The 138,578-nt window shown below is 34.4% G+C and overlaps 18 protein-coding genes, 1 long non-coding RNA gene, 2 other non-coding genes and 1 pseudogene across 38 annotated transcripts in view; 11 read left to right on the top strand and 11 right to left on the bottom strand.

The window, feature by feature from the left end:
- Window positions 1-2,725, bottom strand: part of LOC7486789 (calcium-transporting ATPase, endoplasmic reticulum-type) — a 5,714-nt gene extending 2,989 nt beyond the window's left edge. Inside the window, exons 1-3 of one of the 2 annotated variants that reach the window (XM_024585051.2) lie at window positions 2,319-2,725; window positions 273-1,811; window positions 64-185 (exon numbers count right to left, since the gene is read on the bottom strand). In XM_024585051.2, the coding sequence (XP_024440819.2) occupies window positions 64-185; window positions 273-1,740 (1,590 nt within the window). In that variant the 5' untranslated portion in view covers window positions 1,741-1,811; window positions 2,319-2,725. The remainder of the gene's footprint in view (window positions 1-63; window positions 186-272; window positions 1,812-2,318) is intronic. The other variant, XM_024585052.2, reaches the window with a different exon arrangement.
- A 9,553-nt stretch (window positions 2,726-12,278) lies between these two features.
- LOC7492794 (serine/arginine-rich splicing factor RS31) lies at window positions 12,279-15,137 on the top strand. 4 transcript variants are annotated; one of them, XM_052447114.1, is made up of 7 exons: window positions 12,409-12,439; window positions 12,523-12,655; window positions 13,189-13,630; window positions 13,760-13,872; window positions 14,003-14,232; window positions 14,339-14,593; window positions 14,745-15,137. In XM_052447114.1, exons 3-7 carry the CDS (start codon window positions 13,573-13,575, stop codon window positions 14,758-14,760), a joined length of 672 nt encoding a protein of 223 aa, XP_052303074.1. In that variant the 5' UTR covers window positions 12,409-12,439; window positions 12,523-12,655; window positions 13,189-13,572; the 3' UTR covers window positions 14,761-15,137. The 4 variants fall into 4 exon arrangements, with proteins under 4 accessions (XP_024441315.1, XP_052303074.1, XP_052303073.1 ...); XM_024585547.2 differs by lacking the exon at window positions 13,189-13,630 and having other exon boundaries at window positions 12,279-12,439; XM_024585548.2 differs by lacking the exon at window positions 12,409-12,439 and having other exon boundaries at window positions 12,507-12,655.
- A 576-nt stretch (window positions 15,138-15,713) lies between these two features.
- Window positions 15,714-16,659, bottom strand: LOC7492793 (calcium-binding protein KIC). Its single transcript, XM_002320176.4, has one exon. The coding sequence runs from the start codon at window positions 16,189-16,191 to the stop codon at window positions 15,814-15,816; it is 378 nt and encodes a 125-aa protein (XP_002320212.1). The 5' UTR covers window positions 16,192-16,659; the 3' UTR covers window positions 15,714-15,813.
- A 2,163-nt stretch (window positions 16,660-18,822) lies between these two features.
- LOC7492792 (protein yippee-like At4g27745) lies at window positions 18,823-19,896 on the bottom strand. Its single transcript, XM_002320175.3, has 2 exons — window positions 19,560-19,896; window positions 18,823-19,230 (listed from the first exon to the last, which is right to left on the bottom strand). Exons 1-2 carry the CDS (start codon window positions 19,653-19,655, stop codon window positions 19,003-19,005), a joined length of 324 nt encoding a protein of 107 aa, XP_002320211.1. The 5' UTR covers window positions 19,656-19,896; the 3' UTR covers window positions 18,823-19,002.
- Window positions 19,897-27,869: 7,973 nt separating this feature from the next.
- On the bottom strand, window positions 27,870-31,483 carry LOC7486788 (probable serine/threonine-protein kinase WNK6). The gene is made up of 7 exons (XM_002320174.4): window positions 30,695-31,483; window positions 30,439-30,476; window positions 30,068-30,295; window positions 29,748-29,968; window positions 29,507-29,664; window positions 28,992-29,397; window positions 27,870-28,907 (listed from the first exon to the last, which is right to left on the bottom strand). Exons 1-7 carry the CDS (start codon window positions 30,821-30,823, stop codon window positions 28,027-28,029), a joined length of 2,061 nt encoding a protein of 686 aa, XP_002320210.3. The 5' UTR covers window positions 30,824-31,483; the 3' UTR covers window positions 27,870-28,026.
- A 1,911-nt stretch (window positions 31,484-33,394) lies between these two features.
- On the top strand, window positions 33,395-33,468 carry TRNAV-AAC (transfer RNA valine (anticodon AAC)). The gene has a single exon. It is a non-coding gene; the product is annotated as a tRNA-Val (tRNA).
- A 111-nt stretch (window positions 33,469-33,579) lies between these two features.
- Window positions 33,580-40,317, top strand: LOC7486785 (bifunctional fucokinase/fucose pyrophosphorylase). Of its 2 annotated transcripts, none has more exons than XM_024585376.2 (7): window positions 33,580-34,052; window positions 34,814-35,096; window positions 35,892-36,256; window positions 36,920-37,046; window positions 37,119-38,132; window positions 38,355-39,088; window positions 39,697-40,317. In XM_024585376.2, exons 1-7 carry the CDS (start codon window positions 33,705-33,707, stop codon window positions 40,090-40,092), a joined length of 3,267 nt encoding a protein of 1,088 aa, XP_024441144.1. In that variant the 5' UTR covers window positions 33,580-33,704; the 3' UTR covers window positions 40,093-40,317. The 2 variants fall into 2 exon arrangements, with proteins under 2 accessions (XP_024441144.1, XP_024441145.1); XM_024585377.2 differs by having other exon boundaries at window positions 33,928-34,052; window positions 34,787-35,096.
- A 410-nt stretch (window positions 40,318-40,727) lies between these two features.
- On the top strand, window positions 40,728-44,073 carry LOC7492791 (protein LEAD-SENSITIVE 1). Of its 2 annotated transcripts, XM_002320842.4 has the most exons (3): window positions 40,728-40,942; window positions 41,099-41,294; window positions 43,140-44,073. In XM_002320842.4, exons 2-3 carry the CDS (start codon window positions 41,201-41,203, stop codon window positions 43,829-43,831), a joined length of 786 nt encoding a protein of 261 aa, XP_002320878.1. In that variant the 5' UTR covers window positions 40,728-40,942; window positions 41,099-41,200; the 3' UTR covers window positions 43,832-44,073. The 2 variants fall into 2 exon arrangements, with proteins under 2 accessions (XP_002320878.1, XP_052302669.1); XM_052446709.1 differs by lacking the exon at window positions 40,728-40,942 and having other exon boundaries at window positions 40,981-41,294.
- A 993-nt stretch (window positions 44,074-45,066) lies between these two features.
- On the bottom strand, window positions 45,067-47,111 carry LOC7462012 (aluminum-activated malate transporter 10). The gene is made up of 8 exons (XM_024585215.2): window positions 46,911-47,111; window positions 46,774-46,834; window positions 46,448-46,600; window positions 46,047-46,217; window positions 45,840-45,943; window positions 45,677-45,748; window positions 45,365-45,514; window positions 45,067-45,279 (listed from the first exon to the last, which is right to left on the bottom strand). Exons 1-8 carry the CDS (start codon window positions 47,109-47,111, stop codon window positions 45,067-45,069), a joined length of 1,125 nt encoding a protein of 374 aa, XP_024440983.2.
- A 3,652-nt stretch (window positions 47,112-50,763) lies between these two features.
- Window positions 50,764-52,256, bottom strand: LOC7486784 (E3 ubiquitin-protein ligase PUB22). 2 transcript variants are annotated; one of them, XM_052446842.1, is made up of 2 exons: window positions 51,804-52,256; window positions 50,764-51,521 (listed from the first exon to the last, which is right to left on the bottom strand). In XM_052446842.1, exons 1-2 carry the CDS (start codon window positions 52,161-52,163, stop codon window positions 50,895-50,897), a joined length of 987 nt encoding a protein of 328 aa, XP_052302802.1. In that variant the 5' UTR covers window positions 52,164-52,256; the 3' UTR covers window positions 50,764-50,894. The 2 variants fall into 2 exon arrangements, with proteins under 2 accessions (XP_052302802.1, XP_002320209.4); XM_002320173.4 differs by having other exon boundaries at window positions 50,764-52,256.
- An 8,646-nt stretch (window positions 52,257-60,902) lies between these two features.
- Window positions 60,903-64,136, top strand: LOC7492789 (uncharacterized). Its single transcript, XM_002320841.4, has 3 exons — window positions 60,903-61,227; window positions 62,572-62,720; window positions 63,777-64,136. Exons 1-3 carry the CDS (start codon window positions 61,042-61,044, stop codon window positions 63,913-63,915), a joined length of 474 nt encoding a protein of 157 aa, XP_002320877.1. The 5' UTR covers window positions 60,903-61,041; the 3' UTR covers window positions 63,916-64,136.
- A 6,848-nt stretch (window positions 64,137-70,984) lies between these two features.
- LOC7486783 (dof zinc finger protein DOF3.7) lies at window positions 70,985-73,052 on the bottom strand. Of its 8 annotated transcripts, none has more exons than XM_052446902.1 (3): window positions 72,762-73,044; window positions 71,790-72,192; window positions 70,985-71,693 (listed from the first exon to the last, which is right to left on the bottom strand). In XM_052446902.1, the coding sequence occupies exons 2-3, from the start codon at window positions 72,169-72,171 to the stop codon at window positions 71,386-71,388; spliced, it is 690 nt and encodes a 229-aa protein (XP_052302862.1). In that variant the 5' UTR covers window positions 72,172-72,192; window positions 72,762-73,044; the 3' UTR covers window positions 70,985-71,385. The 8 variants fall into 8 exon arrangements, with proteins under 8 accessions (XP_052302862.1, XP_024439982.1, XP_024439980.1 ...); XM_024584214.2 differs by having other exon boundaries at window positions 71,790-72,201; window positions 72,762-73,042; XM_024584212.1 differs by having other exon boundaries at window positions 70,985-72,192; window positions 72,886-73,052.
- Window positions 73,053-81,712: 8,660 nt separating this feature from the next.
- On the top strand, window positions 81,713-83,890 carry LOC7486782 (myb-related protein 308). Its single transcript, XM_002320840.4, has 2 exons — window positions 81,713-82,074; window positions 82,981-83,890. Exons 1-2 carry the CDS (start codon window positions 81,942-81,944, stop codon window positions 83,658-83,660), a joined length of 813 nt encoding a protein of 270 aa, XP_002320876.1. The 5' UTR covers window positions 81,713-81,941; the 3' UTR covers window positions 83,661-83,890.
- Window positions 83,891-89,029: 5,139 nt separating this feature from the next.
- LOC7492788 (pyridoxine/pyridoxamine 5'-phosphate oxidase 2) lies at window positions 89,030-91,523 on the top strand. 2 transcript variants are annotated; one of them, XM_002320839.4, is made up of 7 exons: window positions 89,032-89,199; window positions 89,276-89,325; window positions 89,438-89,495; window positions 89,622-89,654; window positions 89,753-89,848; window positions 90,906-91,073; window positions 91,154-91,523. In XM_002320839.4, the coding sequence occupies exons 1-7, from the start codon at window positions 89,113-89,115 to the stop codon at window positions 91,253-91,255; spliced, it is 594 nt and encodes a 197-aa protein (XP_002320875.2). In that variant the 5' UTR covers window positions 89,032-89,112; the 3' UTR covers window positions 91,256-91,523. The 2 variants fall into 2 exon arrangements, with proteins under 2 accessions (XP_024441113.1, XP_002320875.2); XM_024585345.2 differs by lacking the exon at window positions 89,753-89,848 and having other exon boundaries at window positions 89,030-89,199.
- A 181-nt stretch (window positions 91,524-91,704) lies between these two features.
- LOC127904267 (uncharacterized) lies at window positions 91,705-95,680 on the top strand. The gene is made up of 2 exons (XR_008057270.1): window positions 91,705-93,124; window positions 94,206-95,680. It is a non-coding gene; the product is annotated as an uncharacterized LOC127904267 (long non-coding RNA).
- On the bottom strand, window positions 94,095-97,322 carry LOC7492787 (laccase-6). Its single transcript, XM_002320171.4, has 6 exons — window positions 96,897-97,322; window positions 96,605-96,756; window positions 96,228-96,472; window positions 95,945-96,073; window positions 94,565-95,506; window positions 94,095-94,448 (listed from the first exon to the last, which is right to left on the bottom strand). Exons 1-6 carry the CDS (start codon window positions 97,014-97,016, stop codon window positions 94,318-94,320), a joined length of 1,719 nt encoding a protein of 572 aa, XP_002320207.3. The 5' UTR covers window positions 97,017-97,322; the 3' UTR covers window positions 94,095-94,317.
- Window positions 97,323-104,400: 7,078 nt separating this feature from the next.
- On the top strand, window positions 104,401-104,471 carry TRNAG-CCC (transfer RNA glycine (anticodon CCC)). Its single transcript has one exon. It is a non-coding gene; the product is annotated as a tRNA-Gly (tRNA).
- A 48-nt stretch (window positions 104,472-104,519) lies between these two features.
- LOC18105245 (alkaline/neutral invertase CINV2-like) lies at window positions 104,520-106,718 on the bottom strand (annotated as a pseudogene).
- A 688-nt stretch (window positions 106,719-107,406) lies between these two features.
- LOC7486780 (protein KINESIN LIGHT CHAIN-RELATED 1) lies at window positions 107,407-111,443 on the top strand. Of its 2 annotated transcripts, none has more exons than XM_024585681.2 (3): window positions 107,407-108,532; window positions 108,800-109,708; window positions 111,189-111,443. In XM_024585681.2, exons 1-3 carry the CDS (start codon window positions 107,916-107,918, stop codon window positions 111,322-111,324), a joined length of 1,662 nt encoding a protein of 553 aa, XP_024441449.1. In that variant the 5' UTR covers window positions 107,407-107,915; the 3' UTR covers window positions 111,325-111,443. The 2 variants fall into 2 exon arrangements, with proteins under 2 accessions (XP_024441449.1, XP_002320874.1); XM_002320838.4 differs by lacking the exon at window positions 111,189-111,443 and adding an exon at window positions 110,367-110,805.
- Window positions 111,444-114,369: 2,926 nt separating this feature from the next.
- On the top strand, window positions 114,370-118,028 carry LOC7486779 (uncharacterized). The gene is made up of 3 exons (XM_024585575.2): window positions 114,370-114,812; window positions 115,892-116,896; window positions 117,258-118,028. Exons 2-3 carry the CDS (start codon window positions 115,956-115,958, stop codon window positions 117,736-117,738), a joined length of 1,422 nt encoding a protein of 473 aa, XP_024441343.1. The 5' UTR covers window positions 114,370-114,812; window positions 115,892-115,955; the 3' UTR covers window positions 117,739-118,028.
- Window positions 118,029-123,971: 5,943 nt separating this feature from the next.
- LOC7492785 (uncharacterized protein At4g00950) lies at window positions 123,972-125,852 on the bottom strand. Its single transcript, XM_002320170.4, has 2 exons — window positions 124,940-125,852; window positions 123,972-124,436 (listed from the first exon to the last, which is right to left on the bottom strand). The coding sequence occupies exons 1-2, from the start codon at window positions 125,651-125,653 to the stop codon at window positions 124,335-124,337; spliced, it is 816 nt and encodes a 271-aa protein (XP_002320206.1). The 5' UTR covers window positions 125,654-125,852; the 3' UTR covers window positions 123,972-124,334.
- A 7,426-nt stretch (window positions 125,853-133,278) lies between these two features.
- On the bottom strand, window positions 133,279-137,989 carry LOC18105244 (auxin response factor 18). Of its 2 annotated transcripts, none has more exons than XM_024585108.2 (14): window positions 137,209-137,989; window positions 136,701-136,810; window positions 136,473-136,568; window positions 136,317-136,373; window positions 136,071-136,223; window positions 135,890-135,974; window positions 135,673-135,763; window positions 135,425-135,589; window positions 135,215-135,328; window positions 135,059-135,131; window positions 134,821-134,968; window positions 134,109-134,734; window positions 133,837-134,024; window positions 133,279-133,742 (listed from the first exon to the last, which is right to left on the bottom strand). In XM_024585108.2, the coding sequence occupies exons 1-14, from the start codon at window positions 137,225-137,227 to the stop codon at window positions 133,595-133,597; spliced, it is 2,073 nt and encodes a 690-aa protein (XP_024440876.1). In that variant the 5' UTR covers window positions 137,228-137,989; the 3' UTR covers window positions 133,279-133,594. The 2 variants fall into 2 exon arrangements, with proteins under 2 accessions (XP_024440876.1, XP_006375372.1); XM_006375310.3 differs by having other exon boundaries at window positions 136,701-136,807.
- Window positions 137,990-138,578: the final 589 nt, after the last annotated feature.

The following is a 138,578-nucleotide window of genomic DNA, read 5'->3' as shown; positions in this document are numbered from 1 at the left end:
AGATAACATGAAGGAGAGAAGTGATTTTAATTTCATCAAAATCAGCTAAGAAGATTAATAAACCTTGACAAGAAGTCGATTTTGTCCATTGGGCTCCCGTACAATAATGCTCATTGACTTACGAATGCGATCAAATTCCAATGTGGCAAGCCTTTTCAATCTTTTTGTCCACCACTCGCAACTCCCTACAGTGACCAAATGTTAATAAGACAGAAAACTGCGTAACTGTTGCACGACTTGCATCATATAAATATGTTCAGGTTTCTGCTTACCTAATTTCACTGTGCTACGATCAATCAAATAGTTTGCAGCAAGCTGCATATCCCGAATTTTTTCCCTTGCCTTAGCATCTGGGACACCCATCTTCTCAACCAAAACCTTTAGAGCAGCCTCAGTAGGCAAACCTGTAGCCCTGAAAAGACGACCGTCACAAAAGATCCCAGCGTCATTACAGACGGCACATATCTCTGCCATGGCTTGCAAATTAGCATCCATATTGTAGCAAGTCCAGTCAACAATTCCACCATCCTTAGGATCATAAGTTGTTCCTTCAACACGAAAAATTCGAGAAGAAGTAGTTTTTCCACCCAAAGTGAAGAACTCTGTTACAGACATCTGGTTAGTGGTCAAAGTCCCAGTTTTATCTGAACAAATTACAGTTGTGCATCCTAAAGTTTCCACGCTTGGAAGCTTTCTCACAATTGCATTCTTTTGTGCCATTTTCCTGGTACCCAGAGCCAAAGAAGTCGTGATTACAGCAGGGAGGCCTTCTGGAATTGCTGCTACAGCTAAGGCAACAGCTATCTTGAAATAATAGGTGCATTTCTCAAAAGAAAATCTGATATTTGTAGGCCATCCATCCACAACATCCCATGAGAGGAAATTTTTGTAATTAATGATCCATACAACGAGGCAAGCAAACCCAATAGCAGTTGTAAGCCTGCCACCAAATTCATCCAACTTCTTCTTCAGTGGAGTATCACTCTCTTCCAGAGAAGCCTCGTGTATTTGCTTCTGAATTTTTCCAATCTCAGTTTTCATCCCAGTGCTTATAACAATGCAAATACAGCTCCCATTAACAACAGTTGTGCCAGCAAAAACCATATTTTCCTTAGCCTGCAACTCACAGTCATCCATGAATATGGGAGCAGTGCCTTTCAGAACAGGCATCGCCTCTCCAGTCAATGAGCTCTGCTCAACTCTCAAAGTCGATGTCTTCAAAACTGCCACTCTCATGTCAGCCGGCACTTTATCTCCAACCCGCAGTTCCACTATGTCACCAGGGACAAGCTCTCGAGCTGGCAACTCCGGCATCATGTACCCATCCCTTAAAACCTTTCCAGATTCACATTGCATCTCCTTAAGGGCTTCAAGAGCCTTTTCGGCATTAGTCTCTTGCCACACCCCCACAATAGCATTAAGGGCTAAAATCAAAACTATAACAAGTGGCTCCACATAAGCTTCAAATCCAGCCTCCCCAGACTCACCCGCATGTAAATAAGCTAGAATAAATGATATAAAAGCTGCAACCAGAAGTATCTTTACAAGCATATCATCAAATTGTTCTAATACTAACCACCACAAGGGCTTACCCTTCTCTTTAGCAAGCTCATTCCAACCATACCTCTCTCGCCGCTTCTCAACCTCATAAGAACTCAGACCCTTGTCTAACTTCACATTGAACTCTTTCAAACACTGCTCCACAGACCATGACCATGCAGGGAATGGTTTTTCCTCCATCGAATTCAATTTCAACTCCAAGACTTTAATTTACTCCAAACAAAAATCTTAATCTAACTTCCCTCAAAATCCTACAACACAGTTGATTACATAGTCAAATCCAATAACCAGTTTAGGAAAAAAAAAAAAAACACGAATTTCACTATTTCTAACTACAGATAAACAGAATATTGCCGCAAACACGAATAAAGCATGCAACTTCATTAAATTTAAAAGCATAGGTATAACAAACCAAAATCACTTTGAATACCTTTTTTATTTTTTTTTGCTCTAATCACTAAAAAAAACTCATGCCAGAGGAGGGGTAAAAGAACAATCAATAAGCTTGACAACTCAAATATGCAGCAGGAGGTTCATAATTCCAGCACACCAAACCCAACCACCCAAAACTAAAATCCCTCTAATAACTGGTCTTGTCATACACCCACCAAAAGAAGAGTAGTAGTTAACTAGTTACAGTACCCCCAACAAACCAAAATAAACAGAAAGACTCGTAAAATCAAAAAAACTTACAACAAAGAATAAAAAAAGAAAAAGAAACATCATCATCATTATCAAACGTACACTGTAAATCTTACCCGTGGATCAAAACATACATTTGGACAGCAAAAGAAAACAAAATCTTCCAAACTTATAATGCAAGTAAAAACTGAGGAATAAAGAGGAGAAGCAGAATTGGAACCTTTGAATGGTAAGTTAAAGACAAGAAAGTTGGCTTGGAGACAAAGCAAAGGCTACAGAGAAAAATTCTTAAGCAAAGGCTACAAAGAAAAATTCTTTGTTCTCTGAGGAAACACCAAATAAAGAAAGGAATAGGAGAAGAGTGAGCCAGTCAGACATTCCACAATTGTGATCAAGACTCTTCTTCTTCTTAATCCAGTCTTGATTTTTAGGACTACATGCTATGTCTGTCTGTCTCTCTCCCTCCTTTTGAAGAATCAAAGGGATGGTGGGTGGTTTTGGAATTTTGGGATCTTTGCTTTTAAAATTCCTCCACTACAGGCAGTTTAAATATTTTGAAAATGGAAACCGTTTGTTTTTACTTAAGTACCCTTGAAAAAGGTTGTGGAATGACAGTTCTACCTTTGCAAGGTTGACCTTCTGGAGTTTGTAATTTGCATATAATGAACTGTGTCGTGTCTTTGACCATACACGTATAAGGAATCCGGGAACTTGTCGGTCTCTGATAGCGAACGTATATGTATGTGTATTTGCCTGGAAGTTTCTGAGGGATCAAAAGTGGGATGGGGCACCCGAGATGACGTCTTGTGGGACGTGGGCTCATCAGGTGGTTTTCATTAATATGGAGCTGCACCCAACATGATAACTGTCATCATATCTACTTGCATAAAAAGAGGTGATTAATAATTGGAAGAGCAGTGGGTTCCTATGAAATTTATTGGTTTTTTCTTTTATATTATAGTAGATGTTATTTTTAAAATATTTTTTATTTGTAAATATATTTAAAAAATTATATATTTTATATTTTTAAAATTTTATTTTTGATATCATCACATCAAAACAATTCAAAAATATTTAAAAAATTAATTTAAAATAAATAAATCAAATTTTAATTAAAAAACAAGTTTAATCTCAATATCAAATACCTTATTAAACCTAAATTAAAAAATATGATTAAGAGGTTCATTCTTTTCTAAAGCTCTTTTGTTCTCAACGTGTAACAATTAATTTGTTATTGTTGTGAAGGGACATTGTACACTGAGCCATCAAAATAAATCAATTTTATATATTTTTATTTTTATTTATTTATTATTTATTATTATATTTTCTAGTCTTTTAAGAGTTTAACTTATAACAAATATTTTATTCTTTGCTTCTAGATGTATCAGTTGATATCAGAACCTAATAATTCTTCATGAATTTAGTTAAAGATCGTAACGTGATGGCAAAGAGTTTGAGATATTTTTCATTTATGAATAAAGTCAAGCTTTGCTCAACTCCAATGGCTACTATAACCTCTCTCGCAGCAAAAGATAAGGAACTTTTTGAAGACTTTTTATCACAATATTGTTGGAGGGGTTACAATATATTTCCTTCACTAGACCTGATCTCATATTTCTTGTACACTAAGTGAGCAAATTTGTACATAAGCCATGTTATCTTAAATTTTCTATTTCGAATGGATTATATGTTAGCAAAAGTGCAACACTTTCACTTCATGGTTTTCAGATACTGATTAGGGGGAGATCGTGATGACATATGATTTGTATGCTCGTATTATGTGCTTTTAGGTTACAATTTAGTCTCTTGAAGTTGTAGGCAGCAATAAACAGTTGTTATAAGTAGCACCGAAACTGAGTACAAATCATTGGCTAATACTGCAACATTGATTCAATAGTTGCAAACATTGTTAACTGAGTTACACATTACTATATCTTCCACATCAGTGTTATGGTGTGACAATATAGATGCCACTTATTTGTCCTCTAACCTAATGTTTGATAAACGCACAAAGCATATCGAAGTTGACTTCGACTTTGTCCTAGATCAAGTCATGAATAGTTTTCTTCAAGTTAAATTTATTTCTAATAAAAACCAACTTGTAGATTTGTTACCAGATTGTTGAGTACATAAAGGTTTAATCTTTTAAAAACCAATCTTAAGGTACATCATTTTCTCTTAAGATTGCAGGGGTATATTGAAGACCAAGTCCAAGACAACTTTTAGATACAAAGTTAACGAGGATATGATGAAAGAGGTGCAAATTTGATTCTAGGGAGTTACATAGTGTATTTAAATTCAAATCTCAAATTTTAAATTTTTGTTACACTCATGCTATGTATCTCTTGTAATACTTATAAAGAAAATAACTAGATAGATCTATTTTACAACTAGAATTTTGGAATCGTTTCACACACACACATACACATGTGTGTGTGTGTAAGTGATTACATGTATGAATAATATATTATATATTTGAAAAAAAATGATTTTTTTTAAAAATCAAACCAAGTTTTGATTGTGTCTACTAGATCATTGATCATCTCATCTAATAGATTGATGGATATTTAGCATTGCGGTTGAAACTGTGTTTGGATGCATTTTAAAAGTGTGTTTAACTTGAAAAAAATATTAAATTGATTTTTTTAGTGTTTTCCATTAGTTTTGAAGTGTTAATGTCAAAAATTAAAAAAAATCAAAAAATTAAATTCAAATCTCAAATTTTAAATTTTTGTTACACTCATGCTATGTATCTCTTGTAATATTCATAAAGAAAATAACTAGATAGATCTATTTTACAACTAGAATTTTGGAATCGTTTCACACACACACACACACGTGTGTGTGTGTGTGTAAGTGATTACATGTATGAATAATATATTATATATTTGAAAAAAAATGATTTTTTTTTTAAATCAAACCAAGTTTTGATTGTGTCTACTAGATCATTGATCATCTCATCTAATAGATTGATGGATATTTAGCATTGCGGTTGAAACTGTGTTTGGATGCATTTTAAAAGTGTGTTTAACTTGAAAAAAATATTAAATTGATTTTTTTAGTGTTTTCCATTAGTTTTGAAGTGTTAATGTCAAAAATTAAAAAAAATCAAAAAATTCATTTTAATGTATTTTAAAAGAAAAAAAAACTTTTGAAAAGTACCTAAAAACAGAAGTTATTGCACTCATAAACAGACATTTAATACAGGTTTGATTAATCAACTTTCACATACATTAATTTATCTAGACTAGTTGATTGAACTTGGCCGAGTTTAATAATAGAGAGCGAGTGGTGTGTGTGTGTGTGTTATAGTATAAACTAAAAAAGATAGTGCTTTTACCATGCATCAACTTATAAAACACAACTCATAAAACACAATTCATTTCATTTTTATTCCTTTGTTTTTTTCTACATTTATATTTCTTTCTCTAATTTTATACTTTAACATTTTGTTTATTGGAGATTGAGCTTCATAATTTATTTTGACTTGCTTTATATGCGGTTAACTTGGTCTCATACTGGTATCACAGGTTTGGTAGGTGAACTTGACAGACTCAAGTTTTTTTTTTGTCTTTTTTAATTAATTTTTTTTCAATTTCATCCTTCAACACTAGTTTGATTGAGAATTAGGCTTCATGATTTATTTTGATTTTTTTATATGAGTTTATCTCGGTCTCATGACTCGGGTTGTGGATTTAACGGGTTAACCCAGTTAACTTGAATTTTTTTAAAATCTTTTTTAATTGATATTTTTTCAATTTCATCTGTCAGCATGAAGTTGATTACGAATTAGCCTTCATGATTTATTTTGGATTGCTTTCTATGAGGTTATCTTCATCTTATGACTCAATTTACATGTTTTACGGGTTAACTCGGGTAGTTTTACCATGTCTTGTTTGTAGATTGATTTTTTTTTTTAACATTCAACAATGGGTTTATTAAAAATTAAGCTTCATAATTTGTTTTGATTTAATTTCTACTAGGTTATCACAGTCTCATAGCATTGGTCCAAGGTTTAACAGGTTAACCCGGGTTGACTCAAGTCATTTTTATGTTTACTTTCTACAAGGTTATCCTAATCTCATGATTCAAGTCACGGGTTTGGAAGGTTAACCCATGTTAATTTTTTTTTGCTTTTTTTACCTATTTTCTTTAATTTCATTCTTTAACATTGGATTGATTAAGAATTGATCTTCATAATTTATTTTGATTTGTTTTACATGGAGTTATCGTGGTCTTATGATCCAAGCTGAGGATTTGGCAGGTTAACCTAAATTGATCCGAATTGATTCAATATGTTGTAATTTCAATATTAATTTTTAAAAAATATATTGTCTTGAATTGTTGTGAATCAAGTTATTTTTTTAACGGTAATTTGAATTGACTTTAAACTTATCAATCAGATAACCTCTATATAATTAAAAACAAAATACTAAAAAAATATTAGAATGCCAAAATATATTTTTTTGTATTAAAAAATAAGTTAATCTAATTAACGGAGGCAACCATTTAAAATGTGTGTGTATATTACAACATATTCTAAACTGTGTGGGGGAATCACTGTTCCCCCACACACAAAACACTGTGGATAACAACAGTAATCCACAGTGATTCTTCTTCCTTTTTTTTTTGCTAACTTTTCCCTTTTTTCTTTTTTTTTTCAAAATTATTTTTTTTTTCAACTTTCCTATTTTTTCTTTTTTTTAATTTATTTTTTTTCCAAATTTTTTTTTGTTGATTTTACCTTTTAAATATTGACCTGGTTAAAATTTTTGCTTTGTAATTTTTTTCTTTAAAATACTGTGGATTGCTGCGATGTTTTTCCACTTAGTTTTTCTATTTTATTTCTTTATTTTTTAAAATTATATTTGTCGATTTTTTTTTAATATTGAGCTGATTGAGAATTTGGTTTTGTAATTTTTTTTCTTTAAAACATTGTTGATTGCTACAGTGTTTCTCCGCATGTTTTTTTTTTCTCCGAAATTATCTTTTTATTTTTATTTTTTAATATTGAGCTGGTTAAAAATTACAGTTACAATATGTGAGGAAAGCACTGTAACTTTTTTTGAAAATTATTGTTGCTTGCTACAGTGTTTTTTCCCACATGGTTTTTTTCTGTTTTTTTAATGATTTTCCCTAAAATTATCTTTGTCAATTTTATTTTTTAAATATTAAGCTGGTTAAAAATTACAATTACAAGTAAATACAAGTTTTTCCTCACAAAACACTATGGATTGATACAGTTTTTCCTCACATGGTTTTTTTCCAGTTTCTTTTGTGTTTTCTTTTTTTGTGATATTTTTTTCCAAAATTATCTTCGTCGATTTTTTTTTTAATATTGAGCTGGTTAGAATTTAACTTTGTAATAAAGCTTAATCATGTGAGGAAAACATTGTAGTTTTGCTCATAAAACATTGTGGATTGCTACAGTGTCTCTCCACATGGTTTTTTTTATATAATTTTTTTCAAATTATCTTTTTCAATTTTATTTTTTTAATATTGAGTTGTTTGTAAATTACAATTACAAGTCATTACAAATAAGGTTAAATCATGTAGGGAAGCACTGTAGCTTTCATCACAAAACACTGTGAATTGCTTCAGTGTTTCCAACATGATTTTTTTCCCTTTTTTTGGTGTTTGTTTTGTTTTTTTTTTCTAAAATTGTCTTTGTCGATTTTTTTTAATATTGAGCTGATTAAGAATTTAGCTTTGTAATTTTTTTCTTTAAAACACTGTGAATTGTTGCAGTGTTTTCCTATGTGATTTTTTTATATAATTTTTTCCAAAATTATCTTTGTCGATTTTTTTTTGAATATTGAGTTGGTTAAGAATTATAATTACAATAAAACTAAATCATATGAGGAAAGCGTTGTAGTTTTTCTCACAAAACACTGTGGATTGCTACAATATTTCTCTAAATGGTTTTTTATTTTATTTTATTGGGAAAAGCGCTATAGTTTTCCTCACAAAACATTGTCAATTGCTACAACGTTTTTTCTCATTGGTTTTTTTCCTTCCAAAATTATCTTTGTTGGTTTTTTTTTTAATATTAAGTTGGTAGAGAATTTAGCTTTGTAATTTTTTTTTATTAACTGAAAATCTAAATCATGTGGCAAAAACACTGTATCTTTCCTCACAAAACACTGTAAATTGCTACAAATCATTTTGTTCAGTCTCTAAGTTTTTGATCACCAGCACAACTTTTTTTTTTGTCATGAAATATTTGCTCCATCATACCTTTAATTTTTATTACTTATCTAGTGCTGATTCATAATTATAATACTATTAAATATATTTGTTTTATAAACCCACAGCAACACACGTAAACCTCCAATGAGAGTGAAAGTATAGGTGTGCAATACTTTTTTCTTATCGAAACATGAGCAAGACTACTCGACAGAGTGTTACTGGAACAGCACGATCGTTTTAATTTAGTATTTTCTCTTTTGCAGTGAAGCTAATGCGCACATAATCCTGATCAGCAATTTTTTAAAGCATAACCCACCTTCCTGGAAAGTTCCATTTTGCTTTGATCACCTGCAACAAAAGTTGCCAGCACTGCATCATGCCGTCATCCGAAATCCAAAGACAGCAATGCTGCCATTTGTTCAACTTGTTCGGTCGCCTCGTTGGGTTTACTTCGGTGGTTCGGTGGTGTATATCATTACGGTACACCTTTATTTGTACAAAATTTTGTTTTTTTTTTCATTTCAAGTTATTATATATATGTATTGATATAAAAAAAAATTAAAAATTATTTTAATATATTTTCAAATAAAAACTAATTTAAAAAACAATCTCTATTGAAATCTAGAATAATTTCTCCGTCACCGGTTTTCATTTAACTAAAGAAGAGTGCGGTGTAAGATAGTGTCATGCCCGATTAATTTTCGTGGTTCGTGTTGCTTTCCTTCATATTTTGTAGCCTCTTTTTCCCATTTTTTAAGTTGATCTCTTCCATTCCCTTCGTGATTGTTTATGCATTTGTTGAAGTATGCCAGTTGCGGAGGGGGACTACTCTGATAATGAGCATATGTAGAATTGCATGAGACTTGGAAAATGATGTGATTATCGGTGTAGACAAAACTTGAAGGTTTTACATTCTGATTTCTTTGACCAGTGAGTGGAGTTCGTGAGTCGCTATTCTTGTATCGATGTTTTTTAAAGTGTGTTTTAATTAGAAATTTATTAAAATAATATTTATTAAAATTTATTTTTGATATTAATATAATAAAACAATTTAAAAATATAAAAAAACAATATTTTTTAATAAAAAAATCAGATTTTTAACATAGCATACAGGAACGCTATTCTTATTGTGTGTTTTAAATCCAATATAAATTAGAAAAGCCCATTTCCCCATCTCTTGAAGAAATAAAATATATTGTTTAGAATGAAATGTTTTAGGTTGGATTTATTTGATTTATGGGTTAGCCTATAGGCGGGTTCCTGCCATATTTATATATTTTTACAGCACCAACACAAAGTTAATTGGTTCCATTTTCCGATATTTCTAGCAAAAATTATTCAATTTCTCTCTCTTTGTATTCCCTCTTAAACAATTTTAACGTGCTTTCCTCTTTATTTATATACAGTTTTTTTTTTTTTTAATGTATATACAAGTCAATCATTGATTGACTCGATGGATCACGAGTTACATAGGACGAAGTAAGTCATGAATTGCAACGATACAAAATAATTTTATCTGTATTTTTCTTAAATTCCATTTTCAATCCCTGAATGATATTGACATGACCCAATCAAAGAATTTAACTCTTTCACTCTTTCAACTTGCTTTTATAAGATTTATTTGTTTTTGTATTTTAAAAATGTTTTTAAAAAAATTTAAAATTTTTTATGTTAATATATTTTTGATGTTTTTAGATCATTTTGATGTGTTGATGTCAAAAATAATTTTTAAAAAATAAAAAATATATTATTTTGATATATTTTCGAGTTAAAAATATTTTAAAAAACAACCGTAACTACATTCCCAAACACATTCTTACACTTAGATTATTATTCGTTTCGTTTCGTTTTGCCGATTGATTAGTAGAATGATATTAATTAAAAGAGATGATATTAATTAAAAAAATTAATTTTAAAATAAAAATAAAAATAATAAAAAATAAGGAGTTGTTAGGTATAAAAAGTCAAGCTCACATGCCTAGTTTATTCTAATTTGACGTGACCAAAGCTCCTCTTGGATCTAGACCTGTCTCACTAGTCCATAAAATACATCTACTAGATTATCCATGTAATATGTTTGGGGTTGATCCTTGTTTAGTTATAATAGACCCACACCTGACTGCTTAGAATTATTTTTTATCGCCTATCCGACTACATTATTGACGTTGAAAAACAGAGAACTACTACATCATTGATGTTGAACCATAAAATACATATGCTAGACCATTCATGTAATTTATTTGGGGCCGATCCTCGTCTAGCTATGACAGACCCACACTTAACTGCTCAGAATCATCTGTTATTGCAAATCTGACTACATTATTAACATTGAAAAAATAGAAGACAATTACTGTATGAACAATAACTTTTTGAGATTTTAATTGGAGTCTATTTTTAAGTCTGCAAGTTGGATGAAGATGTATATTTTAACTTATAAAACATATTTAGAAGAAAGGGTTCATTGAATTATAGTTTTTATGTGAAATGGTCGACCAATTAATATAACTGAACCCAACCAGTCGATCGGTTAAGCTAGATGAACGGAGTTTTATCTTGTTATGCTTTAGAAGCGCAATATTTACTAAATATAGTTATTATAAAACGCAACAACTATCTTCTCATGCTTATAAATAATAATATTTAGTAATTATCACGCTTCTAAAATGTAATAAGAAGAAAATATATTATTTCATGAGGAAAAAAATTTCAAAAATTATTGTTCCACCAATATTTTTAATAAAACTGTTCTAATTTTTTTAAAATCCAATCCAACCACTCACTTTAACATTGTATCAACCCCGAGACAAGCCGATCGAATTTAAATGTCGTATCCAATAAATTTATTACAATTAAACACATACAATGGTCAAAAGATACACTCAAAAGCTATCCTGATGGACCACCCTTTTCAAAGAATCCAAGCAGTTTGCTTTTGTCCTTGCTCGTTTGACCTCCCATCCACACTTCGACCGCTATCCTTTCTACAACGCAATTTCCTGGAATTCCATCCTTCCACAAAAGTCTACTTCTAACCCCACTATTCATAAAAAAAAAGAGAGAGAAAAAAAGAAAAAGAACGCGTCCAGTGGACTGTATCGTTTGATAACGGCTATAAATGGCTTAAGGGGCTGTATGTAGTTTTTTTTCCTTTTATTCTTTTTTCCAGGTTATTTGAATAGCTCTCCTCTCCGGCGCAACCCTACTTCGGCCACCAATTCACTTCTGTCGTGGCTACTGGAATTGTTAGAAAAGGTCCAATTCATTTCCATTATTTATAATTTTTTTATATAATAGTGTAATTTACAGTCAGTGACGGAGAGAGGGGCTGGCAGTACCGTGACCCCGACAAGAAAATTTTTTTTCCCGCTCTTAACAATATCTATATTTGTAGCTTGAAAAATAAAAAAATAAAATAAAATCTTAATCTCTATAATAATTTTTCTAGCCGTCATCGAGACAAATAGATTAATAATTTGTGAATTTTCTTATCAATAAATAATTTTTGAAACATGGATTAGATTTTATGAATATAATGTTTTATATTGTATTAAAATGATATTTTTTTATATTAATATATAAAAATAATTTAAAAATAAAAAAAATTAATTGTTTTTTAAAACAAGATATAGTCACATAAACAAACACCCGGGATCCGAGAGAGAGTCTGATCAAAATGATACCTGGCAAGGTAAGGTAAGATGGCCTTAATTAAACCAGCTGTACTGAGTTTTATTTATCCGGTGGGCCTGATTATATCACCTCTTCAATAAACCCAACGGGCTTTATCCCTTCCTACATCTATTTCACGTCAAACATCGTTTCCATCTATATCATCAACTTGATATCTCAAAAATACCCTTAATTTCCAGGGCTGAAATAGTTGGCAGTTGGCACCACGAAAAATAAGAAAAAGTTGGCAAGGAAAATCCAAAGGTGGAGTCTAATTACGGGTTTATATTTATATAAGCCCTACTCAGTTATTCCTTGTTTCCTCCAGGGTTTTACTCCTTTTATCATCACGAACACACTAAGTGCTCTTCCTCTTCAGGTATGGTTTCCGATCAGTCTCCTTCCGTTAAATAAATCTTGCCTCTAGGGTTCTTATTTGTCTTCGACTGTGTTGGTGTTTAGTTAGGGGCGAATCGATTTGCAAGAATGGCGCGGCCAATTTTCGTTGGAAACTTTGAGCAGGAGACGAGGCAATCGGAGTTGGAGCGCTTGTTCAGAAAGTACGGACGGGTGGAGCGAGTTGACATGAAATCTGGTAAACTGTACTGTTTTTTTTTTATTACTTTATTTGGTGATGAAATGCGGAAGGACTTGTAATTGAGTTTGATAATTGGTTTAATGATATTATTAATGATTGAGTTGTGGTTTAGGAAAGAATGGAAGTTATTGGTCTGATTGTTGTATTTTTTGCATTTCAAGTTCGATTATCATTTAACTCTTTTTTTTTTGCCTTGTGAAATACTGTTGATACATGGTCTGATGGTTTTTTTTTAATGGAATTTGACACTGTAGTTTCTTGTGTCATGAACGATTTGTTTCGAGCTAAGTTTTGAGATTTCTCCAAGGGATTGCTAATTTTGGTTTTGAGTGGGATTGGGTGGCTATTGTGTTAATTCTTGACTGGATAGGTATTCTGAAAATCAGTTTGTGGGATATAAAATATATGGCTACTTGAGTAGTGGTGATTACGTTCAAATTAAAAATCCATTTAGAAATAAAAAAGCGGAAATGGGCAATTTGAAGTTTCTCTGGAGAACACCTCCATATTAAGTGTTTGTTTTGACGCAGGAACTCTTACTAAGGAAATTTGAGCTTCTATCTGGGCTCGCCAACATTTGTAGTGGCCTGGAAACTTTCATGCTTGTCTGCTCTCCTTCTCCTTCCACTCACAGATGGAATCGTCCTGTATTTTCTTCACTCGATCATCTGTCACTCACCCACCTCACCGCCCTAACTATGCATTTCAAAAGAGTGGTCGTGATGATCTCAGTCAATTTACTATGCCTTGTCTACCACTACTGATAATAGGAGGGTGAATTGAAATCTGTCTTGCCATGCCTTCCATTTCTGAACTAGTGCTATCTGAATGGCGAAGCATGCTTAGCAATGACATCTCAGCGTGAAACTTTGGATTTTAAACTCTTAAATGCCAACATCTTCACTTAGTTCATCATGCAACGCTTCCACAATCTACATCCCTATGTGCATCAGCCCATCAAGTATTCTGCAGGTGTTGTATAAATTTCAAGTTCTTACCAGGACAAGGAATCCTGATTTGGCTGATGCACCCTGGTTAAGTGGATTTAATTCCTAGGCCATGCATCACTTATTCTGTCTCTAATTTGAGTCTTTGCTGCAGGGTTTGCTTTTGTTTATTTCGAGGACGACCGTGATGCTGCAGATGCTATACGTGGACTTGACAATATACCTTTCGGTTATGACAGGCGCAGGCTTTCTGTTGAGTGGGCTAGGGTATATGCTGTTCTCACTTTGCTAGTTTTTAATCTAATGTTTTGTCCATGTGTTGCTCAAATTGTTGCTATATTTTTTTGTAAGTGGTTGAGATTTATTTTGTTCTCTGATTATATCATGAATACGCTAGGGTGAACGTGGTCGGCATCGAGATGGACCAAGGTCGACAGTGAACCAGAGGCCAACTAAAACCCTGTTTGTTATTAATTTCGATCCAATTCATACAAGGGTTGAGGACATAAAAAGACACTTTGAGCGTTACGGAGAGGTTCTTCATGTCAGAATTCGACGGAACTTTGCATTTGTGCAGTTTGAGACACAAGAAGATGCTACCAAAGCTCTTCAGCGCACACACATGACGTTAGTCAACATTTTTTTGACTATGTTGCTTGTTAAAATGGCCTGGTTATACTTTTCTTTTTTAGATCAGATGATTAACATACTGTAACGTCTTACATTTCTGCAGCAAGATATTGGACAGGGTGGTTTCTGTTGAGTATGCTTTGAGAGATGACAGTGAGAGGGGTGACAGATATGATAGTCCTCGAAGAGGAAGTTATTATGGGAGGTCGCCGAGTCCAGCTCATCACAGGCGGCCAAATCCTGATTATGGTCGAGGTCACAGCCCTGTTTATGATAAGTACAATGGTCCAGTGCATGACAGGCGCCGAAGTCCTGATTATGGTAGGAACAGAAGCCCGGAGTATGGCAGACACCGCAGGTATTGCTTTCCACTTGAACTGAGAGTTTCTCCACTCTTTGTTTTTGCTCGTTTTTCCAAGAGACAGCACAGCTGTTTGAAGCTTATCTTCTCATCTCTTCCAGAGGAACGCATATTTTTCAATGTCTTGTTTTCTTATGTTTGTTTACAGTCGATCACCGGTTTGAAGATCAAGAACACGAGGAATGATGGGAAGCTTTCTGCTTGTTTCACTGCACCATCTCTTGTGTAATTGCAATAGCTTAAGATCTTTAGAAAAGTGCATATTGGCATAGTATATGTAGTTTCTTCTCCAGTGTAGATTTCATGGATTTACAATTTGGGGCACTTGTCTATTTTATATCAAAGTAGAGGCATTGGTCGAATTTGGTTATCATTATATCAAAGTAGAGATATTGGTCGAATTTGGTTATCATTGGCCGCATAGTAGACGGCAATGTCTTTGAATGGTTTGCTCTGGGCTTGAAGCAGCGCATCTTAATTCTTAAGGTTCTGGCATCATCCTCGTTAAATTCCTATTAATAGATGGTGATTTTCTGTCAAACCGCGCCGATGCCTTCAAAATTGTTTTTTGGTTATGTAGTTGAGAAGTTGGATGTTCAATTAATTTAATAAGTTGTTTCCTTGGATGGATGGATGATCAGGCTAAAAGAATTGTAAATTATATTCCCACTTCTCCATTGAGTTAATGGGCGGTTTTTTTTTTTAACTCAATTATCACGCCTGCATATTTTTAGTTTATGGCCTTTTAAGAGAAGACAAACCTGTCAATTATCCAACGTCCTATCCAAGCATTTTAGGATTTTTGCTTTCCTACTTTCCTTGCCTGCTAGAAGTTTATTTGTCTTGCTTGGAAGGCTAGCCTAACCTGTCCCCTCTTTGATGTGCCTAAAATAAAAGCCTTTTGAGTTTTCATTTTCAGTGAACAATGCACGCGTGGAATACGAACTTGGAGACCCACATGATCATCACCTCACCGTCTCCAGAGCAGTTTACGTGAAGGTGAGTGATTGTGTATTGGTGTCACTTGTTGCTGTGTTTAGCATCTCTTTTCATTCAGTTAGTGGCCGGATCTGTTAATCTGAGAGCACTTCCTGTTAATGGTAGATGTATTCCTGCATGCAGTACAAAATGAAGTTCATTGTGCTCATCAATTACAACCTGCTCGTACAACATAATGAAAGAGACAACCTTCTTCTAAGTTAATACAACAGGAAAAATCAGGGTGAGGATGTCCTTGGTTCCTGTTCAAGTGCTTTCTGGAGCCAGGTTTCAGCATCCTGCATCATCTCAGGACTCAGTCTCACCATCAGAACGCAGAATTCTGTTTCATTGAGTGCTCCATCTCCGTCAAGGTCTCCTTCTCTCACCATAGCCTCTGCATCTTCTTTGCTCATCCCTTCCATCCCTAGTAGTGCCGAATTCCTTCGCAGACTTTCTGATGTAATCAACCCCTTTTCGGGGTCCGCCAGAAGACGAAAGCCCCCACATAATTCAGACACAAAAGTCTTTACATCAAGCTTCTCTGCCATAACCGGTAACAAATCCTGATACTCGCCGCTTGTTGCAGTTTTCATCCCAATTTGACCCTTCTCCATTTCTGTTGATGAGAAAACTCAGGACAATATTTGGGCGTGGAAAAATATATAAAGCCTTAGGGATGAGCTAAGGTTGACAGATTTATCTGACCTTTTATAAGCATGGAAAGTGTCATTGCTTTTTCGATATGGTCCCATATCATTTGGGCAGTTTCTAATGAAGCTCAAAAGAAAGTTAACACATCAAATTCATTGATATCCATCCACATTTTAAGATTTTTCCTTTATTTTATTCCCAGGAATATAAGTTTCTAGGAAGGTTCATCTTGCGGGGAATACAGGATCGTGTGGGCGGTGGCTAGACGCAAACTTAATAATTGATGGGATGAATTGGCTTAAAATGTCCGATTGGTGTGCTTCTGTGAAGGTTCCTGTTCTCTCTCTCTCTCCCTCCCCCACTCTAACAATTTGATGTTTGGATTCTTCCATTGATCGTTCTCTGTCCATTATAATACTATGATTTATTTGTTCCATCCAATTCGTCATTGATTCCAGCATCTAACGCACGCACTAGACCATTGGAAGCGTTCACATGCCTCCATCTCTATTAATCATGTAAATTGTGGATGCTGTTAGAAATTGTTTAGGGGAAGCAACGATTTTGCAGAATATTTGACAATTAACCAAGCGAATAACATACTACACAAACGATAAGCACAAATATATAGAACTATTTCGGATTAAAACAAGAGAAAAAGATAGTTGTTTGTCAAGAACTGTATTTCTTCTCCTTAAAGCTAAATTATTCGTCAATTAATATTTTTTTTCTATGTTCTCGAACTATTCAGATTTTCAAAAATAATTTTTAATTTTAAAAATTAAAGCAGAATAATAATAATAAAAAAAACATACTTGCTCTTTGTTAAGACTAAGACATATTTGAGAGTGTGGTTGCGGTTGTTTTTCAAATTATTTTTCATTCTGAAATGTATCAAAATGATATTTTTTTTTATTTTTTAAAAATTATTTTTGAAATCAGCATATCAAAACAATCCAAAACATAAAAAAAATTAATTTTTAACAGAAAAAAATTAAATTTTTTAGAAACTCATGTTTTCAAACGCTCTCTAAATCAATCCATTAACTTTATCATAACCAATTTTCCAACTTATATTTGTTAAAGCTATCCACGAGTTTTTTTTCCTAGTAATTATTGAATCATTTATCATGTGTGCTTGCTCTCCGTCAAGACTGAACCCTAATTAAGATTCATTGTTTTCTTTCTTATTGAATACATAAGATTAGGGGAGATTCCCATAAAGACTTGCTTCCAGCTAAGAGCCTAAGACCCTCTTAACACCCATAAACATTAATTTTTTTTTGCTGAATTTGATGGTGAGAGGTCCTTGCCAAGTCATCTAGAAGTTAAATATCAGTGCCATATATTATTCAGGTCAGTTTAATGACAAAAAAAAAACCCCATGTTTCTCGAATGAAAGACAAGCAAGAAAGCTCAAACCCACACATAAAACCAAAGAGAATCTTGAACATGGCTAGTGATTGGATAGCAAGCGCTCACCAGTTGCGATTTTTGGGCTCACGAACATCTCCTATTAGCCTTGGATCGAGTGGTCTTGCCATGCCCTTGGGTCTTACCCAAGTGACGTGGTGGGCTAAACGGTGCGCGGCGAGATGGTGGCATCGTTAAATTGCAGGGTTCTTACAGGGATAATTCATAATTGTTTTCTTGTCTGATGGAAGCATAATTGCTTTTTTCATGCTTACAAATTTCATGAGCTCATCAGTTACGAAATTGTTGTCCTCGTCTCCTTGGTAGCTAGACCATTTTAATAATTGACGAGTACCAGACTGTCTGTGTATGCAATTAGACAATCGAATTGGGGTCAGCCTTTTGATTGTACATTTTTGTTTAGCTTCATGTCTCCATCAAAAACAGCATTTTATGTTCTTAACCTCAATTTTTTTTTAAAAAAATTATTTTCTGATGTTGGCACAGATGGCTAAATCAATTATGAAGAGATTGTTTAATGTTTCAAGTTTTAGTCTTGCTATCTAACTTTAGATAATATGACATATTACTCAACTGGTTTGTCGAGCATTGCTTGCCAGCAATATTCTAAGCTTCGAGCGAATCAAAGTAAATGTGGCTGAAATGTGTGACTTTTTCAGTAGAGGTTTACAAAATTACATGGCTTAATCAACTTTCACGATCTTGTTTGGAGATATGCTAGCTAGACTGCCAAAAGCTGGCTTCACTGCATGTGCATGCATCATTTTACACGAATGAGGAAATTTTAAAACTGAAAAGGAATAGGAAGCTACCCAGAAACTACCAAAAAGATTTTTTTTTTCATTGATGTTCGAGACGAAATATCATCTTCAATCCCCTTACTTGCCAAGAAGCTAGACACCTAGGTACAAAAATTTCACTTTCCCACTTTTCTTGATGTCAAAACACAAGATAATACAACATTCCGATTTTCAATGCAGAATTTGAACAGTTACCGATCTTAAGATTTGGTTAGTATTTTAATAGTTGATATAATATATATTTTTTTATTCTTTAAAATTTATTTTCATATCATGTTATTAAAATATCTAAAACAAAAAAATTAACATAATTTTTTTATTTTAAAAAAATACTTTTAAAATACAAAAACAAACGGGATATAATTACATGGAAAACATTCATTAATGATAATATTTTTCACCACATGAAGCATGCTAATGTCCATTTAATTAGAATTTGAATTGATACTGTGTAAAAGATAAACATTCTCAAGGCAATCAAAGAACTTGTATGGATGGCCATTGGCCAGGACACGAGGGCTTGTGGTGACCATACATCTGCTACCAGTTTTCCTTGACAATCTTGAAATTTTCAAGAACAATTTTTCCTTCCTTGTACTTCTGCGATTCTTCATAAGCTTTCCAATACTTCCAACCTAATAACTCCCCACAATCGGAGCAGTAAACATCAGCGATCGTGTGGACACCAGTGATAAGCCGGCGGTCCTCTTTCGGCCCTAAGATAATGTTCATTGCATGGGAGAACAGAATGGCTCTACCATTGTTTGCCTAAGAAAATATCCATTGTTGTGAAATAACTTGAAATATTATCATCCAAATGTCGAGAAGGATCATTTAATAAACCAAGTTCTTGAATTATAGCAACACTGAAATTAAATGACTTAATTAAGATCGTGCTCATGTATATATGGATCCTTCGATTCCATATGTTTGGCATGCGAAGATCCTGTAAATTGTAATTACTAGGCTAATCGAACATGTAGAAGAAATTTTTTTTTATGTGAACCGTACCGTTAATTTCGTGTTTTATAGTGTTATTTACTTATTTACATTGCAGCATAAAAAAAAAGAAACCTTGAGAGATTAATGAAGCTCACCCGAAAAGTCTTGGAGACAATATCATCGTGACAGGAAACAAGGTTTCTGCACTTAAAACAACAGTACAACCGTGGCCCAACTGCGCCCTCAGCCATGGAAACTTTGCTTCTCCGGAGAAACCAGAGCAAGAGAAGGCAAAGAAAAGAAACTAGCCAGCCATTAAACCAGAATTTGCTTTAAAGGATAAACTCGATCAGAACATTAATAAGGCATCAATGATTGAGAAATATGTAATCTAATCAGAGACCCTAATAAGATAATTGATGGAGTAACGAATCCAAATAAGAAAAATATAGTAAATTGAATAAACAAAACCAGGTTGACAAAGACGTTAATGGCAGGGGCCAAAGCAAAACCCAAAACAAGATGAAAAGTTTACACTAACGATATAATTAACAAAGCATTAAGCCCGTCAATGATTGTTGCTTTTTGTTGGGAAAACTAGGGACAACTAACCGGATCAATTCAGCGGAATACAATTCACAATTCACAAGTCCCAATCCTTTTTCCCTCTTTGTGCAGTAAAAAACAGAATCAAACAATGAACAAATATAATGCAACAATCACACAAATCAACACCAAGATTTTTACGTGGAAAACCCGATGCGGGAAAAACCACGGGACCGGAGTCCACCTAAAAACTTCCACTATCACAAATAATGGGTTCACAATTGTTCTTCCTCAGATTCAACTAAGGGCTACAACACATATATCATCAAGAATAACTTATTCTCGGATTACAACAAGATTAAAGAGAGTAATGATAGAGAAAAGCTCACAACACTGACAGCCCCGTTTTCTGTCAAAACGACCAGCTTCCACACCACCAATCTTCAATCTAACCGTTCAGAATGAAGAGTAACGTGTCTAGAAGCTTCTGTCCAAATCTCAGCCCGATCCAACGGTGAACGAACTGGAAATCAAAGAAAGAAGACAGACTGCTCTGCTGCCTCCTCTTCTTTCTTTCTCTCGGTTTTTCTCTGCTCTCTCGTTCAATTTTGCTACTGCCATCTACAGTAGCCGGACATTTAATTTAAACCAAAGAGGCAGCCAGCTGCCTCCTTAATTAATGTGGTGGTCCCCCCATCACATGGTGCGGGACCACACAACAAATCTCCCCCTCACGCACCATGTGAGGAATTCGCCATACTGGCGATCAACATGTAAGCTTCAATTTAGGAGGCTCTGACAAGCCTGCCTCCCTTCTGCAAAACTCAAACTTCTCTCTCGGTAGAGGTTTGGTCATCATGTCTGACACGTTGTTATCGGTATGAATCTTCTCAACAACAAATGACTTCATCTCCATAGCATCTCGAATCCATTGATATCTAACCTCAATGTGCTTTGATCGAGAGTGAAAAGTAGGATGCTTACTGAGATGGATTGCACTTTGACTATCACAGTGCAACACAAAGTTCTCTTGAACTAGGCCAAGTTCATGTAAGAACTTCTTCATCCATAACAACTCTTTGCCCCCTTCAGTAAGAGCAATATATTCAGCCTCTGTAGTGGATAATGCAACACATTTTTGCAACCTTGATTGCCATGAGACTGCTCCCCCTGCAAACTTCATCAAGTATCCTGATGTGGACTTTCTAGAATCAACATCACCAGCCATATCTGCATCTGTGTATCCATCCAACACAGGTTTATCATTACCAAAACATAAGCTGAAACTAGAAGTACCTTTGAGATACCTGAGTATCCATTTCACTGCTGACCAGTGTTCTTTACCAGGATTGGAGAGGAACCGACTAACCACACCAACTGCATGAGCTATATCCGGCCTTGTGCAAACCATGGCATACATCAAGCTACCAACTGCGGATGCATAAGGAACCTTTTTCATCTCATCTCTTTCTTCATCACTTGAAGGACACTGCTTAGAACTTAGTTTAAAGTGGCTTGCAAGTGGAGAACAAACCGGTTTGGAGTTGCTCATGTTGAATCTCTCAAGTACCTTTTGGACATATCTCTCCTGAGATAGCCAAAGTTTCTCCTTCTTCCTGTCACGTGTGATCTTCATGCCAAGAATCTGTTTTGCCGGTCCTAAGTCTTTCATTGCAAAAGACTTGCTTAACTCTTCCTTCAACATCTGAATCTTCTTAGCATCATGGCCAACAATCAACATATCATCCACATACAACAAGAGAATAATAAAGTTTCCATCTGGAAACCTTTTCATAAATACACAATGATCAGAAGTGGTCCTGTCATAACCATGATCCACCATGAAAGAATCAAACTTCTTATACCACTGCCTTGGAGCTTGCTTTAACCCATATAGACTCTTTTTCAACTTGCAAACTAACTGCTCTTTACCTTTTGCTTCAAACCCTTCAGGCTGTTCCATGTAGATCTCTTCATCTAAATCACCATGCAGAAAGGCAGTTTTCACATCAAGTTGCTCAACTTCAAGATTCAAACTAGCAGCTAAGCCAAGCACAACTCGGATTGAAGACATCTTGACCACTGGTGAAAAGATTTCTTCAAAATCAATACCCTTCTTCTGACCGAAACCTTTCACAACCAATCTTGCCTTGTACCTTGGCTGTGAGCAATGTTCATCAGTTTTCAACCTGAACACCCATTTGTTCTTGAGTGCTCTCTTACCTTTAGGAAGCTTCACTAACTCAAAAGTATGGTTTTCATGCAAGGATTTCATCTCTTCTTGCATTGCTTTCAACCACTCATTTTTCTTCTCATGTGACATAGCTTCATCAAAGCATTCTGGCTCTCCCCCGTCAGTAACCAGCACATACTCATGAGGAGAGTATTTGGTGGAAGGTTGGCGAGGTCTAGTTGACCTCCTCAATTGTGGCTCATCTGGAGCTTCCTGCATAACCTGTTCAGGAATAACATCAATATCATCATTAGCTGATTCAGGATCACCAACTGATGGCTCATTAAGAAAACCACCATTATCATCATTTTGCAAATCTCCCCCGTGATTAGCAAGCATCAAAGGTAACTGTGGAGTAGGTCTTGGATTTGAATTAGATGGAATAAAAGTTGTAGACTCTGTTTTCTCCTTCAGTTCAAAGTCTTCAATGGTTTGATCTTCAAAGAAGATAACATCTCTGCTTCTCACAATTTTCTTCTCCTTTGGATCCCACAACCTATAGCCAAACTCATCATCTTCAGATCCCAAGAAAATACACTGCTTTGTCTTGCTGTCAAGCTTGGACCTTTCATCCCTTGGAACATGTACAAATGCTCTGCATCCAAACACTCTCAAGTGTGCATAGGAAACATCCTTTCCTTTCCAAACTCTATCTGGAACATCAAACTCAAGAGGAACTGATGGAGAAAGGTTGATCATGGCAACTGCAGTCTTCATTGCCTCACCCCAAAAGGACTTAGGCAGCTTTGCATGAGAGAGCATACATCTAATTCTTTCAACAATGGTTCTGTTCATCCTCTCAGCCACTCCATTCTGCTGTGGAGTCTTAGGAACTGTCTTCTCCAACTTGATACCATGTTCCTTGCAGTACTTCTCAAAAGGACCTCTGTATTCACCACCATTGTCTGCTCGAATACATTTAAGCTTTCTGCCAGTTTCTCTTTCAACTCTGGCATGGAAATCCTTGAAGACATCAAACACCTGATCTTTGGATTTCAAACAAGTGGCCCAAATCTTCCTGGAGTGATCATCAATAAAACTAACAAAGTACAATGCACCTCCAAGAGACTTATCAATCATAGAGCAAACATCAGTATGAACTAAATCAAGAACATGTGACCTTCTATGTGAAGGTGATCTTTGAAATGCAACTCTATGTTGTTTACCAACTAAACAATGAGTACATGTGTTCAAGTTCATACCTTTCAATGGAAGGTAGTTCTTCTTGGCAAGGATGCCAAGGCCTTTCTCACTCAAATGTCCAAGCCGCTTATGCCATAGATCAGTAGAGCAATCTTCAATTGCATTCACCTCCCCTTTGATCACCTTGGCTTGTGACATGTAGAGACCCATCTTCTTCCCTTTAGCAACAATTAGGGAATTTCTGGAGAGCTTCCATTTACCATCTCCAAAGTAACTGTGATAGCCTTCTTCATCAAGAGTACCAGTAGAGATCAAATGTAGGCGCATATCAGGCACATGCCTAACATCTTTGAGTAACAGCTTGCACCCAGTATTGGTTTCCAACCAAATATCTCCAATGCCCACAACACTAGCCATCCCTTGATTTCCCATCCTAACTTGACCAAAGTCACCAGCTGTGTAGGATGTGTAAAAATCACATCGGGGTGTAACATGGTAAGAAGCTGCTGAATCTGCAACCCAGGTGGTATCTTGACATGCAAGATTAACACAACCATCATCACACACAATGGCAACATCACCATCAGATACAACTGCAGCTGTACCATTCTCTTCATTCTTGTCTTCATCTCTACCCTTTTTATCTCTTTTATACTTTCTGCAATCCTTTTGCATATGCCCAGGCTTGTCACAATAATAACACTTAAAACCCTTCCTTGACTGAGATCTTCCTCTTGGCTTCCATTTGCCTTTTCTATTGCTGGATTCTCTATCTTGCTTGTCGTGAGAGAACCTGCTTTGACTTCTCCTTCGACTTTCTGTAACAAGTGCATGAGACTCGGAAATACTTGTCCCTTTCCTCCTCTTCTCTTCATTGAGGATACAATCCTTCACTGTTTTCAAAGTGAGCTTTCCATTCGGAGTAGAATTGCTAAGTGACACTACCAAAGTCTCCCAACTATCCGGCAATGAACTCAATAGGATTAATGCTTGCATTTCATCGGCTAACTCAAGGTTCATCAATGACAGCTGATTCAAGAACCCTTGGAATACATTTATATGCACTGAAGCATCTTCACCATCTCTATACTTCAAATTCACAAGGTCTCTAATTACAAAAACCTTGTTTTGTGCATTCTCCTTGGCAAAGGTTTCTTCCAACATCTTCCACACTGTATAACAGTCATGTTCTTGAGAAATGTGATTAATGGACTTAGAAGATACCCATTTTCTAACATTAGCTGTAGCCTTTCTATTTAGTCCATTCCATTTTGCATCATCCATGTCATCAGGCTTTATTCCTTTACATTCAATCGGCAAAGCCAAATCATTGCAATATAAGTGATCCTCCATCATTGTTTTCCATAGAAAATAATTTGAGGAAGTGAGCTTTATCATGCCCGAATCTTCCTTTTCCATTTTAACTGCACAAGAATTCAATCTACACAACCAAATGCTCTGATACCACTTTGTTGGGAAAACTAGGGACAACTAACCGGATCAATTCAGCGGAATACAATTCACAATTCACAAGTCCCAATCCTTTTTCCCTCTTTGTGCAGTAAAAAACAGAATCAAACAATGAACAAATATAATGCAACAATCACACAAATCAACACCAAGATTTTTACGTGGAAAACCCGATGCGGGAAAAACCACGGGACCGGAGTCCACCTAAAAACTTCCACTATCACAAATAATGGGTTCACAATTGTTCTTCCTCAGATTCAACTAAGGGCTACAACACATATATCATCAAGAATAACTTATTCTCGGATTACAACAAGATTAAAGAGAGTAATGATAGAGAAAAGCTCACAACACTGACAGCCCCGTTTTCTGTCAAAACGACCAGCTTCCACACCACCAATCTTCAATCTAACCGTTCAGAATGAAGAGTAACGTGTCTAGAAGCTTCTGTCCAAATCTCAGCCCGATCCAACGGTGAACGAACTGGAAATCAAAGAAAGAAGACAGACTGCTCTGCTGCCTCCTCTTCTTTCTTTCTCTCGGTTTTTCTCTGCTCTCTCGTTCAATTTTGCTACTGCCATCTACAGTAGCCGGACATTTAATTTAAACCAAAGAGGCAGCCAGCTGCCTCCTTAATTAATGTGGTGGTCCCCCCATCACATGGTGCGGGACCACACAACACTTTTAGACTAAGCCTTCGTCCTGGATATTCTAATTCTAATAAATTATTAAAACATCAGTTTCACAGAATGTACTGTAAGCAAAAACAACGGTAAACAGATATTATGACTTAACTAAAGACTCCCAAGTTATCTAAATCTTCTGAATTCATTGCCTTCCCCATAGGCCATAGACAATATTCATTTTTCAGCAGACCAGTTCCCGACTTGCCTGTGCACTTTACATAGATGCAATAGCTGCTGCCAAGTCCTTTTAGTAAGGAGACGTACAGGTAAAGAAAAGATGATCGCGATCCTCATCATCAAAATTACACATTACATATAAAGAAACTTTCTTGATCCATCTGGTTTGATCGTGCAGGAGGCCACATCCATTGTCCTTCTTGAATCATGTCACACAATTTTGAATTCCCAGATAAACCTGATTCAATGATTATCCCTCGTCGAAGAGCTTTAACAAATGGAGCACAAGGGTACCAATTGTCTCACCATATAGAAAATTCCTTGCCATAACCAATTATTCACGAGCACTGCTCCCATACACTGTCCTTCAGTTTCATTATCTTTCTCCAAGCTTCTGCCTTTTTATTTGGAATATTGATTGAATCTCTCATTTATGCACCGAATAATTGAGAGGGGAAGAGAGAGACTTTTTCTCTTTAATTTTGTTAAGAGTTAATTATAACTTAGTTTTAGCAAAACTAATTAATTAGCCTTATTATTTAAAAAACTATATATTAATTTATTTTTTATGTTATTAAATCTATTAATAACTTAATCCTTTTTGTCCATTTAATACTATTTTTCAATTTATTTATTTTTATTACTTAAGAGATAGAGAAAAAAAGAAAAAGAAGTGGATAAAATATGAAAATTGATGAGAAGAAGATTATTTTTTTATAAAGAAAAGGCACTTCTTTCCGCTTATTCCAACTTCTACTTTTTTTTTTTGTGAAAAAAATTAATCTTAGTTATGATTTGATTAAGTTCTCATTAATCACTTGATTAAAAATAATAGTTATATATTATTAACTATAAACTAAAAGAGGAGTTTACTCTACTTTCCTCGTAAAGTACTATTTATTAAAATAATAATTTGTTTTTTTAATTAATTTTTTTTAATTTCATCATTTAATATTAAATTTATTTTTTTATTGAGGTATCACACTTTTATGATACAGATTATGGGTTTGACGAGTTAACTCTACTAACTTAAATTTTTTTTTAATTTTAATTTTAATATTAAATTAATTTGAGTTTTTTTAAACTTCTTGTCATAAAATATTATTCAATGTAACCATGTTTTTCTTTTTTTCCTTCTCTGATTTGTTTTTCAACAAAGGACGACTAATTCTAGTGAAGAAATATAATAACTCAAGCTTTGAGAAAACGAACACTCATAAACATCTCGGTTTATTTAATAGAAGGGGGGGTGTTCGGATTGAATTTGGCGGCTATGAGGGTACTAGGTAGTGAACCTCATCCGCTTAACAATGGAAATGCTATGCCTTGTTCAACTGGTCGGTTGTGTCAGGGTTGAGTTCATGAGTTTTACAAGGTTAAGCTGAACTTGCTCACCTAATTGCATGGGAGAAATATTTTCTATCTCCTTATTAGATTTGACTAAATTATGATATTCAGTTTCCACAGTTTAAGACGATGCCTCAAGTTTTAACTTGTAAAACTGGTCTTATTTTTCAATCATTCTTGTTCATCCTGCAGCGTCCTTACAGCTCCTTCATCAGGGCAGATGAAGGCTTGCTAACTCGAATTGGTCTTATTTTCTTGGTGTCGTTTCTCAATTCTACTCCTTTCTCTCTTTTATTTGATTTCCCTTTGCAACTTCGGAAAGGCCTGTTAACGGTAGGTACAGATTAGATCAGCTGATAAGCCAGCAACAGCATTTTACTTTTGCTTGAATGACACGCGTGGAAAGATGTGATGTGCTCAGGACTTGTCATCCATATTTTTGCCTTGTAAGCCTCACAAGTTATACTCAGATCTTCGCATGTTTCAAGTTCCATCCTTGCATGATTCGAAGTTGAGTTCAATAGTCCTGTTCACGCATTCTTGTTTCCGATGTTACAGATTTGAAATGTCTATGTAGACTGGAGATAATTATTTGACATCAAATTGAGAAATTGTGAATAGCAACTAAGAATTGAGAACTTACATGGACTCTGCTGTGAGCCCTTGATGCCTTCCCACATTTGACATGCACAACAATGCTTAAAACAAAATTAGCAGTTCATTCTAGCAGTAAAGATTGTAGCTAATGCTGGTAAGAGAAGAGATCAGATATCATGTAAAAACCAGCAAGTTTGGACAATTATATACACAGCACTGCACTTACAAACAAAGTCAACAAAGAAATTAGCTCGCAGAGCACAAGATGAAGTCCCAAGTGCCACAGCTTCCACTAAAAATAGCCGTAATCAATACAGGATTCAGTTAATACATATTACAACCCTTAAACAAAGTATTAGTGAATGTTATTATAAACAAGATAGAAGAAAACACACAAAAACCAACTGGCTGATAGGTTCTTAATCAATGAGCAGCTAACTTCTTCTTTTCTGTCCATCTCTTTCTGGTGGCCTCCAGCGCCTCCTCTTTCATCCTAGTAAGTTCTACAAACCAATTATGGTACTGTGCCTCTATTGCATCGAGTCCCAGCTTTAGATCATCATATCCGTCTTTGTCAGCTAATGATTGAGAAGAACAGCTGCTCGTCAAGCTCATAACATTTGATGCTCCACTTTGCTTGGGGAATGACCACTCTGAGTTCTCTGTAGATTCGTTCATTGAAACGAATTCTCCTACATAACTATCTTGTCTATCCAACTTGCAATTGAGATATGCATCTCCAAGCTTTGACTCAGTAACATATCCATTTGTGCCTTTGAAGCTTCCATCATTATTGTAATATTCAGACGTTCTACTGTTTATAGATGAAGCACCTTGGACAAGTATCTCTGAAACAATTGATGACTGAGATTCTTGATCTCCCATGTTAGCTAAACTTGGAGAGGAATTGTATACAAATTGAGAAATCTCATTATTGGGGCTGTCACTGATATTACTATCATCAGCTTGTAAGCAATGACTCCTTGTTAACCCAGAGAGATCATCTTGCTCAGCTAGTGTTCCAACAGGAACACTACTCAACATTGAATTCCAAGGGTATGCAATTGATTTTTCTCCATTTTCAAAGACTGGGGACTCAGTGCAAGGACCTATTGCAACATTTGAGGAACCATAAGACGATGGCTTCCAACCAGGGAGAAGTTTCACAATCAAGGAATCAATAAGTTCAGCTATGAAAGCGACATCATGATCTGCCAACTCTAGTTGTTCAACCATCTCACTTGCCACAGATATTGCGGTATCGCTGTCAAGGTAGAAGATAAAATGAATATTCCTCACCCGACCTGCAAGTAGCAATGACCAAGTTGAAGTTATTGCATTTGCGAATATGAGTAACAGCAAGTCTTCCAAAATTCATAATTCCTTACCACCCAAGTCAGAGATTCGTAAGGTCAGAGACGCAGAGTTATCATCATTTTTCATCCCCTTTAACCCAAATTCATTGTTCTTATGTGCTCTCTGATATTCCAAAACTGGAGATTTTGGACTTCCATTGTTGCTTCCGGTACATGTACTTTCTGAAAGTTGCTTTTCGTCGATATCCATGTCCATGAATAGAGGGCCAGACTTGGGTAAACTTAGTGATATAGGAAACTGGTCAGGTACCGGTAAGGGATCACAGATCTGTTCCAGTATTGGAATCTCAAGCTGAAGAAATGGATGTTTGAGTAGCTCCTTGGCAGACAATCTCTCAGATGCTGGAAGAAGACATTTCTCAATAAACTCCTTAATCTGTGTGTTACCCACTGTCTTGAGGGAAGCAGGTTTAATACCCTGCAAATGTAGTGAAATGCACGTCAATCAATCAAGAAGATAGTCATATAAAGAAATTTGATAAGAAAGGCCATGTAAATGATAATAAGCTGATGATTAAAGAACTTACAGAGGTAACCTTCTTATAAATTTGAGCTGCATTTCTGCATTCACTGTATGGATAATTACAAGTAACCAATTCTAATATGCACATCCCAAAAGAATATATGTCGACAAGTTCGTTATATTCCTCTTCATATAGTTCTGGAGCCATAAATTCAGGAGTTCCTGGTGTAAGCAAGAGAAATGCTCAGTAATTCTAACAAAGTTGGTTTTATCTATGCATAGGAATTGAAGCATCAAGTCAATACCGATAACGCTCTTTGCAGTAGGATTCTGCATAACAATGGCCAACCCAAGGTCTCCAATTTTAACTTCTCCATGATTTCCATTAACAAATATATTGTCACATTTTAAATCCCTGTGAATTATAGGCGGACTGTGACCATGGAGATAGACTAAACCTCGGAGAATTTGCCTCGCCCAATTCTTTATTGCTTTTATATCAATATTTCTGTGCTTCCTTCGATATCTGATAACCAAAGACAAACAATTAGTACAAATGTAAACAACAAAGACAAATAATGCAAGGCAAAGAAAAACCAACAAAAAACATGATTCAAGAACATACTGCCTCAGATTCCCAGATGTGAAGAGTTCAGTAATCATGTTAATTGTTTTGTTCTTATCATCCACCCAAGAATTGGAGAACTTGATGATGTTTTCATGTCTTAGTGACCTTAGCAGATAAACTTCAGAATATAATTTTTCAAAATCTTCTGGCGATCGCAAGACATCATCAATTCTCACTTGGTTCCAAGCAACTTCTATCCCATCCACTTCATCAAATGCCCTGTAACTGCAAAAAAGAGTACAGAGGGATCGCCATATATGCATTCAAAAATTAATTCTCTGCTTTCAAAGATTTTGGCTTTCTGAAAATATGTAACCTCCAAATAGACTTTTCTTAAATAAAAGAAAGGTTAAGCATAAGGATCATACACAGTCTTAAATGCACCCTTTCCCAACACATCATCATACTGCAATCAACAAAAAGGAAAACTGAAAATTAGTGATCACAAATAGAGAAAAGAGCTTTCTCATAATAAAAGAAAACATGAACAATAAAAAACCAAAATATAACTTTAAATTGCCTCAAATTAAACCAAATCATCTCATACAGTACCTGAAGGCAACAACTTGAAAAGCTAAATGCTAAAACGAACATGAAAATGAATTGAAGAAAACTGTTATATACCCGGACATATCTACCGGTTGGATCTTTTTCTACCAAATCAGCCCCAGCATCAGAAGGCTCCATCGCTGAATACATTCCATTATTTGATGCCAAAACTAATCCAGCACTATCACTAGTAACAGGTATCATTCTTGCCGAACTAAAAACCAACAAAGAAGAACAAAAAAAATAAAAGGAAAAGGAAAACGCACTCGTATTTCCCTATCTTGTTGGGTGGTAAAAAAAAACCTGTCTGTTATTTACTAAAATTTTCACACCTAATTAAGGCAATTCCCCTTGATCGACAGGCAAAAAACAAAGACGTTTTCCGTGTCGATGCTCGGAGAATGCTTCAGAAGCAATGCAGAAGATATCGAAAGCCGAATGTCGCAAATGAAATCGGCATTCGATGACAAGAAATGACACGTCTTTTTGTTGTTGATCTTGAGGCAATGAACTACAGAAATTCGTAAGCCCAAAAGCCACGCCTCTACAATTCTTGTCCATTCTCTAAACTAATCCCAACACCACCAAGTTCTCTATTAACATCCTTGTAAACCAGAACCAAGAAACAGAACAAAAAAAAATCCAAAAAAATAAAAGAATATATATATAAAAAAAGAACGTCTGTTTTGAAAAGAAAATGGGAGTGAAAAAAAGAAATGAGAGAAGAAATGGGATAGGCTAAAAAGAGGAGAAAATGGTGGTGATGTACGGAACCGGAATAGAAGGAGTAAACAAACACTTGTATGGTCGATGAAATCAGTAATTTTAGTTAACTAACATGCGATGGTTCTTTTCTTGTCTTGGTTTAGGTTGGAGAGTGTCGTTATGCGAAGTTGGTTTTGTCTTTGCCGCTTCTATTATATCTATTGCCAGCTTAGCTTTCAACCGTTACCATATTTCTTTATTTTTTTCCAAATGTTTCTTAATTAACAAAAACTAAATCGGGAATTTACTGTAGCTATTTTCATTGTTAACTCTTTTACAATTGGTTGTGGATTATAACAGTGTATTAAAAAAAAATATTTTAGTTCTCAAATATTTTTTTTATAATTAAGCAATTTTAAATTCTAATTAACACTTAATTATATGTTTTTTTTTTTGCAGGGTAAGCTGAATTAAAAAAAAAAAGAGAATTGAAGTGAAAAAATACGAGCAACATAAATGATGGTTTTGAAATTTGTTTTAAAAGTTTATTTTCTTTCCTCATTTTTTTTAGCTATTAGATAGCCAGTTCTTATAATTTTTAAAAATATATTTTGATATCAAAACTTTTTTAGGTGAAAAAAAGGACGGGCTAACTAAATAAAAACAGCTTATTTAGTTGATTGAGACTATAACCAAGTTAATGAATTCTTTTTGAAAAAACACTAATAACATCTAAATATTTTACTAAAAAAATAATAATACAGATCCATGGCATAGCACAAAACCAACCTCGTTCATTCTACAATTGGTTTTAGCCTCATCTTTAAAGAGTAATAACCTGTTCTCTTTGTTTTCTTTTCTCACTTTTCCTTTCCCATTTATTTTCATGGCTAGTCTGGAAAACGTCGATACTTTGCTCAATATTATACTCAGGGCGGAACTGGAATTTCCAGGTTGGGTTAACTAATGGTTTGAGGGTGTCACGGTAAGGGTTGACTAAGATGATATTAAATCAAATAATTAAAAAAATTTGTGAGGTTTGACGACGCCATAGCACCTGTGGTTTAAACCACAAGTCCGCCCCTAATTATACCCTTAAACACAACCCAATTAATTGTAAAAAAAAAAGTAAGTCGATATTTAAACTAACTTACCATTTTTTATCCTGCCAAATTATGATTTAATTTTTTTTTGCATTTAAAATGTATCTTTAAATTGTTTTTTATAAACAAATAAAAATAGTGATTTGATGTTAAACATAGATCTCAAGTAAATAATTTGTAACCCTTATAGTTTGGCACAAAATCTTTGATTTACTTTGCATCTAAAAGTTGATATTAAGTCAAAAAATTTATTATTACCTACTTTATCTCACTATTAATTATGTTGCCGTGTTTAGCCCCCAAGAGAAATATGTTTCCTTTTTGGCTATTTATTTGTTTTAACAAAAACTTATTAAGACAGCAAAGCACTTTTTAGGTTTTATTTTAGTTTTTAAATACAGCTGGATGGTAGATCTGCTCATAAATTTTTACTCGATTATCAGATCAATTTGAGTTGTTTTTTATTTTTTTATAAAATAAAATAATAATTAGTTAAAGGTTGTAACCGAAATTTTAATCAGTTCTTGCTAAGTTAATTAAATTACTCATATTTTTACTTTTTTAAATCTGGCTTGACTCAGTCTTAGATTGGTTAAGCACCAAGTTGATCCGTTGACCGACATGAGTTTTGAAATTATGATTTTATTGCATAAAAAATCTAACTTATGTGAACTCTGATTTGCTGGTGGGGTAAAATCGTATATCCCATACCAAACCTTTTGCCACCCCTATACAAATCGTGGTGGATTTTATGATCTTCCGGTGAGCTAAAGCTTGAAAGAAGGTAGCCTTTCTATGATGGAAAGAAGTTTTCATTTTAGATCTATTATGTTAGTGTATTATATCGAAAGATCAATTCTTCTTCTTCCTCTTCTTCTCTCTTTTTGTAAGTTTTTCTGAAATGGGAAAGAAACATGCAAAACAATTAAATAATATAAATAAAAAATATGGCAAGCCTTGACAAAGCGGTGTCGTGGTGTAGTTGGTTATCACGTCAGTCTAACACACTGAAGGTCTCCGGTTCGAGTCCGGGCGACGCCATTTTGGTTTTTTTGAATTATTTTAACTTTTGTTCTCCTGGAGTATATTTTCCTTCATCTTGATATGCGACGCCGTATTCTGAATTCTTATCTCTGTTTTTTTTTTTTACTTGAAACCCCGACAGTCGGCATTCTATTTCTCTGCGTTAATAAATCTTTTCCTTTCCCTCTCTTTTCTTCCCTCTGACTTACTGCCTATCCCCTCCTTCTCTTCCCTCGAACCAGGAAGAGAGAGAAATGGAATCAAGAAGAGAAAGAGCATTCTCTCGAACCAAACACAAGAAAGTTGACATAACCTCAATCCTACGAAAATCATGGTACCATTTAAGGTTGTCGGTCAGGCATCCTTCCAGAGTCCCTACATGGGATGCTATTGTCCTAACTGCTGCTAGCCCTGAACAAGCCCAGTTATATGAATGGCAGCTTAACCGAGCCAAGCGTATGGGCCGGATCGCTAGCTCTACTATCACGTTAGCTGTGCCTGATCCCGATGCTAAGCGGATCGGCTCCGGTGCTGCCACTCTCAATGCCATTTTTGCCCTTGGCAGACATTATCAGTCTCTCGGTCTCCATCTTGGCGAACAGGTAAAATTGCTTTAATGTAATGCACTGCTGATTTTGTTCTATAATTGTTGTTTAATGTTGATAATTTTCTTGGGAATAATTTGGAAAGTCTTATCAGGGATCTAGGAGAGAATTTTATGAAATGAATATATCTCATAATTTGTGTGTTAGCATAAGAGTGTAATATTTACTGCTGTGAAAGATAAAAGATGGATATATGAGCCAAAATTGTCTGGTAAGGTTGTCACTATTAGAAAAAAGAAAAAAGAATATGCTTCTAAGTCCATCTAGGATGAGCAGATGATTGCTATTGTTTGGAATGTTTTGTAGGAGCAGAAATCGTGAATCTTTAAGGATGAATTTTCCTCGAGTCTATTGCTTTTGAGATAGAATGTTCTTTTACCCTTCTTTATGGAGTTTTATTCTAAAGGGGTTTTCAAGGAGTTTCATCCGTTTACTAGTGTTTTTCATTATATATTTTACATAAAAGAAAAGGAAGGAGGACGATGGAAGTACCATTTAATTATACTCTAATTGTGATTCACTTAAACTAACATGATTTTGTCGCAAGAAAGATTAACATCATCTTCCGTTCTTGTTTTGGTATGCATTTGACAAAGTGGGGATGCTGTGGTGTTCTTCGCTGTGTGTATATTTCTCTTGAGTTGAATATATTTTATGTTGGTTGTTATGGTTGTCTTCACAATGCAGCATTAGTGCGTTACTTGATAATCAACATTGCTCTTTACTGCCAGGCTTGATAAGATATCTGTGATCAACAGGTGGAAACAACAGAGAATGGCAGTTCTGGATCAAGTGTGCCGCATGAAGAGTCTAATAGTGCAGATTCTACTGAGCCAATGGTTAGGTTTATGGAAAAAAAACACATACTATTGCTTCATGCTGGAGGTGACTCTAAAAGGGTACCATGGGCAAACCCTATGGGGAAAATTTTCCTACCACTTCCATTTTTGGCAGCAGATGACCCTGATGGGCCAGTTCCGCTGCTTTTTGACCATATTCTTGCAATTGCTTCTTGTGCAAGACAAGCATTTAAAAATGAAGGTTATTTTTCCTGCTTGTTACATTCAAGTGAAAATTGGCTTTATTTGAACTGTAAAACATTCATAATCAGTATCAACTTTCTTCAATGTAAAAACATGTAATTGCTATTTTTATATTAATTTACATCTGTTTATTTTCACTAAATGAAAAGAAAAAGAAAAGACTGTCATAGTAAAAGCTGAAGCTCTGGTAACACGGTTTGTATGTAGTCTATTTACATCCTTCTATGGTGGACAGTATGCGAAATATTTGTCTGCATGATTAAATTATTCTCAGTGTGATTTGTGATGGTTTATGGGTGTTTGTGTTTATGTGTGCTTCTCCATATTGTCTGGAACTATTTAGCCATTATCTATTCTGAAACTGCATAGTATCTGTATTTACGTTTCCTCATCGGCATGATTCCCAATTCTATTTTGATTTGAGTATACCCGAGGATAGTTCTCACACCTTGCTGCCTGAACAAATTTGATAAACTGTTTTTCAAACTTTTGATGACATTGTAACATTAAGATAGCATTTGGTTGTCTTGAGACAGAAGAGATGAAGACAGGGGAGACATGTACCTCTTGTTTTGAATGGACAGAAACTCACTATAAAATTGTCCCAAAGACATTTATTTTATGTCTTTGTCTCCGCCCCTTCAACCAAACACGATCATGTCCCTTTTGTCCCGGGACACTAACCAAACACAACCTAAGTAATCCTCATATTCATGCTAGAATAGTGGTACTGGAACAGATTCATGTCATGCCCCATTTTAAGTGTTTACTTACGAATTTGTAATCTTTGCAGGAGGAATATTGACCATGACTGGGGATGTCCTTCCATGTTTTGATGCATCCACCTTGGTTATTCCAGAGGATGCATCCTGCATTATTACTGTGCCCATTACTCTTGATGTTGCATCTAATCATGGTGTTATTGTGGCATCTGATACTGGTATTCTCACTGAAAGCTATACAGTCAGTCTAGTTGACAATCTCCTACAGAAACCCAGTCTAGAGGAACTTGTTGAGAATGAAGCTATATTAGATGATGGTAGAACATTGCTGGACACTGGAATAATAGCAGCCAGAGGCAAAGCATGGGCAGAACTTGCCATGCTTGCATCATCCTGTGAACCAATGATTGAAGAGCTTTTGAAGAGCAGAAAAGAGGCGATTACCATTTTTTCAGTTGTTTAATTGAAAATAATAAAATATAGAAACTATACATGCATGCATGTCGTTCATCTCTATTTGTCAAATTGTTACTGATTTCATGCTCTTTAGGCTTTCTATTCTAAATCTTCATCTCCATGAATGTTTTGTAACTCAGTTGTTTGTTATTCCTCGCTGCTTGTGTCTGGGACTTCCAAGCACTCTCATTTATGGATGCGCTGCCCAGCATTTTGTGCTATAATTCAGAACTTGCTTTGAATCCTGCTATCTTATTTTGATAATTTCCCAGCTTTTAAAGCACATTAATACTATGTTCTGCTCCCATTTTGATCTCCTTTTTTTTTTGCGAGCACCCTCATTGATTTCCTACTTATGGATGATTATTTCATTGCAACAAGAGCCATTGTTTGGGTCATCCTTGATTGTCATGTTTTGCATCAATCCCTTTTTTTTAGTTTTCTTCTGCTACTTTGCTTCTTCCATGTTAGACCTGTATACTCCCAAGTGTCTTTAATTCTGAGATTACTTGATTTGTGACTTACTTTAAGTCGTTACAATAATGAAAAGAAAACATATGTTGTGCCCTGTAGGATTTTCAAAGTCCAAGAAGTGTTCACATATAAATATTGAAACTGGCATCATTTCTGGAATGTTATGCAGATGAGTTTGTATGAAGATCTGGTAGCAGCTTGGGTACCTGCCAAACATGACTGGCTGAGAGCACGCCCTCTAGGCGAGGAAATGGTCAGGAGTTTGGGCAGGCAAAATATGTTTAGTTACTGTGCATGTATGTTGAAAGAATCTGTAATTTTCATATTTTATCTCATTGCTGTTATAATATGCCTTATATTTGTTGCAGATGATTTGTTGTTCCTACACCTTGGAACTTCAAGTGAAGTATTGGATCACTTAAGTGGAGCTAGCTCAGAACTTGTTGGCCGAAGACATTTGTGTTCCATCCCAGCCACAACTTCATCTGATATTGCAGCATCTGCTGTAGTCCTTTCTAGCAAAATTGAACCTGGTGTTTCTGTTGGTGAAGATTCTCTTATATATGATTCATTCATTTCCAGTGGAATACAAATTGGTTCCCTATCGGTGGTTGTTGGCGTTAATGTCCCAAGAGATATTGGTGGGATGGCAGATGATTCATTTAGGTTCATGCTTCCAGATCGTCATTGTCTTTGGGAGGTTCCTTTAGTGGGATGCACGGAAAGAGTAATAGTGTATTGTGGCCTTCATGATAATCCAAAAAGTTCCCTTTCCAGGGATGGGACCTTTTGTGGGAAACCCTGGAAGAAAGTCTTGCTTGATTTAGGTATTCAAGAGAGTGATCTGTGGAGTTCAGTAGGTGTTCAAGAGAATTGTTTATGGAATGCAAAATTATTCCCCATTCTTTCTTACTTAGAGATGCTTCATCTGGCATCATGGCTGATGGGGTTGAGTGATCAAAATTCAAGAACCTTGCTTCCCTTGTGGAAAAGTTCACGCCGTGTCAGTTTAGAGGAATTGCATAGATCAATTGACTTTCTGAAAATGTGTACGGGCTCAAGTAATCATCAAGCAGATCTTGCTGCTGGAATCGCTAAAGCTTGCATTAACTATGGCATGCTTGGACGGAATTTATCTCAACTATGCCAAGAAATTTTACAGAAGGAGGCTTCTGGAGTCAAAATATGTGAGGACTTCCTAGAACTTTGTCCCAAACTGGAGGAGCAGAATTCTAAAATTCTCCCCAGAAGCAGGGCATACCAGGTGCAAGTTGATCTTCTTCGAGCATGTGGAGATGAAACAACTGCATGTCATTTAGAACATAAAGTTTGGGCTGCAGTTGTTGATGAAACTGCTTCAGCAGTGAGATATGGATTCAGAGGTAGAATAAAAAATATTCATGTCTTGAACAAAGCAAACTAGTAACCTCTAAATGAACCAAAACTTCTGGCATAGATTCATACACTCTTTACTTTCTTTAAACTCCGTTGTCTTTTTTCAATGGATACAAATGGTTTGTTTTGTTTTTCATTGGAGTTCATATAGGTTAGTCTTTGATTTTTTAATGCTCATGGTTCTTAAACTCCATTCTTTTGTTCTATAGAACGTGTCTTGGAGTCCCCTAGCAGCACACCTACTTCAGCAGACCAGAACAATCATTTTGATGGCTATGTGGATCAACCTTTCTGCCCTAGAATGGTAAAGGTTGAGTTACCGGTTCGGGTAGATTTTGCTGGGGGATGGAGTGATACCCCTCCATGGAGCTTAGAGCGTGCTGGTTGTGTTCTGAATTTGGCAATAAGTTTGGAAGGTTGCCTTCCAATTGGCACCATTATAGAGACAACAGAAAAGACTGGAGTTTTGATTAATGATGATGCTGGAAACCAGTTATATGTTGAGAATCTTGTCTCTTTCGCTCCTCCATTTGATGGCAACGATCCATTCCGGCTCGTCAAATCTGCGTTGCTGGTGACTGGTTTGGTTCATGAAAACATTCTTGTATCTATGGGCTTGCAAATCAAGACATGGGCTAATGTACCCCGTGGTAGCGGACTGGGAACTTCTAGCATACTAGCAGCTGCTGTTGTGAAAGGACTTCTTCAGATAACAGATGGAGATGAAAGTAATGAAAATGTTGCTAGACTTGTTTTGGTATTGGAGCAACTCATGGGGACAGGAGGTGGCTGGCAGGATCAAGTTGGAGGTTTGTACCCTGGGATTAAATTCACTACAAGTTTCCCTGGAGTACCGTTGCGGCTCCAGGTCATTCCCCTATTGGCTTCTCCTCAGTTGATTTTGGAGTTGCAGCAGAGATTGCTTGTAGTATTTACTGGTCAAGTAAGTCTCCATCCTTTTCCCAGTTTGGACATGCTTTGTGAGTATATTTTATAAAGAAATAATATAACCACTCCAACTTTTTATTAATGGCTTATGAAGTCTGCACAACATGATGTAGATATAGTAAGGATCGATGGTCCATGGAGTGGTTAACTGAGCCAGATGTTTACTCATTAAATTTGGGCAGCTTGTCTCTTCAATAGTAACATTCTTATTCGAATAATCAAATGTTAGATGTAATTTTATGGAAATTAAATATTCCTCAAAATACATGCGACATGCAAATGTAAATTTAAAACTCGTATATGCTAGGTGGTCATGAATATGCAAGATTCAAATCCTTCTTGTTGCTCATTTCTTTAATTGAGAGTGTTTTTTTTAGAGCTGACTACTTTCTTCCTGCAGTGGACAGCACCCCTGCTGTTTCTTGGAATTTAGGTGCTGTGTATTATATGGCGATTTGCACATCTGAGGGTTTCTTTTTTGACTGGAAACATTTGAGTTACATGATTGTTATCTGGAATGCAAACATCTTGAGTTACATGATTGTTATCCGGAATGCATACATCTGCCTACTTTAACCGTTGCCTTCCTGTGTTGTCATGCAGGTTCGTCTTGCACATCAAGTCCTACAGAAGGTGGTAACTAGATATCTTCAGCGGGATAACCTTCTTGTATCCAGCATTAAGCGCCTCACTGAGCTGGCCAAAATTGGTAGGGAAGCTTTAATGAACTGTGAGGTAGATGAACTAGGTAAGATAATGCTCGAGGCCTGGAGGTTGCATCAAGAACTTGACCCTTACTGTAGCAACGAATTTGTGGATAAACTCTTTGCATTTGCTGACCCCTACTGCTGTGGATACAAACTTGTCGGTGCTGGTGGCGGGGGCTTTGCTTTGTTACTGGCCAAGAATGCCGAATCTGGAAATGAGCTGAAGAATAAACTAGAAGATTCCAGTCTTAATGTGAAATTCTACAATTGGAAGATCCATTTAGATAATTAGATTAAACGCAGATAATCAGAAATATAGTTTTCATGTAATGTAATTCTTACCGCACAGCCTTATTATTCTTTCTGTCACAGGGCATATAGGCTATTTGATACTGTTAGCCTATGGTTGTCTCATTGTTGTACACATTAAGCAGTGCTGCAAACAGAACACAAAATATTGGGTATCCATTATAAAAGCTTAATAGGATGGAGCAATAAAGCTGTTTGCATTACTCTCTGTTTTGTACTTCTGCTTGTATTTCGTAAACGGTACTCAGGCCATCCCATCATTTATGCAGACTTTTTCCTCGAATTCAGACATTCACAACTAATCATTTTTTTAATTGAAGCTGTGGTTGTCGGTTTTGTCTTTTTGAAGTGCCCTTTTGGTGGGGCTGCAGTTGATTTTTTATTTATTTATGAAAACTTATTTATTTTATTTTAAATTAATTTTTAAATATTTTTAGATTGTTTAAAAAAAATAAAAAAAAATATTTTAAAAAACATCGAATAACCCAAAGTTGAATTACAAATAAAAGTGTAAAAAGGCACATCATCATATGTGTCAAACGGCAAAAGTATGAAAGGATAACTTGTCAACCCAGCAAAGAATCCAAGGTGCATTGGACTCCTATTACCTTCTCCCCTCTGAGGAAACGGTATCGCTCTTGCCTTCCAATTAAACCTACCTACATTACAATTTACAACATCCGACATGGAATGGCATAGTTCATTAACCTTATCAAACCGGTTCTGTTTATGATTCTGTCGGTTTCACATGGCTCCTTTTTTACCCCTCGGAAACGAAGTCGAGTCAAGGCCCCAAGAATATGAAAAGTCAAGAAGGAAAAGAAAAGGTTAAGGTAAAAGTCTAAACAGCAAGAGTTTATCTATCACAAAAGGAATCTTCATCAATATCTCACCATCATGATAGACACCTTTTAAATATTTTTTATGGGGTTTTCGGTAAATGTAGTTGTATTGAGTCTATTGACTCTACAGTTTTTTGTTTTTTTTAGCTTTAGAGCAGGTACAGAGGATGCTGCCGTGCTGTTTCTATTGACCTGAGTAAAAATTACGAGTGGGGTAACGGAGAGTGAAGGAGAGGAAGACACAGAGAGATGGGTTTCCTTAGCCATAGAGTGGAGAGAAGTGAAATCAAACCAGGAGATCATATCTATACTTATAGAGCTGTTTTCACTTACTCACATCATGGTATCTCATCCCTCTTTTTTTTTTTGTTTGCTTGTTTCTGAATTTTGCAATGTGGGTGTTTCTTATGTAATTCCCGTGCTAAAGTTTGTTCCTTTTTTCCTACTGTTGAAGATTTGTTAATCTATTTGATTTGAGAACGTGACTTTTCTTGTTTATTTCAAACAACATTATTGTTTGAGTTTACATGCCTTGTCTAATAAGTTCTTTTCTTTTCTTTTTTATCTGCATTTTTTTTCCTTACTTCTGGACTGTGGATGTTAATTAGGTTGGATTGGGTCTCCTACTGATGTCTGAAAGTTCCCGTATAATTTGCATTTGGATATTTATAATGATCATTTGACAGTTTTGAGGTGGGTGAAGCTTGAAATTTCTTTTCTAGCAAGGTTATGCCTGTGGATTCCTTCATCATGTTTATCAGTTGTGGAATATGTAACTTAAAACTGTAACATTTTCCCTGGATGAAGGGTAAAACTACCAACAGCATTATCTTAACATTTGGTTGTCCTTTGACTATCATATCATCTTCTTACTTGGATTTAGATTGCTTGGTGGTCGTTTAATTACCTTTCTTTAGTTCACATTTGTGTTGGGCTTTATAGCTTGAAGAATCAAGGAAGATAGTTAAAGAGGAAGGACTCTGTAGATTATCTCGGTATAATTTTAGGGCAGTGATTGATGAAAATAGTATCATCATGAAGATGGGTGATGAGCGGTAGTTTTGCATAAAATGGACCGTATCTTTGCTTTTGATCTCAAGAAAATGTTCAATTGTGCTCTCTATAGTGTTCATTAACCCTTAGCGAGCACTGAATCTTGGTTCGTATTCTGATGGTTTTGATTTCTCTGTGTCGCCATAAGGAATTGGAAGCTGAATGGCTACCATCAGGATTAAATTGTGTTTATAGAATTTTGCATAATGTCTTCATGTCCTTGTTATGATTAACCTTGTGGGCAATTTAGAGAAGCTACTTATACACATTTAGACTTCTTGTTCTATGATAAGAGTCAATTTGCCTTTCAGGATGTCTAGAGCTAGAAGGCTAGTGACATGAACAAGTTCAGTGGATGGTGGCTGTGTCAGCAACATTTGTGTCATATGGCACCATTTGATTTTTGTCAATTACATCCCTATATTAGTGTTGTTGGAAGTTGCTTGTCATGGGCAGTTTAGAGCTGTGGGCTATATTTCTAGCTCTTCTTTAGCTCATATTTAGGAAGGAATGTTAACCCATGCCAGTCTTGTCTAGTATTATTGAGCAACTCTGGTCTTGAATCAATATATTTTGTAATTCTTTTCTACTGTTCAAAACTTATTGTGCTGTAGTTTTTCCACTCACACCGTATAATTTTCACCAACCAATCTCATGCATCAAGCATATTAGGCATGAGCCTTTCTGTAACTTGGGTTTTCGCTCTTAAAGTTGTTTTGTGCTTTTCTCTAACTTGGGTTTTAGCTCTTAATGTTGCTATATCATCTCTAACTCGGGCTTCTCTCAATGTTGTTGTTTGGTAGGTATAAAATGCCATGTGAGAGTTTAGGGTAAATTCAAGCAATTATTGACCTGGAATTGCATTTTCTAATGCTGAGTTATATTAAATAAATAAATGAAAAATACTGTAAATAACATTTACTGCCTAACAAAGCACTCACAAGTTCACCAATTGTTTTATTATAATTGTTATCTTTATCTTGAGCTTCTTTTGTATATGCATTTGCTCTGTTAATGAGTTACATCTGCAGTTGGACATGTTTTGAAATGTTCATTGCTAATCTTGTTGGATAGTAGCATTTCTTTCTGTGGTTAGACATATAGCAGAAGCTATATTTTTTATTTGATTGTGCAGGTGTCTTTGTTGGGGGAAGCAAGGTGGTCCATTTTACACCCAGGCAGAATGCAAATTCAAGCTCTGATACATCTTCTGACTTCTATGATTCAATGTCAAGCATTCCATCATCTTGTGAAACCTTTCCTGACTGTGGATTCAGACAACCTGATAGTGGCGTAGTCCTCTCATGCCTGGACTGCTTCCTCAAAAAAGGATCCCTTTACAGCTTTGAGTATGGGGTGCCCCCTACTGTTTTTATTGCAAAAGTACGTGGAGGCACATGCACCACTGCAGCATCTGATCCACCAGAAACTGTTATCCACAGAGCAATGTATCTTCTTCAAAATGGATTTGGCAATTATGATGTATTTCATAACAATTGCGAGGATTTTGCAATGTACTGCAAGACAGGTCTTTTGATAATGGACAGACTGGGGGTTGGAAGAAGTGGTCAAGCTTCTTCGGTTATTGGTGCTCCATTGGCCGCAATTCTTTCATCCCCTTTAAAGTTGTTAATGCCTAGTCCTGTTGGTGTGGCTACGGTAACAGCTGGAATGTACTGCATGAGCAGATATGCTACTGATATAGGTGTTCGGAGTGATGTAATCAAGGTGGCCGTGGAAGATTTGGCTATGAACCTGGGCTGGGCTGGCCCTCTGGAGGAAGTACCTGAAGACAATGAGGCCTCTGGTGCACTGATTGCCAGGTGAAGTGAATTTCATCTCAATGCATGTCAAGATGCGTATATATGTGATTGGTAGTCTCCATTAATAAGAATTCATTGATGTAAGTGCACTCACATGAGAGAGTCTATTGTTTTCTTCTTTCTTTGTAAGTTAGTTGCTGTTGGTTCTGTACTAATAAATTAAGCTGACCCTCCGGAGGCCTGGACTGGTCTGTTATAATTATTTACTTGTGAAATTCGATCTTTGAACTTTAGTGGTTTGTCAAAGCTATTGTAGCATGTTTCTTCGCTTTCAAACATCAGGTGTAACAGATGCAGTTCCTGCTGACTTTACATAAATAGGCAAGATCATAGTCCAATACATGGCATGGCAGATTTGGTTTATCACAATATCCAACGCATGACACTGGTTTAATTATAAACTTGCAAATTTCTGTTCAACGTGAAGAGTACCTCATTCAGAAAACGCCGTGCCCTTCTTTTCATGGTAGTAATATCGTTTGATGATGAATTGTACTGGGAAGCATTTTCCTTGTCACAGAGCAGCTTTTTATCACATAATTTGTCAAACCGTGGCCAGGATGATTAACTGATTTTCTCATTGTGCTGTGGTCTTGACTCATTTGAATCCCGTCTTGCTTTCAAGTTCCAACTAATGTGACACTTTTTATTGAACTTCTAGGACCTATGCATTCTCTGTTTTGCTTGCTTATTGTGTTTCGTCATTAGTTAATTTCAAATCAAACAGTCCTGATGAATGGACCGGCCTACTTAATGATTCACACGACGTGTACTGCAATATAGGGTTCTAGAATTCGATAACATTATCATTTGTCTTTTCGATAATTGCTAACATATTATATTCGAATAGACATGAAAGCTGTGATGATGCAATATGCGTAACGAAAGATTTGCATAATGGAAAGCATAAATTAAGTTGGTGGTGTGCTTGGTGTCGGGCAATTGCCCAAGCAAGCAATGAAATGGGTTTATCGAAACCATCGGCGACTTAATTAACTTGCCATCAGGAGATTGAATGGCCAACACGAGTACACCCTGGGAGAATAAGGACATAAGTTACTGTTTACGCATGACAAGTGAAAATATTAGTTGTTCTTTAAGCAAAGCTTGATTTTTTTTTGGCAATGACAATCTGCTTTGCTGCAGAGTAATGTGTACTTTATAGTTTTCTACCAGTAAAAACAGGACTTTATGGATAGTGTAATCAGGATTATACCAGACCTTTGGCGCATGCATTCTTCATTGGTTGATTGTCTCATCAACTTTGTTACGGGGTTGGCTTTGGTTAGCCTTTTTGCTGGTAGGAGGCTTTAAATCTGCAAGCTTTGCAAGTTCATTGACTTCATCAGCAACTTCTTCGATTCTTGCTGTTGTTTCTGTTAGCATAGGTACTAATGTTGCTAGTCGAAGAATCTCCATGACAGATGGTGTAGCGGTTTTTCTGATAGGCTCCTGTGGCATTTCCATCCGATGTTGAGGATGGTGCAGCAACAAGGTGGTTAGGAAGAGATTCCTAGACCTTTTGAAGTTCTTTTACTGCATGCTGCATCTTTCCAATTGAGTAGTCTATTTTTGATGATTTTTTCATAGTCTTAACTGCAACAGCCAATTCTTTCAAGACATGTGAAGCATAGGAGCTCAATGTGTTGGAGACATCACTGAGATACCTCTTTAGATGCTCAGGTGCCTGTTGCGATACATTAATGTTTCCAGGGTTGACAGTGTGAAGCAAACCGAAGAACTTAGATAGAAGTGAATTCCATATTCAGGGTTTACCTCAATTTTCAAAGTTTAAGCAACCATTGAGAGTTCCAATGCAATATGCGCAGCTTCCCAACGAAGCCCCAACCTTTAGGTACTGGTTCCATGGATGCCGGAAGTTGAAACGACCATGTGCAGGTTCCCATCTTGTGAAGCCAGCCTGCGCATTTTAAAGGGGAAGTTTATCAACCATTGCAAGAAGTTCACTGAAAATCTATTGCTAAAATGATTTGGATTGGTTAGTAACCTACCATAGAATCTTCAGCTGCCTTTGAATTAAGAACGAATTTATAGCCTTCCATTTTCTTACAAGAATCACCATCACTGCTGCCTGTGAAGTACCCGGCAATACATCCTGCAATTCATGTTGACAGCTATTTGCACCTCAAATCAGTTATATTGTCGTTCTGTTGAAACGGATGAATTCAATTTTCATGGTTGGCTGTGTGCATATATACCATCTAAAGCATCAGCAAGCTTTTCCAGGTTACGATGAATCAAATTGTGAAGCTCTTCGCCAGCCCAGATGGGATAGAATAGCATGCTTATGAGAATGCAAAGGGAGGCCCCAATGGCAATTGCGGATAAACTTTGGTGTGCAATATCAATCACCTTATCCTCGCGATAACCTGAAACTGACACTAAACTAAAGGTCAGGATGAAGATCGTAGCACCATAATCAAATCGGGCTTTAACAGATGGTATAAACCGCCGAAAAGGTTGCTGCTGAAGCTGTCATTTAGAGAAGGGTGTGTGAGTGGAAGGGAGGTATTTAAAGAACAAGACAGCACCCACAAACAAAACAGCAGGTAAAACTGCAAAGGGAGGAAATCTGTTTTGAGAACAGGTTCTAACTCACCAAGAAGGAAAACTGAGATTCCAAGAATTATGGGCTCAACTCCAGAGTGATTTGCAGCCCAATGAACACCAACGCCAAGTGATCCAGCACGAAAAGTGCCTATTCCTCTGTTAGTACATTTATATAGTGTTGCACCAGCAATATAACGAGCAACTTAAAAAGTAAATATCATGGAACATTGGAACTTCATGAAGACATAGTTTGCAATTATGGTTTCGATCCTAGAGTACTACACTGTTATCTCTTAATAAAGTAGACATCATACGTAAAGACAGAAAAATTAAGTGAAGCTCACAAATTGCTGGGGTTTAATTTGGAGTACTAACCCGCAGTGTTTTCAAGAACTACCACAGCTGTCATTATCGCCCACACAGCATTCCCTAACACCTTCATATAAAGGCCTCATATAGTAGAAGAGCGACACAATAGAAAGTTCCATCCCTACTTTGAGACAATGAATAACCTTTTTAGGCTCAGCAACTGCTATGTTCCTAGCCTTCTCCAAAAACTTCCAAATTTTCAATATGAATTCTCCTAGCAGACCCTTTAACCCCAGCCAGATTCTGTGGACTAAATCAGATTCAGGCTGCAATATCTCTAATGCTCCATCAGGTACGTTTATCCTCCATTCCAGTATGTTTGACACTTCATTTCCCATCACCATTGTTTGGGGGGGGGGGGGGGGGGGGGGGGGGGAAGCACTCACAAAATGGCAAAGATCAGATTGGTAGGACAAATTTGATATACTTAGCCAAGTGGGCTGTTCTTTTGAATCTATTTGTGCTATATCAGTGTCTTCTAACAAAAAGGATATATAGCTAGAGAAACTTCAATAACATCAACATGAATTTTTAAGCTTTCAGAGGCTTATTTTCTAGGTAACTGATATCGGTTTGTTCTAGGACTTCTGACTAGTTATCACAAGTAAAGCATTTATATACATGTCAGCCTCTGCTCCATACCTACCTAGCCAGGTCTCTAAAATGAATTTAGACAATGGTCTGTTCGATGGTCGTACAAGAAAATTTCCAAGGTACTTGGTGGTAGATAAATTAAAACTAGGGTACCTTCGACGCATCAGTGGCCAAAGATATGTGCAATTCTTTATGGGCAAATGCTTTTATAAGAAAGCACGGAGAGCACATATAGAAAAGAGATAACATGACATTGCCTTAAAAAATTATATCAGATTTTGCTATTAAACGCCATTGCTTCGTGGCTATAGTAAGTGATATCCTCGTGCTCCTATCCTTTTAGAAAAGTGGGTGTTTTATTAAGCACATAGACCCTCTTAAAATGCACTTAAACTTCTTTAAATTTTGTATCTGAAATTAAATTAGCAATTTTGCAAAGGATGCTCAGGAGTAAATTGTTGTAATAGGATATTAACATTTTATATTAAAAATTACAAAATTAAACAAATAAAGCTTTATGGCTCAACAAGAGACATATAATGATCATCAAACTCATACCCACTTAGACTTAGCACGATGCTAAATTCACGAGCTGTGAGTCTAGTAACTTGTTAAACTCATGTCCGTTTAAATTTGGCACATAAATAAAACCCAGAAATATTGGATCAGCATACTCATGTTTGTTTAGACTCAATATATAAATAAATCCAAAAAAATTTGAGTTTAGCAGCTTGCTAGATTTATACTCACTTAAGTTCTGTTCTTAACTATGTTCAAAGGCAAAAAAAATCTAAAAATGAGTTACATCTATATTATCTCGACCTGATATTCTGTATAAATATAAACTTCACCAACTTAGGGTTATCACTTTTCCGTTGAACGTCTTGAATAAAATTCTAAACTAAAGTTAATATTTGAAAATATATAGATACATCTCTCTCTCTCTCTCTCTCTCTCTCTCTCTATATATATATATATATATATATATAGACACACACACACACACACCCTTCAAACTTTTCGGTGTAAAATTTTAAAACTGGTGTTCTGAAATTCAAATTCTGTATAGCTGGATCGGATTCGTTGGAACACAGTGGTCAAAAGCGCTTTTTTCTTGAATTGACCGTGTTTAATTGCGGCGTCCAAGCTGCGAGCAAGCGACGAAACTTCACGAGCGCAAAACTGGCAACTTGTCTCGAATTTATTGCACCCGACTAAAATGTGCTCCTGGACTGCTTTCTCATTATTCCTCCGAAGTTATAATCAGACTTATAAATCAGAAATAAAGAGCAACCATGTTTGACGACATGGTTCAGCTCTTTTCTACGTTCCAATTTAATGTCCGAGTTTAAGGGATTAGACGTACGACCTAATTATAATTTATATATGTTCTCGTCAAAACTATTTAACAAATTTCATCAGTCGATCGAGTCATTATTAATTAATTAGGCCTTTAAGTACTTGAACGTTTCCTGCATATATATATAAACCAATATATCTCCCTGATTTATATATATATAAAAAGATTTCTAAATGATATTTAGAAGGATTATTATTAATTATTATCTACTTTGGAAAACTCTAGAATTATGAGATTAATATACATACATATATATACTTTATTATTGAAATGAAAATAAGCTTCTATTCAATTGCCATGCATGCTTATTGTCTTTGAGAAAAATATAACTAGTTAATCCCGATTGTTTAAAAAACCCACAATTCAATTCCTATATTCTCATACTTGTTTATGACTTAATCCTCTGTTATTTTTCTGACAATTTAATTTTTTTTTCTTTCCCAAATGCACTTCATTTACAACAAAACTTTCTACGTACCTTGTGGACGTATGCGCGCATAGTGATTAATTTGGCTGCATTTGCCCGGCGGCATCCTGCTCTGCTCTACTGTGTATTCGTTATGCATGGCGGCAAAGCAGGACCCTTTCAGTGGCAGATCATCGATGCCAGTGAATTGCGGGCCGCTAATTGATCATCCATGTATATATATTCAGGCCTGATTATTTAGCTACGTCAGGAAAAGTCTTCCAACTACTATTATCGTCATATGTTTGGCATTTACAAATCCGAAAGAGAGTAGTTGATATAATTTATCAAAAAAGAAAAATATATTGATGCTTTACTTTGTCAACTACATGTTCGCTTTCGTCTTAGTGAAGGTTGTTGGTTTGGGATATATGATACAATGTTGACACGTACGAAGAGAAGACTTGTTCATATTTACCTTGCTTGTCTTAAGAATATATAATTGTTTGGCATGAATTCTTGGTTGCAATATTGCTCATCCCTTCCCCTGGTAATTAACTCCCAGCTGCACTAGCTACTTATGACTATAAAACCCTAGCATCAAATATAAAGAAGGTATTTCGAGCTGTTGGAGTGGTAAACTTTTGCCTATGATGTAGCAAAAATATTGCATTATCGGCCATGTATATATGCTGCAGAATCCATATTCACGTAATCAAGTATAACAGCATAAATATTAGAGTATAACAGTACTGGTGTTGCTAGCTCCGACTGCAAACAATAAAAGAGTAAATTTATTGTAACAGAAACAGTATATTCTAGATCTAAATTCTTCCATTTTATGATTTACAATTGCATCATTGTTGTAAATAATAAAAACTATTTCAAAAAAAAAAATTATTTCACATTGAAAAAACACAATTTACTTCTTGTGAATATATATATATAAAAGACTTTTTATCCCACATTAAAAAAAATAAAACCTTCATCTAGGTTTTATATAATAAATTTTGATATGAGATAATAATCAACAAGAAAAGAATAGTGGGCTTGCATGCATAAGGTTGAGCCAAACAAGAGGAAAATCCGTGATTGATTGTCTCCCTGTGCGCGATGCAACGCTCGTATTTTTTGAACATTTTATCTTCAACAATAATTGTTTTTGGTCCTTAAACTAGATCTATAATTTTTAAACACTTGGAATAAATTTTCTAACAGTTATAAAATTCTAACATCTTTTTTATTTTAGATTTTTTTAAACAGTTACAAATCTTTAATTCTCTAATAGTTATTTTATTTTTTGAATTGTTGTAATAACTCTTTAATTTTTTAATTTATTTTCTGCCTAACTATTACATGCTAGCAGCTTATGTGTACCATGTACAATCAAAAGTGCTTAAAACCATTGTCTTTTCTTGTGTTTGCAAAACTTGTTGGTATTTACTTTTGCTTTTGATCTAACTGTTTTTGTGATCTTTTTTTTAGAGAAGTAACTTCTTAAATCTTAAAAGATAGCTTTGTGTTGAGAAAATATTTTTAAGATTAATAATGTGTATAAGCTTGAAGTTTTATTTTGTTTTTTCTTCACCATCATCGTATTTTATTTACTACATTAATTTGGCAACAACTACAAAATGGGGATGAACAGAACGGTCTTCGATCCACTTGAAAAACATAACAAATAACCAGGAAAAAAATAATGCACATAAGTATAGCTTTCGCAAGAAATTAATGGTTCTCTCTACAATGTGGACGCAAGGTAATTAATCAAGCTTTGAATGAAGAGGGGAAACAAGGAGACTTGTTCCATGTTTTGAAGTACTGAAACCCTAAAATTTCCCTGGCCTTTTCCTTGGTTTTTGAATTGCTTCCACTTTGTATCACCAAGCAAATCTTAGTCATTCCACCCACCTCCATAAATTCTTGAGCAGCCTCACCACTGCTAGTACAAAATCTTAAGACACATGACAGCAAACTTATTGATTTATCATCTCCAACATGGGAAACCTTCAAGATCTTTGATACCACAGCTGCCATGCCTGCTGGATGTGACAAAAAGGCCGCCCGCCCTTCTGCTTTCTGGCACAGTTTTTCTAGAACGACTAACATCATCTCGCAGACATGCCTCTCATTTTCCTCAGCTAGCAACTCGATCAGGATCGGAATGCATCCTCCCTTAATAGCTTTCTCTTTATTCTTCCCATATGATAAAACTCTTATTAAAATAGCTAAAACTGCCATGCTTCCATGTTTTGAATTTTGGTCCTTTAATATCTCAATGATATTCTCAAAGAACTCAAATTTAAGTCCTTCCTTGTACATGTCATCTACCACTTCGAATATGGACTTCAGGACAAGAGCAGCTTGAATTCTAAGCTGTAGATTGCTCAGATACTGTGTCATAATTGAACATAGTGAACAGATTAATAGGCCATTTTCATTTTGTGAAACCATCTTTAATGCCTCATCAGATGGACATAAAAGACATAACAAAGACACCGCTTCAGCGATCACCGGAGTGTCATTACCAGTAATCTGTGGAATCCCTGGTAACTCAGTTTGTACTACAAGAGATACTGCAAGGGAAAATAAACTATCATCTCTAATGCAACTAATCCTGCTATTATCACCATGATTCTCTTGGATTAATGACTTGATCTTTCTGAGAGATTTTACCTGTAAATGGGGTTGCTTGATCTCCTCAAAAAGCACTTTCATCAAGGCATCATGATTAGGCTCCGCAAACTTTGTTGTTGATGATGATGCGTGTTGCAAGTGCCATGATTGGATCAAGCGAAGAAGATTAGAGTTTGGGGTGAGACGGAAATCAGAGAGGGGTTGTTTTGTAATAGGACAAGCGATGTTTTTATAAGAGAAAAGCCATTTCTGTATGCTTTCTCGATCAAAGGTCATACCTGTGGATATAGTAACTGGATCTTTCATAATTTGAAGAGATATTGGGCAGATAAAGAAAGATGGCACAATATGATGATCAGAACCATCCATTCTTTGAATTTCTTGTTCCTCTCTTTGCATGTAATGCTGAACTAGCAAGCTAGTCAGGATGAAGAACAGAGAGAGAGAGTAAATGCAATTGCTATAGTAGCAAATATGGTTGTAAATAGCAAGGATAGGATTAATTTAAAAGAGGAGGATGGGGTTTTGACATCGTTGACATTTGAATGGTCAAAAGAAGGCGCTGCATAATATAAGTAGAGTGGGAAAGAGATGCCACGGTGACACCGTTCTTATGTGAGTTCATTGAATCTCTTTTGTTCACCGGAGCTACGTTTATCCTTTTTTATTACTTGGAGCATTGACTGCGTTCAGTTTTCTTAACCTGTACCAACCATATAATTAAGCTCGGACTTCATTCTCGTCGTTGACTTTTGACTTGTTAAGCCAAATGCTAATTTCTATATGCATATAACTTAATTATAGTATGAATTAAGCCGAACGGAGACTGTTGAATTCGGTTTATATGTTATCGATCTTATACAAGATGGTGTACGGAGACCAAACTGCTTCCCTCGACCCGATATATTAATGGGTTTTCTCCCTTTTTTCCCCCAGTACCGATATTGGCGTTTTTCTTCTCTTCTCTTTTCTTATATGAAGAATTAAAATGGGAGGTTTTATTTTCTTATAAAAATAAAATCTTGGTATAGATGCCGTGAAGAAAAAGTTCTTTGGCATGAGGAGTGTAGTTTAAGTGAAGTAGCTTCCATAATTTCAACCAAAAGCCGTCATATGACATGGATATGGTTGTGGTAGCTCGCGTGATTTCTTCATTTTGGTGGCTTTTTGTCGCTTCATTTATTTCTTGCCCGGTTAATTATGATTCACAATTTTTTGTCTTTTTTTTTCCCTTGTAGCTTTTAACTTGAGTAAATTAATATTATTCTTTTCCTGTTTCATTTTTTAATTTGATTTTATATGGTCAATTATGCCCACATAAGATTATAAAGTAGATATTTAGCTTTTAAAATCGTAAGCATTTAATTGATAAATTTTTAAACAAATGTTTAAATAGAAAAAATAAAAATATACTATAATCAAATAGAAAAAAAAAGGTAAATACACTTGAATAATAAAAAATAAAGTGCAATATTCATGCATATTTGATATAAAAGTTATCTTACTGATCTGTAAATTTAACAGCGACATCAACTTATACTTGATTGAATATAATAGAAATGCTTAGTTATTTCTTTTTAATGTTTGCATATTTAAGTATAAATAATAAAAATACGTACTCAAATAAAAACATACACGATTGATTAAAAATTAATAAGTTATAAATTATAGAGAAATTGAATGTTACGATACAATTGAGACAAGTTGTAACATATAAGAATCACTATATATTAGTTTAAAAGGTAAAATAGTTTTCTACTAATTAATAAGTGTGAATTGGGAATCTACCAATGGCAATGGATGAATGATTATTATACATTATACATTAAAAGAATATAGTGTGTTACTTGCCCAACATATGTTGTTTAATTTTTTCTTTATCCTTGAACTTTATTCTTCCTCAATTTCATCCTTGCATAATATGTTATTGATATTTTTATGTTGATATTTTATTTTTTTGCATAGTTTTACGAATTCAAGATGTTTGGTGATATTTTAAAATATAATTAGATGTCAATTTAATGAAATTATATTTAAATTCATAGTATTAAAAAGAAGGATCGAATTAAAAACAAAACAAATAGGGTTTGTTTCATTTTGATGTGAAAAAAAAGAGCATTTTGGTATATAAAGATTTAGTTCGTGGATGTTATGTCCCTGTGGTTTTTGTAATGTACCCTAAGTATTAAACTTCATTTATTCAATGTTTTAGTCCATAAGTTTGAGAAACGAGGGAGAAAGTTACTGAAAAAAAAGATAAAGTAGTTGGTTTGCCACATTTTAATAACAACAAAAGATGATCTTGATGTCAATAAATTAATTAGCTTGTCGTTAGGAGTTCCATTGTGGTTTAGAATTTTCATCTTGCCAGAAAAATAAATTGGGGTTCAAGAAGATTTTTTCTTTCAATTTTATTTTGGATTTTTTTGTCTGTATAAAGGGTGTTTTGATGTTAGAAATAAACTTCATGTTGTTTTTATGATATTTATTGGGTTTTTTTCAAGTGAAGAAATGTTGAAAATAAGTTTTTAGAGTTCTAAAACTCGAATCTTAACTTTTTAGCCACTTGAGGTAATCAAAATCAAAACTATATTAGATGACATGTTGTTTGCCAATATGATCGACACATCTTTAATTTTTTTATTAAAAAAAAACAATAATGCAAATGACATGTCGGTGGCCCTCAAACAAAAAAGTGAAGAAGGAAAAAAGTCGTGTTCATGGGCTTTTGGCTTTGAAAGCCCATGTATGCTGACCTTCTTTACATAAGATCAAACATGTGGTCTTAATCTTTTATGCATAGTTACCTCGCTTTTTTCTGTATCTTTTTAGGTCTTTTTATTTTAAAAGTTAATGTTTTTAGGTTTTGATTAAAATGCACTCTAAATTAAATGATTAAAAAGATATTTAATTTATTATTCAATCTTACCATGTGTTTTTTAAAATATTATTATATATTTTTATGTTAATATTAAAATTTGTTTCTTAATTATTATATCCCAAATATTCCAAAACAAATCAACAATGTGCTCATGAATATTTAATAAATCTTTTTGGTTATTTTTTAATAAAGTTTTTGCATGATTTTATAACGATAATTAATTTTTCCTTTAATCATATACAAAATATTGAGACAATATTTTAATATTTTTTTTTATTGAAACTTGCTTTTGAGATCATGATAAGTTTTTATTTAAAAAACAATTGATTTTGATTAATTACAAAACACATTAATTTTCTTGAAAAAAAACACATTAATAAGGAAATTGATTTTAGATTGAAGAGATACATTTTTCCTACTTATTTTAAATGATTGAAATATTGAGACACTATTTTAATACTTTTTCTTTAATGAAACTTGCTTTTGAGAGGATGATAAGTTTTCATTTAAAAAATAATTGCTTTTGATTAATTACAAAACATGTTAATTTTCTTGAAAACAAAAAAGAGACACATTGATAAGGAAATTGATTTTAGATCGAAGAGATATTAGTTTCTTATTAATTTTAAATGATTAAGATTCTTATGAATCTTTATTTTAATTATCTTCCCCTTTTATTCAAAAAACATGCTACTAATAAAAAAATTATGTTTTATTCAAATAAAAAAAGATACATGAATAAGAAAATAATAATTCACATGATAAATGCATTTTTTTCTTCATTATTTTAATTATTCTCTTTCATACAAATATCTATTTTAATTGTAAAAGAACTAAATAAGAAGAATTTTTAAAATTTGTTTGTGATATCACTTGCGTAAATAACTAATGTGGTAATATTCTAAAAGATCTTGGACTTTTATTGGTTATATGAATAGTGCAATCTTCAAAAATTCAATTTAATCCTTAAAATATCTTATAAAATTGATGTAGTTACGTCAACAGAAGCTGAAGGTTCTGGGCAATTAGATGTAGATTTTTTATAACTAGATGAAGATGTGTCATAAATAGATTACATAGATAGCCTAATAAATATTTTTTTATGGATCAGTGGAATACGACTAGGCTCCCAAGAAGGTTTTGTCGCGTTATATTAGTATAATAAGTAAAAATGACTATAACTTTTATTTCAATCATTTGACAGAGCTCATTTTTTTTTTTCCAAGAGATCACCAAGGCCCAATTCTATAAGGAACCCATTTTTTCGGTCAATTCATTACATGAATTACTTTAAATTAGGCTTAGAAGGTTATATTGTAGCTGATTTTGTTATTTCTCGTTGTTTATTTTTGTATTTCATGTTTATTTTGGATTTTTTATAATTTTTCTTTATGTTTTAGAATTCTAATTATATAACTTAATAGATGTTGGTTTTTTAGTCTATTTAAAGAAATTATAAACCTCTTAAAGATGTAGACTATTTAGACTTTATATCAATCAATAAAACTATAAATTTAGGATTCGTGTTTGCAACCCTTTTCGCTCATTAAATTCTATATTTTTTGTTCTTTCACCTGCATAAAAAATTCAATTTGATCCGTATATATTATTTTTTATTTTTTCATTTTTGGTCCATGTAGTTTTAAGTATTTACATTTTGATCCTAAAACTTCATTTAAGTCAAATATCAGTCCATGAAATTGAAAATTTTTCAATTTCATCCATAAAACTTTATTAGAAATTCAATTTGGAACCTAAAGTTTTTTATTTTTACATTTTTTAACCTTGTAATTTTAGGTGTTTATGTTTCCATCCTAATTCTTTTTTGTATTTTTATATTTCTTGTCCATGTTGTTTTGCGTGTTTATGTAATGGTCATAAAACTTTGTTCTTCTAATGTTAGTCCCTAGAAGTTAAGAAAGCTCAATTTGGTCATAGGATATTTCACAAAAATTTTATTTGACCCATAATGGTGACAATTTTATATTTATGGTCCTTATAGTTTTAGTTATATATGTTTTGGTTCTTAAATTAACTTCATTTACCTCACATTCTAGTCCCTTTATGTTGCAAGAAGAGAGAGAAAGTTGACAAAAAGAAAGTGGAGAGAAATATTAAAGTCAACCACATTACAACCACAAAAAGATTGATGATGTCAATTAGTTCATCTTTGGAAGGATAATTCAATGGAGATGGTTTTGCTCTTTAACCATGTTGAACAAAATAAAATGAGGTTCATAAAGTTTTAGTATTTGGTTTCATTTTGTATTTTAAGATTGATTAGAGAGTGCTATGAGATTGAAAATAGGGTTACTGAGGTTGGATCTTTTTAGTTTAAACAAGTTGAAATCTAAGTTTTTGTGGTCTAAAAACTCAAACTCTGGTTTTCCAGTAAATGACATGTTGTATGCCTTGTTGCTCTAACTAAGGCTTCGTTTGTTTCATGAAAAGATGTTTTTTAAAAATCACTTTTCAAAATTTCTAATGTTTATTTACCATTAGAAAAATTGATTGAAAGAAAACACTTTTTAGTCAAAAGAAAACTTGGCTTAGTTTTCAGAAAAGTATTTTCATTTTATTTTGGACGGGATATACTTTCTAGAAGTTGTAAAAAAGTAAAAAAAAATATCATGTTATTTGTTAATTATATCAAATTTGGTCCTCATTCCTTTGATTGCTATATATTTTGTTTTTATTTATTTTTATTTTTAATTTTATCCCTTAGAATTTGATTTAATTTGATTTTTATCTCAACTTTGCTTATTATTCTTTTGATTGTTATTTGTTTTTTTTATCATTTTCTTAATTGAAATTTTTTATGTATCATATTTGGCTCCAAATCTTTTGATTACTATTTATTTTATTTCAAGTAATTTATGAAATTAGATTTTTTTTTCTCAATTTCATCTTCTTTTAACTTTTTTTATATAATAGATTTAGTCTTTTATTTTTTTTATTGCTATTTTTTATTTGAAATGATTTATGAAATTAAAATTTTTTAATGTAATCATCCTTCAACCTTTTTATCTATCAGTTTTGGTTCATATTATTTGATTGCTATTTGTTTTCTTTGAAATAATTTATAAGATAAGATTTTTCTCAATTTCATTATCCTTCAATTTTTTCATATGTTAGTTTTGGTCCCTATTTTTTTAATAAACTTGAAAAAAAAATTAAAACAATAAAATTTATTTTTCAACTCATTTTTCATGGCATAACAAAATACTGGAAAAATAATTTTCATCTTATTTTTTATGACATTATTAAACATAAAAAAATAATTTATTTTTTAGAAATTTATTTTTTATTGAAACCACTTAAAAAAACTTTTCAACAAACAAACATAGCCTAAAAAACCAAGTCATTTATAATGTCAATTCCTACTTCTTTTAGATAAGGAATTAACTTGGACTGGATACCTAAGTATATTCCTAATAAAATACTGAAGTCTAAAATAGAATGATCAAAAAAGTAAAAAGAGTGACAAAATAGAATATCATTGTTTTACATGTATTTATTTATCATTATCACTTTGCAAACTTGTTGTAAATTAATGTGTTTCCCCTACCCTAATAATGAACAAATAAGTATGAAGTACAAAAAAAAAAAAGAGCTCACTGTGAAATACTTCAATGGTCTTATAATTCATTTTGATTTACACAGTGAAATGATCATTTTACCATTAAAGGAAAAACTTAATTAACTTGATCTCAGGGGTAGGAAGATCTTTTCTATAAAATCTATTAGTAATTAAAAAAATAAATAGGGTTAATCAATCTTTTTACAACTTTGTTACGCAGTGTACAGGGGCTTTATGGGCTTTTCAAAAGCAATTTAACAGTAAAATAACTTAAATTCCTTTTAAAATCAAAATTTATTGGCTTTGGATGCAAAGGCACTTTCATTATTTAATTCTAGCTTCTTCTTTTTTTTATTTTAAGGACACGTTCGATGCACCTCGTACCCCTGTCATGGTGGTGAGACGCATGTCACCAGATAATTTGTGGTTGAGCTTCAGCTGCATGTTTTTTCTTCCCTCTCTCTTACCTTTTCCTCTCCTTGAAAAACACTTTGAACATTGCAAAAAAAAAAAAAGAAGTCTAGTTATTTACTTATTGAATCAAATTAGATTCTTTTTATTTTTATTATTATTGTAATGTATTTGATCTTGAATTTTTTATTGATTTTTTTTAATTTCATCAATTGACATTTTATTTTTATATCAAATTTGATCCTCATTCTTTTGATTGTTATTTGTATATTTTTTTCTTATCTATTTATTAATTGAAATTATTTTTTAATTTCATCCCTAATGATTTGATTCTATTTTTCTTTTCTGTCAAATTTGATCCTCATTCTTTTCAAATTTATATTTTTTTATATATTTTTTAATTTCATCCCTAATTATTTTAGTTGGTTGAGAATTTGACATTATTACTTTTTAGGTTTGTCTTTTATGTTGTAATTCGGTCTCATAATCCGTGTCAAGAGCTTTGAAGATTAGATTAGATCGTTTTAGTTGTTTTTTGTCATTTTATTATTATTTTAATTTCATTAGTTGGAAATTAGTATTTGTTATTTTTTAAACTTTTTTTCTCTATGTAGTTATCCCGATGTCATGCTTCGGGTCATGGATTCAGCAGGTTTATCAGGGTTGACTCAAGCATTTTTTCTTCTTCAATTTCGCCTTTAATATTAGATTGATTTTGATAATTGAGTTTTATAGTTTTATTCAATATGTTTTCCATAAAGTTATCTCGGTCTTACAACTAGGTTATAGATTTGATGTGCTGACTTGAACGAACTTTGTATAATTTTTTTTAATTTTTTTTTAATTTCATGATTTTATTTGTTGATAATTGAGATTTTTTTTATTTTTTTTCTATGCAATTATTTCATTCTGATTAAATATTTACTTTGTTAATAAATAAAAACATTGAGATGTTTTAGAAATACTGTAAGAATATATTTTTATAATATTGAAAAACATTTATTTTTTTTACATTGAATTATTGTTGATTTTTTTATTTTTTTTTATTATCAATATCTTATTTTATAATTATATTATTAAATTAATTTAAATTTTCTTTTAGAATATTTACAATTTTTTTATGTTGAATAAAAATAAATAGCGCGTACTTTCTATCCAGTGACTTTACTGGGCAACATTGGTATTATAAAGTTAAGACAAATGTATATATATTTTTCTTTTATGTTATAAATCAATTAATCAAATTAGTAGAAGTAAATTAATTAAAATAATTTTGATTTTCATGATTAACCAGCCAGCAAAGAAAGAGAAAGGAATCTTTTGCTTCTTTAGGGCTATATTTATTTTTTGAAATTTTTTTTTGAGAAATCACTTTTCAAACTTTCCTGTGTTTATTTGTTATTAGAAAAGTTGGTTAACAGAAAACACTTTCCAGTCAAAGAAAAATTTGGTTTGGTTTTCAGGAAAGTGTTTTCCTAGAAAATTTGGGCGGAAAACACTTTCCGGAAGTTATGAAAAATTTAGAAATGTCATATTATTTCCTGATTATATCAAATTTGGTCCTCAAACTTTTTATTGCTATATATATTTTCTTTTGAATATTTATTTTTCAATTTCATCTCTTAAAATTTATTTTTTATATTAACTTTGATCCTCATTTTTATAATTGTTATTTGTTTTTCCCTTATCATTTTTTTTATATATCAAATTTGGTCCTCATTCTTTTGATTGTTACTTATTTTATTTGAAATAATTTATGAAATGTTAATTATTTTTATTTTTATTTCTTCATCTTTCATGTTTTTTTTATTTTTTAGATTTGATCTCTATTATTTTGATTATTATTTATTTTATTTGAGATAATTTATGAAATTATAGTTTTTTTCAATTTCATTCTCATTTAACTTTTTAATTTGTAAGATTTGTTCCTCATTATTTTAATAAACTTGAGAAAAATAAAACATTAATAAATTATTTTCTAGCTCATTTTCCATGACATAACCAAACACTGTAAATTGTTTTTCAATTTATTTTTTATTATACTGCCAAACATCAAAAAATAATTTACTTTTTTGAAATCGACTTTAAAAAAAAAAAATTCTTTCTAGAAAAAAAAAAAAAAACAAACAGATTCTTGAAATTATCACAACCATCCACCAGTCTTAAATTATTATCCGATAATCTAATCTTAATTTGAAATCATTTTCTTTTCTTTTTTTCTTATCAAATAAAAAAAATAAAAGCATCATAAATCCAAATAATCTTCATAATTATCAACAACCAACCAAACCGAGAGAGAGAGAGAGAGAGAGCGCTGTTGTTCAATCACCAAACCACAATACTTGATTGAAACGAAACGAAAAGAAGGAAAAATTCATTGAAAGAAAGAAAGAGAAAAGGTAGAGATGGCGAATCTGTACGTGACGGCGGTGCCACCGGCGGATCTGAACAGGAACACGGAGTGGTTCATGTATCCAGGGGTTTGGACTACTTACATATTAATATTGTTCTTTTCTTGGCTTATTGTTCTCTCTATCTTTGCTTGCTCTCCTGGCATGGCTTGGACCATCGTCAATCTCTCTCACTTTGCCGTACGTTTTCTCCCCCTTTTCATTTTATATATATATGGCTTGGGTTAGCTTACAATTTCTTGATTAGGGTTTCATTTTTTTTCCTTCTCCATTCCTAGTGGTTGAAGAAAGATAGCCAATTATTATTATTATTACTGGATGGAGTGTTGGTGATTGCATGCATGTTTGGTTTAGTTTGCTAATTTGTCAAGTTTCCTTAGCTGCATAATACTTAATTCAGATTATTGTATTTGTCATCAAATGATAAGACCGAGGATTAGTGTTTCTGGTTGTAAATGGTAAAATGGGCTCCTTTGTTTGTTGCAAGCAAGGACCTTGGTCTCTGTGATTTGTTCTTTACAATGAGCGGAAGAGTTCCATTGCCAATACAGTATTCCCCGCATTTATTAGGTTGCAAGTCTTGGTGCAGATAACTCTATATCAACTTTTTTTTTGTTGTTGTAGTAGTAGTTAGCATCCTCATTTGAAGGATTTTGGTCCAAAAAATGACCACAAGCTATCATCATGAAAGAGTGCTAAAAACCAAAATAAATAAGATGTCCAAGTAAACACAGCAAGTGTTGATTAGAGTGTGACCTTGTTAGGACGGTAGAATGGTTCTGCAACTCACCACAGGCATGTTACCCTCCTCCTTCCTCAAACCTGAATCCACCTTGTGTATTGCTTCCAATTCCCTTAGTACAAGCAGTGTGAAATAAATTGAAAAGTGCAACCTCAAGAAACTTTACCAGCTATGCTAAGGAGACATGAGCATTAGTGTACATGGATTTAATGGGAAATGCATAAAATCTGTGAAGCTATATGTTTTGAACTGTTAGCCTTGTCTGGTTTTGTTCTAGGCTTAGGTTACTAAAAGATGTGGGAAACACACATGTTAAATTATGACATGTTATAGATTCATAGGTTGTGGATATGCAATGGAATTTGCCACCCTATGATGGGCTACTTACTTTCATGTAACAACATTATGAACTGATTTGGGTATAGGGTTTGCTTGCTGCAGATTTGAATTTAAAAAACTTGATGTTGGGGAATGCCTGTATTGTTTGAACAGAAACAATGATTTAAAGAGTTTCTAATAGAGTAGAATGAAAGCTTTTGTAGTTGTAAGAAATGGCAGAATAGATACTTTTTAATAGGTATCATATTTCTTTTTCTTTGCATTAAAATGGCTTAATATTGGTCTGTTTTCTACCATTTGTACAACTGTTCCTTAAATTATCGTTAACCACTATGACAAGTTCTATGTTCATTTCAGTGCTCTATCTGTTTTCATTTCCAGTGGCAGCTAAGATGCTTTGTTTTTTGTGGAAATATGATTGATTAGAATGATTCACTTTTCAGATCACTTATCACTTTTTCCACTGGAAGAAAGGAACCCCATTTGCAGAAGACCAGGGGATCTATAATCGGCTGACCTGGTGGGAGCAGATGGATAGTGGAAAGCAGCTGACACGGAACAGAAAGTTTCTAACTGTTGTACCTCTGGTGCTGTAAGTTTTCTGGAAGACCTTTTATATTTTTAAGTATGCATCTGTACACACATGAGCTGGCATGCTTTCTATTTCTTCATCTAGAAAAGCTTCTTGTTCATAGTTATATGCATGTTAAGCAAATATTTCCTGACTTGCTTTGTACTCTCTGTCAATCTCATTGTTTGTAATGTATGTACAGAATGATTGAATTGTGTAAATACGTGGAAGTCATTGTCACGAAGCTTGAAAAGCTTTCTCTCATTTGTGTGCGGGAGTGGTGTTTCATTGATGTCCTTTTCTAGGCCTGTCTTGTCATGGATTACGGCGAATAATTTTGCCCTGTTTTTTACTGTACGTGAGTTGTAATTATATTCTTTGGCAATTTAAGTCTCATTAATTGCCATCCATGGTAGACTATGTGCTTTAAAGCTTGTCTGTCAAAGTTTGAACTTTGTAATGCCATATTGTCAATAGCTATGGAGTAAAATTTGAATTGAGTTGGATAAATTCACTTAATAAGAGTAAATCTAATATTGTAAGAATTCACGGTGCTCATCAGTGAGATGCCTCGGTTTTGTCTGGGTTAAATTGCTTTGGAGAAAGCATAATGCATCTTAGATGGGCTAGCATAGCTGCAAGCCTTTGATTACTGGACTTGAGCAGCTCCCTTGGGTCGATTAAAATCTGCTTGTATTGGTGGGCACCTAGGTTCAGGCTAGATTTTTGTGCCTCTAGTTCGTGCAATACGGTTTTTCAGTCTTCAGGTTCTTCCCAAATCATGGAAAATTGTGTTGAAATTGCCTGATATGTTTTTAACCAGGAGACTATTTACCTGTTTGACCTTGTCCAAGCACGATTGCTGTCTTGTGGAAAGTTATGATTCAGTACTTAGTTTCCCCTTGACATGTTATCTGTAATAGGATGCACAGCATTGCCAAGCCCTTTTGTGTTTCATTTCATGTATTGTTTGGCACAATTAAGTGTGCATTATTGTACATTAATCTTAAATTTACTTTGATGTTGTTTGCCTATGCTTGAAATTGAGATTATACTTTCATTTGCTTTCTCTGGCAGGTACTTGATAGCCTCACACACAACTGACTATCGACATCCAATGCTCTTTTTCAACACTGTTGCTGTGATAGTGCTTGTTGTTGCCAAGTTCCCAAATATGCACAAGGTTCGGATCTTTGGAATAAATGCAGACAAGTGAGCTGGGCATTGTTAAAAAGCTGCTTTACTTGTTTAACGCCACCAATCCTTCTGCAGTTATGCTTAAAGATTATCATATCTTTGTATAGATGTTAGGACTGGAAGGATATTTGAATAAGTAATGTATTTTTATGTGCTGACTGCTTTTGACAAGTTGTTCCTTAGATGAAGGAATAACTGTATTCGTTGTACAGTTGAGAAATGTTGTGTATCTTTGGCGTATCACACGGTGCATTTTCGCAGCATTACAACTTCCATAACTACGAGTGATTATATTTCATTTTTTGGCTTGTAGCCTTACCGTTGACAATCTTGTGGCAAACCATATTCTGTCAATTAATGAACTCTTATGTTAGGTTAGTTTAGGTTTCTATATGGAAACAAATTAGAGTGGTGTAGGCTATCATCTGTCCGCATCCTATGGCACAGCTAGGAAGTGCTTGGTTTGGTGGTTCCTTAATATTTCTATTAGGTATATGTGATGTGGGACTTGGTTGCCTGACCCTTCACTCGCCCACTCTCCCTAAATAATGTTTGTTAGACGAGAAAGGTTTCTGCCTAACGTTGTGGGGCGTCATTTTATGCAAATTGAGGGCGACTGGAAAACAAAACTGGATCGGTCCCTCGAAGTTGCTTGGATTTTTTTCCTTGAATCGTGTGATACGCCAAAAAAAAATGAAACTGGCACCAATCGTTTTCCCAAGCTGGAACTACCCAGCCCATGTCCTCTAGCGACCGCTTTCCTACCCTTCTCTGCTCAATCGACGAGAAATTAAATCATAGTCGATTGATGCCACAATTGAACGTCAACGTAGCTGAGGAACCAATAGACACGAGGCAGTTCGATGACTCTAGAAGTCACAACTGCGGTCACATTTGAGTATTGTGCAGGTAAGAGTTCTTGTTATAGCATGCTATAAGGTTGAAGTGGATGATGGTTATGACGTTTAGAGTTTGACAGAGAGGCAGATCAACTTTTCTGCAGAGTCCTTGAGAGTTAGAGCCCCTGTAAGTGTTATGTTTTCCCACATGTTTCGGTTGGTTTGTGTTTCAATTTTATTCATAGACAGCGGTAAATTGTCTTTGGGAAAAACCTAAAAAAAGATGAAAAAACTGCAAATTTGGTATTTTATAATACATGGAAAAAAAAAGTTTTTAGCTCAGTTGCGTTGAGTCCAACTAGACTTGATGGGGCTCAGTCTTCACCAACCCACCATCTTTTCTCTCTCCTTTTATTTTTATCACCCACTTATTTTTTCTAGGCACACCAAGCTATATATGGTATAGCTTTATCTACACTTCAACTATAATTGCTGCCTGTTATAATTGACAGGGTAAGTTATGCAATAATACTGTCATCTTACTAGTCAAGTAGATTCAGATTTTTTCTAGACTAAGATATATATTCCCAAGTCTAGAGGAGAAGATGAGGATTTTTTTCATCTCAACACAAAAGAAAAATATCTAACTCTCTCTGTCCACCGTCGTTACATAATATCAACCTGAAAAACCCTAAACTGACATCAACATAAGAGGATTCTTTTGCAGGTAACACCCCCATCCAGCCTATTATTATCCGCGGAAAAATCTTAGATCCAATGGAGTTTTTTTTAGCTTCATCAGTGGCATCATCCATAGAAATATAAACAGAAGCCTTGTTTGTTTCCTTTTTACTGCTCCTTTACATCCTCAACATAAACATTTCATGAAAGATAACATTGAAACACTAGGAGGACGAGTTACTGAACACCCATCATCATCGTTAGCTTCAATAGATTTCTAATTGCCGGCGCAACAAATGAAAGCTCTCATTGAGGTTGTGTTAGATATACAACAACAACTTAGAGCTCTCCCTGATTATCCTTAGAGTATACAGGCCACCGTACAACTATCTGCACCTCCGATCCAATGAAGTTTTTTTTAGCTTCATCAGTGGCATCGTCCATAGAAATATAAACAGAAGCCTTGTTTGTTTCCTTTATACTGCTCCTTTACATCATCAACATAAACATTTCATGAAAGATAACATTGAAACACTAGGAGGACGAGTTACTAAACACCCACCATCATCGTTAGATTTAATAGATTTCTAACCGCCGACGCAACAAATGAGAGCTCTCATTGAGGTTGTGTTAGATATACAACAACAACTTAGAGCTCTCCCTGATTATCCTTAGAGTATACAGGCCACCGTACAACCATCTGCACCTCCTCTAGCTCCATAAATTTCACCTTATATGCAATGATAACTTCAGCTCCTAAAAGAGATTACCCTGAACGAGGTGGAAGACAATAAACATCATATTATTACTCCTACAAGGACTAGGCCATGATATCATGAGGAGCCTTCTCATATCGAATCCTTAAGATATAACCAACATAGATCAAAAATCAAGGCTTGGGGCTATAGCCTTTGCCATCGACCTCGATCTCCTACAGAGTTTTAATCCAGCACCCCGCAACCTAAAAGGCTATGTACCGAAGATAAGGAAAATGACTTGAGTCAAATAAGATATTCTTCACTATATGACAGTGTGTTGAACACTCGTCTCCCTAGATACTTTGTAGTTGCCAAGATGAACTTGGAACACTAAGATGACCTATTTGACTCTAGACAACATGTATAGAATATGAGGAGAAATTTAAAATTGGTGATTCAAGATACTAATGCCATGCGCAAAATACTTCTTACCACTTTTCGAGGATTTACACGAGCCTGGTATCACAATCTAAAGCCTGAATCCATATCCAATGTTTTAGATTTGTACAATAAATTGATCGCTCATTTCAGCATGAATATTCATACAAAAAAAGTTTAACAAACTCTTCTCCATCACTTATTTTGAGGGAGAAAGCACAAGGGCCTACTTGAAGAAATTCAATGAAGTGATGTTGAAGGTGAAAAACCTGTTGAAACTAGTGACTATAAAAGCTTTGATTAGTGGCGTGTTCAATTAATCCGTATGGGAATGTATTTATGCATTACCTAATAGAAACTTTCTCAATGTGAAGCAAGCTATGAAAAATCATATCCGCGTGAAAGAAGCAAGTGTAGCATGAAAAGAGCATCCTCACTTTTATATACAAAAGGAAATATCTCTCAAACACGACAATAGGCATCCCTCTCAAGATACCCTAGCATTTAAAAGAAATCTCAGAGTACTTGCACAAAACAGACTTATATACTCTAAGCTAATGATGATTATTGAATACCACTAGGGTTGAAGTGGTAGCTATAATAGAGAGAAATTAATGAAAGGGTGATGTTTCCCTATGAAGATGCCCTGGTAACCTATACAATTTTGCCCAACTACAACGTACACATTGTACTTATTGACGATATAAGTGTTGTGAATATCCTCTCAGAAGATGCAATGACACAAATGGATGTGGACTTCACAAAACTAACTCTAGAAAAGACTTTTTTATATAAGAATTAAAGGGAAATGAGTACTAGTAGAGGGTGCTTTGAACCTTTCAGTTACCATTAAAACACACCCAAGGTGTCACATATTTCAGCAAACATTCATGATGATCAATACATATCTCTCTTACAATGTCATTCTTGGTAGGCTTCTCATTCACAAGATCAATGCAATGATTAACAACAAATATTTAGCCATTCAATTCTCTATAGACAAGGGAGTGGCTACTATGAGGGGAAACTAATTGATCTTTAGAATGTGTACTTCAAGATGTCTAAAAGGGAAAAGTACTACTTTGTGTGTGGACCATATAGTGCCCATAAAAGAAAAACTTGAGATAAGAATAAAAGTTGTAAAAGAATTGAAGGATGTTAGCCTCTATTTAAAAGAAAATACCTTCACCATGATTGGTTCAACCCTGGGTCCAAAGTAAAAGAAAGCTTTGGTAGAGCTTCTTAACTCCCAAAAACAAAAATTTACCTTTCAACCCATCTAACATGCCTGATATCAACCATGAGGTGGTTTTTTATTGGCTAACTATTATTCATTCCTTCACTCTTGTTCGACAAAAGAAAAGGAATTTTAGAGGAAAAAAAAAACAAAAAGCCATCTCATAATAGACATATAAGCCAATAAATATTGGGTTCATTCATGAAATAATGTACCTAAAATGGCTCATCAACATGGTTATGATGACAAAGCCAAATGAAAAGTGGAGAATATGTGTCAACTTCACCGACCTTAACAAGTCGTGTGCCAAAGACACATTTCCATTGATAAAGATAGACTAATTGGTAGACTTCATGACTGATTTTGAGTATATGAGTTCTTTGAATGCTAATATAGGATATCATCAAATTTCTTTCCACCTTGATGATAAAATAAATACTATTTTTTATCACTGATCAAAAAATATTTTGTTATCGAGTCTTGGCTTTTGGTTTGAAAAACATGGGGCAATGTACCAACAGATGGTGAATAAAGTTTTCAAGAATCAAATAGACCAAAACATGAAAGCCTATATTGATGATATGTTGGTTAAAAGCATGACTTTTAAACAACATCTACAAGACGTGGAGAAGGTCTTCTCTGTTCTACCCTAGCATTAGATAAAGTTAAATCCTACCAAACATGTCCTTGCTATGAAAAGGAGAGTTTCTGTGTTCTTGGATAACAACATGGGCATTAAGCCCAATCCTGAAAAGATACAAGCTATCTTGAATATAACACCTTCTTAGTCCACGAAAGATGCCCAAAGGCTAACATGAAGGATTGCAACCCTCAACAAGTTTATTTCCCGCCTTGTAGAATGTTGTTTGTCATTATTCAAAACTCTGTAGAATATCTCTAGTTTTGAATGGACTTCAGAGTGCTAGCAAGCCTTTGAAAAGCTCAAGCTCCATCTGTTCTCCCCAAAAGTTCTTTCCCAGCCTAGAGAAAGAGATGATCTTTTTTTTTATATATGAGGGATGTAGACTTGGCAGTCAATACAATATTTGTGCAAGATGAAGGAGAATTTTAGAAGCATGTATATGATACCAACAAAGTGCTTCATGATACAAAGACTATATATATATATATATACCACCTGGTATACGACAAGCTATATATGGTATAACTTCATCTACACTTTAGCTATAATTACCACCTGTTATAGGTGATAGGCTTCATAAAATAAAATGATCGCTATCTTATGCCTCGTGACCGGAAAAAAAAAGGTCTAGATTGAAAAATGTGAAAATCAAGAAAATTGATTAATATTTTTCCCACATTTTGTTTTAGTTCCAATTTTGTTTATTCCTTTTTTATGAAGAAAAAAAGGTAAACTGAAAATATTTTTCATTAAAAAAATAAGAGAAAACAACCAAATTTTGAAACTAAATCCTTCTATATCGCGACAATCATTAATGACCATCATAGCTCAATAGACTGAGTACCTCCAAAATCATGGACAATCATCAATGGCCATCTTATCCCACATTGGGGTGTTTAAGAGTGTGATAGTAGTTGCTTTTCAAAGTGTTTTTCGCTCAGAAATGTATCAGAATAAAGATTTTTTATTTTTAAAAAATTATTTTTGACATCAGCACATTAAAATGATCTGATAACACCAAAAAAATATTAATTTAAAGCAAAGAAAAAAATAAAATAAAAATTCAAATTCTTTGAAAAGCGCTTTTGAAACACAAAAACAAACATGACCAGTCTAGTACTATTGATTTTGATTCATAAAAAGGGGAGAAAAGGTGAAAGAATTTTAAAAGGGTGTCTTAATGACAATTCATATTTTTTCAATATATTATTTTCTCTATTTAATTCTTTTTTTTTTCATTTTCTCAACTTAAATCTATTTTTTCCCACATGTCAAGGGATATTGACCATGCCATCACTTTTCTCGCAAAGAATTTCAGTGTGTGTGTGTGCTCCGATAAAATCTTAATAAAAAATTGGGTAATAAATATGTGTTTCCTCCTTTTCTAATTGGAATAAAAGTTTTTGTTGCATGGTGCTAGATCATGGTCACGTCACCAATTAATTGACAAAACTCGTTGTAGGTATCATATTAGGGGGGGGGGGGGAAAAAACCTAAAGATGAGCAACTAAATAAGTAAATTTGAAAATTCAAATAAAAAATAAAAAAAATGATTGCTAAATTTGTAGTTTTCTTTAAGAGGATTAATACGCAACACAACTACGATGGTTTGCTTTTGGGATGTGCTTAGATCAAAGAATAAGGCAAAAGTAGATTAGCTTACCAAAGAGCAAAAATCAAAGATAATGACCGAAAGAAGGTGAAGAAACATGAAGGAAGGAATATAATTATTTAGGATATTCTATTTATGATCCCGATGCAATTGCACACCAATCAATAGAGGAGCATATCTCATGCATGAACCAAATATGATTAGGCACTTCGATGAAAGACAGGAGTCTAGCTAGCACCTAGCCTGAGGCCTGAAATTGGGAAGAAACAGAAAACTTCGTCCAAAATCACAGTCATGTGATATGCACAACACATAAAAAAGATGGAGAAGAAGAAATTTGAATGGATGGATTCTCTAGGCAGGAGGGGGAGATTATTTCTAAGCACGCTTGCCCAGAGGAATGTTTGGGGGTCCCTCTCAAGACCAAGGAGAAAGGTGGAGTCGTCAGATTTTCTAAGTCTGTGAATATTAAAATAACTAATAACATGCAGGAATGATCATTTCATGGATTCGGGGTCATCCGCTAAATCAAGTGGGTGATTAAAAATTATATCAGGTAAGCTTTTAGTTGGGGCAGGTAAATTTGTTTTCTAAGTACAATTTGCTTTGATGTTTTGTTTATTAATTAAGATTGGACTTGCAAAAGAGATTTGGACAGCAAGAAAACTACTCTAAAAGGTGGGACATGCCATGTTGTTTTTCTTCTTTGGCTTCTGCGCTAGCTTGCTCCCATGAAGTGCGTTTTATGGCTGAGAGAGTCTCATCGATTCCAATGGATGACAAGTCAGACCTGACACACCAGACTGGTTTGAGACACAAAGAGGGGGGAAATGTTCGAGACAATTAGATACCGATAAGATCACACAGCAGCACGAACTAAACCACACAACTTAAAAGTTGATTAGTTAACTGAGAGAATATTTTTGTGTCGAAACTTCAATTCTTCCAAATCTCATTCTCATTGCAAACTTAACTGAACCAACTCTGGACACTCAATACAATAATACTTCAGGTGCAAGTTCTGATAGAAGCCTTTATGAATACAAGCCATACTGCCATGAGAAAACCCAGACTCGTATTCAAATCTTCCTCTATCTTGACAACATTATATGTGTAAGAACCCTTTTTGAAGCCAAAAACCAAATGAGCTTCAAAATTGTTACACTGCTCAAAGAGTAAAGAGAGGGATATAAAGCAAAGCAAAAAAGAAACCATATGTATCCTATATATGTTAGTCATGAACAGCTTTCAACATGTGACCTAATACCATGCATGTGAAAAGGAGTGCAAAGAAAGAAGATAAAGCAGTTTCTTTGTCTCTTTGTCTCTTTCTTCTTTCTTTTACCATGATCCTCCGCCAAACATTCCATTCCAGTATCCACTTGAACCCCCCTGTCCCTTGTTTTGATCAACTTCAGACGTTGTGCTTGAAAGCTGTTTCAGCTCACCAAATGGAAATAAAAGCCTCCCACTATTTTCTTGAATTCCATATCTACTTCCAAGCCCATCAGCAGGAAAGCTCAGAGTTGGTCTCAGTTCTTGCAAAGGGAATCCACCAGAAGAATAAAGTGTATTTGAATCCGGCATCGGTGTTGGGATAAAAGTATTCAAACCCCTAGAAGCAAATCCACTCCTTAGTAGCTCCATAGCTGAAATTGGAGAAGAAGTATAGGGAGAAGAAGAAGAGTTATGTTGATTGTTGTTCCTATTTTCAGTTTTGGGCACTTCAGTATAATGAGATATACCTTGACTATCCTGCATAGCTGGGAATGCCAGATTAAGGTCTTGACCTTCATGGGTACTCTTAGGGTTTTGAGAAGAGAAGTGTGAGAGGCTTGGTGGGTTGAGATCAGGGAGCTTAGACGAAGATGTTGCCACTGACGATGATGTAGATCTCTTGTTCTTTCTTGAACCTCCTCCAACAGGAACATTTCTAAGAGATCCTCCTTCAGTCCAGTACCTTCTGCAAGTCTTGCAAAAGTATCTTGGTTGTGTGAGACTGTAGTTGTTATAGTAACAAAACTTGGTATTGGTTGAGTTACATCTTGGACAGTTCAATTGCTCTTGAGGCCTTGGTTTTCTCTCTACACCAGGCCTTCCACATGAATTAGATGCCATCTCGTCCATGGGCTTTACCGGTTTAAAATCCTGCAAACCCTAGAGTCAGACAACAAAAGGAGATCTATAACTATAGAGTACAAAGAAATAAGGGCCATGAAATCTTGGAACCTAATTAAAAGATGGTCGATGAGATAACAATCAGTAGATCAAAAAGAAAAAGAAAAGGAGAGAATAGCTAGGGTTTTTGTCTGCAGAATTACATGAAACAGGAAATTAATATACTCCATAAAAGAAAAGAAAAAAGCCTTAAAAGAACAAACGATAATAACAAATGATGCCTTTTCCCTTTCCTTTATATGTTCTCGCATAAGCAAAAAAGTAGAAAGAAAAAGTTCAGTGGTTTCATGCATGGTTCAAAGAACAACCTTTCCATAAAGAAAATTCAAATAGAAGGGTCCTTCAGGACTGTGCTTGAAGATCTCAAAGACAAACAAAAGAGCAAAAAGAGAAACAACAAATAATATTCGATCTCTCAAAAAAAAACTACTGGGACATGCTCCATGGTATATAAACTTAAAAGCCAAAAACCAGAAAAGTCACAACTGTACGAAGAAAATCTTATACAATACTAATTAAGCAAACAAATATCTACCCACCCGTGGCCATGAAGCAGCATCCGTAGTTCAGAAGAAAAGGAAGGAAAAAAAGCAACTGATGACTTCAGAGATAGAGAGAGAGAGAGAGGGAGAGAGGGAAAGGGAAAGAAAGGATCGTATTCACCTCCTTAATTTGTCTGCAGCTGTTCTTATTGCAAGAAAGAATGTTTTAGATTGTTTGTATGCTGGCTTTATGTGCTAGTTCACTTTATTAGGTCGGAAAGAGAAAAAAAAAAAGCAAGAGAGAGAGATGTATTTGTTTTGACTACATTATGAACACACAACACGTTGCCATAGTAGACCAGACTAGTAAGAGAAAGGGAGTATTAATCACATTTTGAAGTGGCTGCGCTGGTTCAATCCTCTGTGTGGGGTTTTCTGTCGTCAGATTTCAATTCAATAGTGGATTTGTACATTTGTTTATTCATCGTGGGTGGAATCATGAGTGTGTGGGTTTCAACTTTTTGACCTTATAATGGGGAAGTCTTTTTTTATTGTTTGTTCGATCTCTTGTAACGTAACTGTTGTTTTTTTTAAAAAAAAAGCTGTATAAATATTCTAAGAAAAATTTTAATTTTTTTATTTTAAATTAATATTTTTAGTGTTTCTATATTATTTTAATAGGTTAATATAAAAATAATTTCAAAAAAAATAAAAAATATTATTCTAATATATTTTTTATAAAAAAAACAATTAGTACCGTATTTTTCGTCACCCTTTAATAATTTCTTTTCAAGACCACTCATGAACAGGGACTGGTTTCTGTTTGGTTTATCAATAAAGATAAGATTGTGATTACTTTTTAACATCCTCTCCCGCAATTAATTTCTCGGAAGATCCTTTCTCACAGATTTCGGAGGCAACTTCTTAATTATTCACCCTTTATTCACATATTCTTTGCTTGCAGATTAATTACGCTACGTTAGCTAGATCGTACCAATCGCTGTTACGACTCGATATATATATATATATATATATATATATATATATATATATATATATATAGTTAACTATTTTCTTTAGTTAATGCTCATTTCTTATTCGATGAACCTCCATGCATACAAAAGTAATTTCCGCACATAAAATATTTTTGGAAATCTTCACGCCCTTTCATGAAGATTTAATCTTCATTTACTTGGGCTTCCTTTTACTCACTCCTTGGACTAACGAGATCAATCAACATCAAATTGAATTCAAGTTTGTCTAGCTAGCAAGATGTGCAGGCTCGTATTTGAAATTTGACGGTCCAAGTTTGTCTTTGTATTCTGTTATTTTTACAATCATTTCTTTTCTAGCTAAAGCTAATAGCACCGTATAAGTATATAGTTTAAGTTGCTTAATTAATTGATCTTGAAATTATTCAGCACATTTTCCAACTATAATTAGAGTCTGTTGGACTTTATCGCCGTACTTTTCAAAAAAATTAAAAAATATTTTTTAGAATTATTTTGATACATTGATGTAAAAAATAAATTAAAAAAAATAAAAATATATTTTTAAATAAAAAATATTTTAAAAAACAATCCAATAAAAAAAAATTGAAGAGTGAAATTTTTTTTAATCTGCTTAATTATATAGGTATTATGCAGAGTCAAGATCTTCGAAACTTGTACTAAATTAATGATTAAATAGTTTACCATCTAATTCACCTGTATTTTAGATGTTACTTTTAATTATAAATATTAAGGGGCCGGATTGTAAGGAAAGCTAGAAATGCAGAAGTGAAAATGGAAAGTTCGTGGAGGGATCGAGAGGGGGAGCCGACAAGACCCGACAAGCGCAAAAGTGGTGGGGGCCCAAATAATGCGCGCTGTCTTTTACGGGATGCTGACAGCTATGGCTTGAAGCTCTTCGAAATGGCCGAGGAACCGAATCTTACTCGCAGTTTCACTCGGATTGTTTAATTTGTTCTCCTATGATGCCCTCTCCAGATTAGAGAAGCTCCGTGCATAACCTTGTTGATATCACCGTACCGTGATATTACTATTTTCCACCGAACACAAGAGAATGGTGCTTTTATGTCAGGACAAATTGCTTCGATCATCATCTCTCAGATTTTGGCAAAATTACAAGCACTATCGGCAAACTTTTCCGAATATCTCATACTCGCTCATGCTATCATCAACTGGGCTCGAATTCGTTGGTATGGACCGAGAACCCCCTTGTAGCCCGATTCTAGATGGCATGGCGGAACCGAGTTGATTTAAGCTAATTTTATATTGTACTTGGAATTTATAATTCTTCTTTAAAATTCCTTGAACAAAGAAATAATAATTTATAAAACACAAAAGTTATATTGTACTAGTAATATTCTGTCATTCTTCTTCTTCTTTTTTTACATTAATATCCTCTTTATTAAGAGAACACATATGATATAAATTTCTAAAACAAACTCCCGATTGATTACTGTATTATAAATAATAAAAGAATATTTGTTAACCAAATGCCAAATTTTCCCGATTTCTTTATTATAAATAAAAAAAATTGTGAACCGATAAACGGGATTTCTTCACATGTCTCCTTTTTTCGATAATAAAAAGCATTCTTGCATCATTTGAGACTGGTTTTCATCTATATGTTTCTTTGAATGGAGATTCTTTTAAAGAAGTATATATTTTCTTTTGTACAGATTTTAACACCATCATTTAATTTAAATAAATAAACAAAAAGAAAAAATTGAGAGGATAATGTCAGACAAATCTCATTGAAACGGCACAATATTGACGAAACGTAATTAATCAAATGATCACGGTCAATATTTTTATCTTTTTCAAGAATGAAGTGATTGCTGTAGTTGATCTTATTATTATTATTTTTCCTCCTAAAAAAACACGTTTTCTATGAGCAAGAATGGCTGGAATAAACTATACAACTCTTGCTTTTTTTAGAACCTAAAAAAACCCATCACAAAAAACAAACTCCTAGTCGATCACAAATTGACTTGTTGCAACACGAAGGTGTGTTTGTTGGAAGGCAAATCAGCAAGAGCTTATCTGATCGATGCGTCAAGGCCGGCGATGGGCATATTTTTTACGTGAAAAACATGGAGCTAGCTGGTGCGTTACACGTCAATCGCCTTCCCCTTGCAGCACGGGCAATTCTGCATTTTGGTCTTGTGCTGCAATCATAGGTCTACCAATAAAATAAATATATTTCCATGTTGGACAACACAATGTTGATCCGATAGAATGTGTGACAGGGCATGTGTAATTTTGTTTTCCAAGACCAAAAGCTCACAGGTCTCGTACCCACATCCCAAGAATTTCTTCTGATATTTGAACATGTATATGCAAATTCCATTCTCAGGGAATATGTAATTTTTCTAATTTATTAATCGTTTTGAGAGATTAAAAAGAGGAGTCAATCCGAGCACAAGGGTGGTGGCGAATTACTCTGAAAGTTATTCACATTCCTGTCCAAATGTTTATGGCCCAATATTTGATATCCATTCCATCCTCGATTCACGACAGTTAAAAGAGGAAAGTTGCTTCCTCTCGCAAGGCCCAGGAACGGCCCATACGAAAAGCCTCATTGTTAGGAGTTGGGTCTAAAACACAAATGCTTGGACTCATAGAGTAAATATGGGCCCATGGTTTACATGCAGGGAGGCTATAGATGCCTGTAGTATTACTTACGTCCAACTTTTATTTTATATCTTCGTAAAGAGACAAATCCGCTTTTGAGCAAGAACTTGTTTTCTCTCAAGTCATTTTCCTATTCTACTAACGTAAAAAAGGTAAAACATTAAAGGTGTGTTCAATAACAAAAAACTATTTTCATTTTTTTTAATTTTTCAATAAAAAATTTAAAAACATGTTAATGTATTGAAACAAAAAAGGATTTTTCCATAAAAAAATAAATATATCAAGATTATAATTACTTTTTTATTAAAAAAAATCAAAACCATTATTTATAATAGCTTTCTTAATATTTTATATTTGTATTAATATAATTATAAAATATCAATTTTATTTCATTCAAATAAAGAATTATCATGAAGAATTTATATTATTAACTAAAAAAATCCTTATATTAAATTTAAAATTAATGAAATAAGATTTATGCAACTAACTAACTATGAAAATATGAAAAAATACTTTTAATATTTTACATTGCTAAAGAGTGTTTGTATATAAAAGAAAACTTTTATTGTTTATGTTTTTTCTACATTTAGAAAATAGTGAAAAACTTGTTTTGAAAAAACTATGAAGAGCCTCTAAAATATCTTTTTTAAATTCAATATAAATTTTTAAAACTGGAAAACTAGTTTTCTAGTTTTTTGGATAGATAAATTTTGTATTTAAATTGGAAGTTTTAGTTTTGCTTTTTATAACTCTAGTTTCTCAAATTACTGAAGTATTATCACTACCAGAATTCTTAGATTTATTGACAAAAATTTTGTTTGTATTTACACTCACAATCCATCGGTATGTATATTATCAATGGGCTTACGGACGAAAACAAGCTGTCGAAAAAACTCTCGTTAGTAATTTGTAGTCTATCGGTGAGTTAATCGATAATATAATCACCGATGGATTTAATAATTGAAAAGGCACGGCATAAAAAATCTCTGTTTTATTCCATCAGTATTTCCCTTGGGGAATTTGATATTACCGACAGAAATACCGTATGCAATCTCGTTGGTGATTAAACAATGATGATGGTATTTGCAGTAATTCTTTTCCAACTCTTTGACATTTACAGACGGACTTAATCCATCGGTAAAACTGTAAGCAATTATTTAAAAATATACATTATTTAAAAAATATATTAAACATAAGTAAAAAAAATAGTTAAAATAAGTTAAATTAATATAAATCAACACTCAATAATACTTAGGAAATGAGTTTCTTGAAAAAAGAAGAGGAAAATCAACTCAAATAAATTTGCAACAAATAAATTCATTTAATTGAAATTGAACAACAAAATTAACTAATAATAATGAAAATCAATCACATACATTTAATTGAAATTTAACAACAAAATTGAAAAAAATCCAAAAAAATTGTTCTCATATGAAAAACAATTTCTACAACAACATCCATACAATTATTAAGAACATAATAAATTAAAAACATATCAAAAAAACAAATATAATGCAAAAAACCACAAGAAAAAAAAAAGAACAAAAAATCTTACCTTTATTTTTTTGCGAGTGAAGCTGAGAAGAGAAAAAAAATAAATTCATAAAGTATGTTAATTAACAAAAACAAAATGAGAAGAGAAGAAAAAAAAAAAAGACATACTTGCGTGTGGAGGAAAAGAGAAAGAGTTAGAGTTGAGGAGAGAAGAGAAAGATAAAAAGAGTTGTTTTTTACAAAAGAAAAAGAGAGAAGAAGATGATGATGATGAAGAGAGAATATTAAGAAGAAGAGGTGCGTTTATTATGAAATTAGCGATTCTAGTCTTTTAATTGAGCCTTTTATCGACGGTTTTACCGATGAATAATTAAATATTAATATTTTTAATTATTCTGTCAGTGATTTCGCTTATAATATTTAATTTAAATTTTCAATTTTGCCTGTAATATTTATATTAAAATTTCAATTTAATTGTAAATTTTCAGAAACCTCCCAAAAATCACTGATGACTATTCAGTCCGTCGAAAATTCTGTCTATAATAAACGGTAATTAACAGTGTAATTGAGAAGTGAATAATTTCGGAGCTCTTGAAAAAATACCGATAGACTTAATCTATTGGTAATTCTGTATGTAATTAAGAACATGAACAGTGCAATTGATAAATGAATAATCTCAAAGCTCCCTGGAATATACTGACAGACTTAATTCGTTGTTGATACCCTTTGTATTTAATACAATAAACAATGTCAGAGAGAATGTAACAATTTCAATGCTATCTGGAATATACCGACAAACTTATTTTATCGGTATATCTATTGGTATTTTATACTTTCAATGCTCTTTTAAATATTACCGACAGACTTACGAACGGATTTTACAAACAGATTAATATTGTCAGTAATGTCATCTGTATAAATGACATGTCATCATACCTTTTGATTTTTTTTTAATTCTTTGTTTTCCCATCGTAATCCTCTCGGTATATATCGAAAGAATATTTTTATTTTTATTGGTAAAATTCACTGCAATCTACAGTGATGTAAAATATTGGTAAAGAATATACCGATAAAAATAGTGATGGAATATTCTGTTGGTAAAATTCACTGCAATCTACAGACTAAAATATTTTGTCAGTATTTTATTTTATTTGTCAATTTTTTAGTAGTATATTTTGTTTCTAAACAACTCCTATATATATTTTTAGGTGAAAGTAAAACATTATACTTAAGATATGTTTCATACAAGTGTATGTTTTTATTCTATGATAGAGATATCTTCGGATTAGCTTGTGATCACAACACCCCCCCCCCCCCCCCCCCCCCCACACACACACACACACACTAGCACACTGTATTTAGAGGAATTTAATAAATTTCTCCAATATTGACTCCAAGACGTGAACATAGAAAGTCAAGAAAGAAATCAAACCTTCTCAACCACCAAGGAAACCCTAGCTTTCACTCCTTGTAATTAATGCAATATAAACATATTTTTCACATAAAATTCTATATATGCGCATGTAAACTTCTTCTTTTTTCTTTTTCATGAAAAAGCAATCACTTATCATTTATAATATGCATACTTTATCACAACTTAATACATCAGTTGTACAAATTTTGTTGTAGAAAAATTATTTAAATACAAGTAATTTTTCTATTCTACTTCTATATACGAGAGGAAAGAATGGCTTTTTACTTGTATAATTCACAAGGTCAGAATTGTTTTTAGGGTATTTAGGCCCTACTAGTTAGGTATATAAATTTGAACCCGTATAGACAGCATACCAATGCTTTATAAAACAAGTGACTTTGATACATTACCTAATAACCTTTGATTTATGATCATGAGCCAACCACTTCCATCTTTTGAATCCATTGTCAACGTCATCTTTACTTGTTACAGGTGATGGATATCATACCCTTTTCTGCAGTCTCTTATATTTTATAATTAGAGTCCTCCAATTACTAAAACACAAGTTATTGTGCCAGGAGAAGTAGTAGGAATACGTACGCATTATAGGGTGCTATATATTGACTAGCTCGTCAATCACCAATATATCTCCATTTCCTTTCACATTTGAATTTGTCTGTTTAATTATGTGTTTGTTGTCGTGGGAAAAAGAGTATTTTTGAAACTTTGACATTCTACGCTTTTGTAATTATATATGACGCATCCCTTGTCAGGAATAGGAGCGTTCGGAAAACTTCAAATTAAGAATGTTGAAGAACATGCTCTTGCGGGCATTCTCTTGGCCTGTCTGCTAGATTACAATATTGAATTCTCCCAGCTTAGGCAGATCACCACAGCTGTCTAATCTACTTTCCACTACTCCCTTTGTCACTTCTCGAAAAACAAAGTTCCCGCAAGCTTGATCTCATCGAACATCACTTCTTAAAATGAGGTAATACATGTAAAGATACCGTGCATCCCCATATAGAAAAACTTTTTATGAAGTAGTGATTACAGGTTACAGCTAAAAAGCAAACGTCTTTCGTCCATAATTGAGCATTAAAAAAGTTAATAAGATCTATATATCGCTCAGTATGAAATGTGAGAGACACATTAAAGGTAAAGAATGGCATTTCAGAATTCCTAACCAGAAAGAGAGAGAGAGAGAGAGAGAGAGAGAGAGAGAGGATAATAATCATAGTTTATAATCGACCCAATTCAACATGATTAATTATATATCTAGCATGAATATAGGCAATCCTTGAACATGCAAATTAAGTTGTCAGGGTCCACAAAACTTTATAAGATATCCGCAATTTTAATGTTTGCACACCCAGAAAAGATATTTCAAATTTTACAAACGTATTGATTGATTAAGCAGCTAATTGTTTGTCTTAATTTACAGTTCTTGGATCGTTTGTTATTCCTTTGTACAGGCTCCTGTAGTAGAATCTTCTATTTTTATATATATATATATATATATATATATATATATATATATATAAATAAAGTTTCAACAACATCACCTTAAATTTTTCTTACCCAGATCAGGTTTTCACCAATCAACTTGATTTATTATGAATATATACTTGTTTTTTAAAAAAACAATACTGACACCTCAAATTTTCTCCTTCGATGAAATACGGGCAATATAGATGAGTAAAATCTTAAGCCATATGTTATTTATATATAGAGAAAATATAATTTAATCTTCCTATTTTGAATGAAATAATTAATAAATCCCATTTCATTTGAAAAGTTTAATGTTGAATTTTATATATTTTTTTAACTTAGTTATTCCATTAATTATTCATGACAATTTGATTACTTTCATACCTAACATTTCTTTTCATGATGACTTCCATACCTACCATGTACGTCATTTTTTTTAACTCTTTCTGATTTGACCGCCCACAAAAAAAAAAACATTAAAAAAGGATAATTCTTACATTTAAAAAATAATTAATTGTTAACTCTAGTCAAATAATTAACATTTAATTTTCAATACTACATATCATTAAAATCATATATATAATTTGCTTTTATTCTTGACGTTGAATGGTTGCACAGACGCGATATACATCATGATTTATTTATTTATTTATTTATTATTATTATTGTTATTATAATCTCATATTAATAATATTTAATACAACAATAAAGACAATTATAACCACATTCTCAAATGCTCGACAATCAAATTACCAGTGTCCTTGAAGTCATGTAGGAGCAGCCTTTCACATAATGAACGGTCCTAATTGAGCCGCCACGGTGCTGATCATTGGGACTAAGTAAGCCCAGTGGAAAGAGAAGGGCAGATGGGGAAGAAGGGCCGCTGAGTTACGTGCTCGTTAATGCACGAAATTTAAGTGGCCAATGAAAAGTGTAAACCAAACATGCCAATTATAAATAGAAATTGCCGTTTTAAAAGCAAAGGAGAACAGAGTTCTGGGCCTTCATTAATTAATTTGCTAGAGGTTTAAAAGGGGGGAAAAACCTGTGGATTATTATGCTCACGACTTGGAGCATCTTAAGTCTTCAGTAATATCCCCCTTCTCAACGATGTCGTTCTAGCTAGCTAGTTCTCTCACTTTTTTATTCTCCTTTCACACTTGGAATTCGAGAGAGGAAAGAAATATAACCAGGGAAATGGGAAGGGCTCCTTGTTGCTCCAAGGTTGGCTTGCATAGAGGACCGTGGACTCCCAGAGAAGACACGTTGCTTACCAAGTATATTCAAGCTCACGGTGAAGGCCATTGGAGGTCTTTGCCTAAAAAAGCTGGTAATTATATATCTAATTAGTCGAGACTAATTGCCTCGCTCTTCTTCTTTCATTTTCCTTTCGTTTTGATTTTGTTCGTTGGCTTTCTTTTATTTCTTATTTTTTTATGCGTTCTCCTTCCTCTTCAAATTAAGAAGCTTTAGTAATCCTTCTCAAAAAAAAAAAAACACTTACCGATCAAAATAAACGTTCCCTATATTTGCTCTTAAAATTAATCGTGGCTTGAGTTTTTGTTGGTTTGTTTTTGCAAGTAGAGTTTCGAGAGAGTTTTCTTGACGACTTTCAATTCTCTTTTCTTTTTACAAATTTTCCCTTTTCTTCAACTTTCAAATTTCAATTCTAAATCAAACAAAAGCAATATTAAATTGTTTTCCTGGCTATTTTCAGTGTTATTAAACTGGTCCGGCTTGACGGGTCAACCTGATAATCTGCAAATCCAATTCTTAGCTCGGGCCATGTTTCAAATTTAACAGGGTGAGAGCTAATCCGATATGACCCGGTTGATTTTGTGGGTCCATCACGACCCGGTCGGCTAAGCCAATACCTGATTTTATTTATAAAAAAATATTAAAATAATATCGTTTTATTTATATAAAAAAATAACACAATTTTAAATTAAATCGAGTGAATCTACTCAACTTATAACCCAAGTTATTCCACTTAACTATAGTTTGGGTCTTAAATTAACCTTATAAAAAGTGTTCAATTCTCTTCATGATTCTCTGTTAATCCAGATCGATGTATTTGTGATCTTGATGTCTCCTCATGTTCCAATGCTCGTTTTTTTTTTCCTTTGTGCAAATATGTCATGTGCCATACGTACGTTTATAATAATTGGAAGAAACCCGACTTTAATTAATTATCTGACGTATCTTCCGCCCTTTGTATTTCCAAAATTAAATGAAGGTCTCCTCAGATGTGGCAAAAGTTGCAGGCTAAGATGGATGAACTATCTAAGACCAGACATCAAGAGAGGAAATATCACCCCTGATGAGGATGATCTCATTATTAGAATGCATTCCCTACTTGGTAACCGGTGGTCTCTCATTGCCGGAAGGCTTCCAGGTCGAACCGATAATGAGATCAAGAATTACTGGAACACTCATCTCGTTAAGAGACTTAGAAGCCAAGGAATTACTGACCCCGGCACCCACAGAAAGTTAGCAGAACCAGGAGAACGTGAAGTGAAGAGAAGGAGAAGTAACAAAAACACCAGTAACAAGAAACAAAACAAAAGCAAAGCAAAACTAATTTTGCCTGCTGAAAAGCATAAGGTCCACCTCCCTAAACCTGTTAGGTTTACCTCTTTACCTTTACCAAGAAATGACAGTTTTGAGAGCAATACAATTACTATTTCTCCAAGCCAAGGAAGAGATCAAGGGTCTTTCGGTACCGGGGATAGCTTTCTTGTTGGAGATAATGATCGATACGGTCTTGTTAATGGTTCAGATCTTGAATGCCAGTCTCCTGTGCCTACGACAAACACATTAGAGAAGCTGTATGAGGAGTATCTTCAGCTCCTGGAGATAGATGATCGTCAGGATCAAGTACTATTAGACTCCTTTGCCGATTCATTGTTGGTATGACAATTAATTTCAAGAAAATGTAATAATTTATCCATGCATGATCAGATGTAATATACTTTCAAGTTTCGTGGATGATGAGCTTGATTGACTCGTGGTTTTCACGTGCTTACGTTCTAGCTTAGCTGGCCAGCCGATCGAGGATGGAGTTCGAGGGTCCGATTCTATGTTTAATAAATAATTTGTAATTAGATAATGATTAATGATATGTATGATAACGATATGCGAGGAAACCGTGTGTTCTATGTGTTACACATTATGCTACTGGTATCATTAATGACTCTCGTCGCTAATAATAATCACGATGTGCAGTAGAATACAAAAAGTATTGAGCTCTCCTCGAATTAGGAACAACACGATGCATCATGTTGGTGAAATTCAAACTCTGGGTTTCGTTTTTACAAATTACTGGGTGGTTGAAATTTTTTGAAATTGATAATTATTTTCCGATAACGAAATTCAAAACATTCAATTTGGATTTTCACTCCCGAGTTAATTCAAAATAGTATCATTTTAAAAGTTTTTTCATGACCATGTCATAAGCATGATTTTTATCCAAAAAAGACTTTCAAATAAAAGACTTTCAACAAAGACTTTTCATGATCTATATAGCAATTTTCAACAATGAAATAAATAAAAGAATGATTAATTATATGGCATAATGATGATTTTTCAAATATCATTCTAATAATAATTTTATTTAACTTTAATTATAAAATAAAAAATTAAATAAATAAGGAAAAGAAAGGTGTGAGACCCTAAAAAAAGTTATACATTGGTAGGCCTAGAAGGCAGGTTTCGTGCACTTGGTTTTTCTTTTTTTAACTCATGCAGATAATGTTTTTTGCTTGAGCTGTTTTTTTAATAGATGGGATGACAAGTCGTTAACCTTGATAGTCAAAAAGTCATCCATTATAATAAATCATGATTGCTGAAGGTGATAAGAAAATCAAAATTTAGATAATTTGGATCTAAAAATCTAAATTTTAATATTTTTTTACCTAACACAACTTAGAAATATATAAAGAGAATGAGCTTACAAGAAAAAATTAATATTACTCCCTCATTTTTTGACAGTGTATGCGACTATTTGTAACTTTTTTTAATGTTTGTGAATTTATTGTCTCGTTATAATTTTTTTAATAATTTTAAAGGTGTCATTATTGGAGTTTTATTATTTATCGGGTGTCTTATTTTTTTTCTTTTTTTATATTATATTATTTTTTTTTCTCTTCTCTTTCCTGTTTAGTGATTGTGAAAATTAAAACAAACTGCAGTATTTTAAAACTATAATTTTTTTAAAAAAAATAATTTACATGTGCTAGTTTTCCATTAAATTTTTTTTTTTACTAATTTTCGAAAAAACTTTCTTTAGCATGTTACATCGTCCATTTACTTGGATTCCTGCCTCCGTCATCAATGCTTTAAATATACGAAAACAATGAGCTGACAAGAAAAACTGAGTGCAGAGAAAAACGAGACCACGTAGAACGTAGAAATTAACTGCGTGTTTGGTATTGCGATAGCTGTTGTTGTTTGAAAAATATTGTTTTATAAAAAGTATTTTTAATTGAGATTGGTTTAAAAAAATAGGTGTTTGGTTAAAACTGTAGTTGAAATTGAGGTTGAAAAAAAGTAGTTTAATGTGTTTGGTTAATAATACTTTTGAAATTGAGGTTATAAAATAATTTTAAAAAATATATATTAATATTGGTAGTTTTTAATTTAAATATTGTAGATTTAACTTTTGTTATTACATTATGAAATAAATAATACTTTATATAAAATATTTTTTATTGTTCCATTAAAATATCTACAATTCCATCACGTATGAAATACATCCGACAAGGACTACAGTTTTTTTGGTTTTTTAAGTGCGCAATAACATCAGGTAAAATATAATCAAGAACAAAATTGGGATTGCGATCAAATTCTACAAATGCTACTTTATCAAGCGATCTCTGTCTAATTTATGTAGTGTCATTAAATAAAGTTAAACACTAGTTTTTCAAATAAAAAAAAATTAAAAAATTAAAAATAATTTTTATTTTACTGGGTTGGACCTAGTTCAATGTATTTTAAGTTTTGAACCGGAACCGGTCCGACCGGAACTGTATTCATGTTACACTGTTCATGCTAATTAATTAGCATGCAGTGCGTAAATATGTTGCCTATTGTTTACTGTTGAAACAAAAGCAGCCGGATGCTGCTTTGTAATTACTAAGTTTGCAACGCAGTAAAAGGTAGGATCCATGAATAGTTAACAATGTTTTTTTCTTAACCAAATATATATTTGTTGCGTTTTATTTCAACCGCAGTCGTAGCCGCGTATACAAACAGAGGCTTAAAGCTTCGAGAAACATACACTTTGAATCTATCTCAATCCGAATTTCCCAATCAATCAATCTGTCCCGATTTTTTTGGCATTGGTTGGACGGAAGCACATTGGCTAAATATTATAATGCAGCCAATTAGTTTTTTTTTTAATCGATCTCCGAATGTTAAATATCGTATGAGTGGAGCACTATGAGAGCGGAACATTACAATAAGAGTACATAATTTTTTAAAAATTAATTTTTCTTAGATGTTTTTACATTGATTTGATATGTTAATATTAAAAAAATAAAAAAAATATTATTTTAATATATTTTTAAATAAAACACTTTGAAAAATAATTATTATTATATTTTTAAATACCTGTTAAATGTTCTAGATGTGTGCATAAATGATTGAAGGGAGATTTTTTTTTTTTAGGGCTCTAACCTCTCCGATTGTCCTCCAAATAAAGGCGAAATGGGTTTTAACTTTTCCCCTTTCCATTATGCTCAATGGGAGCTTCATGTGATGAGTTTATCGGATTTTAGGTTGTACACTAAAGATAGCTTTCCAATTACAATGCCCAGACCTCTATTATTAGCATCCGTAGTTAGTATGTCCCGTACAAGTTCTTTACATCATATGAACTTTCTTCACAACACCTCCACTGTGCCAAACACACATATTTACTCTCTTTTTTAATATATATATATATATATATATATTTGAAGAATAGATTTCCGATCCATCACACAAATCTCTCCCCTCAAGAAAATGGAATTACTCAACTAAACTTCTTAATTAGAATTTCAAATTGAAATCATTTTAATGTATTATTGGTGGGCGAAGTTTTCTAAAATTGACTGATGTCAACCTAAGGAAGGCTAAGGTGGCGCTATCAGTTGATTTTTATTTGTTCTTAGAACAATACTGCATGATGTCATTGATGATGATCCGTCACTCTGAGGGTCTATTATTATTATTATTATTATCATTATTATTATTATTATTATCATTATTATTATGACCTTAATTAAGACTAATGCGGCCGAAATAGAGAAAAAAAGATAGTTGCTAAAATGCAAGTGGTTGGGGGGCTCGAGAAAAGTTTCAAATTCACCAGCAATTTGTCGTTGGCGATGACAACCATAAATTCCAAAGGTTGATAATTTCTGATCATTTCCAATTATGACTCTCAAGTATTCATTAGCCCTCGTCAAGAACGTGTCAAATTAAAATGTGTATTCAGACTATCTAGGTTGTGACTCAATAATAAAAACTTGAGATTAAGAAATTTGTTTCTTCTATAATCTCAGGTTCAAGTCCTGTAGTTGCTCATATGATGGCCACTGGAGATTTACACGGTCGTTAACTTCAGGGCCCGTGGGATTAGTTGAGGTACACGCAAGCTGGTATGGACACCCGCGTTACACAAAAAAAAAAATATGTATCCAGTTCTACGCTCTGCTCCTATCTATTATTACTGCAGCGTGATCGGATTTTTTTTTAAATTATTTTAGTATATTAATATTAAAAATAAAAATAAAAAAAATATTATTTTACTCTATTTACAAGTAAATATTTAAAAAATTAAAATAATTTTCCAGCAATGCATGTACGTGTTCGGCAGGAATACCATCAAATCTTTCGATAACTTTTCTACCACTCTCCACGAGTACAAGGAGACTGTTCAGAAGGCAAATTTTAAAACCCTTTTGCGTTCAACCTTTCACTCTCAAGACTCTACCATGCACATGGTTTTTGAAATGTAGTAATTATGACACTTCTCGAAACGACTCATCAGCATTCGGATGCATTGCATCTTATGTGAACGATTTTAGATCAGAAATGAATTTCACAAACAGTACTTTTCTAGATCGGGAATGGCTCAATTCCATAAATAGTTAGGTTTTCTAGAATTTTACTTTTATTTTCAACGCAGAAGGAGACAGTGCGAACACGTACGTTAAGCTTTCCAATTACGTTGGCTATTCACAGGCAAAAACTGTACGCAGTTTATTAGTATTTGGGACTTTTTCTTCGTTAGGAAAATGCAACATGGAATATATAGAAATAATTCGATCATCCACCGTTTCTTTGTCCAATTTAAAGTGACATTGAATGAAAGTTAATTAATTTGAATAAAAGAAAAATCCTCGTGGCCCCGTTGATATATTTGATGGAGCCCAACAACTTTCCTTTGCTAAATTATCAGTAGTCTTATTATACGCATCCACTTTGAAAAAGAAGTTGGAACTTCCATTTTCATGCACCATTTTCACAATCACATCCATGTGTACGGCTCCTCCCAACTCCACAGCTACTTTCTTCAGTTGCTAACCCCACATCCATTGTCATCAAGCTCACGATGTTGATCTTTATTGGACAGACACGTGAAGTGCTCGATCAATTAAGTAGTCTTCAACTACTGGTGATCTGTTGCATAGCTGGGCACATTTAATTTTGAAAATGATCGAGGAAGCATTATTGCCATACATTTCAAGCGAAATGATCACCATTTTAGGATATCAAGCTTCCACGACGGCTGCTTAAGAAATTAATTGAACAACACTGTTGTGATTTGACAATGCTAATTGCCTTTTCCTTTTCTTCTTGCTCCGAGGGGGATCGATACATACTTTTATAGTGCCGAAGGATAAATCTTGTTTGTCAGGGTAATTAATTATGAGCTTCCAGGCAAAGGATGAGAAGTACGGGTTCCTAGTATATATATCATGAAGGGAACCATCATGCAGATCGGTCGGTTAATCCAGTATTGGAGTACATGTTCTTGATCTGCCCTATATTTTCACGAAAAAGAGAGCGACAGAGGGGCAATTTTTATGTTAATGGCTTTTTGGGTCGCTAAAACACCGCAGTTGAATTCACTAAAATAAAAATCTGCTAAGAATTGTGGCCCGAAACATATCTTATGTTAATGGGCTTCTTGGGTGGGTAACAGAACAAACGGCCCATATAATACCATGACAAAATACCATTACTCGGAAAAGAGAGCCCAAACTGTTCAAAAGAAAAAAGCAAAGAAAGCCCAAAAAGACTTTACTGTTCATAGATTTCGAGAGAGCAGGGACGGGGAAGCAGAAGAAGTTAAGAGGAGTGGGGGTGAAGGGTGCGTGAAATGGGAACAGTAACTCAATGGAAGCAGCTTCTTCTAAGCGCATTAGAGTCAAACTCTCACCTCAAGCACTCTCCTTACTTTCAATTTGTATGCACGTCTCTCTCTCTCTCTCCTCATAATTTTTGTGCTGATTAGTTATTAATACTGTTACTGTTTCTTTCAGGCAACGATTGGATGTAATGGCAGACCATCCAATCGCTCTGTCGTTTTCAGGTCATCCTAATTCTTTTATTATATCATGAAAATTTGTTTCTATGAATTCTTAAGAAGGTTTCTGTCTGTCTGCCTGTTTGCTTTCCTGCTGCTGCTGCTTTTTTTCTTACAGAGGATTTGAAGAGAATAGCGATAGAATCCAAATCAACACAGATTGCCGTACACGCAAGGTTTGCTTGTTTCTTCGCTTCTTTTTTTTTTTTTGAATTTGGATAAGAATGATCCATTGTTTCATCTTTGAGAAAACATGAATTCTTGTGCTATTTTTTTTTATTAATAAAAACTTGAATATGCAGATTGAAGAACTAAAGCATTGTCCATTTGCCGAGGTAATGATAAATCTACAACTCTTCTGTATTTCAGAATTAGTTGTTTCATTTTTTTGATAGGAAAGTGTTTTTCTTCGACCTAACTCAACTTGTTGTAGATATGCTGGTATTTTTCTGACTCTTGGGAGCAATTCCGGATCAATGGAAGAGTTGATGTTATAGATGGGTCCAATCCTGATCCGGAAAAGCTTCAGGTTCCATTCCTCTGTCCATTACATTATTATCATATTTTCTTACAAGATGTCTTACCAAACATGTAGTTGATATTAAGTGTAGATGTCAAATGGTAATGCGCCATTCTTGGGTATGAGAAAAGGACGTCTGATGCTGAATGTTAAGTCGAGGCTCGTGATATATTCCGTATAGTTTTATGCTTGCATGAAAATTACAATTTTATAAGCAGTTTGATTGTGTGCAATGCACGAGGGAGAATTAAGTTTGAAAGATACAAACAGGGTAATGAGTAATGATATCTATCTAAGAGGAGATGCTAGCACGAGAGGGTATATAACTATATATTAATTGGTACCGACACTAAGAAGAGTTTAAACATGGGGGGGAAACCATTTTTTGTTGTGGTTGGTCCTAATTAGTATGTGTAGATGACATTACTGAAGTAAACAACCCTGTCAACTTGTGACAGTCATGAAAAGATTGCTTTGGATTTGAATCCCCCATATTTCTCATCTTGTTAGTTCTTTATGCCTTCAATTGAAGACTCTGCATGTTTGAACCATAAATTTGGGGCTGAATCCTGCCCATGGGTTGTTGTGGCTGTTTGAAAGTAAAAAGGGAGGGGTTACCAGCTCTATGTACCTCGTTGTCTGCAAGTTGCAACATCACCCTTTCAACAAAGAAAAAAAGAATATTTGTCAATTTCATGGCATTACTTTACTATCAATCTTTAATGAAAACACAAGATTATCTTCATTAATGCGGTGCTTCAGTTTCATCATAACAGGCAGCCCGTGAATCATAGAAGAGTAGTATCATCCGGTTATCTTCACCTTAATATTAGTGTCATTGCAGAATTAATTGAAAACAACATGATATCCGCAAGACTTTTCTGGTTAGAATGGCAAAACCAATTTTTGTAAGGAATGGTTCGTGTGGTTGTATGCTGAAATAAGGCTTTTGTTAATTCAAGATAATGACTTCTGATGTGTTATGCTATTGATTTTTCCATTTCTCATGCTTTCATTTACCTGGAGCTGCTTAGAGTTTGCTCGTTTCTTTAAATTAATCGTGCAGCAAAGAGAGAAATCATGGTTTGCTAGTTCTTTGAAATCAAGGCTGCAGTACTTGGGACCTAATCCTGGTCTTCCTTGTCTGAGTGAGCAATCTCTGAACGAATTCTTTCTTGACCCCTCTTCAGGCCCAGTTGCCACATTTTGTCTGCTGGTTTTAGATCCAGATCAGGTTCAACTTTCTGCAATATTGAATTAATTGATGCCACTTATTTTTTCCTTTAGTCTTCGTAAAATCCATCCAATTCACAGGTTGACTACTTGAATTTGAAGAGTAACCAGAGAACAGTGTCCACCTTGTCACGATGTGCCAACGGAGAAATGTGTTGGAATTCAGAGATGATCAATCCGTAAATCTACATAGAGAAAGAGTTGCTAATTTGCAACCATTAATTGTACATGTAGCAGAGAATAAAGAAGAACCCGCTGATGTTTGCTTGAATGAGTTTTATATAATTATCTGTTTTGCCGTCAATAAAAGGACCAACATGTATTAGCTAGAAAAATCTTCAATGTCATCTTAATGTGAAAAAACCCTGATCAGGCCCTTGGATTTAAAACTGTTATTAGAACATAACCTTTATATCTATATAAGAGTTTTAGTTACCACTTGGATGTGAAATCTCTGATACGAATCATGTGATGTTTGCCAGCCTCCCATGTAAAGCATCTTGCCTAATCGTGCATCCCATTCCTTAGGTTCAAAGATACCAGGAGAATGTGGGACAGCCTATTGGAACAATCTTAAAGAGGAAACTTAAATTCTCCTCCACTGGGATTGTGGAATTCACATTTGAGTAAGAGGCTTTAGTGCTTCCCTGCTGTTCAGGGCAAAAAGGGACTGCTTTTGTATTCTCAGTGTTGCACTTCAACTATATAGTCCCCGTAGTTTTGTTTCAACTACCTGAAGTTTATCTGGGCATGAGAGGTGGTTGTACCAGCCCTGGAAATGATTCCTGGGTTGTATTTACATTGTCTGCGGTAAAGATCTTGTCAGCTGTTAGCTGAAAAACATGTTTGCTGGCTTTGACCTGTTATTCTAGAGTTTCCTTTTCTAACTGTTAGACAGTGTTCAATACTTCCAGGAGGTCTCGAGGTTGAGCTCCCTCTCGCTCCTTTCCTGGATATTATTAAAAAAGAAAAAAATGTGTTTCCTTGGCACTTTCCAATTGTCAATATTCAATGGAAGTTTCTATTTCTATGAAGATTTTTTCAGTTGTTACTCAGCTAACTGGTTGAAATATTTTCTCACCATTCTACGGTACCGGTACAATGTTTCATTCCATATTTATTGTACTTCCAAGTTTATTGTACTACACTGGAGTACTGATTGTTCTATCTGGAGGAGGTACCATTGATTAGTTTATGCATATATATAGTAGTGCAACTATGTTGTGCTTATTGTTTCTTATTTCAGCACTTGCAAATCAAGGAATTCGGAGAGCCATGAAAATATGCAATCATTTCATGCATGTTTTTTTCTCTAGTTTGATTTAGCTTAAAATCTCTTGTAGCATCTTGTGTCTTGTACGCTTCCAAAACCATGTTAAATTGATGAAGCTGTTTTATGATACTGTAGGATATAACAATGTCAAGTTTGGTTCAAATGGATGCAACCAAGTGACTAACTGAAAGTACATCAAGTCAAGGTACAATCTTATTTCCTATTACATCTACTCTTTTTTCTTATTGGTATTCCTTGATCTCCCTGCAATCCAATAACCACACACCATGGATCACAGTTCATGATCAGGGTGCCATCGCCTTTCGTTAAAGGTTCAGGACCCCATTCCATTAGTGTTTGACTTGCACAGGCAAGGTGGTCATCTTGCTCTATGGATGTATGTTTCAGTGTTGATTCACTGTCATGTGCACGGTACCTGCTGCTCTAGTCCTAATCATAATCGTCCCCATAATAATAGCTAAGAATCAGCCTGAATGAGTCAGGTTTCTTTTGGGGTTGTTGTATAGACTTGTCTATCTGCATTAATCATTGTGTGATGGGCCAGCTTCTTAGTTGCTTATTTATGTGAATTCATTAGGTTAATGCATCTTGTCATATTCTCAATGCCATGTTATCTCATCTGCAAGCATGAAAGGTTCTTTTCCTCCTTCAAAGCCCTGTGTGTTTCCTAGTCCCCACTTGTGGAAGTTGTCTCATCTTTCTTACCACCATCTTGGATTCTTGACGTACTGACTGGATTGGCTTTTGCGTGACATCATGTGAGTCTGCCATAGCTTGAATTTGGGAATTAGGTGTGGTGGTTTTGGAATTGCATAGTTGACTGCATAATATATCAGTATACTGGACCAGCATTTCGCATTGGGTCGTATATTTTTTTTTAATGTTTTTTTTTAAATATTCTAATTATAAAATTAAAAAGTCTGTGCATGCATTGAGAACATCTATACCAAAGTGTTAACGTGTCTATTCAACTTACCTCGTTGCAGGTCAAATAATTTTTTTTCTAACACAAAAGAATTAATGTGTAAGTGTTATTAACGTGTTTTTTTGACATCAAGTGAAAAATATAACCGTGAATAAAAAAATTGATGCTTGCATATAATAAAATATAGAGCGGTAATAAAAACATGTAAGATCTCAAGCTAATTTTTAACGTAATAGAAGAATATAACAGTATTACAATTGTTATAGTGAAACACCATTTTCCTAGTCTTTGTATAATAATTTTTCAAAAAAAATTAAAAAAAAAAAAATAAGAACAAAAGAATGATATAAATAGACCAAGTATATACAGAATGATAAATATTTAAAGCATAAAAAATAAAAACATAATATTTTTTTTCAAAAAAGAAGTTCAGAAAAAAAAAGGAAAAATTAAAAAAAAGTATATGACAAAAAAATAAAGATAAGAAAAAAATGGTGATAAATAAGTCAAGTGTAAAATGATAAAAATATCAAGTATAAAGAGAAGAAAAAAAAAAAACTTGTTCTTTTTATTAAAAAAAACCTTGAAAATTATAATTTTGTCATCGAAGCAGTAAAAAAATTAGCAAAATTTATAATTATATCATTTCTACATGAAAACACCATTTTATTTTTATTATATGTATAATTTAGTTTGTTCTACCTTAATCCTTCAGGTCAGTCAAAAACATTATAGGTTGCTGTATCATCCCCTGGTGTGGTTAGCATGAATTTTTTTTTTCTTTTATGGAAAAACATAAAAAATAGGTGAAAGGAGGTTTATTACCACCAAATACTTGTAGAAATACAAATGCGAAAGGAAATGGAGAAGTTTATTGGTTCTTTTTTCTTTTTTTTTTTCCTCTTTACACCCAGAAATTGATGATCTGAAAGAAATTGACCACGCATATTACACTTGCTGAGAAAGAATCCATGATTCAAGAGATCACATCCATCCATCCATCTTCATTGTGCTATTTATTGAAAACTAGCAGCGGGGCAGATCTGCTGGAGGATGAGGGAGAGTCTCGAGGTGCCCATTCCCATTCTTCACTATAAAAACCGTACCTAACCCCCACGACTGGTGTATATCCAAGTGACAATGCATAAACCAAACACCTATAATAAAATTATATAAGAAGGCTGGTCAAGTAGAAGTTTTTTAAAAAGTAGTAGTAATGGACTCAGATAAATTTTTTTTAATCAAGTGATATGTTTGCTTATATGTGTCTTACCAGGATTGTCAGCAACAAATCGAATGGCGGCCCATCCACCCACTGGAACTCCGATTGTGTTCATGTATGGTGGATCAACTAAATTTAGATTTGCTGTCTGCGGATTATAGTTTCCTGCGCCATAACCCACAACGTAGAAGCTATAGCCATGAAGATGAATAGGGTGATTCTCAGTTGTTACCGTCCCAGTATCCTGCAAGATCATTTGCACGCGGGTTCCGTATTCAAGGACCTTGACCCTAGTCCCATTCATCGAGCTGGTGTCGTTAGGAGCGTTGTTCGGTGCCCCATTGACGAAGTCATAGAATCTGAAGGGTGCCCCGGGAAAGTTATCGGTGAAAAACCCGTCAATTCCCTTATAATAAGCTTCCAAAACTGAAACTGTTGGCTTGATGAAACTGATATTGTTCATAGAAGCTGCCATCGTCCCATTATTGAGGCCTTGGCAGTTCTGCTGTGGTGTCTTGGACCTACACTTGTTAACGTTCATCCCAATGGTAAGAAAGAGGTTAGTATCAATCTCTTTTGGAACATCGGAAGTGTTTAGGCCTCTTAGGCCATCCATGACTGTCTTAACAGCCAAATTGTCGTTAAAGCTGGGTAATCTAGCTGGTAAAGATAAGCTGTTAGGCATTGCTCCCACGTACTGGAAGTACGCAATTGCAGATATATTCTGGAATGCAACGTTTTGACCTGACGCATAAGGTCCCATGGCCATGGAGTATTTTCCAATTGTCTGATCAGCGGTAACTAGGACGATCATGGTCTGGCCTGGTCCGAGCATCACACGGTCTGTGGTGAAAGGTTTTGTGTATTCAGCATCGGCTTCCACTATTGTTAATTTGTGATTAGCAATAGCGAAGAAGTTCTCCATGTTTAAGCCTGCGTTTATCAGCCTTAACAAGTAGGTCTTCCCAGGGAGCACATCGATCTTGTACACATCTGAAATGTATTACGACTTTATAGTTACCACGTAACAAATTTAAAAGCAGGATTAATTGAAATATAGTAATGAAATAGTTAGTAGCTGAGCTGGTAAAAAAGAATCGACGTGTTCGATATTCTTTTGTTTTCAAGACTTCCCCTCAACATGAATATTTAATATTTTTCAGCGTACTTGATGTTTCATGATTTAATTTAATCCTTGAAGTCATTTCTTGCTGACGAATGTATGAGAAATTTGACGACTTCCAACTCTCTGAATAAACTTGTCGTCTCATGCCTTACAGCTTCACTGTTAGCTCCAGGGAAAATTAAGGGGGTTTTCCTTTGTTGGGTCGTTGCTGTTCTTCATAATTCTTTTCCAGTATAATAAAGCTACTTTTAACCAACCCTTTTGATAAGAAATTGAAACAATCAAATCTATAACTTATTAATTACCAGTAGCAGAGCAATTGTAGTTAGGGCCAGGATGACCATTAATGGTGTACGCATTTGCTGGTGGAGGACCTCCCCCGCTTGCTACGACTTGGCGCTCAAGATGTACAATATCCTGAAGCCAGTATTCCCCTAAACACAAATCCAAGCAATGATAGAAATATTAAAATAACGATTTAAGAGAAAATCTGTAAACTAGCAAGTGTAAATCATTGATTAGTAGTGCTCTTCGCATGATGAAGTAATCAATTATACAGTGATGGTTAATTAGAGGCTAATGATGTACCTAGAATTACAATATGCTCTTCGTATGGGTACTTGAATGGGTATGGGACCCCAGGCTTTGGATATACGACCAGGGCACCGTAAACTGTGGCCCTGAGCCAGGAAACATGAGCATGCCAGAAGAAGGTGCCCTTTTGCCCCACCAATGTGAACTCATATGTGAAAGTCTGACCAGGTTGAATCGGACATTGGGTGATATACGAAGGTCCGTCGAACCAGCATGATAGTATCTGCCTGACTCCATGCCTATGACATTGCCAATTTTTACCAAGAATTTAAAACAATTAAACAACGACTGATAATCGATAAGTTCGCCCAATATAATTAATTAGATTATTATGTGTATCATTGAAAGTTATATGGAGTAAGCATAATTACCAGTGGATAGTGGCGTTGTAAGGTGACTCGTTACTAACTTTTACGATCAATCTATCGCCTTGTTGGGCATAAACAACTGGTCCGGGAAACATATTGTTGACTGTCACGATTTGCTTAGAATTGCACAGTTTATTGACTGTCATCGTTTGAATCTGTTTATCATAACCAAAAGAACAGGAGAAAAAAGAAATGGGGAATGGTGTGTGAATATTATATGGAAACATATCCAAGTAGAAAGTATGGAATTGCCATGCATGTATGTATACATGGATAGAGTAAATTAAAGAGAGACCTTGAAATCATAAAACCTGGTCGATCTCCCTCGAGGCCACTCTGGAGCAGCATGAATAGTAGTGTAAGCATAGGATATCAAGCATAACCATAGCATAAATGAAGTTACTACGTTGGCCATGTTGAGAGAGAAGAGAGAGAGAGAGAGAGTGTGTGTGTGTGTGTGTGTGTGTGAGGAGTTTGAAGTGGGAGGCTAGAGGGGTGGAAAGGATGCATTTTAATAGAGTTAAAGCATATTAATTTTTTAAGCATGGGAGGGAAAAAAAAATAAAGGGCTTGTCTAGTTTTATTATGTTTGTCAGCTTTCATGATTCCTCTAACATGGATTCGTGATAATAAGGTGTTGGGGGCGTGATTATTCAATGTGACCCAATGTAGGGAAGGGTTTAGCTCTCTCTCTCTCTCTCTCTCCCCTTGAAAAGGAGAGGTTTATGTGTTCCTCTTGATTTGTAAGCCTTCAGCAATTTTTCAGTGACGAAATCATGTCATTTGACTCAGGAAATAGCACACCTGCTTCCAATTAAACACTGTCTAAATCCACTACAACAGCTACGTACCTGCCCTGCTGATAGTTTATAGTATTATGTAACATGTATTCGCCATGAAAGCATCTTCAGTTGACTCATGTTACATACAACCGCAACATGCAAACGATGTCACTGAGAAGGCTTCAACTTCATTTTTTAATCAGTATTGGTTTTGAACCATTTATATACTTCTTGTTATTGTCATTTATTGCTTTGTTTCTCTCAACCTGCATTATTTGCAAATAAGACAACGCATAGAGAGAGTACTAGCTAGCCATGTATCTTTTCATCCATGTTTATAGAGAAATGTGTGTGATGATTTTGAGAGAGATGAAAGGTCAAACAAAGCTACAAAAAAGGCAAAAAGATTAAAACAATCCAAAAGATCGAATTCCAGCCTCTTTTTGCTCTTTCTTTTTTTATATGTTCAAGAATCCTACCAGCTTCTTGCGCTAAAAGACAGCAAAAAGTGAGTAAAGGTAGGGTTTGTTTGCTGTGTTTTTCAAAGACATCTCTTGTACTCAAATCATAAGCATAGTTGGTGCACGCCTTCCCAATCCCCATGGACCAGCTTCCTTGGGAGCGCTATGGCATGAACTTCCAAAGCCAAAATCTTTGTATGTCTACAAGTGCTTTAATCGATCTCTCTTCCCCAGTCCAGCCATAATTAATTACTCCTTCTCCTTAAAGGGTAAAGCTTTTAAAAATGTGCAATCCTTTTTATAGATTAACTTGGCTGCTATAAACAAAGCGTTTTATTTGCTCATTATGCCCACCATTTGCAGCTAACTATATATACCCTTTTCAATCTTTTTGGACTATAAGTGGGACAAATTATGATTTTGAGACGATATCTGATAAGAAATAATAATAATAATAATAAAAACCTTCCCATTTACCCCATGCCCTTATGATAGATTTGCTTTCCATGGATAATGCGCGTCTAATTGGGGAAGATTTCCTTTGGTAATTGATACAGATCGAAGAATTAATTATTGATATAATGAAGTAGTGATTAATTTATCGGTCTGGTTTTGACCCACTAATCATACATTAATTTCTTTTATTTCAACTGCTTGAACACTAATTAATATATCAAAATCTTTTTCAAACGAGTTTTAAGAGAATCATCTATCCTTGATTTGATGCTTGTATTCACATCAAAAGAGAAATATTTTTCTCGTATTCTCAGTACTGCCTCATGGGCTAAGACCTTAAAGGTATATTAATCACACATCATAATACATTAATAAAGCCATTTCCCCTTCATGGGTAAAACTAAAAGATATTGATGAACAGGCGTGAACAAATCAATGCCATAAAGGGGAGAAAAACTTCACGTGATTAGTGTACGAATATTTCTTTATGTTCCCTTTGTAGTCGTTTGTTTGATTAGAACATCAGAGTACAAATTAGAGACACAAGTGTAGAGCTTTACAAAATTGCCAGCAGAAGTTTCCGAACATAGAAAAAGGTGAAATTAAAAATAAATTTACAGGCGACCAAAATTGAGCCACTAGATCATTGTGTTCTTTGGCATGGTTTTTTAACTTCAAATTCACGCTTCAGGAATCAGGAGCACTGCTGGTGTTATATCGTGTCAGGACTTAATTCTGACTTTGAACCCATAAGCATGCATTTGATTCTCCCTCGTCTCAAGCTCCAAGGCCTTCTTTCCAGCTTCTTCTTCTTCTTTCTTTTTCAATTGCTCGGGTTCCTCATGCCACAGTACAGCTGTGAAGATTACTTTAAATATAAGGAGCAGTTAATCAGCCTAAGAAGGTCCACTTGAACGAAAGAGATTAAGCCACATCCCAACTAACTTGATTGTAGCTCTAATATTTCTGACAAATTAACCAGTTCTCTAATTAAATAAATAAATATATTCCAACATAACTTATATAGACCTTTTTGTTCTTTATGAATTGCCAAACTAAGATCTCTGCCGTGATGCATGGAGGAAATATTATTTAATTTGTTTGTTTTATAATGCATGCAAGGATGCCATTGCATGAACGAATTAAAGCCCACCTTTTCACGTAAAATTATAACTACGACTCCTTTCTTTCATAATTAAATGAGGATTAGGATAGGATTCCACATGCATATATCGGTCCATTGAATAGGGTAGAAGCTCGGACAAGAAAAGTGTAACTCTAAAAGAGTTGACCCTTCTACTTGTTTAATAAATCCGAATACCACAGCACATAACTAACCTCGACGAAATTTTCAACAGTTTCATGGAGAATCTGCTTTTTGAGAACCATTTTTTTATCATCTTTCTCATCGGTGCTGGAATCGATGGCGAGCATGGCCGGTTCACAGATTAAATTAAAAGGGATTGTTTTTTTGTTTAATATTAATTTAATCACTTGCACCTAATCTTATATAAATCAAGCCATTAACATTTGGAAAGCCCGTCCGTGTAAGGATCCCTCCCTAGCTAAGATGCTATTCACTTGTAAGAGCTTTATTATTATAATTAGAGAGTTAATTAATAATAAGCTCTTTTTTCAAGCAAATTGCAAATGTCTCATTGAAATTAATTTACAATTTACTCATTTGGTCCATTCTAAAAAAAATCATTTGATTAAGTGGGCTAGCTACTATTTAGTTTAGTAGGTGGTTCAATTAATTAATCTCTTCTGTGAACAGTATTCTTTGGGAAGGCACTGCTCATGTTCGTCACCATGGTTCGGCGAATAATAAGCTCTAGTAAATGTTGAAGAAACTGCCTTGTCGTGTTAAAAGCATACTGTTAGGGGATTGTGAGCGTTGAGGCGCCATTTATGCACGGAAAATGCTATATATTTGATGGAGTATTACCTTCAAATTTGAAGCTTGATGTGGGTGGGTTAAAGGGTTTTTTTTTATTTTTTTTCCATTACAGCTGCTAACGCGGTATAAAAAGCTTTGATATATGGAATTAGTTTGCACAACATTGGATTTAAACTGTGAACCTACTAAGCAAATTAATGAGGGTAGCTGAAGCATCCCCCTCCCCACTCTGTATATGGTAGTAATAATAATAATAATAATAATAATAATAATAATAATGATCAATTGTGGGCATTTTAGTTTCAGGTTGGCAACAGATGAAAATTAAGTAACTATAGCTAGCTAGGATGAGTTACGAGCAGGACAAAGATATAAATTATGAAAAAGAACTTGTCAATATCCAGAATGCAATATCTCAACTAATTCTTATTGTAATGAGGGATTTTCTGCCCTTGTTTAATTAAGCATCTAAGTTGAAAAGGGTGGCGAAAAAAGATGATAGCCAATATCTATCTAATTAATAATGGGCTAGCTGGTGAAGAATCTCTAAATGATTGCATCATTTGCCAGGAAATATTGATATGATCAAGCATAGGAGGACGATGGCAAACATTTATTAATAAACAAATAAGCTTAATTTTCATGAAGGTTCTTCTAAAAGAAGCTTCGTCAAATATTAATTATACGCAAAGAATTACTTTCAGATCCTACTGAATGCATGAGACACTGAACAAAGCTTCTTTTCTAATCATCACTGTGCTGTTAAATAATTATCAGGATGATGAAGGATTGAGAGGGAAGGAAGGCAAGGCAGTCCTGCGGGTTTGTCCTCATAATTGTAAACACCACAGGGACATGAGATTTGTACAAATCAGCCTGCTTTTATTAGAAGATCCAAAATTCAAATAGTATCCCATTCTCTTTCTCTCTTTCTTTTTGATCTGTGGGATCTCATGAATAATTAGCAGTACTATTTTCTTTTAGAGGATCGTAAGTAATTAACTGCTATGAACGAGGGATCCAAGGGGCGAGCACAAACTATTTCCAGTATTCCAAGAAACACCCCCTGAAAATATTATACCATTTTTGAGATTAGGGTTATATTTTTTTAATAAAATAATCGAGTGTTTTTTTTTTTTTTTGCAGCTATTCATGATTCATTATGTTTTTAATTTAATTTTTTTTTCGATGCAAGTTTAATTATTGTTGCATGATTAATTACATAAAAAAACAGACTTTAAAAAACATTTTTGTATATTATTCTTATATCTTTTAATAATTTCACAGCACGGCATATGACTAGTTTGTTTCTGATTAGGATGGGAGAAGTTTATTCCCAATGTGTAATCCAATTTAAAATATGGGATCTTTCAATATAAAAATAATAATTAATATAAGATAGCGTGTGTAAATGAACCAATAAGTAGTTGTTCTTGAACAAATGACGTGTCCACACTTACTTGGACATACTTTATGTTTAAATATTAACAAAAGTGCTAAAAGACACTGAAGAAATATTGTAGGAAACACTAGCGATGTTTGGCATCGTGATTCAAAAGTATTTTTTTTAAATTTTTATTTTTATTTTTATTTTAAATTAATATGTTTTTGATGATTTTAGATTATTTTAATATGATGATGTCAAAAATAATTTTTAAAAAATAAAAAAATATTATTTTAATATGTTTTAGAATGAAAAGCATTTTGAAAAGAAACCATTACTACACTCCCAAACAATATTTAAAAAATATTATAGGAAACACTGGACATACATTCTAAATTTAGTATTCGTGCTACATTTAAATGACTTTTTTATGCTTCTATGAAAAAATAAGAAGTCCACGAGTGGGGAGTGTTTTGGTTTTTTAACATGATTTCATTAATGATTTGACTGGGAATACATGCGATTTTTTATATTTTTAGGACCAATGAAATAAATTTACTATCCTCTAGATGAAGTTTTTTTTAAGCTTTTAGGTAAGGGTGTTTAAGACGTTTTCTTTTAAAAAATAAAGTTAAAATACATATTTGTCATTGGAAAAAAAAACATCGGTCTAGGGGTCTTTTTGGTTTGGTTTTTTCATTAATTCCATAGCCATAGGGATAATTTTGTCTTTTTAATATAATTAATTAATTTTAAAATCTGAAAGGTTGTTAGCACATGGAAGGTGTTCGTACCTTTTGGGCAATGCAAGCGTGTCTCCTAATGATCAAACTTGTCATTTTATCGTGTTGTTTAAAGCTTTGTCGCGTCATCTTTCTTTTTGTTAGAGTTGTTTTTCTTTTCAATTAATTTAACCTCTAATTTATTATTTTTTATTTATTTTTATTTTCACTCTCATTCTTTTAATTAATTACAATTTTTATTCAACATCATTTTGTGTAATTGATTTTTTTTTCCTGATATCATCCCTTAGCATTTGATTTACTAGAGATTGCACTTTGTGGTTTTTCCATTTATGGTGCTTCCGATATAATGACTCAAGTCATGGGTTTGAAAATTTAACGCGGGTCAACATTCTTTCTTTTGCATATTTTTTTTTATTTCATTGTTCGACATTAGTTTTGTTTTTATGATTGGTTTTGTGGTTTTCTTTAGTTTTTTTTATATCGAGTTATCTCGATCTTATGATCTAGTTTACGAGTTTTGCGAGTTAACCTGAATTGACTAGCCCTTTATTAACCAAGTTACATGTCTATCATGCTACCTCAGGGTGACATAAACTGATTTTTTTTTCTCTTTTTTATCCAATTTCCTGCTTCCAAAGGTTTATTTTTTCAACTTAACATGATTTTATATACATGAACTTTATTTTTTAAAATAAAATAAAAATTATTTTTAGATGATATTTATGATATGTGCAATCTTGCATGCTTCTTTTTTTCCTTTTATTTTGTCCAATTAATTTTTGTTTGTGTATCTATTTGTATTATTGTTTGATTGAATAAAAAACAATTTTAATAAATAAATTCATTAAATATTTATGGCTAAATTTTATGTTAAAAAACATAACTGAAAATCCTGTATATAATTTTATTATCACCATAGCCTTTGCTAACCAGTTTTGTGTGTGTGTGTGTGTGTGTGTGTGTAACATTTTACTTTCTTGGTTTTTTGTTCACTATAGCCTTTGGTGACCAGTTTTTGGTGTTTATATATATAACTTTTGCCTTTAACTGTTGCCTCACTCTCATTCTTGGGTTTAGTTTTTGTTTTTCATAAACAATATTCATGGAAATTTGACCTCCAGATTTTATTTTATGGTCCATTAAACAACACGGGTATTGCCATTTAGATAACGGTCCGAACGACATTAAAACAACAGAAGTCATTGTTTAGACTTAGGGTATGTTTCTTTAAGAAGTATATTACATGTTTTTTTCGAGGCGTGCCACGCATGAAGTTGGTCGCGCAACACACCTCACAAATAAATATTTTTTTAGTCTAAACACAACAAATTACGTATTTATTTATTTATTTTATTTATGTACCATCAACTACCCATCTTTAATATCTTCTTCCTCCTTTTTAATCACATTTCTGTTTGTAAAGTACATGACAACATAAAAAAAAATTTCGCAAATCATTCATAATCGATATCTCACCATTATTTAATTTTAACCATCAAAACTCCACAAATGCTTAAAAATTCAATGGAAACCAATCATTTTAAAAATAAAAAATTATTAGATTTTGAAAATGTAATAAAATTATTGAACTTGAACGTATTAACTTAAAATTTATTAGAGATTATATAAGATTTTATTCTTTTGACAACAATATCTAATATTAAAAAATTAAGAAACATTTCATATATATGATTTATAATGAAACAATTATTCATATTTATATTGTTAATTTCTTTATCCACGCCACGTAAAAACTTTTTATTATAAAAGGATTCATTGATACTACAAATAACATACTAAAATTTCTTACCACCCTCTTATCAACATCATGCACTTTATTTATTCACACTACTTGAATAGATTTTAATTATATAATCACTCATGAGTTTAAATAAAATAATTTATAAGTATTATATTACTAATATAATTTGTTAGGATAAAACTCTGGAATTTCATGATATTAAAACACAAGTAATAGAAAAAATGATTTATAAACAATTTAAAATGATTTTGCTGCACACACGACAAGTTTTATGATATGTAAGTCCGGATCAGAGCAAACACCAAGAAGCGCATCTAGTGTAGTGGTATCATAGTACCCTCCCACGGTACTGACCGGGGTTCGATTCCCCGGATGCGCATTGCTGTTTTTATGCCAGAGCAGTTCATTTCAGCCTGCATTTCAAGACTGAAACTAATAGGGGATATAGCCATCATTTCTCACAGGATTGTAGCTATCCAATCACCACAAAATAATCGGATGTGTTTTGCCATCATTCTAAAGAATTTAGGGTTTATATATATCTAAACGGGATAAGTTAGAGCGGATGAGCCTTGACTTAGCAGCAATCTTCTTGTCCTCTTCAAGAGATCATTAGAAGAGTGGAACTGTGGAAGGATTTTGAACCATCATTTTAGCAACCGAATAGCCAGCAATACTCCAGGTCTGATTTTTCCTTGCTTGCTCCCCAACATACCTGCCAGTCTTACCATCATAATACTCAAGCCACATAGACTATAGGACAAGTTGTGCCATAAAAAATTATGTCTTGAGATGCATGGAGTCTATGGCACTCACTCACTTGGCCATGACCCGCCATTGTGATAACTCCAGCTTGTGTTTTTAGGATCAAATCCAGTGACTATCCTCCATTCATGTCCTGTGCGGGAGTCACCAGGGAGCTCAAAATGGCAATACAGTTCCCAACTAAGAACCACCGGAAATCCATGCGAGCTGGGCTGGCATTGCCTATCAGGTAACCTCCCCGCAAAGGCATGAAATCAAACACCTAATCAGGAATGGACTCCGGGATGACATTAAATTTATTGACTGTAGTGTGGGAGTACTCCTCAGTTTTGTAGCGATATATGTTTTTTAGCTGTGTGAAATCCAGCCAATATTGTTGCTGAGAGCTGTGATGCGCTTCTTAATTCGCTCGATAAATCCCTTGCTATCGCGCTCTGGTCTTAACATCTGCTTTGCAAACCTTAGTGCAAAGTAGAAAAGTGCTTGGATTTCAATTGGATACCCGTATATTCCCTGTTCCAAAAACAAAAGGAAGTTCAACTGCAAAATTACAGTCCATCAAGAGAAATTATTGAATTTTCCTAATTATCTGGGAACCAAGATTAGAATGGGCTCCTATCCGAACCTCTTCATTAATGCTAGTTGCCATTCAGAATATCCATAAGTGCAATCACAGTTGTTCTCTCCAATCTAGTTAAAAAGAAAGCGAACTGAATGGGCTGCTATTTCAAATTCAAGGGATAAGCTCTCTGCATTTGATGTTCATAACTGCGCATATAAAAACAAGATTGTGCTGAAAGGGAGAAGATATGTAGAAATAAGAAGGGAAACCTAATTTTACGTTGACCTAAAATGAATGACTCAATGATCAGACCTATACTATATAGTGTGGATCAGCATTATCAAATTGAAATGATATGGTTTCCCATATTCCATCAAGATTGTGGATTACAATGAAGAGAAAACTCACCATCCTCCTGTCATCATGCAGCACCCATCTGCACATAAAAGTGTTAGGAAAGTGTCAAAGCCATCCAAAAGGCAAAGTTTAAGTATCAGTTTCATTCCTCTCTGCACTTCTGGGCGATCTAATAGGGCACAATCACGAGTGCGCTTGATATAGGACCTAATAAGAATTATCCACCAGAAACCTGAATCAACAGGCGCCACTCTTCCAATTGCACTGGCACCAAATCCACAAGCAAGGTTTCCTTTTCCTGATCATAGTCATAGAGGACCTTAAAACTTGCAGGCAAGACACCTTCTCCAAGAGCGAAGTTATCAACCCTTTTTTTCCAAACCCTGGAGGTGGGGGGGTCTTCAGCAGAAAATTCTTCACAATCCCAGGTTCTGCAGGTTCCTTCATTAGACATGCTAAGCCACTACGAACAAAATCCCTTACAAAAACCTGCAGGTAATAAAGGGGAAAAGGATAAATCTACAAGTCATGAAAAAAGGAAGAAACAGCATGGGCCAGTCTGGAATAAGTGAAGTTACATAATATAAGCATGAGAACTATGATGGCATTAGCACTATGATCTGACACAATCCAAAATTATGATATGAAAGGCCCAGTTAGCGAAACCTGAACAAAGCACATTGCAAGCGCCGAGTACCATTAAAGAAGGAAATGAAAGCAGCTTTCAAAAGTGCAAGGAATGAGTGGCTAATGTAATATGTGACCAGATGAGACACAATTTCAAACATATTTGAAACACCAAAGGAATTTAGCTCTTGCCACAGCATCAAACAGCTTGCTGTGATCCAATTCATATGCACTGTGATCAAAGGGCCATCTACCTAGTCGGCATGAAAGGTGGATTGGAACCCAAGGACCCTTCAGAGAATCCAAACGATACATTTAGTATACAGCACACAAAGATCAAACTTTCAACCCACCTGGAACTTCAATAACTCTGAAAAGTATTCTAAATCAGAGAACATCAAACCAGCAACATTTTTTCGGGCAAATTCAGATCAGATTTCAATGCTAAGTAAATCACAAGTTAAACCATCCTTTCTTACGTTTAACATGTCTGAAATACTAGGACGTCCTTAAGCCACTGAAGCATACAATTATAACACGAAACACAATTATTTGCACACAGCTCCATTAAATTTCATTTGCCTTCTTCTCTTATTTTAAAACCGCCCATTAAGCATTTCATTTGCCTTCTTCTCTTATTTGCACACTGCTCCATTAAATTTCTCACACTTCATAGAAACTACCTATACGAGGAACACAATTATTCGATTCCGACTTCTTTTTTTTTTGTCTTCAAAATCTATAAACCCAGTTAAAAATCATTCCTTCTTAAATCTCCAGCCTTAGCTCATCCTATCTAACATCTACTGAATACTTGCCTTGTTAATTCTGTGCCTATTTTGAATATATATATTCAAAATAGGCACGGCAGTAACAAGGCAAGTAGTCTGCAGATGTTAGATGTTAATTACCTCTAGAATCACCGTCGACAGATGCGCCAGCCAAATGAAAAGGCCCAGAGAGAGATGAGAAGGGTTTATCGGTTTGACAAAGCAAAGGGCACAAAAACACCAGCGTAAAACACACCGTTTGGTTATTTAAATGGCAGAGACCGTAATTTAAATACAGTGGAGGGGGTTTTGAGGATATTTGCCAGTGACAAACAGACAGCCACTAATTACAGTACTACCCTGAAATTGAAACAGCGATTGCTGAGGAACGAAGCAAAGCATGGTGTTCTTATAGCGTAAAAAGAAAGAAAGAGAACAGCACAGTAAAGCCTGACTGCGGCAGAGCTGATGGATTTTGTGTCTCTGTTTCTCCCTTTTTTCGTTGTAAAGCTTGTTGTCAAATTAAAATACTCAAACTGCTTCATCATTAGAAGTCTCTTCCAAGCCACCACCATTAATAATTAAGCCCTTTGTGCCAGAAAAGAGAAACCCATTAATTTTTCCACTCTATTTATCCAAAACCATGCAATGTGAATCAAAACATAGCCGCTTTCAGTTTCAGCTCTCCTTTGAACCGTAGAAACTAATCTGTATTGTGGATTGCTGGTTTTTTTTTGTAACTATGTTGGGCCTAGTCTCTGCAAAAACCACACCAAATGCCACACCACAACATGTTTCCTTTCCTCAAAACGACAATTGCATCCATAAAAACGGCTATGAAACTCCATCTCCGCTACTAAAACGAACCCCATCACCCTCCTTCGCTAAACCAAAAATCAAACCTCCTAACAAGACACTGCAAGAACTACGCACCCATGAGTCGTCTCTTGATAACCCGGATCTGGGTCCCTTTTTATTAAAGCTTGCCATAGACACCGTAGCTTCTGGTGATAACCAGAATAAGGCCTTGGATTATGCCGCCCGTGCGTCCATATCGTTTGAGAAATCCTCGGGTCTCGGTCTGGACCTGGCTATGAGCTTGCAAGTAGAAGCAGCGATCTATTGCAGCATGGGCCGGTTGGAGGATGCAATTCCGGTTCTAGAACGGTCTATTGAGGCTCTGGATCATAAAAACGGGTCGGATCATGCGGTGGCGAAGTTTTCCGGGTTCATGCAGCTTGGTGACACGTATTCTATGCTGGGGCGAGTAGACCGTTCCATATCGTCTTATGAGTCGGGTTTAAAGATCCAAACTGAGACTCTCGGGGATTTGGATCCAAGTGTTACTGAGACTTGCAGGTTAGGCCCTCCTTTTTAGCTGGGGGCTTATTATAGTCTTTTGCTCTGTGGTTTGCTAACTTGCGCTACTATTCATTCAAATAGGCTAACATAATGATCCCCTTTAACAAATCCACCAATAAAATACCTATCCAATTCAATTTAAATTCTGGTGCAATTTTAACCACCTGCTAAGTTAAAAGTAAATTTGTTATTTGTAGTAATAATTAAATATGTATATATACAGGATGTTTGCTGTGAAACTTGTTTTAACAGTGACAATGGCAGGTACTTAGCCGAGGCTTATGTTCAAGCAATGCAGTTTGACGAGGCAGAAAAACTATGCCAAAGGAGCCTTGAAATTCAAAGGGTGCATAATGCCCCAGCATCACTTGAAGAGGCAGGTGATCGCCGGCTTATGGCTCTTATTTATGAAGCAAAGGGGGACTATGAATCTGCACTTGAGCACCTTGTCCTTGCTAGCATGGTGATGATTGCTGCTGGTCAGGAAAATGAAGTTGCTGCCATTGATGTTAGCATTGGCAATATCTATGTGTCCCTTTGTCGATTTGATGAAGCCATTTTTTCCTATCAAAAAGCCTTAACAGTCTTTAAATCCATAAGAGGAGATGATCACTGTACCATTGCATCAGTCTATATTCGCTTGGCAGATGTGTATTGTAAGACAGGCAAGCTAAGAGAATCCAAATCATATTGTGAGAATGCCCTGAGAATACTTTCAAAGCCAGTGCCTGGAATTGCAACCGAGGAGATTGCTAGTGGGCTGACTGAAATCTCAGCCATCTATCAAGCTTTAAATGAGCACGAGGAGGCGTTGAAGCTCTTGGACATGGCAATGAAGTTGTTGAAGGATACCCCAGGGCAACATAGCATGATTGCGGGAATAGAAGCACATATGGGGGTGATGTTTTACAAGGTTGGAAGGTACGGGGAGGCTCGAAGTTCCTTTAAAAATGCTGTAGCAAAGCTCCGGGCTAGTGGGAAGACTAGATCAGTCTTCTTTGGGATTGTGTTGAACCAGATGGGATTGGCCAGTGCACAACTGTACAGGATAGATGAGGCAGCTCAGTTGTTTCAAGAAGCAAGGGAGATTTTAGAGCAGGAATGTGGCTCATGTCACTTGGATACGATTGGAGTGTATAGCAACCTTGCAGCAACTTATGATGCTATGGGAAGGTGAGAATATTTTTGTATTCATCCCAAGGTCTTTTTTACATCATTACCTGCTATAAACATTTGCAGCTTCTTTTTGTTATCTGTTGCAGTCACTTATTTGGCTTTATCATACCGTCGAACCAGGCGAAACTCTTCATTTTCTACAAAGCATGGCAATCATTTTGCATAGGCTGGTTTTGACAATTGGCATGTATAGTTTCCAAACGGGATAGCATTCACCCTTTACTACTGGTTCACCGAAGGTGTTTACCAGGAATAACGATCCCTTCGCCCCCCCCCCCCCCCCCCCCCCAATATCTACCTCAGATGTTCTTAGATTGTCTTGAAATCCTCGTATTTTGCTTGGTAAAATCTTCAACCTGACTATATGGGACCTATTTATGATTATGGCATTTTGCTTTGGCATGTTTTGGATTGGACCATCTATTCACTCATCTTACATGCTGGGTGATATTTGAAGCCATAGTGTATTCACTTAATGTTATCAGCAAGTCCCTGATGCAAGTTTCAGTGGGTTAGCTTATTGGAGAAACTTTTGTGCATTTGTTGATTACATTTAAGTATTCAATTTATGCGATTACTTTTCAAAGCCAAAAGTTGAGGTTCCTCTGTTGTTGGAGGCGCTGTACTGAATGGAGAATTGTGGTTAACTTTATAGGGTAGAAGATGCAACTGTGATATTGGAGTACATACTCAAGTTGAGAGAAGAAAAACTTGGAACAGCAAATCCAGAAGTTGCCGATGAGAAGGAAAGGCTAGCCATGCTATTGAAGGAAGCAGGGAGGGCTAGGATCAGGAAAGGCAATTCCCTTGTAAATCTCCTAGATTCTAGCTCGTAGAGAATAAAAGATGAAGCTTCAAAGAGATTCTCTGGATTTGGTTTTAGAACTTGACTAGGAATCTCTCCTGCACCTTGTTCTCGAAGACTCAACTGTTTGTAATATAGAAGATCGTGACGTAATTTAGATATCTAGTGGAATCTTCTTGTTTCTTGGGATTCCTTAACAATTTGTTTCCGTGGCAATTTCCTAGTTTATTTGAATAATCCTCAGTCACCAAATGAAATCTCAGATTTATTGAGTTAACAAGTTCTAGTATTTGCTTGTCATAGTTTCGAATGTTGTATATGTTTCTTGTTCTTCTATTTGTTGAAAAAGAAGATAGAGATAGATGGTAGCTTGAAGAAGTTTAACTCTGTTGATTCGAGGATATACATGCCATCTAAAATTTGATTGATAGTTACTCTATCAGGCTGTGGGTGCTACCGTTGATTGTCAATCACCTCATTACTGGATTCGTTTTTGTTAAAATTTAAAATTATTATTGTTTTAAATTATTATTTTTTATATTTTTAAATTGTTTTAATGTATTTATATAAAATTTAAATTTTTTTTAAAAAATATTTTAATATATTTTTAAATAAAAAATATTTTGAATTTGTTTTTGCAGAGAGGGATTTATTTTTACTTTTGTTTTGCAGCGACACTAGTGCTTTCAATTCCAGCCGTGCAAGTTTAGATGCACCCTCTAGCATTGCTTTCACTCAGAGCCCAAGTGGGATGGCATCACTTTTCTCATGCTTTCACTTTCAGAGCCCAAATGCCAGTCAACTATGAGGTATGGCCAATCCAAATTTCAGGTAGAAGAATTCTATGTTTTGTATTCATAAGCATTTATCGAAAAAGAAGAAGAAAATAAAAATTCATGAGCAATTGTGAGTTTCACGAGCCCAAAACTCGAGTTCAATTTTGATTACAAAATTTATCTATTAAAATGAGTCTTCAACTTAATTTACGGTTTCAATTGAGTCCTCAAGTACAAAAATAAGAAATTTATTATAGAAAAAAGCATTGCTCACCATCCTCATATTTCATTGTGAATTTTTATTTATTTTGATACTCAAACTTTTTCTTGCATGATTGTATTCTTTTGAGGCCAAATTAAAGGACAATTTATTCAAATTTATTGACCAAGAACAAGATTGAAAGAACGAAGTCCAATTTGAAAAACACGTTGAAAATAAATGGTGGGTTCAAAGTTCTAGTGAAAAAGCTTAGTTTAGTCCTTCAATTTTTTAAATTATACTCATTTGATCCCTATTTTTTTGCAATTTTATTTTGGTACAAAAATTAATTTTTATTATTTTTTAATCCTTGATTTAAAATAGGAGAGAAAACATTGGATTTAAGCGATAGATAGAAAATCAATGTTAACACCGATTTTAATTACTAAAATGATTGATTTTGGTGTCAACAAGTTTCATTTGGCGAGAAGAGTTCAATTTGGATATTTTTTCACTTTAACATTTTCTAAAAAACCAGATCTAAACTTAGAAAGTTTTATTTTTTTATTTTGAGTTAATTTTGAATTTTTATGCAGTTTTTTAGAGTTATAAATGGTTTTAGCAAGGTGTTTAAGGTTTTTTCTAGATATTTTAGGTAAAAAAAAAAAAAGGGTTTCTATGTAAAATGTCATGAACCCTGATTTTCAGAGTTTCTAGGCACCATAATTTCCAGAATCTGAAGAAATACAAATGACGCATCCTCTATCCTTTATTTTTTTTTTTCAAAAATAATTGAGGCAAGCTCATCACATTAGCATAGTTTACTAAAATATATACTTTTCAAATACGGTATTTGAAAACACCACCCTTAGAAATGCGATATTTAAATTCTAAGAGATGGGAGAAAAAGAAGAAGAAAAAAAAGAGAGTGATATCAACAAACCAGATAAGATAAAATAAAATAACATCAGAAGGGGAGAGTTGGGAGTTGCAGAGAGGAGGAGTGCCCATGAGTGGGATCACGCGTGTGATTTGTAGCATAACTTGCCCTGTTAATTTAGCGTAGCAGCATCTTCGTACTTCATGATGATGGTGACTGAATGATGGGTGCCACGTACTCAACTACCAGCCATAAAAGCATAAGGATAATACCATTAGGATTCGATTGTTTTTACTTTTAAAAATATATCTGAAAAATTTTAATTTTTTTAAAAATTAATATATTTTTTAATATTTTTAGATGATGATAATATTAAAAATATTTTTTTTAAAATACATTTTAATATTTTTATAAATAAAAAATAATTTAAAAAACAACTACAGTAACTCTCCCAATGTCGGTGGATCTCTCTCTGATTCTAATCTTGGGAGCTCCGTCTCTAACATGCTTTTGTTGCATTTAGGTAGATTCTTTATCTGCCTTGAATCTTGAATTTCTCTCCCTCTAACCAATCACAACCCGCCACATGATTAATGAGCACTCTTTCTAATTGAAAACCTGGTTTCTTACACAAGTGTCAACCCAAGCAACCGGGAACCATGCCCAAAAACAATGTTCACTCTCTCCCGGGATACCTATCCCGTGTGCTACTCTTTAATCACCTGCTCAAATTCAGTTTATTTTTTTAATTTCAAATTATTTTTTTATTGTTTTTAGCATGTTAAAAAATAAAAATAATATTATTTTAATATATTTTAAATTAAAAAATACAGTAAAAAACAATTATTATTACACTTATACAGTATCTTAATCTTCTACCATAAAATAACCCCTAATGATTACGGTTCATCTAGTGCAAGAGCATTGGAGCGACTTAATTTTAAAATTGGCTTCGTTGTTTTTCAAGTTTCTTGACACTTTTTTGAATCTGACAATTAAATATATGACAACAGTTCTCCTCAAACTCTCCTGTTTTAAATGGTAAAAAGGTTTCTATGTAATGAAGGACAGGTTAAGCATATATTTTATACATAAATTGAATAATATATATAAATTATTTCACTCTTTTCAACAAAAATATCGGAGTTAAAAAATTAGAATTGAGACAACAGAGACTTGAATTCTCAACTCATTAACAAATATTCTATAAGAAAAACTCATTTACTATTACGCCGACTCATTGTTGATATAATCTAGGCATATGAAAAAGAAAAAAACAAGCTTAATTGTAAAGAAAAACAGGCGGAAGTTTTTTTATATATATTTTTTAGGACATGGATAAAAAGGTAAACAAGGAAACTAATTCTATTCATTGGCTTGTAGTAACGGTTTATTTTTATATTTTAAAAGTATTTTAAAAAAATTTTAAATTTATTTTATTTTTAAAAAATTAATATTTTTTAGTAATTTCAAATCATTTTAATATGCTATGCTAAAAATAATTTTTAAAAAATAAAAAATATTATTTTGATATATTTCCAAGAAAAAATCACTTTATAAAACAACTATAACTACATTTTCAAACTTCCCATATTTGTTTCAAAATGAATTTCAAACAATATTTTTAAAATTTAAAAGTTTTTATATTTAAAAATTATTTTAATATATTAATACTAAAAATAATTTTTTAAAAATAAAAAAAAATTATTTTAGAAGACAACTACTACACTTCCTAGCATCATCATAGTGTACCTGTAGTGGATTTTTATTTAGGCCTAGGAGAAGTCGAAAGGATTGTGGGGTTGGATTCTCCCTGCGCGGCCCTATCATTTGGTGGTCAGCCAAATAAAGATGGAAGGTCTTATCTCGAAAATAAGGGGTGGACCCACACCCCACCTAGGCAATTGCCGACTTGCCGTCTTAATCAACTGACACGTGTTGAGGACGGATAACCGCTTGACTTATATAATATAACCATGGGAGAAAAACCACTAGCAAGAAGAACGGAGTAACTCCTCAGGCCAAAATGGGAAACGTGGGCCACGCTTGTTAAGAAGGAACATATAGAAACGGAGCCGTTTAAGATGACTTTAATGAAAAGTAGCTGGGTTAGTAGAGAGAAGAACGTGGAAGACGATATCATAGAGAATGATAACTGAAAGAAAACCTGACAAAATACCCGTGATCGGATTCAATCTGTTTGGTTTGACGAGTACAATCGAATCGAATCGAATCGAATCGAAACGGTTCTTTTCAACCTCTTAATGATTTTAAAACTGTCTGCTGCGAGTACTCAGATAATTGAATACAATTAGATTTGCTTGCTAGCTGATTAGGGATAATGATATATCGCCGACAGACAAAAGTTTCATCCACTTGTTCATATCATTTCCGTTCATTTTTTTGACTGATTCAATCTCCACATCCTCTCTCTCTCTCTGGTTTGTACTCTTCCTTTTCTCGCTTTATTTATTTGTTTGCTTTATTTATTATTATTATTCTGCTAGTTGGTTGGTTACTTTGGATATGTTTACTGCTACTTGGATGTAACATTGAGGCAGATTTGTTAGTTTATTTCTTCGCTATTTTTGTTGTTTGTTCTTAATCTAGTGTTCATGCTTTGATTTTCTTTGAAGGATTTTGATCTTGCTTCTTCTACATATAATAATGTGAGATAATCTCGTTGAAATTTACTGTAATCCATATCCTTAGCCACCTTGTGTTAGTTGTAGTGTATGATTTTGTATAAGAGACGCTTAGTGAGTGCTTTGGGGATAATAAGTTGATGATTGTGTGTGTGAGAGAGAGTGTTTATGTGTGTCATTTTATTGGGATTCATGAAATTCTCTCGCTCAATTTGCTTTCATCCAATCATACCTTTGCAAGTCTCGTTAGCACCTACGCATTCCTTGCTTAAAGTTTGGAAGTTTTCTACTGCTTTTGAAAGGAATTTGCTTAATTGTGCATGCTACACAGAAGAATTTTGCATCTTTTAAGTGTTTTCTTGTGGATGGATCTCCTATGATAAGATCGTTTTGTTTTGTTGCCTGCTTTAGCCATTGGTTTCATTTGCTCTTTTTATATAATAGAGATCCACTCCTATGTTCAATTATTGTTTTAGCAGCATGCTCTAGTTTTTTGTGCAAAGCTTCTTGTATAATCTCTGATTCTAGTTACCAGTCTGGTATTTCTGAAGTCTGGCCACTATACTTTATATAAGGAAAACTTCCTCGACAACGTTTGAATCCTCTACAAGCTTGTCCTACTCACGTTATTGTCAGTGGATCAGTGTGGGGGTGTTCAAGTTCAATGCTTTCTTTGGATAAGCATTGATTATGCGTACCAAAATACTGATTGCTATATTAATTGGTATCTGAGCATGATTTAATGTTTGCTGTTATTAAAATTATCTAATTCCAGAGGACTCTTTATTCTCCATTGCATTTTAACTGCCAAATTTTCCTCCACTTTTGAGCTTCATTGTCTGTAGAGCTAAAAAAGATTTTGTACTCTTATGTAGGAGAATCACTGAATTGTGATCAAAGTTTCTTATAAATAGTCGATGTGTGAAATAAAAGACAGGAATGGCAGCAGCAGAAGCCAGGGCTGTATGGCAAAGAACGGCTAATCGCTGTTTTGTTCAAGAAGATGCGAAAAGAGCTCCCAAGCTAGCTTGCTGCCAGTCATCATCTTCATCATCTAAGCAATTGGATGGAGGACCAACAAGTGCAGCAGATATGCCAGATCAATCTTCTGGAGGTTTCATGCCTCTCAGAAGGTACCCCTCATATTCCAGTCTACCCCCTGATACAAGGTGGTGGCTTCAACTGCAACCTAGTTATGGTTACCAAAAATGTTTTACACTTGAGCAGTTGAATGCCTTAGAAGCTGAGTTGGAAAGCTTGAGAGCTGACATTGTAGACTCACCTTCTAAAAGCAAGTTTTGCCAACAAGATGACACAGACAGCATTTTTGTGGATGGCAGCAAGAATAGCGAGTCTTCTCTTGATTCATGTTGTATGATCCCTGCTGATTATGTGATGAAAGATCATGATGTTAAGAAGCAAGAGCTAAAAGTTTTATATGACAAGGATTTTCAAGAATTTAAGAACTCCAAGTTGATGGAGATGGAACCTACCGGATGGCCCAAATCACAAAAGGACAGTGCGTATGGTTTTGATCCAGAATCTGCTTGGATTGGGGGTGAAAAGAACATGCCATGGTGGCGAGTGACGGATAAAGATGACTTGGCCTCCTTGGTTGCACAGAAGTCACTTGATTACATTACGAATTGTGACCTCCCCCCACCTCAGAAGATGAACATCGGGAAATACCCATGTGCTCGCCCCGGATCTTTTCAGCATGATAATACACCGGCATCATCTTTGGATTGGAAGGAACAAAGCGGTTGCATCTCCTCTGCAACTGATCCTGTACAGGGCTGTCCCAAATTTGAAGGCATGCCTGGAAAACAAAGGGCTTCAACTGACAGGTTATCACAAAGTGATTCTGACAAGGCATGCAGGTATGTTTTTACTTTTTAGATCACATCATCTGGTGGTGGTATTTGTTACCCATTAGTTCTGTACAATATACAAAGGCATCAATCTATTAGTCAAATACAACATGGTTCTGACCAGTCATCCAAGTATTTTCTTAGCTTGTATCATCTGGTGATATTTGTTCTTGAATAGGTCTGCCTGATATGTAAATGCATCAATCTATTGGCCAAATACTGCTACACATGTCCTCTTTTACTGTACTACTTCTCTGCTATTATGTGTCAAGCTAAAATAGCTGTTTATTAACATGTCGATTCTACTATGTGCATGTATCTGCTGATCATCCATGGTGTTCAAATCCCTTACCTACAACCTGAAATACAGTTTTACGAAAACCAATATGGAAACTGCAGAAATTGGACTAGTTTCTCAGGGTGATCCTTGCAAGGCTCAACTACTGGAAGCACTCCGTCACTCTCAGACACGTGCAAGGGAAGCTGAGAAGGTAGCAAAGCAAGCCTGTGCTGAGAAGGAGCATACTATCAAACTCTTCTTCAAACAAGCCTCTCAACTTTTTGCATATAAGCAGTGGTTCCAACTGTTGCAGCTCGAAACCCTTTACTACCAGATGAAGAATAGCGATCAGCCCATGTCTAATATCTTCCCTGTAGTTCTTCCATGGATTCCTCGGAAAGGTAGGAAACTGCGCAAGAGTTGGCAAAAGTCATCCAAGGGTAAACGAGGAAAGCGATGTCGTCCAAAGCATGACATTGGCACGTATGCTGTTGCTTTTGCATTAGGGTTGAGTCTTGTTGGTGCTGGATTGCTGCTGGGATGGACTGTGGGTTGGATGCTGCCTTTCTAGATCACCAGCCAAAATTCTCACTTGTGAAAAATTGATTTACAAGGGAAAGTGATTGCGTTACATTTGCTTCCATATGTAAGTAGTTTTTTTTTTTTTTTTTTTTTTTTGTATTTGTTTCTTCTTCTTGATGTTACCTCTTGTATAGATGATGTGAGGAGTTGTTCATGTGTATATGTTGGGTTGAACGTGTTCTGGCACTAGAAGATCTCATCAATTATCTCTCTTGGTGATCATCTGTATATTCAATTTATCTATAGCAACGATTCGGCAGTATTGCTGCTATTTCCCTCTCTTGCTTCAATGTTGTGGTCTTGGGAGTGAAATTTTTCAAGATTCAGGGCTAAAAGTTGCCCTAATAATCTGAATACTGACCCTTTCTGTTTTATTAATTAATTTGCTTGATTTCGTGTGTAGGCTCGACTGTAATCCCAGGTATCTCAGAATCACGCCGGCTTGGCACCTATCAAATTGTTCTAAAAGATTAGAAAACATGATGGCCAATATTGTGGTGGTGTTGATGATCACGAAAATATCATTATCATTGATTACCTGCCTGACCTCTTTACTCAAAACTATAAGCGGCCTACCAATTTATCTACAAATAGTTCCGACAATGATAGCCAACTGATTCTAATTTGAAAATAGAAGTGGTGTTTAGTATTTTTTTTAAATTGAATTTTATTTTTAGTTTCATTTTATTTTTGTTTTTTAGATGGTTTTATTATGATGATATGAAAAATAAATTTTAAAAACTAAAATAAAATAATATTATTTTAATATATTTCTAAAAAAAAACATTTTAAAAAATAACATATATTATACTCTCAAACAAATAGTAATGAATTCAGAGATTTTACTAAGTCTCTAATTTTAAAAGTAAATAAATATATATATTTTTATTTTAGATAAAAATAAAAAATATAAATATATTCTACATGGTAACTATTTTGACCTCTTATCTCCGTATGTTTAGTTTAAGAATATGACTTAAATATAGATTCGTGAAAATTTTATTTATTTTATTTAAAATTAATAATTTTTTTTATATTTTTGAATGTTTTTGATGTGGTGATGTAAAAATAAATTTTAAAAACTAAAAAATTTACTTTAAAGTATTTATAAAAAAAACACTAACCATAATCATATTCTCAGAAATTTTCTTCTGAGTTAAGTGGAGTTTACTTTGGGCTTTGAGGAGAATGGCCCATATATAAAATTCCAACGATCCTGAACATTCGGGGGTCCATCCAGCTTTAGAAGAAGATAAAGTTACAGACTAAAGAGTAAGATAGAAAGGATCTCGTCTTCAAAGATCCCTTAACTGATAGAATACACCAGAAATTTGGCGACAGAGAGAGAGAGAAACAAAAATGCCGGTGATGGAAAAGTTGAGAAGGTTTGTAGCGCAAGATCCAGTGGTGGCTGTTTGTTCTTCGTCTTCTCAATTCCGTGCTTCAATTAATGATCATGGTTCGGTAAGATAAGATTAATTAGTTAATGAAAATGTAGAACAATCAATTTCGTGTTTGGTGGTTTTTTCGTGTGAACTGTACCAAAACAGTATTAGGGTTTCTCCAAGCCATGAAGTTTTCGTTATTTTTATTGAATATTTATAGTTTGATTGAAATTCACAGCTAAATCCAACTCTACAAAGCTGTGGCGTAGCTGCTCACCCCCTGACTGAAGAATATTTATTGGGCTGAGAATGATACTGCAAAATTCTACTAATGTGCGTGCTGTAACTGAAACATTCTACCGATCCATGTGGTGCTGTTGTTTATAAGCTGGACAGACCTTATGCAATGACACCATCCTGCTTTATTTATTGTATGCGATAAAGGCTTGATTTTTTTATTTTTTTTGGCAGATGAAAAAATCCCCAGTACTGTCAACATTTTGTTTCTAGTAATGGATTTTTTAATCTTTTTGAAAATTTCTGGTCTCTTCCTTCCAGCTGCTGTGAGGCCCATGCTGGATTCCTTAGAAGGAAGGAAGCACGTCCCTGAAAGGCAGCCTTCTATTAGTGATGTGAGTATTTAGTTTTATGGTTCGTTATTTTTGGTATAAATATTTAGTTCTGTACTACTTTTGGGTGGTTTGTGTTTCATACTAGTGTGCATAACTGAGCTCCTGTTTTAGGCGTTAAACCTCTAGAACCTGTGGATAATTTAGTAATTAGTATTGCTTGAACATGGCATATTATTCATGCAGTAATTATCCTTGTTCTAAAATGAACCTTGCTATAAGTATTGTTATTTTGTTGGTAATCCGTGGTGTCTCGACTTGCTCGTTTAAGTTGAAATAGGAGTATCTTGTCCAGTCATGAACATTTTGATATAATAAATTAATTGAGGAAACAATTGTTCTGGGTCTGATTGGGTTACAGCTGATTGATTGTTTGCATACTTAAACAAAAGTTTGTTTGGTGATGCATTTTCAATTTCTCACCACCTGTTTTGTTTTTGTTAAGTTTTTATGATTATTTTTAGATGAAGAATACACAAACCTGATGAAATTACACGGCTAAATTATCAAAGCCCCAGAGTGTTTTTACTACGTTGTAGGGACCTGTTGTGTGCTGGATTCTGTTGTTTTCCTGATCTTGTTGAATCAGGAAAGTGCAGTCCTTAAATTGGGCATCAAAGAGCTAAGCCGATTTTGTGATAGTGCAAAGGGCATTTGACATCCATGAACCATCTTCACGAGGATTCCAACTATGCTTTTCTTCCTTTTTCTGTTTTTGAGTATCGATGTCTTGCATTTCTGCAGGTGCTTGCAGGCATGACAGGGAAACAGCAGGGATGAATCATTTCATGAAGCAAGTGTCGTCTAGCACTACATGCAATTTTTTATTAGTACTCGAAGAATACCATTCGGGTCTAATCCGTATCATAACATCATCTCCAACATTAAATTTATTGTGTCGTCTATGTAAATCAGCTCGAAGTTTATATTGTGTATTATTTGCTTGAATCTTCTTGGTGATCTAAACATGCAAATCCTGAACTCTACGTGCAAATGACTTAGCTAACTCAGACACCCTAGCACGAGGAGACATGGGAAGAAGGTTTAAAGGCTTCCTAGGCTTGTAACCATGTATAACTTCAAAGGGACTCATGTCTATCGACCTATTGACAGAGCTATTATAGGCAAATTAGGTTGTAGGAAGGAGCAAATTCTAATTTTTATTATGATCACTCACTGGACATCTCGAAAGGTTGCTTAAATTTCTATTAACCATCTCAATTTGACTATCATTTTAGGGGTGGTAGGCATTAGAAAACTTCAACATAATTCATATTATATGCCAAAGGGTTTGCCAGAAATAAAATCATAAAAATTTAACATCCATCTCCGAAACTATGGTTCGAGAAAGACCATATAACTTGACAATCTCGTCAAAATAGAGTTTTGCAACTCTAGAAGAATCTGTGGTCTTGGTACAGGAGATAAAATGGGTCATCTTAGAAGAATCTGTAGTCTTGGTACAGGAGATAAAATGGGTTATCTTAGAGAAGCGGTCGATAACCACAAACATATAATCATGTTTCTTTGCAGGACGTGAAAGCCCGAGCATAAAAGCTATATTTACATCTTGCTAAGGTCAAATGGGAATAGGCAAGGGGATGTAAAGACCAATGTTATGTTTTTCTATGCTTAGCTAGTTGACAAGTTCGACATTGACCTATCAACTTAGCTATATATCTTTTTAAGCTAGACTAAAAGAACTAATATTTCACCTCTTCAATGGTTTTATTTCTTCCAAAGTGTTCTGAAAGACCTCTTAGCAAGAATCTCCCACACCAAAAAATCATGTATTGATGTCTTTAGCACATAAAGCTTATTATCCTGAAATAAATACCTTTTATAAAGGTAATAACCATCCACAACACAATTACTCTCATCTATCAATGTCATATATATCTCTTCAAATTTTGGGTAAGATTCATACTTATTTTTTAGTCTCTTAAATCTAGTAACTTCAACACTCATTACGGATAATAATGTTACCCGGTAACTCAAAACATTTATGGCCTTATTCTTCATTTCATATTTATGTTTCAATATAAATGAGTAGGCTTACAAATACTCAACTTAACGACCATGCCTATAATAGAGCTTTTTTTAGGAGTTGAGTTAGCAAAGGACCTCATGATCGAAGTAAAGAACGAACTCTTATGGTGGAAAATAATAGCACCAATAGCGCAAAGCCTGAATTATTGCGTAAAACTCTTTATCATAGGTTGAGTATTCTTGTTTGGCCTTGTTAAGTTTCTCACTAAAGTAAGCTATAGGGTGACGTTCATGACTAAATATTCCACTTATATCACCTTTCGAGGCATCACATTCTACTTCAAATACCTTAGTAAAGTCAGGAAGCCGCATTATTAGAGCCTATGTCATCTTCTTCTTAATCTCTTTGAATGCCTTATTAGTTCTTTTACTTCATTAAAACTCACCTTATTTCAAATAAATTGTAATAAATGACATGATGGTGGCAAATCCATTGATGAAACGATGATAAAAAGTCGTAAGCCCAAGCAAACTATGAACCTCGTGAATATTCTTAAGCTTGTGCCAATTTACAATCACTTGGACTTTTTGGGGATCAGCAAAGACTTCCTCACATAACACTATAAACCCTAAGAAAACCACTCGATTCGTAAAGAAAAACAACGTTTTGACATTGGCAAATAAACTTTTTTTTTTTAAGGTGGTGCAAACTTGAATAAGATGATCTAAATATTCTTCCTTGGTTTGCTATAAATAAAGATATCATCAAAATACAAACTTGAATAAGTTGATGCGGGACAAAAGAGATTTGAAGATAAAATGATTAGCTAAGAAAAGAGAAAAGAAGAAGCTAAGAAGAAAAGGATAGAAAGAGAAGAATAGGGTTGGAAAAGTCTGCAACTTTACAAATTTTATTCAATTCATCAACAACTTTAAATGACAAGTGTAAAACCAGAAAAGTAAAATTCAACAAATTAAAGTTAAATGACGATTTGAAGTGTTGGAGGTGCTGCTGAAGAACTGTTTTGGAGGCGCTACTGGAGGAGTTCGATCTGCTTTTTAGTGGCTGCACGAGGGTGGATGGTGGTAGTATGTCTAGGGTTTTAGGGTGTTGGGTCTGTGTTGAAGATGAACAATGCTGTTTTTTTTTCTTTAACTATAAACAAAATGATGAAATGATTTTTTTTCAAGTCTAGATCAACAATTGATTATGATTTAACACAAGCCGTAATAGATCGATTAATTAATTATAAGAACAATTAAAAGCATGTACTCTAATACTAAAGTTGATGCGGGATATAAACTAAAAATAAATAAAAGCAGGGAAGGAAAGAAAGAAGTTAAGAATTAATGAAAGAAAAGCTAGGAAGAAGAGAATTTAGAGGAGGAATAATTTGTGATTTTTATTCAATTCATCCAAATTGTCGAAAGAGAAACATATAAATAGCATAACCTTAAAATATTCAATTATTGGGTTCAATTCTTTAATTAAAATTATCTAACATAAATAATTTAAATAAATAAACAAATTAAAATTATTTAATATAAATAACTCAAATAAATAAAATAAATCTAGCTTAATTTCCCGCGATAAATTAAATCATTCTTCATAATCTTTATCAATTTACTCGTGTAATATGCGGTTGGGAATTCCCACCATTTTCTTGTCTGAGTTAATTGAACACTTTAATCCGCTGCGCCCTTTTCCGCTAAATATTTTAGTCCGTAGGAATGAATTGCTTTCCAAGTGTATTAACGTTTATATTATATTGGTAAGCTGATAACCACTGTAACTGACAGCAATGATAGATTACCAAAATGTTAATTGTTTCTGGGATTCATCTGATCAGATTACCATGGAGAGACAAAGTCAAAGATGTTACCACCTATACAGATTGGTATTGCCGTTGGTTTGCCCAGTCGAGGCAACCTGATCAACTGGTAAGTTCTTGTTCTATTTTCTTATGTTGAATGTTGATGGCGGAGCGCGCCAGCATGATTTTAAGGATGCTGCTCTAAAATGTTTAATGTGACTCCCCTAAAGTAAATTTCAAACAAGTTTAGCTTGTAAAAGTTGATAATTTAGCTTCACCAGAGATCACCAAGGTCAAGCTTGCTGGTTTAATTAGGCAGCGCATGCAGAGTGGTCCTCATAAGCCCGGTTCACCCCCGAGAAAATTTCAACTACAGTTTAATGATTCTAAGGTAAATCGCAGCAGTAGTTTCAATATTTTCCTTGAACACTTACCTTTAGTACATTTCAGTCTTTACAAAACGCTTTTACTGCTATTCATGAAAGAAAGAAAGAAAAGCTTTCACTCGTACATTGACAGCACCACCAAATTGCTGCCATCGTCAACACTTGGCTAAAACGTCCAGTAAGTTCTCCCCACAGTTCAGAAAAAAAGGTTGCAGCTTAAGGTCAGGCCCTTCCAAAAACGATGCAGATGACAGCACAGCAGGAGAACAAGCAAGGGGTGATGATGGGAAATACCATAATAAAAACGCCATTTTCATTTGACAGAGAAATATAGAATTAAGGTCGATAGGATACAGGACCATCCTTAGCGGTTAACAGATAATTAATTGGACATGTCCACCCTGCACTTCACAAACCCGTGGTCTTTCTTCAGTTTCTTACGCCTCCATCCCACGACGTGCTTCAAGCCCTCATAAATACTCGCCTGCAAAATGTGAGAACAACTGTTTCTTTAAGTGGAAGTAATGAAAGACTACACTGTGCACGCTGAAATTTATACCTGACCACACTCTTGGAACCCACTCTAACCTCCTCTATCATTGCCGCACATAAGAAGCTGCCTCGGCTGGTGTGGTGTAAATGGGACCTCTACTAAGTTATTTGCTCAACTTATCAGCACAATTAAAGTTGTTCGGTGATGGCCTTTTAAGGCTGTTTAATTTTGTTGTTTCGCTATGTCACAAACTCATTCATTAAACTTTGGAGAAGTGAAAAGCTAGCTAGTTTTGTATGTAAAACAGTTTAAAAAAAAAAATAGTAATGTTTTTTTTACTAATTATGAAGAGATTACAAGAGGAAAATTTCTAGTTCCTAACACGACAAAATCAACGCTATTCTTTACTTGAAGAAAGAGGATTCGTAGTAAGAATCGCACATACGTAAAATCAAAGCAAGGAAATTTAGGAAGAGTTTAAGACTGGAACTAACCCAGAATTGAGACCTGGCATTGGACACAGCAGAAAAACTCCCTGACCTTCTCATTCTTGTCATCTTGACTTTGTCGCTGCTACTGACCATCTCTTCCTCCTCATTGCTGCTTTGATCGGCAGCTTCTCTATCACCCGAAGACGGAAAGACATAACTACCCCCACCAGCCTCTCTATTACCCTTCAAATCCCTCCTTCCCCAACTCCAAGAACCCAAAAACCCGCCTTTCTCTTTGACTCTCCTCTTGCTAGGAGCTATGGTGCCAAGCTGACCCCTCTCAGGACTACAACGCCTGCGAAAGGACCCATAATTATATTCCCTTGATCTGGTTATTCTAAACGAAGAAGACTGAAATCTTGATGACCTTGATCTGGTTATTCTAAACGAAGAAGACTGAAATCTTGATGACCTCCCCGTGTAAGGACCCTCCAAGACTGTGGTGGGTGAAGGTAGGGTTTCTATTAACAGCCTCGGAGGTAACTCTAGGCACTTTTGTGGGAAGTCTACGGGCCTGGAGATCAGGGTGGTGCAATATTCCCTAGGTTTGCCAGGCTCTTCTTCCCATCGAAATGGGACAGATGCTGAAGTGTGGAGTGGTGGGGTTAGTGTCCCTGACCTCTCCGGTGACTGTCTAGGTCCATATGCACGTGGTTTTGGTATTAGCAGTGACCTTGGTGGAGTGAAGCGTGGCTCTTCTTCTGCCTCCGATTCCATTTCTCTCTCAAAGTGCCTATATCTAGTGACTTGTTTGTGCTTTAAGGGGTGTGACCTTTTTGTACTAGGGAGACAATGGGGAAAAGAAACAAGGTAAGGGCCAGACTTCTTTTAGTCATCGTTGTCTTCATTAAATGGAAAAGCTTACAGTAGGACCATTTCTGAATTTGCATTTGCTGTCTAATGTTTACCCTCCCCGTAGCCTCATACGACTAATTAGGTTTCGATAAAATTAGTGATGGATTTATCACGAGCTATCTTATCATATTCATACGAGAGTACGGACATTTAAATACACTAATAATTACCGTTTGCTTTAAAATATTCTTATTAGAGCTGGCCCATCATACATATATATCTCGGAGGAGAAGAGAAAAAAAGCAATGGAAATTAAGTGAAAAGACATCTTACTAGTAAAATCTTATTTAAAAAAAAACATTTTAAAAAAATTAAAGTTTTATTTTATTTTTTATTTCAAATTAATTATTTTTATATTTTTATATCGTTTTAATGTGTTAATATCAAAAATAGCTTTTAAAAAAAATTATTTCAATATATTTATAAATAAAAATTACTTTGAAAAATAATGACGATATCAAATACCATTTAAATTACATATGCATGATCTAATGCTGATTCTAAAACAAAACCTGCCCTCTCATTTTAAATTGGAAAAAAAAAAAAACAGTGAAAGCACTATAGCAGAAATTGTTTTTTGAAATGAGAACAGCTTGCCTTGAGAGTGACTTTGTAAAGACTAAAGTGTTTTATTTATTTTATGGTTTCTTTTTTTTTTTTCAAAATAAAGAAATGTAACGAACAAGAGCACATATTTCAAATATGTCAGCCAATCTCAACTTTTAGGTGTCAGGATCTCAATGCATAAGAGCACACCTGATTTTTACCTTGAATAGGGCAAGCATCGGATGCCAGAGAGAGAGACAATCTCTTTGCAAAGACTTGACTTCTTGGACTTTACTTGATTCATCTAATACCGGGCCGCCCAAGTCATTCTACTTTCCATCAAACCACCGTTTTCCTAACCCTTCCTCGGGCCAATGGCGCCTGAGATTTTCGAGTGCAGGGCTCTGAGGATTCTCTGCTTGCAAAAATATATTTCCTTGCGACTTAAGAAAGGCAACATCGACGAAGAAGATGCAGCAGGTTGTGAGGTCGATCCTCTGCATTCTGGAGTATGATTACGCATTTCTTTAAGCAGATGACTAATATCCCAGGATTATTGAAATGCAATACACATAGGTGTGATTTGTATCTTTTAACTAACTCACACATTCTTGTGCTGACAGCTCTTCTGCTGCTTAGCCGACACCAACCTCAAGGAGGGAAAAATCTGTTTTCGAGCTCTACATCAATTACACGTATTCCCAGATCAATCGATATCATTTATAAGGATTTAATCCGGTGATATTAAGAAATACATCTTAATATGATTAAAAAAACCAGAATTTACTATATATTATTGAAGGGATATTATTCTTAATTAATATCAAGGTCAGATGAGTGCTTTTTTAGTGAGTGGAAAATGTGAGAGGAATGGAAATGAAGCAGCACCCGCCACCATAAACGCGAAAGTCAAAAGCGAAACGAAGAAAGTATCGGTCATTTTCAAGATAATAAAGAAGCAAAGCATGCCCCCAAGCATAGCCCAGAACAGAGTGGTCACGTACAAAGCATATATCAGAGTGCCTATCTCTTTCCATTGACTCTGTCTCCAGCTCTCATTCACAGTGAAAAGGTAATGGAAAACAAAGCCCATCTGCATAGCAATTCTCGTCAATCCGATTCTCCATGTTTGTGTGGGAACCCATTCAATCATATCATTGTGATGAAGTGAAACAGAGAAAGTCAAGCCAGAATTACCAAAACATGCAAGACTTTTTGTTGGTTGCATATGCAATTTAAGATTATAACGTCATGGATTTTAGTGGGGAATAGAAAATGGGCAACAAGGCTCAATCTAGACTCTTACCAGAAAAGCATAGCACGAATCATTTGTGTTTTTATCCTAAATCCAGATGGGCAAATCAGAGCAGCATAATTTGCCTTTGTCTTGTCTATGCAAACAAAAAACAACTTAATAGGATAAACAATCAATGGCAAGCATACAATAAGTGGGGAGCATAATCATTTGAGCGTTGAACACTTACCACAGCCATCAAAGCAACAGCAAGTTGGGCAGCCGGCATGCTTTTTTTTTTTAATGGAATTTACTAAGGACAGAAATGTAAGAACATGTCGACCAAGCCCATCAACTAGTTTGGAGCTGATTTCATGGGCTGCTTCAGGCCTAGTTAGGTCCTGCTTCATTCTTGCTGAAGCCCATAACTTTTTAAACTTTTTTTTTTTTTTTTGGATAAAAAAAGCTTTCGCAACCAGCTCGGGCTAAGGGTAGCAGATTAATGAACAGACTTTTGTTTTTTTTTTATGGGTGTACAATGCGTGGCCCAAAGGAAATTACCCAAAAAATTAACGATTTTGAGCCCAGAGCTCTAATGGGCCAGATGGACCAAACAAGGCAATCCAAATCTTATGCCAGCTTAATTTAAGTCAAAATAGCCCACCCAAAAGAGGATGTCCAAAAACTTCCTCAGGCAGCCAATTGTTATTATGCTATACAATAACTCGAGAGATTTGGGATATTCACTATCCATTCCCTCTCATTATAAATAAATTCAACTAAAAAATTAAAAATGTGGTCGTTTTAACTGCTTACATGGATAGTAAACCAGGTGAATAAAAAAGGGTCGAGATAAAATATTTTCATGTGCATTTATCTTTTATCTTTTACAAAGTATATCAATTTCTTGTTTCAATCTTTAATCAATATTAAGGATTGTTATTTGATTCACCAATTCTTATATATTTTTTTAATTCATTTTATTAAATAAATACATTATATTTCTGTTATTTAATTTTTAAAAATTATGATATAAAAAAATGCTTCTGTGACGCCATCTTTATATTTCCATTAAAAATCAACTTAAAATCATATCCACAACATAGCATGAGTGTGCTGATTAGTGTATTTGACACAGTCGATTTAATCCTTCACATGTTGCACAGTGTATCATCTTGGAAGATAGGATCTCTTGCCATTCAAAGTGTTCGGATACCTTCGATGAACAACATAATATTCTTGCAAGTGTATTATATTGCAGGCCTCCCACCCAACAACATATCTAGCTAGGAATGATTCTCATAATGGTTATGCTGTAAGAACAAATCTCCTCGATGAGCTATTTAAATTATTAGTGATGGCATTCAAGACCAGTCTCTTTGGGCCAGCCACGCCACTTACTGGGGAACAAGATCAATCACGAGCCTGTTCAAGGAGTGACTGGCATTTGATAACCATAGACAGACAAGTAAATGACAATTGGCAATCATATAAGTATTCAAGTTGCTGCAAATTAAAAAAAAAAAAAAACAAAAGATCTGGGTGCATGCATTTATAATTTTCTGAAATAGAAAGAAAAAAAACAGAGAGAGAGAGTTAACTAATGTTCATGTCTCCTGCAAAAATGCAAACAGAAAGAACGAAATTGCATAGAGAGAATCATCTTTGATGCTGGATGGAGTTATGGTGACAGTGGGCCTTTCACCTTTCAGCAGAGCCATTGGTAATGGCCTGAAACGAGATACACAGCTGCGAAAAACACAAAATATCCAGTTACAGCCATTTCTTTCTTTCTTTCTGTCTTTCTGGGTAAAAACGGGGAACTGATCGTGAGAAAAACAACACTCGTAGGATTTAAGTGGTAGAGTGATTAAGAACTAAAAACACTAAAACTGTTTGGAGAAATCTTTTCAAAATTCCTTTTGGAAATCATTTGGTATCAAATATGAATTTGGGTTTGGATATTCTCACATTCTTGGGAACAATAGAGGTAATATCTGTACAGAGATCATGTTTGTGAAATTAAAACTCTTAATAGCTCAACCACGACTTGTCTAGAAACTGGACGCAAACCCTGGCTGACTCTACCGTTCTCCTTCATGGTTAATTAGATGAACGGAGCAGAGGCTGCAACAACGTGCGGCACGCCATGAAAAGATGATCAGGAGATCCCCTTTCCACTTGGATTAAATAATCCTTTTAGTTCCCATCCAAAAATAACAAAATTCTTGTGTGGTCTCTGACTGATCATTTCAACCAGATTTTTATTTATTTTTAACTATTTTTTCCGGGAATTTTTCCTTTTCAAACGGAGAAAAACTGCCCCCAAATCTTCCCATGTCATTGTCGAGCAGATTTTACAACTTTTTAAACCTCAATCCCGTCCTACTTCTCCACTTCAACTACTTCTTTTAGAATAAGCTAGCGATGTTTCCATTAAATGCTGCCGACAATTTTTTATGGAACCTATTTTCTATTTAATTATACAGTAATAAAAATAAGCTTATACAAAAAAAAGAAAAACAAGGGAAAATATGTTTTTTTTTAAATTATCTTTTCTAATTCATGCAATCTTTTTAATCTGACAGTAAAATTGTTTATCTATTAGCAGCATAGTTTATTGAACAAAAAGTAAAAACAATAAGAAAAAAAGTATTTACAAAAAACATAATGGTTTGAACTAAAAAGGAAAAATATATATTTTAAATTAAAAAACCTTATTCTCTTATTCGTTTGTTTCTTTTTTACTATGACAAAACATGTTTTATTATGAAAAGCCTTTTTTTTAAGTAAAATTTTATTACAATTATGAAAACAAGCTTCAATTAAAAAAAAATCATGAATTAGTCATTTTCATGCACCTATATAAGAAATATAAGAATAATAAATTATATAAAAACTTATAATAAAAAAAATAGATATTTGATTCTCATTCAATGTTAATGAGAAAATTATTTAAAAAAAAACCATAATTGACTAATACATAATTATCCATAAAACAATCAATAATATCATCACAAAAAGCCTTAATCTTCTAAAAAATAATTGAATAATCACTTAAATATTATTTTAATAAATTGATTTAAAGAGGTATTTTAAAAATAAAAAATAAAAAAAATGGATATCTAAGAAAAAAAACATGCATGCGGCCTAAGAAAAAAGCCCATGCATGCATAGGCCTGGTTTTTTCTCAATGCATCCGCCTTTAATTTTTTATATATATAGAAAATGACATGTCACTTGTCTAAACAAACAACACCTCTTCTTGTTGTTGATTTTCAAGCCACCTTTGAGGGTTGGAAAATTAATATTCGAGTTTCGAGACTTTGTCACCTGAAAAATACTTTAAAAACATCCTAGAAACTCCAACAAACCCATTTCAAGCCCAAAAAAAACCTATAATCAATTAAGAAAATCCAACCAAATAAAAAACAATGTATGGGTATCGATTTTTTTTTTTTTTTTACATGTTCAAAAGAAAACACCACCTCAATTAACTCTTTCTCTCCCAGACAAATATGTTGACTCCAAGATTGGCTCTTTTGATAGTTGGAATATAGTCAACTAAATACTTTCTCTTTACTCTCATTTTTTCTGACAACTCTTTCTCTCCCCTCGAATTTAGGGACCAAAACATGAAATAAATGAAGTTTGAGACTGCAACATGAAATTCTCAAAACATAAGGCCTAGGAATGGAAAAAAAAAACTTCAAGTATTAAACTATAGTTTTTTGCGCCCCGTAAACAGTAAAGAAGAAAAGAAAAGACTAGATTTTTTAAAGTCTTAAATTTGATCCCTATAACAAGCAATTTATAAGGAGCTAATTTAATGTCAGGACATTTCGTAAAACCAAATAAATTATGAGGTTTAGAACTATGCCAACATAATATGAGGATGAAATATATAAAAAAAATAGTTAAGTAACTATTGATGAGTTAGCTTTTTGGTTAAGATTTTTATAAATAAAATTTATCTTAAATAAAATTGATCTAACGAACATGTTAGACTCAAAAAATTTAGACTTGACAGTCAATCAAGCCCAAGGTAACTTGGGTATGGCGAGCATGCATGACCCAAAGTATTTGGATTTGACAGTCAGTCAAACCCAAGCTAACATGCGTCTGGAGAATATGTCAGGCCCAACGAACTTAAACATTACAAAATTCTAAGGCTATATATCTGATAGTGGATGATCATCTACAATAAAAGATGGTTTTTGGTCTTCTCAGGTTTCTTAAAAAACAAAAGTTACATGGAAAAAATCTTCTCAGACCTATCCAAAACCAGAGGCAACCTTTTGGATTCAAGTTCTGAATTGAATTTTAGTTTTGAATCGAGCTTCTGATTTCTGGTTTTGAATTGAATCTTGGAAATGAGGGTGAATTTTTTAAGGAGTTGTCAGAATATTTACCTAGGCCAATCCAGTAAATGCCAACTTTTTTGGCTTCTAATTTTTTGTTATGAATTGAATTTTGGAAATAAAGGTTGATATGTTTTAAGCTCTTGAGTTAGTGAGGAGCCATGTAGTGGAAGCCTGGCATGGTGTTTGGCAGAGAAAGCTTGTCTCTTTGTTAAAGTTTAGATCTTGACAGTTAAAACTGCTGATTTAATGATTTGTTTGTGTTTATTGGGCATGTGATCATACACTTTGCAATCAAAATCTTGTCTGTTTCATCAATTTCTGGGATTGGTATGATTCAAAGTTGGTTTTTTAATATTGTTGGTGGTCAATTTTTATTCTCAACATTGTTTTGAGAGTTTGATTTCACACTGGTGGTCAATCTTGTTCTGGGATTGGTTTGATAAGATAATATTAATGACTCTGTTTCAGAGAGCATGAATGTGATAGCGACCTTTAACTAGCTAGCTAAAATGGATATAAATGCTCTAAAGTCTCGAAGAACAGGCTCCGTTGAACCATAGCAATCCTGAGAATGGATCAGCATAAGATGCAACCGTTAGGTAAAAGACTCTCTCTTTTTGTTTATAATACAGTAAATATTGTAATAATTATAATCTCCACGGGAACAAATCTTGCCTCCCCGTATACGACAAACTAAAGGCAAAAAAAACACGCCAACCCGGTTTCTCCTATTATGGTTCTGGCAATGTGAAAATCACCATGGCAAGGACATTTTCCAAACCATCTCGGAAAATGTATACTGGCACCTGAAAGATGAACATTGACTTGGGAGCGGAAGACTCTTGACCGACTAAACTACGAAAATTGGAAAGCCCCCATTTTTACAAATTACAAGCAGTAATTAACAGCCCAACTAGCTGAGACCCGAGAGCAATTACCATTGCCATGATAGATAAAAAGGCGAAAAGGGCTTTCCACCCAATCCGAGAGCCAGACCATGCGTAAACTATCATCCAGTTCTCAAAGCAGATTTCATATAAAAAGTTTCTAGGATCAGATATGATATTAATCAGGATTCTCAAGAGAAGAGTCCTTGTCAAAGAAAGGTCCTCTCTGCAAGGACAATTATCACACCCTGAAAACTTATTGACTGCTCTGAACACCCTGGGACCTCGTACACCTTGTAATGTAATGGTCCCAGAAATTAAAATCAGATAAAGGGAGTTCAAGGAAAGAAAATGAGGGCATCTTCTCTGTTGGCTTTCCCTGAGGCAGGCACACAAAATGTTAAATAGTGAAAGCAACAACTCACAGCTTCCACTGGCAAGAAACCAAGAACCAACTGCCAGCCAAAACACAAGCACGCATACATATAATTTTACAGGCTGATTAATTAAAGTCCTCGCCAACCCAGAATCAAGGTATACGCAAATCCCAGTTCTAACCCTGACTTAATTTGACCTTTAACAAAAAACACGAAATCCCTACTACAGCTACCTAGAGACCAAAATACTTTCCTCCTTCACTCCTTAGGCAAACAAGTGCAAGCTCCCAAAAAAACTGAGCAAACTTAGGCACCACGCTTCCTCCATTTTTACCCAAACTAAATAAAACAAAAATAAAATAAAACTCTGTATAAAGCAAAAGGATTTCTGAATTTCATGCATCAGACTTGTGCTCCGACTCCATGCTTACAACAGTCCCTTCACCCTCAAAAGAAGATGCAGGAAGCTTGCATCGTGTGCTCATCTTCTTTACTTCCTCACTTGAATATATGAATATCTTCTTCACCATCTTACAGAACTCACTGCAATTAATAAAATATATTTAAATAATCCAGTTACAGTTTTAATGGAAAGGAGGTAATCAAGTGATAATAGATGAATTTCTAAATCACTTACGGCCATGGATCATCGCCCACAAGCATCATATCGCCCTCATTATCTGTAAACACAACAGCCCATTTTTCACGCGTGGAAAGTTCTCCTCCAGTTTCGAACATTTTCTCCAGCTCATTTATAAGATCCTTGTACCCCTTCAACACAGTTAAATCAAGAGCGCGGCCAACAGCAACCCCTTGCATTTGCACCTTCTCAAAATGAAACAAAATTTTATTCATCACAAGCTCAGACAGAAAGGGAAGAGCCATAGAGGACATAACTTCAAATTTTACCTTGGTACGAGTTCTCGTGGAGGTTGTGGAGCCTTGCTTGCTTTGTGACTCCTTTGCCAATGTGTCTGGTACAACTTGCTTCTGTTCTTTTGAGGACATTGAAACATCCATGGTTTGAGCCTTCTCAGCCTCACTTGAAGCTGGAACAAGTCCTTGGGTTCCATTATAATCAACAATTGGATATGCAGGTTCCTTCTCTGGAACAGCAGCAATGCCAGAGTTACTTGTCAGATCAATTCCAAACAACCGGCAACCTACAGAGTTCTCGAACTTTCTCCCCCTCTCCACCTGCTCATTTATCAGGCCATTGCTTTGCCTTGATATAGAAGAGGCAAAACCAGAGATAATAGACTGTGTTTTAGCACATTTGTTGTCCGCTGCTGAATCTGGAAAAAAGTTGAGAGAGACGTTCATGTGAGATGAAGAAGGCCAGATTCCTTCTGGTCGTGCCCTTGAGTTACAGCTACCGTTATTATTGAGATTGCTATCAATTTCCTTCTGCCTCATAGACCAGACATGGCTTTCAGAGCTTTGGACTTCAGTAATACTCCCTCGTTGGACTAACTCACGAGATTGGGTTGGTCCATGGTACCAGAAAGCTGAAGCAGCTGGATTTGTTGTAATCTCTACACTCCAATTAGTGCATAAAGTTTCAAAAAAAAATATGGAGAAAAATAACAAATAGAGAAACCAAGACAATTATTCCACATACCAGATGTAGGAATATCCACGGATCGGGGCCTTTTGCTCTTCACCACCTGTTGAGTAAGATTTGGGGAAGCAGGAGCTGCAAAAGGCTCTATGTCCCATGGAGAAACTCTCTCTGGCCTTTGAATTGTTGCTGGTTCATCCCATTGAATCTGTATAGGAAAATAAAAGGGAAACAAGTATCAAAAACAAGACACTGGATATGTCAGCATTCACATACGAATTCTAAAACTGTAATCTACCTTCAACGACCGCCATATAGAACCAGACCACTCTGGAGAAATATCTCCAACTCCAACTATGGTGCCTGTGAACCTGATCAAACAGTTTCCACAAGAATTAATTATCATCTTAAAACAACCATGAAACCAGTAGCCAAAAATATATGGCAGAGATACCTTCTCTCAGGAGTATCCTCTCCCTCAAATCTCATCTTGAAGCGCATACCAACAGAAAATCCATTCTTAACAGCCTCCAGATATTTGTTCAGCCCAATGATATACTGGTTCGTCCTGCAGAAGAGCACAGAAAGTAAATTGAAGATAAACAGGATCAGATGACCACTTAACAAGCACGTGGCTTTACAGTAGTGAAGGCAATGATCAAACCTTGGCTTGTAGTACACAACAAAGAGAGTGTGTGTCAAAACAGCATGAGAGGCAGTCGCAAGCACTCCTAAATGCATGCTTTGGCTGGATATCACAGATGACGGAATGGAGCATTGCTGACGAGCAACACGCCGAAGCCCAACTCGCAATTCCCCATTATCACCTCTAAACATCATATACGATATAATTGTAAGCAGAAATGGAGACCTGAATTTGAACAATAAATCAGATCATTTGGGTCCAACTACCTAAGAAACACAAAAGAATCTCCTGCAACCAGTCTTTTGGAAGTGACAAATGTGCTCCATCCTGTTGTAAGCAAATGCCTCCGTGGTTGACCTAGTTATATAAGAAAAAAAAATAAAAACAAGTCTAAATTAACTCCAGTTTCTTAATGTGTTACCCATTTCAGTAAGCTAGAAAATAGCAATATTGCACAAAGCAAAATTGATATGGAACATTTACCTCTAAATATATGCTTGAACCGCCACTCATAGCCATGAAGATCTCTGGCAGCCAGTTCCTGAGTAGGCGTTGCTTGGCTCATGTCCTGATGAAAAGAAACGGTGGTAGTGGTGATTAATTACAAAATTTCCAATGAACATCCATCAATACATCTAAAAACCATTTAAGTTAGAGTTATCACCAAAGGAGGCAAGCATTCAGTTGCATGCTTTCGGAGAACAGAGAAACCTCCATGGGTGCTAGTATCAGAAGCTGTTAGAATTTTGCAAAAGGAATGAACTGTTTGCTTTGCCGGCTCGGGTGGACAAGGGTCTGGACTTGTAGGTCTGGTTTGCTGAAATTGAATTGAACAAAGAATGTAAAATAAGACAGATTGATTCAGCAACAAACCGAAAAAATAAAACCAAAAAGGAGAACATTTACTCACATCTACTTCTGGGTGCAGAGTAATCTGAGCATAAACCTCATCCGTGTCCTGTTCAGCCTAGAAATTTAAAGAAACCAAACATTAATAAGACAAAATAATAGAAAGCCTTGCAAGGAAAACATAAAAATGAAATAAGAGCACCAGAATTAGAACTACCAGAAGTTGAATGTTTACAACACGACAAAGGATCTTAGGAGGAAGATTAAACCGTGGGATTTGCTGGTTCAGTTCTTGATTTGTTGATGCTTCTAACTGCATAAACAATCCATAAACCAAAAACAATATAGGTGGAGGCTCAGATTTCGATCTAAGAGTTTTAAAACAATGAAAGCAGAGAAATGAAGTTAAAATATTTCCGGGAAAAGTAAATCAAAAGCTACATACTTGTTCCATGTGACCTTGAGGAAAGTAAAAAACTCTCTCTCCAGCCTTCGGGACATCCACCAATGGCCCTGCACATGCCTTCCATAGCTCTGAATACAGATCATCACCTGCTACACCCGTCAAAAGCCAGCCAAATTAAAACACGAAATAACAAGAGATTTGAAGATAACTTTTAAGTGGGTCTAAAACTGTCTGGTTGCTGAGAAAACCCGAGAAAAGAAGAGTGAACAACAATTTAAGAAACATAAATTTGGCACCATTATAGTATTTTCAAAGCAAAAACATCCGCTTCAGCAAATATTAATAATACCAACTCAAGTGGGATCAAAATCTTCAATCTTTTGTACACCAATTTTTATTTTTTTTGGTAGAATGCACAAGAAAAATTAACTGGTAGTACATCTCAAAGCCCCATTACTTTTCCTTTCTTCTCCATTCTCAGCAACTAGACAAAGCCCATTCATTTTCTTGGTCACCAAATTAACAAAAGATACCCATCCCCACTCACCTCTTTCAGCATGAGCCATCAAAACAGCCAGGCAAGCAAGGTCGTGCAAGAGAAGCCGAGAGAAAACAACGGAGTTAAGAAAGAGAGAGAATCCACTAATAAGATCGAAGCTGAACGAGAGAAGGAAAGAAAAGGGCTTTCAGGCAGTAAAGAACTACCCCATTAAATGAGCAAAGTCTAAGCAGGCATGACGGTTATGCAAGATTTCATTTTTCTTTCATAATTATATAGGAAGTAAGCAGTGGGGAGTGGCTCAGTCTCTCTCTCTCTCTCTCTCTCTGTTTCAGTTACAAAACTGCTTCTGTTTTTGACCTCGCATCCACACAAAAAACGCTGTAATTTTTACAACACACAAAAAGAGAGAGGGGAGTGTTTTGCTGCTGCTGCGGCTGATGATGATGACTTCTTGTTGTGATCTCTCTATCTATCTATCTATCCAAGGAATTTGAGTCGAAGTTACCAATATTTTTACCAAATCCCCTCAAACTAGATTAGCTCTCTCCTGCTGATCATGGTCGTAATCTCATTCTGGTCTCTCTCTCTCTCTCTCTCTCTCTCCCCCTCCCCAGTTACTCACTCTAGTTTCCTCCACTCTCTTCTTTCTCTTTCTACTCTCTAGTCCTTTTCTGCCTCTTTAGTCCTTTTAGCTTAGCTTACACCTTGTTTCTGATTTTTTTTTCTTTTTCTTTTTCTTTTTCCTTTTCCTTCTCACCAATTGCCGATTACTGCTGCATGAATAGCCACTAGCTAGTCACTGATCTATGGAGTATATAGACCGTACTACTTCCGCCATCGGCACAAAAAATGAGAAGGCATTGGTGAGGGATCCTAATTACTGATGCTAGTTGCTAGACCTTTTATTTTACCATCATTATAAGAGATTGTGGATTAGTGATTGTTCTGAACTGTGTTTCCACATGATTCCGATTGTTTTAAGAATATATTTATTTTGAAAAAAATACAAAATTAATAATTTTTTAATATAATTTAATGATTTTAATATGATGGTATTATAAATTAAAAAAATTAATAATTTATATCTAGTGTGCATGTATTTATGCATTGAAATGATGTTGATTTAAAAAATAATTGACAATGAACATTAACCTTTTTCAATGCAACATTAATTTAAAGAAAAAATGATAAAAATATTTATGAACATTGATAGAAGGACACGGTGAAGAAATGCAAGAAAGGTTCATGATATTGATGAAATTTATAGATTTATAACTTAATTAAGAGTTAATTAATCATTAAACTTAATTATAGATCACGTAGATCATGCGTGCCAACTTTTTAATTAAGTTAATTGGATATTAAATATGATGCATGCATGTATTATGTGAGATTGTCAGGAGCAATACACATGA

This window comes from Populus trichocarpa, chromosome 14 (assembly GCF_000002775.5).
Source record: "Populus trichocarpa isolate Nisqually-1 chromosome 14, P.trichocarpa_v4.1, whole genome shotgun sequence".
NCBI classification, from domain to species: domain Eukaryota; kingdom Viridiplantae; phylum Streptophyta; class Magnoliopsida; order Malpighiales; family Salicaceae; genus Populus; species Populus trichocarpa.
Note: the sequence above shows the minus strand (reverse complement) of the source record. Positions and strands in the feature narration are given on the sequence as shown.

Excerpts from the sequence above, each read along its gene's own strand:
- LOC7492794 (XM_024585547.2), top strand. The coding sequence starts at position 12,547 with ATGGCGCGGCCAATTTTCGTTGGAAACTTTGAGCAGGAGACGAGGCAA. Across the intron at positions 13,873-14,002 it reads TTTCTGTTGAGTGGGCTAGG|GGTGAACGTGGTCGGCATCG; the intron begins GTATATGCTGTT and ends TGAATACGCTAG. Across the intron at positions 14,233-14,338 it reads CTTCAGCGCACACACATGAC|CAAGATATTGGACAGGGTGG; the intron begins GTTAGTCAACAT and ends ACATTTCTGCAG.
- LOC7492793 (XM_002320176.4), bottom strand. The coding sequence starts at position 16,191 with ATGGAGAAGGGTCAAATTGGGATGAAAACTGCAACAAGCGGCGAGTAT.
- LOC7492792 (XM_002320175.3), bottom strand. The coding sequence starts at position 19,655 with ATGGCTGAGGGCGCAGTTGGGCCACGGTTGTACTGTTGTTTTAAGTGC. Across the intron at positions 19,231-19,559 it reads TTGTCTCCAAGACTTTTCGG|GCAAACAATGGTAGAGCCAT; the intron begins GTGAGCTTCATT and ends ATATTTTCTTAG.
- LOC7486788 (XM_002320174.4), bottom strand. The coding sequence starts at position 30,823 with ATGATACCTGTTACTAGTGATAGTGCTGGATTAGTTTTGGCATCAAAT. Across the intron at positions 30,477-30,694 it reads CAACCGGTAGATATGTCCGG|TATGATGATGTGTTGGGAAA; the intron begins GTATATAACAGT and ends TGTTGATTGCAG. Across the intron at positions 29,398-29,506 it reads TTTATAAGAAGGTTACCTCT|GGTATTAAACCTGCTTCCCT; the intron begins GTAAGTTCTTTA and ends CTACATTTGCAG.
- LOC7486785 (XM_024585376.2), top strand. The coding sequence starts at position 33,705 with ATGGAATCAAGAAGAGAAAGAGCATTCTCTCGAACCAAACACAAGAAA. Across the intron at positions 36,257-36,919 it reads TTTTGAAGAGCAGAAAAGAG|ATGAGTTTGTATGAAGATCT; the intron begins GCGATTACCATT and ends AATGTTATGCAG. Across the intron at positions 38,133-38,354 it reads AGTGAGATATGGATTCAGAG|AACGTGTCTTGGAGTCCCCT; the intron begins GTAGAATAAAAA and ends TTTGTTCTATAG.
- LOC7492791 (XM_002320842.4), top strand. The coding sequence starts at position 41,201 with ATGGGTTTCCTTAGCCATAGAGTGGAGAGAAGTGAAATCAAACCAGGA. Across the intron at positions 41,295-43,139 it reads TTTCACTTACTCACATCATG|GTGTCTTTGTTGGGGGAAGC; the intron begins GTATCTCATCCC and ends TTGATTGTGCAG.
- LOC7462012 (XM_024585215.2), bottom strand. The coding sequence starts at position 47,111 with ATGGTGATGGGAAATGAAGTGTCAAACATACTGGAATGGAGGATAAAC. Across the intron at positions 46,218-46,447 it reads AATCTCAGTTTTCCTTCTTG|GTTATCGCGAGGATAAGGTG; the intron begins GTGAGTTAGAAC and ends TGTCAGTTTCAG. Across the intron at positions 45,280-45,364 it reads TTGGAAAGATGCAGCATGCA|GAGCCTATCAGAAAAACCGC; the intron begins GTAAAAGAACTT and ends GAAATGCCACAG.
- LOC7486784 (XM_002320173.4), bottom strand. The coding sequence starts at position 52,163 with ATGCAAAGAGAGGAACAAGAAATTCAAAGAATGGATGGTTCTGATCAT.
- LOC7492789 (XM_002320841.4), top strand. The coding sequence starts at position 61,042 with ATGGCGAATCTGTACGTGACGGCGGTGCCACCGGCGGATCTGAACAGG. Across the intron at positions 61,228-62,571 it reads TCAATCTCTCTCACTTTGCC|ATCACTTATCACTTTTTCCA; the intron begins GTACGTTTTCTC and ends TTCACTTTTCAG. Across the intron at positions 62,721-63,776 it reads ACTGTTGTACCTCTGGTGCT|GTACTTGATAGCCTCACACA; the intron begins GTAAGTTTTCTG and ends TTTCTCTGGCAG.
- LOC7486783 (XM_024584212.1), bottom strand. The coding sequence starts at position 72,171 with ATGGACGAGATGGCATCTAATTCATGTGGAAGGCCTGGTGTAGAGAGA.
- LOC7486782 (XM_002320840.4), top strand. The coding sequence starts at position 81,942 with ATGGGAAGGGCTCCTTGTTGCTCCAAGGTTGGCTTGCATAGAGGACCG. Across the intron at positions 82,075-82,980 it reads GTCTTTGCCTAAAAAAGCTG|GTCTCCTCAGATGTGGCAAA; the intron begins GTAATTATATAT and ends AATTAAATGAAG.
- LOC7492788 (XM_002320839.4), top strand. The coding sequence starts at position 89,113 with ATGGGAACAGTAACTCAATGGAAGCAGCTTCTTCTAAGCGCATTAGAG. Across the intron at positions 89,326-89,437 it reads AATCGCTCTGTCGTTTTCAG|AGGATTTGAAGAGAATAGCG; the intron begins GTCATCCTAATT and ends TTTTTCTTACAG. Across the intron at positions 89,849-90,905 it reads CTGATCCGGAAAAGCTTCAG|CAAAGAGAGAAATCATGGTT; the intron begins GTTCCATTCCTC and ends TTAATCGTGCAG.
- LOC7492787 (XM_002320171.4), bottom strand. The coding sequence starts at position 97,016 with ATGGCCAACGTAGTAACTTCATTTATGCTATGGTTATGCTTGATATCC. Across the intron at positions 96,473-96,604 it reads TACAACGCCACTATCCACTG|GCATGGAGTCAGGCAGATAC; the intron begins GTAATTATGCTT and ends GCAATGTCATAG. Across the intron at positions 96,074-96,227 it reads AGAGCATATTGTAATTCTAG|GGGAATACTGGCTTCAGGAT; the intron begins GTACATCATTAG and ends ATTTGTGTTTAG.
- LOC7486780 (XM_002320838.4), top strand. The coding sequence starts at position 107,916 with ATGTTGGGCCTAGTCTCTGCAAAAACCACACCAAATGCCACACCACAA. Across the intron at positions 108,533-108,799 it reads AGTGTTACTGAGACTTGCAG|GTACTTAGCCGAGGCTTATG; the intron begins GTTAGGCCCTCC and ends TGACAATGGCAG. Across the intron at positions 109,709-110,366 it reads ACTTATGATGCTATGGGAAG|GGTAGAAGATGCAACTGTGA; the intron begins GTGAGAATATTT and ends TTAACTTTATAG.
- LOC7486779 (XM_024585575.2), top strand. The coding sequence starts at position 115,956 with ATGGCAGCAGCAGAAGCCAGGGCTGTATGGCAAAGAACGGCTAATCGC. Across the intron at positions 116,897-117,257 it reads GATTCTGACAAGGCATGCAG|TTTTACGAAAACCAATATGG; the intron begins GTATGTTTTTAC and ends CCTGAAATACAG.
- LOC7492785 (XM_002320170.4), bottom strand. The coding sequence starts at position 125,653 with ATGGAATCGGAGGCAGAAGAAGAGCCACGCTTCACTCCACCAAGGTCA. Across the intron at positions 124,437-124,939 it reads ATGCCAGGTCTCAATTCTGG|GCGAGTATTTATGAGGGCTT; the intron begins GTTAGTTCCAGT and ends CACATTTTGCAG.
- LOC18105244 (XM_024585108.2), bottom strand. Across the intron at positions 135,590-135,672 it reads GATTCTTTTGTGTTTCTTAG|AGGTGATAATGGGGAATTGC; the intron begins GTAGTTGGACCC and ends TATGATGTTTAG. Across the intron at positions 134,025-134,108 it reads CCACGAGAACTCGTACCAAG|GTGCAAATGCAAGGGGTTGC; the intron begins GTAAAATTTGAA and ends CATTTTGAGAAG.